This window comes from Oncorhynchus kisutch, unplaced genomic scaffold (genome assembly GCF_002021735.2).
Source record: "Oncorhynchus kisutch isolate 150728-3 unplaced genomic scaffold, Okis_V2 scaffold534, whole genome shotgun sequence".
Classification (NCBI taxonomy): Eukaryota; Metazoa; Chordata; class Actinopteri; order Salmoniformes; family Salmonidae; genus Oncorhynchus; species Oncorhynchus kisutch.
This window is the reverse complement of record NW_022262479.1, coordinates 72,671-216,849: the sequence shown is the minus strand read 5'-3', so window position 1 is coordinate 216,849 and position 144,179 is coordinate 72,671. Positions and strand designations below refer to the sequence as shown.

Sequence of the window (144,179 nt, the reverse complement as noted above, 5' to 3'; positions counted from 1 at the left end):
TATATTATGACAGACCAGCTAGATCTACTCTCTTATTAATATGACAGACCAGCTAGATCTACTGTCTCTATATTATGACAGACCAGCTAGATCTACTGTCTCTATTATATTATGACAGACCAGCTAGATCTACTGTCTCTATTATATTATGACAGACCAGCTAGATCTACTGTCTCTATTAATATGACAGACCAGCTAGATCTACTGTCTCTATTATATTATGACACCAGCTAGCTATCTCTCTCTCTCTATTATATTATGACAGACCAGCTAGATCTACTGTCTCTATTATATATGACAGACCAGCTAGATCTACTGTCTCTCTCTTTAATATGACAGACCAGCTAGATCTACTGTCTCTATTATATTATGACAGACCAGCTAGATCTACTGTCTCTATTATTTATGACAGACCAGCTAGATCTACTGTCTCTTATATTATACAGACCAGACAGCTAGATCTACTGTCTCTATTATTTATGACAGACCAGCTAGATCTACTGTCTCTATAATATGACAGACCAGCTAGATCTACTGTCTCTATTATTTATGACAGACCAGCTAGATCTACTGTCTCTATTATAATATGACAGACCAGCTAGATCTACTGTCTCTATTATATTATGACAGACCAGCTAGATCTACTTCTCTGTAATATGACAGACCAGCTAGATCTACTGTCTCTATAATATGACAGACCAGCTAGATCTACTGTCTCTATTATATTATGACAGACCAGCTAGATCTACTGTCTCTATTATATTATGACAGACCAGCTAGATCTACTGTCTCTTTATATTATATGACAGACCAGCTAGATCTACTGTCTCTTATAATATGACAGACCAGCTAGATCTACTGTCTCTGTAATATGACAGACCAGCTAGATCTACTGTCTCTATTATATTATGACAGACCAGCTAGATCTACTGTCTCTATTATATTATGACAGACCAGCTAGATCTACTGTCTCTATTATATTATGACAGACCAGCTAGATCTACTGTCTCTATAATATGACAGACCAGCTAGATCTACTGTCTCTATTATATTATGACAGACCAGCTAGATCTACTCTCTATTATAATATGACAGACCAGCTAGATCTACTGTCTCTATTATATTATGACAGACCAGCTAGATCTACTCTATTATAATATGACAAACCAGCTAGATCTACTGTCTCTATAATATGACAGACCAGCTAGATCTACTGTCTCTATTATATTATGACAGACCAGCTAGATCTACTGTCTCTATTATATTATGACAGACCAGCTAGATCTACTGTCTCTGTTAATATGACAGACCAGCTAGATCTACTGTCTCTATTATATTATGACAGACCAGCTAGATCTACTGTTCTATTATATTATGACAGACCAGCTAGATCTACTGTCTCTATTTAATATGACAGACCAGCTAGATCTACTGTCTCTTTAATATGACAGACCAGCTAGATCTACTGTCTCTATTATATTATGACACCAGCTAGATCTACTGTCTATTATAATATGACAGACCAGCTAGATCTACTGTCTCTATTATAATATGACAGACCAGCTAGATCTACTGTCTCTATTATATTATGACAGACCAGCTAGATCTACTGTCTCTATTATAATATGACAGACCAGCTAGATCTACTGTCTCTATTTATTATGACAGACCAGCTAGATCTACTCTATTATAATATGACAAACCAGCTAGATCTACTGTCTCTATAATATGACAGACCAGCTAGATCTACTGTCTCTATTATATTATGACAGACCAGCTAGATCTACTGTCTCTATAATATGACAGACCAGCTAGATCTACTGTCTCTATTATATTATGACAGACCAGCTAGATCTACTGTCTCTATTATAATATGACAGACCAGCTAGATCTACTGTCTCTATTATATTACAGACCAGCTAGATCTACTGTCTCTATTATTATGACAGACCAGCTAGATCTACTGTCTCTATAATATGACAGACCAGCTAGATCTACTGTCTCTATTAATATGACAGACCAGCTAGATCTACTGTCTCTGTAATATGACAGACCAGCTAGATCTACTGTCTCTATTATATTATGACAGACCAGCTAGATCTACTCTATTATAATATGACAGACCAGCTAGATCTACTGTCTCTGTAATATGACAGACCAGCTAGATCTACTGTCTCTATTATATTATGACAGACCAGCTAGATCTACTGTCTCTATTATATTATGACAGACCAGCTAGATCTACTGTCTCTGTAATATGACAAACCAGCTAGATCTACTGTCTCTATTATATTATGACAGACCAGCTAGATCTACTCTCTCTATTATATTATGACAGACCAGCTAGATCTACTGTCTCTATTTAATTATGACAGACCAGCTAGATCTACTCTCTCTTATAATATGACAGACCAGCTAGATCTACTGTCTCTATTATATTATGACAGACCAGCTAGATCTACTGTCTCTATTATAATATGACAGACCAGCTAGATCTACTGTCTCTATTATATTATGACAGACCAGCTAGATCTACTGTCTCTATTATTATGACAGACCAGCTAGATCTACTGTCTCTATTATATTATGACAGACCAGCTAGATCTACTGTCTCTATTATATTATGACAGACCAGCTAGATCTACTCTATTATAATATGACAAACCAGCTAGATCTACTGTCTCTGTAATATGACAGACCAGCTAGATCTACTGTCTCTATTATATTATGACAGACCAGCTAGATCTACTGTCTCTATAATATGACAGACCAGCTAGATCTACTGTCTCTATTATATTATGACAGACCAGCTAGATCTACTGTCTCTATTATAATATGACAGACCAGCTAGATCTACTGTCTCTATTATATTATGACAGACCAGCTAGATCTACTGTCTCTATTATATATGACAGACCAGCTAGATCTACTGTCTCTATAATATGACAGACCAGCTAGATCTACTGTCTCTATTATATTATGACAGACCAGCTAGATCTACTGTCTCTATTATATTTGACAGACCAGCTAGATCTACTGTCTCTTATAATATGACAGACCAGCTAGATCTACTGTCTCTGTAATATGACAGACCAGCTAGATCTACTGTCTCTATTATATTATGACAGACCAGCTAGATCTACTGTCTCTATTATATTATGACAGACCAGCTAGATCTACTGTTTCTATTATATTATGACAGACCAGCTAGATCTACTGTCTCTATTATATTATGACAGACCAGCTAGATCTACTCTCTCTATTATAATATGACAGACCAGCTAGATCTACTGTCTCTGTAATATGACAGACCAGCTAGATCTACTGTCTCTATTATATTATGACAGACCAGCTAGATCTACTGTCTTTATTATATTTTTACAGACCAGTTAGATCTACTGTCTCTATTATATTATGACAGACCAGCTAGATCTACTGTCTCTGTAATATGACAGACCAGCTAGATCTACTGTCTCTATTATATTATGACAGACCAGCTAGATCTACTCTCTATTATAATATGACCGACCAGCTAGATCTACTGTCTCTATTTTATTTTGACAGGCCAGCTAGATCTACTCTATTATAATATGACAAACCAGCTAGATCTACTGTCTCTGTAATATGACAAACCAGCTAGATCTACTGTCTCTATTATATTATGACAGATCAGCTAGATCTACTGCTTCTATTATATTATGACAGACCAGCTAGATCTACTGTCTCTGTAATATGACAAACCAGCTAGATCTACTGTCTCTATTATATTATGACAGACCAGCTAGATCTACTCTCTCTATTATATTATGACAGACCAGCTAGATCTACTGTCTCTATTTTATTTTGACAGACCAGCTAGATCTACTCTATTATAATATGACAAACCAGCTAGATCTACTGTCTCTGTAATATGACAGACCAGCTAGATCTACTGTCTCTATTATATTATGACAGACCAGCTAGATCTACTCTCTATTATAATATGACCGACCAGCTAGATCTACTGTCTCTATTTTATTTTGACAGACCAGCTAGATCTACTCTATTATAATATGACAAACCAGCTAGATCTACTGTCTCTGTAATATGACAGACCAGCTAGATCTACTGTCTCTATTATATTATGACAGACCAGCTAGATCTACTCTCTCTATTATAATATGACAGACCAGCTAGATCTACTGTCTCTGTAATATGACAGACCAGCTAGATCTACTGTCCTCTATTATCTTATGACAGACTAGCTAGATCTACTGGCTCTATTATATTATGACAGACCAGCTAGATCTACTGGCTCTATTATAATATGACAGACCAGCTAGATCTACTGTCTCTGTAATATGACAGACCAGCTAGATCTACAGTCTCTATTATAATATGACAGACCAGCTAGATCTACTGTCTCTATTATATTATGACAGACCAGATAGATCTACTGTCTCTATTATATTATGACAGAACAGCTAGATCTACTCTATTATAATATGACAAACCAGCTAGATCTACTGTCTCTGTAATATGACAAACCAGCTAGATCTACTGTCTCTATTATATTATGACAGATCAGCTAGATCTACTGCTTCTATTATATTATGACAGACCAGCTAGATCTACTGTCTCTGTAATATGACAAACCAGCTAGATCTACTGTCTCTATTATATATGACAGACCAGCTAGATCTACTCTCTCTATTATATTATGACAGACCAGCTAGATCTACTGTCTCTGTATATATGAACAGACCAGCTAGATCTACTGTCTCTATATATGACAGACCAGCTAGATCTACTGTCTCTATTATATTATGACAGACCAGCTAGATCTACTGTCTCTATTATATTATGACAGACCAGCTAGATCTACTGTCTCTATTATATTATGACAGACCAGCTAGATCTACTGTCTCTATTATATATGACAGACCAGCTAGATCTACTGTCTCTATTATATTATGACAGACCAGCTAGATCTACTGTCTCTTATACACATCTAGATGTGTATGACAGACCAGCTAGATCTACTGTCTCTGTAATATGACAGACCAGCTAGATCTACTGTCTCTATTATATATGACAGACCAGCTAGATCTACTGTCTCTATTATATTATGACAGACCAGCTAGATCTACTGTCTCTATTATATTATGACAGACCAGCTAGATCTACTGTCTCTATTAATATGACAGACCAGCTAGATCTACTGTCTCTATTATATTATGACAGACCAGCTAGATCTACTGTCTCTATTATATTATGACAGACCAGCTAGATCTACTGTCTCTATAATATGACAGACCAGCTAGATCTACTGTCTCTATTATATTATGACAGACCAGCTAGATCTACTGTCTCTATTATTTATGACAGACCAGCTAGATCTACTGTCTCTATTATATTATGACAGACCAGCTAGATCTACTGTCTCTTATATATGACAGACCAGCTAGATCTACTGTCTCTATTATATTATGACAGACCAGCTAGATCTACTGTCTCTATTATATTATTGACAGACCAGCTAGATCTACTGTCTCTATTATATTATGACAGACCAGCTAGATCTACTGTCTCTATTATATATGACAAACAGCTAGATCTACTGTCTCTATAATATGACAAACCAGCTAGATCTACTGTCTCTATTATAATGACAGACCAGCTAGATCTACTGTCTCTATTATATTATGACAGACCAGCTAGATCTACTCTATTATAATATGACAAACCAGCTAGATCTACTGTCTCTGTAATATGACAGACCAGCTAGATCTACTGTCTCTATTATATTATGACAGACCAGCTAGATCTACTCTCTATTATAATATGACAGACCAGCTAGATCTACTGTCTCTATTTTATTTTGACAGACCAGCTAGATCTACTCTATTATAATATGACAAACCAGCTAGATCTACTGTCTCTGTAATATGACAGACCAGCTAGATCTACTGTCTCTATTATATTATGACAGACCAGCTAGATCTACTGTCTCTATTATAATATGACAGACCAGCTAGATCTACTGTCTCTATAATATGACAGACCAGCTAGATCTACTGTCTCTATTATATTATGACAGACCAGCTAGATCTACTGTCTCTATTATAATATGACAGACCAGCTAGATCTACTGTCTCTATTATATGACAGACCAGCTAGATCTACTGTCTCTATTATATTATGACAGACCAGCTAGATCTACTGTCTCTATTATATTATGACAGACCAGCTAGATCTACTGTCTCTATTATATTATGACAGACCAGCTAGATCTACTGTCTCTATTATATTATGACAGACCAGCTAGATCTACTGTCTCTATTATATTATGACAGACCAGCTAGATCTACTGTCTCTATTATAATATGACAGACCAGCTAGATCTACTGTCTCTATTATATTATGACAGACCAGCTAGATCTACTGTCTCTATTATATTATGACAGACCAGCTAGATCTACTGTCTCTATTATATTATGACAGACCAGCTAGATCTACTGTCTCTATTATATTATGACAGACCAGCTAGATCTACTGTCTCTATAATATGACAGACCAGCTAGATCTACTGTCTCTATTATATTATGACAGACCAGCTAGATCTACTGTCTCTATTATATGACAGACCAGCTAGATCTACTGTCTCTATAATATGACAGACCAGCTAGATCTACTGTCTCTATTATATTATGACAGACCAGCTAGATCTACTGTCTCTATTATATTATGACAGACCAGCTAGATCTACTGTCTCTATTATATTATGACAGACCAGCTAGATCTACTGTCTCTATTATATTATGACAGACCAGCTAGATCTACTGTCTCTATTATTTATGACAGACCAGCTAGATCTACTCTATTATAATATGACAGACCAGCTAGATCTACTGTCTCTGTAATATGACAGACCAGCTAGATCTACTGTCTCTATTATATTATGACAGACCAGCTAGATCTACTGTCTCTATTATATTATGACAGACCAGCTAGATCTACTGTCTCTTATAATATGACAGACCAGCTAGATCTACTGTCTCTATTATATTATGACAGACCAGCTAGATCTACTCTCTATTATAATATGACAGACCAGCTAGATCTACTGTCTCTATTATATTATGACAGACCAGCTAGATCTACTCTATTATAATATGACAGACCAGCTAGATCTACTGTCTCTATAATATGACAGACCAGCTAGATCTACTGTCTCTATTATATTATGACAGACCAGCTAGATCTACTGTCTCTATTATATTATGACAGACCAGCTAGATCTACTGTCTCTATTATATTATGACAGACCAGCTAGATCTACTGTCTCTATAATATGACAGACCAGCTAGATCTACTGTCTCTATTATATTATGACAGACCAGCTAGATCTACTGTCTCTATTATATTATGACAGACCAGCTAGATCTACTGTCTCTATTATATTATGACAGACCAGCTAGATCTACTGTCTCTATTATAATATGACAGACCAGCTAGATCTACTGTCTCTGTAATATGACAGACCAGCTAGATCTACTGTCTCTATTATATTATGACAGACCAGCTAGATCTACTGTCTCTATTATATTATGACAGACCAGCTAGATCTACTGTCTCTATTATATTATGACAGACCAGCTAGATCTACTGTCTCTGTAATATGACAGACCAGCTAGATCTACTGTCTCTATTATATTATGACAGACCAGCTAGATCTACTCTCTATTATAATATGACCGACCAGCTAGATCTACTGTCGCTATTTGATTTTGACAGGCCAGCTAGATCTACTCTATTATAATATGACAAACCAGCTAGATCTACTGTCTCTGTATATATGACAGACCAGCTAATCTACTGGTCTCTATTATATTATGACAGACCAGCTAGATCTACTCTCTTATATAATATGACCGACCAGCTAGAATCTTACTGTCTCTATTTTATTTTGACAGCACAGCTAGATCTACTCTATATAATATGACAAAACCAGCTAGATCTATCTGTCTCTGTAAATATGACAGGACCAGCTAGATCTACTGTCTCTATTAATTATGACAGGACCAGCTGAGATACTGTCTCTATTGATAATATGACAGACCAGCTCGATCCTACTGTCTCATATTTTGATTTATGATAGCCAGCTAGATCTACTGTCTCTATTTATAATATGACAGACCCAGTAGATCTACTGTCTCTATTATATTATGACAGACCAGCTAGATCTACTGTCTCTATTATATTATGACAGACCAGCTAGATCTACTGTCTCTATTATATATGACAGACCAGCTAGATCTACTGTCTCTTATATTATGACAGACCAGCTAGATCTACTGTCTCTATAATATGACAGACCAGCTAGATCTACTGTCTCTATTATAATATGACAGACCAGCTAGATCTACTGTCTCTATTATAATATGACAGACCAGCTAGATCTACTGTCTCTATTATATTATGACAGACCAGCTAGATCTACTGTCTCTATTATATAATGACAGACCAGCTAGATCTACTGTCTCTATAATATGACAGACCAGCTAGATCTACTGTCTCTATTATATTATGACAGACCAGCTAGATCTACTGTCTCTATTATATTATGACAGACCAGCTAGATCTACTGTCTCTATTATATTATGACAGACCAGCTAGATCTACTGTCTCTTATAATATGACAGACCAGCTAGATCTACTGTCTCTGTAATATGACAGACCGCTAGATCTACTGCCTCTATTATATTATGACAGACCAGCTAGATCTACTGTCTCTATATATTATGACAGTACCAGCTAGAGCTACTGTCCTCTATTATATATGACAGACCAGATAGATCTACGTCTCTATTTATTATGATAGACCCAGCTAGATCTACTGTCTCTATTAATATGACAGACCAGCTAGATCTACTGCTCTATTATATTATGACAGACAGCTAGATCTACTGTCTCTATTATATATGACAGACCGCTAGAATCTACTGTCTCTATTTAATATGACAGACCAGCTAGATCTACTCTCTCTTATAATATGACAGACCAGCTAGATCTACTGTCTCTGTAATATGACAGACCAGCTAGATAGTACTCTCTCTATTATATATGACAGACCAGCTAGATCTACTGTCTCTATTATGATTATGACAGACCAGTTAGATCTACTGTCTCTATTTATTTTGACATACAGCTAGATCTACTGTCTCTATTATAATATGACAGACCAGCTAGATCTACTGTCTCTGTAATATGACAGACCAGCTAGATCTACTGTCTCTATTATATTATGACAGACCAGCTAGATCTACTGTCTCTATTATATTATGACAGACCAGCTAGATCTACTGTCTCTATTATATTATGACAGACCAGCTAGATCTACTGTCTCTTATAATATGACAGACCAGCTAGATCTACTGTCTCTATAATATGACAGACCAGCTAGATCTACTGTCTCTATTATATTATGACAGACCAGCTAGATCTACTCTCTATTATAATATGACAGACCAGCTAGATCTACTGTCTCTATTTATTATGACAGACCAGCTAGATCTACTCTATTATATATGACAGACCAGCTAGATCTACTGTCTCTATAATATGACAGACCAGCTAGATCTACTGTCTCTATTATATTATGACAGACCAGCTAGATCTACTGTCTCTATTATATTATGACAGACCAGCTAGATCTACTGTCTCTATTATATTATTGACAGACCAGCTAGATCTACTCTCTCTTATTAATATGACAGACCAGCTAGATCTACTGTCTCTGTAATATGACAGACCAGCTAGATCTACTGCCTCTATTATATATGACAGACCAGCTAGATCTACTGTCTCTATTATATTATGACAGACCAGCTAGAGCTACTGTCTCTATTATAATATGACAGACCAGCTAGATCTACTGGTCTCTATTTATTATGATAGACCAGCTAGATCTACTGTCTCTATTATAATATGACAGACCAGCTAGATCTACTGTCTCTATTTATTAATGACAGACCAGCTAGATCTACTGTCTCTATTATATTATTACAGACCAGCTAGATCTACTGTCTCTATTATAATATGACAGACCAGCTAGATCTACTCTCTCTTATAATATGACAGACAAGCTAGATCTACTGTCTCTGTAATATGACAGACCAGCTAGATCTACTCTCTCTATTATAATATGACAGACCAGCTAGATCTACTGTCTCTATTATAATTATGACAGACACACCTAGATCTACTCTCTCTATTATAATATGACAGACCAGCTAGATCTACTGTCTCTGTAATATGACAAACCAGCTAGATCTACTGTCTCTGTAATATGACAAACCAGCTAGATCTACTGTCTCTATTATATTATGACAGACCAGCTAGATCTACTGTTTCTATTATATTATGACAGACCAGCTAGATCTAATGTCTCTATTATATTATGACAGACCAGCTAGATCTACTCTCTCTTATAATATGACAGACCAGCTAGATCTACTGTCTCTGTAATATGACAGACCAGCTAGATCTACTGCCTCTATTATATTATGACAGACCAGCTAGATCTACTCTCTATTATAATATGACCGACCAGCTAGATCTACTGTCTCTATTTTATTTTGACAGACCAGCTAGATCTACTCTATTATAATATGACAAACCAGCTAGATCTACTGTCTCTGTAATATGACAGACCAGCTAGATATACTGTCTCTATTATATTATGACAGACCAGCTAGATCTACTGTCTCTATTATGTTATTACAGACCAGCTAGATCTACTGTCTCTATTATATTATGACAGACCAGCTAGATCTACTCTCTCTTATAATATGACAGACCAGCTAGATCTACTGTCTCTGTAATATGACAGACCAGCTAGATCTACTGTCTCTATTATATTATGACAGACCAGCTAGATCTACTGTCTTTATTATATTTTGACAGACCAGTTAGATCTACTGTCTCTATTATATTATGACAGACCAGCTAGATCTACTGTCTCTATTATATTATGACAGACCAGCTAGATCTACTGTCTCTATTATAATATGACAGACCAGCTAGATCTACTGTCTCTATTATATTATGACAGACCAGCTACATTTACTGTCTCTATTATATTATGACAAACCAGCTAGATCTACTGTCTCTATTATAATATGACAGAACAGCTAGATCTACTGTCTTTATTATATTATGATAGACCAGCTAGAGCTACTTTCTCTATTATAATATGACAGACCAGCTAGATCTACTGACTCTATTTTATTTTGACAGACCACCTAGATCTACTCTCTCTATTATAATATGACAGACCAGCTAGATCTACTGTCTCTGTAATATGACAAACCAGCTAGATCTACTGTCTCTGTAATATGACAAACCAGCTAGATCTACTGTCTCTATTATATTATGACATCCCAGCTAGATCTACTGTGACCAAAATCTAAATTGCAACTGGGCTGGAATAATACATTATGGCCTCTTGCATTTCAAAGATGATGGTACAAAAAAAATATGAAAAAAAAACAGTTGTTTTTTTACTTTGCATTATATATTTTTACCATTTCATTTAGCTAGGCAAGTCAGTTAAGGATCCGCCCCTTTTTTCAATTTTCACCTAAAATGTCTTACCCAAATCTAACTGCCTGTAGCTCAGGACCTGAATCAAGGATATACATATTCTTGGTACCATTTGAAAGGAAACACTTTGAAGTTTGTGGAAATCTGGAATGTAGGAGAATATAACACATTATATCTGGTAGGTAGCCTAGTGGTTAGAGCATTGTACTAGTAACTTGAAAGGTTGCAAGATCGAATCGGTCGTAAATCTGTCGTTCTACCCCTGAACAAGGCAGTTGACCCACTGTTCCTAGGCCGTCATTGAAAATAAGAATTTGTTCTTAACTGACTTGCTTAGTTAAATAAAGGTAACATTTTTTTTTTCAATTAACAAAACAGTTTTTTACAGCAAGAAGTGAAAAGGTTAGCCCAACTAAGTAATCATTAATGATTTGCATTATCTCAATTACCATTCTTTCACTGCATGACAATGCACATTTGTTATAGCCTACAATTGTTATTGTCTTTGAAGCCAAAAACAGGACATGTACTTGTGGGAAATGCTCTAAATAGCAAGTTTTTTATTTTCATACCAATAGACCTACATGAAACCAAAATTACACTAGCCTACTGGGCGAATACATTAAAATAACAGTTAAGCTTACAGCTATTTCAACATATATTTGTAATGGCAATAAAACAGCTTTTGGCTTTGAATGGTCACCAAAAAGGAGGGCTCACTACCTCCCAATTCCCAATGAACTTAACCCCTGGCTATCAGATTACAACAAGGTTTACAAGACCAAGTTCAAATGCAGTCATCAAATTCAAAGCAATCGGCACACTGCTGCCTAAAAGGGATTGGAATGCTTTGAGTCTACTTCTCTTGTTGTGTCCTACTTCACATTGTTGGTCTTGAGCTAGGGCATACACGTGCATACCCAACTGATGTAGGCTTAGATAGAACTAACAGTGGTACCAAGTGTGTAGTAGTAGGTGTCTTGGTCCTGGATGGATAGCTCTTTTCTATCCATCCATCAAACTTGGATTTGTTGTTGTGGCTTTGTGCTTGGATTGTAGGAGTTGAGCAGGTGAAGGTGTTGGCTATATAAAGGGCTGTGCTACCCACTAAAGCAGGGGTGTATTCATTAGTGCATACCGTAGCAAACTGTTTATCAGGAAACAGTTTTGCCATAAAAATAAGCATTTCTTATTGGACAAGTTGAGGTTAATTCCGCCTTGTTTCCGCAATTTCCTTCGATTTGACTCCTAGTGAATACTCCCCTGGATGTCTTCCCTTTCAATGGGAGTCATCCATTGCCAGATGAATGACAATGGATGGTGATGGATGATGATTGTTCGACAGAGCACGCACAAACAGTCGTCCGTCTTTTTACTTATGTCATACACGATTTAATCCGTGTTCATGCGTCTGAGTGTGGCCATAGTCATATGTAAATCCTCTTCTCTCTCCCTTCTTGTTTTTATACCTCCTCCTTGGCCCAGACGGCATCCCTATCACCGCCCGCAATCACAGGGCTCTCCAGAGGGTGGTGCGGTCTGCCCAACGCATCACCTGGGCACACTGCCCTTCAGGACACTTACAGCACCCGATGTCACAGGAAGGCCAAAAAGATCATTAAGGACATCAACCGCCCGAGCCACTGCCTGTTCACCCTATTATCATCCAGAAGGCGAGGTCAGTACAGGTGCATCAAAGCTGGGACCGAGAGACTGAAAAAACAGCTTCTATCTCAAGGCCATCTGACTGTTAATTAGCTATCACTAGCTTAGAGGCTGCTGCCCTATATACTGTATATACACATGGAATCACTGGCCACTTTAATAATGGAACACTAGTCACTTTAATAACGTTTACATACTGCTTTACTCATCCCATATATATATATATATATACACACTGTTTTCTATTCTACTGTATTTTAGTCAATGCCACTCCGACATTGCTCGTCCTAATATTTATATATTTCTTAATTCCATTCTTTTACTTTTAGATGTGTGTGTATTGGTGAGTTGTTAAATACTACTGCACTGTTGGAGCTAGGAACACAAGCTTCTCTACACCCGCAATAACATCTGCTAAATATGTGTGTGACCAATACGATTTGATTTAGTGTGTGTGTCTTTGTGTGCGTGTGACATTTATGTTAACTGGGCACCATATGTCCCTCCAATATGATGATGATGACCCTACTTGGCATGCAAAATGCCCACATTACATTGTTTAAGATGTTACATGTAAAATGTCATACTCGGAAATCACACACCTTGGAGCAATGTTGGAGCTACGGCAATGAATGTCAGATTCTCTTGGACAGAGGAATGGATGTCAGATTCTCTTGGACAGAGGAATGGATGTCAGATTCTCTTGGACAGAGGAATGGATGTCAGATTCTCTTGGACAGAGGAATGGATGTCAGATTCTCTTGGACAGAGGAATGGATGTCAGATTCTCTTGGACAGAGGAATGGATGTCAGATTCTCTTGGACAGAGGAATGGATGTCAGATTCTCTTGGACAGAGGAATGGATGTCAGATTCTCTTGGACAGAGGAATGGATGTCAGATTGTCTTGGACAGATGAATGGATGTCAGATTCTCTTGGACAGAGGAATGGATGTCAGATTCTCTTGGACAGAGGAATGGATGTCAGATTCTTTTGGACAGAGGAATGGAAGTCAGATTCTCTTGGACAGAGGAATGGATGTCAGATTCTCTTGGACAGAGGAATGGATGTCAGATTCTCTTGGACAGAGGAATGGATGTCAGATTCTCTTGGACAGAGGAATGGATGTCAGATTCTCTTGGACAGAGGAATGGATGTCAGATTCTCTTGGACATTTCAAAAAGGAAAAACAGACAGAAAACCCCCCAACAAATCGCGTGTTTGGGTAGGCGGGGCATAAAATATGATCTGGAATTGTGCTGATATTTAGCTGGGGAAGAGGCGGATACAGCAATGATGACACTGTTGAGTGGTGTCTCATTTCTGACTCCTCCTCTCTCTCCCAACTGAAGCCGGAACTTCTAGGCCTGATTTAAAAAATATATAATACAAAATAAATATATTAAATTTTTTGTTGGGGTGGGGGACTCAAATTACCGACATGGTCATCAGTTATCCTATTAAAAACATTTGCTTCCACCCTACGGCAAAATTGCAGGAAATTAGTTATAAAACTGCTAAATCTACCCCATGGCAAAATGTGTGTGTGGGGCGGGGGGGTATGGATGTGGGTACAGTCCCAGGACCACTGCGGCCCCTCATGATCAATTCCATTTTCTTTATGGCCCCCAAAGCCATCAACTTGTAATTTAGCTGAACTGACCTTTTAAGGATATTAGTCATGATTTTATAGTATGTTTATTTGTCTACTGAAACAGACCCATCACAGGAGTTTCTGATTTCCTAATGTTGTCCATGTCAACAGTGAAGGGCCAGGAATGCCAATATCCCTCTGGACTGATTAGCAAGACTTGATTAGCTTTCAAGGTGATTAATTTGACCAGCATGTGGTAAGCCTTAAAACCGCAGGTACATGACTGTCAAAGGAGTGTTTTAATGGTGTCATGTCTTTAATGGTGTCAAAGGTCTTTGTTTCTGGCCATTTTGAGCCTGTAATCGAACCCACACACGCTGATGCTCCAGATACTCAACTAGTCTAAAGAAGGCCAGTTTTCTTGGTTCTTTAAATCAGTTTTCAGCTGTGCTAACATATTTGCAAAAGGGTTTTCTAATGATTAATTATCCTTTTAAGATGATAAACTTGGATTAGCTAACACAACGTGCCATTGGAACACAGGAGTGATGGTTGCTGATAATGGGCCTCTGTACGCCTATGTAGATATTCCATAAAAAATCTGCCATTTCCAGCTACAATAGTCATTTCCAGCATTAACAATGTCTACACTCTATTTCTGATCAATTTGATGTTATTTTAATGGACAAAAAATATGCTTTTTAAGTGACCCCAAACTTTTGAACGGTCGTGTTTATTTATAACCTACTAGGCAGGGTCAATTCCTTACACATCAAGACAGCCAAATAAAACCAAATGCATGCTTTTCAACCGGTCGCTGCCTGCACCCGCATGCCCGACTAGCATCACCACCCTGGATGGTTCCGACCTAGAATATGTGGACGTCTATAAGTACCTAGGTGTCTGGCTAGACTGCAAACTCTCCTTCCAGACTCATATCAAACATCTCCAATCGAAAATCAAATCAAGAGTCGGCTTTCTATTCCGCAACAAAGCCTCCTTCACTCACGCCGCCAAGCTTACCCTAGTAAAACTGACTATCCTACCGATCCTCGACTTCGGCGATGTCATCTACAAAATGGCTTCCAACACTCTACTCAGCAAACTGGATGCAGTTTATCACAGTGCCATCCGTTTTGTCACTAAAGCACCTTATACCACCCACCACTGTGACTTGTATGCTCTAGTCGGCTGGCCCTCGCTACATATTCGTCGCCAGACCCACTGGCTCCAGGTCATCTACAAGTCCATGCTAGGTAAAGCTCCGCCTTATCTCAGCTCACTGGTCACGATGGCAACACCCATCCGTAGCACGCGCTCCAGCAGGTGTATCTCACTGATCATCCCTAAAGCCAACACCTCATTTGGCCGCCTTTCGTTCCAGTACTCTGCTGCCTGTGACTGGAACGAATTGCAAAAATCGCTGAAGTTGGAGACTTTTATCTCCCTCACCAACTTCAAACATCAGCTATCTGAGCAGCTAACCGATCGCTGCAGCTGTACATAGTCTATTGGTAAATAGCCCACCCTTTTTCACCTACCTCATCCCCATACTGTTTTTATTTGTTTACTTTTCTGCTCTTTTGCACACCAATATCTCTACCTGTACATGACCATCTGATCATTCATCACTCCAGTGTTAATCTGCAAAATTGTAATTATTTGCCTACCTCCTCATGCCTGTTGCACACATTGTATATAGACTCCCCCTTTGTTTTCTACTGTGTTATTGACTTGTTAATTGTTTACTCCATGTGTAACTCTTTGTTGTCTGCTCACACTGCTATGCTTTATCTTGGCCAGGTCGCAGTTGCAAATGAGAACTTGTTCTCAACTAGCCTACCTGGTTAAATAAAGGTGTTCTCAACTAGCCTACCTGGTTAAATAAAGGTGTTCTCAACTAGCCTACCTGGTTAAATAAAGGTGTTCTCAACTAGCCTACCTGGTTAAATAAAGGTGTTCTCAACTAGCCTACCTGGTTAAATAAAGGTGTTCTCAACTAGCCTACCTGGTTAAATAAAGGTGTTATCAACTAGCCTACCTGGTTAAATAAAGGTGTTCTCAACTAGCCTACCTGGTTAAATAAAGGTGAAATAAAAAAATAAAAAAATAAAAAAGCCAATACATCTCTGTTGCTAGGCAGGAACATAGTTGGATAGATAGGACTGTAGTAGGAGGGTCTTTGGGGTGGGCCCCTCTGGCCCCCCTCCCAGAGGTTTCTTCTCACTTCAACTGTTGACTTGACCTCAAGCCAAATTCCTCGCTCCTCCGTAGTTCCGCTGCTGGCCTGCCTTATCAGAGACTAACTGTTGCCCTTCGCCGTCCTTAGTAACTCTCCGTACACCTTATTGAACCTTCATTGACACAGAACATAAACCGTTATCATATGTGTAACGTAACTGACTTGCCTAGTTTAAATAAAGGTGAAATAAGTCATCAACAAGTTATTTTATATAGTGACAGGAATAAGTATATTTCTAGTTAGAAGCCAACAACGTAAAACAGAAAAACAAGAGAAGAAGCCAGCTGGTGCCTGCTTCCTTTAAAGAGGTCCCTGGTGTGTTTATCTAACGTTTAAAATATGTATGCTCTCCCTCTAGTTCCCGGACACTGTTTTAATGGGCTCCAAGTCGGATTTACGACTCAAATGAATGAAGCTGCTGGGATTGGGGCAAACACAAAAGCTAAAGCCCGGTGTCCCTTTAGAGAAAAGAACAGGATATCTAAGAGCTGTGACCCAGAAAGGTTCCTGCATTGTAATTGGCCCATGGAGAATTGCTTTTTTCTAGTTAGGATGGAGTGACAGTTTTAAAGGCACAATCTGGGATATTAATGATTTATACCCATTGCTTCTTGAAAAATATAGGTTAATGCCTCATGGGCTTAGAAATGTTTCTTCCCCTATCATACCCCAAAATACAAGGTACTCCATTGATTAGCTCCATCTATACATTTTGAGAGTAGTTTCAATTCCCCAGCTTTATACCGAACCAAGTGGTGGGTCCGTCGTTTCTGTCATGAAACAAACTAAGGATTGTATATGTACTGCTACTCCGTATGTTGATGCTGTGTCTTGTCATGTTGAATTAAGATTCAAGTAGGCATGTTATTGGCAGCTATTCTCATGGGTAGAGACTCTACAGCTCAGCCTGATGTGTGACAGCTATTCTCATGGATAGAGACCCTACTGCTCAGCCTGATGTGTGACAGCTATTCTCATGGGTAGAGACCCTACAGCTCAGCCTGATGTGTGACAGCTATTCTCATGGGTAGAGACCCTACTGCTCAGCCTGATGTGTGACAGCTATTCTCATGGGTAGAGACCCTACAGCTCAGCCTGATGTGTGACAGCTATTCTCATGGGTAGAGACCCTACAGCTCAGCCTGATGTGTGACAGCTATTCTCATGGATAGAGACCCTACAGCTCAGCCTGATGTGTGACAGCTATTCTCATGGGTAGAGACCCTACAGCTCAGCCTGATGTGTGACAGCTATTCTCATGGGTAGAGACCCTACAGCTCAGCCTGATGAGTGACAGCTATTCTCATGGGTAGAGACCCTACAGCTCAGCCTGATGTGTGACAGCTATTCTCATGGGTAGAGACCCTACAGCTCAGCCTGATGAGTGACAGCTATTCTCATGGGTAGAGACCCTACAGCTCAGCCTGATGTGTGACAGCTATTCTCATGGGTAGAGATCCTACAGCTCAGCCTGATGTGTGACAGCTATTCTCATGGGTAGAGACCCTACTGCTCAGCCTGATGTGTGACAGCTATTCTCATGGGTAGAGACCCTACAGCTCAGCCTGATGTGTGACAGCTATTCTCATGGGTAGAGACCCTACAGCTCAGCCTGATGTGTGACAGCTATTCTCATGGGTAGAGACCCTACAGCTCAGCCTGATGTGTGACAGCTATTCTCATGGGTAGAGACCCTACTGCTCAGCCTGATGTGTGACAGCTATTCTCATGGGTAGAGACCCTACAGCTCAGCCTGATGTGTGACAGCTATTCTCATGGATAGAGACCCTACAGCTCAGCCTGATGTGTGACAGCTATTCTCATGGGTAGAGACCCTACAGCTCAGCCTGATGAGTGACAGCTATTCTCATGGGTAGAGACCCTACAGCTCAGCCTGATGTGTGACAGCTATTCTCATGGGTAGAGACCCTACAGCTCAGCCTGATGAGTGACAGCTATTCTCATGGATAGAGACCCTACAGCTCAGCCTGATGTGTGACAGCTATTCTCATGGGTAGAGACCCTACAGCTCAGCCTGATGTGTGACAGCTATTCTCATGGATAGAGACCCTACAGCTCAGCCTGATGTGTGACAGCTATTCTCATGGGTAGAGACCCTACAGCTCAGCCTGATGAGTGACAGCTATTCTCATGGGTAGAGACCCTACAGCTCAGCCTGATGAGTGACAGCTATTCTCATGGATAGAGACCCTACAGCTCAGCCTGATGAGTGACAGCTATTCTCATGGGTAGAGACCCTACTGCTCAGCCTGATGTGTGACAGCTATTCTCATGGGTAGAGACCCTACAGCTCAGCCTGATGAGTGACAGCTATTCTCATGGGTAGAGACCCTACAGCTCAGCCTGATGAGTGACAGCTATTCTCATGGATAGAGACCCTACAGCTCAGCCTGATGAGTGACAGCTATTCTCATGGGTAGAGACCCTACTGCTCAGCCTGATGTGTGACAGCTATTCTCATGGGTAGAGACCCTACAGCTCAGCCTGATGAGTGACACATGGGAAATGGCACTTGTTTGCAGTTTTTTTTCTCCAGATGAACATTTTGAAAGTATTAACATGAATCTGCCGTGGTTTTTATCACGTTTGAGCGTGTCATTTGACATCGGATGTAACTTTGTTTGAGAATGCGGGAGAATCATTAAGGTATACTGTAGAGGAGAATGCCTATCAATGGCAACAGTCACCCATTTGCTATGCACAGTACACTGACTATAGTCACACCATCCGTTATCTCCAGTATATTTCTGCTCCATCTATTCCACATGGTTGGTAGTTATGGTTACGCACACAATCGTACAGTTGCTGGAATTAAAAATTCCCCCTCAAACTATTTACAAGGATGACTCAGGAGGACATCCTTCCGGGTTCCTTGCTCGACTGCATAGTCTGCATATTCATTTCATTACGGGAAAAAAAGAATGGCTCACCTATTCCTCTCCAACTGTCACCTTGTTTCAATAGTGGGATCATGTGCGCTTCTGGTGTGAAAAATCCTCCTCGCTTGTGTTTGTAGGGTACATCAAACCTATGATGAATATCAAACACACAACCAGACTGACAGTTTCAGGACCGTTCTCCCTCCACAATTGATTAGATAGCTTTGACCTTTGAGCCATGAACGATCGTAGAGGCAGGTGGGTGATGGGAGAGGGAATGGGACTCTGTAGAGGAGGGTGATGGGACCCTGTAGAGGTGGGTGATAGGACCCTGTAGAGGTGGCTGATGGGACCTGTAGAGTACCATTCCCTCTCCCATCACCCACCTCTACAGAGTCCCATCACCCACCTCTACAGGGTCCCATCACCCAACTCTACAGGGTCCCATCACCCACCTCTACAGGGTCCCATCACCCACCTCTACAGGGTCCCATCACCCACCTCTACAGGGTCCCATTCTCCCTCCCATCACCCACCTCTACAGAGTCCCATTCTCCCTCCCACCACCCACCTCTACAGAGTCCCACCACCCACCTCTACAGAGTCCCATCACCCACCTCTACAGGGTCCCATCACCCACCTCTACAGAGTCCCATCACCCACCTCTACAGAGTCCCATCACCCACCTCTACAGAGTCCCATCACCCACCTCTACAGAGTCCCATCACCCACCTCTACAGAGGGAGAATGGGAATATTTGTATAGTATGGCTGCTGATGCAGCATTCTAATGTACTCATACAGAGGCTGGGAATAACATCTCATAACATCTCATTTGTATCACATGCGATAGACAGAAATCTAACAGAAATCTAATCCTCCAAGAGTAATTGTTGTGGTGTATCTTACATTTCCAAATATCTGTGGAAAGAAGAATTTTGTACAATAAGGCTTTGAGAGTGGTGAAAAGCTTTATCTCCCCTTCCCCATTCTTCATAGATGGGATGCATCCCAAATGGCACCATATTCCCTATATAGTGCACTACTTTAGACCAGAGCCCTAATCCCTATATACTGCACTACTTTAGACCAGAGCCCTATTCCCTATATAGGGCACTACTTTAGACCAGAGCCCTATTCCCTATATTGTGCACTACTTTAGACCAGAGCCCTATTCCCTATATAGTGCACTACTTTAGACCAGAGCCCCATTCCCTATATAGTGCACTACTTTAGACCAGAGCCCTAATCCCTATATAGTGCACTACTTTAGACCAGAGCCCTAATCCCTATATACTGCACTACTTTAGACCAGAGCCCTATTCCCTATATAGTGCACTACTTTAGACCAGAGCCCTATTCCCTATATTGTGCACTACTTTAGACCAGAGCCCTATTCCCTATATAGTGCACTACTTTAGACCAGAGCCCCATTCCCTATATAGTGCACTACTTTAGACCAGAGCCCTAATCCCTATATAGTGCACTACTTTAGACCAGAGCCCTAATCCCTATATAGTGCACTACTTTAGACCAGAGCCCTATTCCCTATATAGTGCACTACTTTAGACCAGAGCCCTATTCTCTATATAGTGCACTACTTTAGACCAGAGCCCTAATCCCTATATAGTGCACTACTTTTCACCAGGGCCCTATTCCCTATATAGTGCACTACTTTTCACCAGGCCCCTATTACCTATATAGTGCAATACTTTTCACCAGGGCCCTATTCCCTATATAGTGCAATACTTTTCACCAGGGCCCACAGTAGTGCACTATGTACAGATAGGGTGCCATTGGGGACGGCACAATGGGCTTTCAGCTTTGATAGGCATGTACGAGTCGATCTCCGTGGTATCATCCTCAGGTCCGTCTCAGGGTTAATTGGATGCGCTTTCTCCAAATCCGTGGCTTTAGTGTTTCAGTCAGAGGAAGTATTTGTCCCGGAGGTGCTGCTGTGTTCATGTCCTTTCCCCAGGTAGGAATGCAGATATTCAGGCAGATAGGATGTTCCCATGGCCCCTCCTCTGGTTCCCAGGCTCCGGGGCTCCAGACAGGGCCAGGGAGATACACCGTGAACTCGTTCACGCAACAGCTTGGCTCACTGGAGGTCACAGACACAGCACTCGTCACAACCATCAGTCAGAATCAACACAACAAATTAGACTGAAGTGTGGGGAAGTCTTTTGGATCCGTGGTGAGATACAGAGCATTCAGAAAGTATTCAGGACCCTTCCCTTTTTCCACATTTTGTTACGTTAAAGCCTTACTCTGACGGATTAAATTTTTCAAAATCCTCATCAATTTACACGCAATTCCCCAAAATGACAAAGTAAAAACAAGCTTATAGAATTTTAGCAAATGCATAAAAAAAAAATTGAGATTGAGCTCAGGTGCATCCTGTTTCCATTGATCATCCTTGAGATGTTTCTACAATTTGATTGGAGTACAGCTGTGGTAAATTCAATTGATTGGACATGATTTGGAAAAGCACACACCTGTCTATATAAAGGTCCCACAGTTGATAGTGCATGTCAGAGCAAAAACCAAGCCATGAGGTTGAAGGAATTGTCAATAGAGCTCCGAGACAGGATTGTATCGAGGCACAGATCTGGGGAAGGGTACCAAAAAATGTCTGCAGCATTGAAGGTCCCCAAAAACACAGTGGCCTCCATCATTCTTAAATGGAAGAAGTTTGGAACCATCAAGACTCTTCTTAGAGTTGGCCGCCCAGCCAAACTGAGCAATCGTTATTAGTTGTGGTCCATCTGTTGTTGTTATTAGTTGTAGTCCATCTGTTGTTGTTATTAGTTGTGGTCCATCTGTTGTTGTTATTAGTTGTAGTCCATCTGTTGTAGTCCATCTGTTGTTGTTATTAGCTGTAGTCCATCTGTTGTTGTTATTAGTTGTGGTCCATCTGTTGTTGTTATTAGCTGTAGTCCATCTGTTGTTGTTATTAGTTGTAGTCCATCTGTTGTTGTTATTAGTTGTGGTCCATCTGTTGTTGTTATTAGTTGTAGTCTTATCTGTTATTAGTTGTAGTCTTATCTGTTATTAGTTGTAGCCCTATCTGTTATTAGTTGTAGTCCATCTGTTATTAGTTGTAGCCCATCTGTTGTTATTAGTTGTAGTCTTATCTGTTATTTGTTGTAGTCCATCTGTTATTAGTTGTAGTTCATCTGTTGTAGTCCATCTGTTGTTGTTATTAGTTGTGGTCCATCTGTTGTTGTTATTAGTTGTAGTCCATCTGTTATTAGTTGTAGTCTTATCTGTTATTAGTTGTAGCCCTATTTGTTATTAGTTGTAGCCCATCTGTTGTTATTAGTTGTGGTCTTATCTGTTATTTGTTGTAGTCCATCTGTTATTAGTTGTAGTCTTATCTGTTATTAGTTGTAGTCCATCTGTTGTAGTCCATCTGTTGTTGTTATTAGTTGTGGTCCATCTGTTGTTGATATTAGTTGTAGCCCATCTGTTGTTGTTATTAGTTGTAGTCCATCTGTTGTAGTCCATCTGTTGTTGTTATTAGTTGTAGTCCATCTGTTGTTGTTATTAGTTGTAGCCCATCTGTTGTTGTTATTAGTTGTAGCCCATCTGTTGTTGTTATTAGTTGTAGCCCATCTGTTGTTGTTATTAGTTGTAGTCCATCTGTTGTTATTAGTTGTGGTCCATCTGTTGTTTTTATTAGTTGTAGTCTTATCTGTTATTAGTTGTAGCCCATCTGTTGTTGTTATTAGTTGTAGCCCATCTGTTGTTGTTATTAGTTGTAGCCCATCTGTTGTTGTTATTAGTTGTAGCCCATCTGTTGTTGTTATTAGTTGTAGCCCATCTGTTGTTGTTATTAGTTGTAGGCCATCTGTTGTTGTTATTAGTTGTAGTCTTATCTGTTATTAGTTGTAGTCTTATCTGTTATTAGTTGTAGCCCTATCTGTTATTAGTTGTAGCCCATCTGTTGTTATTAGTTGTAGTCTTATCTGTTATTTGTTGTAGTCCATCTGTTATTAGTTGTAGTCCATCTGTTGTAGTCCATCTATTGTTGTTATTAGTTGTGGTCCATCTGTTGTTGTTATTAGTTGTAGTCCATCTGTTATTAGTTGTAGTCGTATCTGTTATTAGTTGTAGCCCTATCTGTTATTAGTTGTAGCCCATCTGTTGTTATTAGTTGTAGTCTTATCTGTTATTTGTTGTAGTCCATCTGTTATTAGTTGTAGTCTTATCTGTTATTAGTTGTAGTCCATCTGTTGTAGTCCATCTGTTGTTGTTATTAGTTGTGGTCCATCTGTTGTTGTTATTAGTTGTAGCCCATCTGTTGTTGTTATTAGTTGTAGTCCATCTGTTGTAGTCCATCTGTTGTTGTTATTAGTTGTAGTCCATCTGTTGTTGTTATTAGTTGTAGCCCATCTGTTGTTGTTATTAGTTGTAGCCCATCTGTTGTTGTTATTAGTTGTAGTCCATCTGTTGTTATTAGTTGTAGTCCATCTGTTGTTATTAGTTGTAGTCCATCTGTTGTTATTAGTTGTAGTCCATCTGTTATTAGTTGTAGCCCATCTGTTGTTGTTATTAGTTGTAGTCCATCTGTTGTTGTTATTAGTTGTGGTCCATCTGTTGTTGTTATTAGTTGTAGTCCATCTGTTGTAGTCCATCTGTTGTTGTTATTAGTTGTGGTCCATCTGTTGTTGTTATTAGTTGTAGCCCATCTGTTGTTGTTATTAGTTGTAGTCCATCTGTTGTAGTCCATCTGTTGTTGTTATTAGTTGTAGTCCATCTGTTGTTGTTATTAGTTGTAGCCCATCTGTTGTTGTTATTAGTTGTAGCCCATCTGTTGTTGTTATTAGTTGTAGCCCATCTGTTGTTGTTATTAGTTGTAGTCCATCTGTTGTTATTAGTTGTGGTCCATCTGTTGTTTTTATTAGTTGTAGTCTTATCTGTTATTAGTTGTATCCCATCTGTTGTTGTTATTAGTTGTAGCCCATCTGTTGTTGTTATTAGTTGTAGCCCATCTGTTGTTGTTATTAGTTGTAGTCCATCTGTTGTTGTTATTAGTTGTAGTCCTATCTGTTATTAGTTGTAGCCCATCTGTTGTTGTTATTAGTTGTAGCCCATCTGTTGTTGTTATTAGTTGTAGCCCATCTGTTGTTGTTATTAGTTGTAGTCCATCTGTTGTTATTAGTTGTAGTCCATCTGTTGTTATTAGTTGTAGTCCATCTGTTATTAGTTGTAGCCCATCTGTTGTTGTTATTAGTTGTAGTCCATCTGTTGTTGTTATTAGTTGTGGTCCATCTGTTGTTGTTATTAGTTGTAGTCCATCTGTTGTTATTAGTTGTAGTCCATCTGTTATTAGTTGTGGTCCATCTGTTGTTGTTATTAGTTGTAGTCCATCTGTTGTTATTAGTTGTAGTCCATCTGTTATTAGTTGTAGCCCATCTGTTGTTGTTATTAGTTGTTATTAGTTGTAGCCCATCTGTTGTTATTAGTTGTAGTCTTATCTGTTATTAGTTGTAGCCCATCTGTTGTTGTTATTAGTTGTAGCCCATCTGTTGTTGTTATTAGTTGTAGGCCTATCTGTTGTTATTAGTTGTAGCCCTATCTGGTGTTATTAGTTGTAGCCCTATCTGTTGTTATTAGTTGTATCCCTATCTGTTGTTGTTATTAGTTGTAGTCCATCTGTTATTAGTTGTAGTCCATCTGTTGTTATTAGTTGTAGTCCATCTGTTGTTATTAGTTGTAGTCCATCTGTTATTAGTTGTAGCCCATCTGTTATTAGTTGTAGCCCATCTGTTGTTGTTATTAGTTGTAGCCCTATCTGTTGTTGTTATTAGTTGTAGCCCATCTGTTATTATTTGTAGATACAAAACTGAACGTAAAGTTCAGCAGGGCTAAACAGCAACTATGCAAAAACAAGATCCCACAATCTGAAGTGGGAAAAAGGGCTACCTAAGTATGATCCCTAATCAGAGACCACGATAGACAGCTGCCTCTGATTGGGAACCATACAGTGCCTTGCGAAAGTATTCGGCCCCCTTGAACTTTGCGACCTTTTGCCACATTTCAGGCTTCAAACATAAAGATATAAAACTGTATTTTTTTGTGAAGAATCAACAACAAGTGGGACACAATCATGAAGTGGAACGACATTTATTGGATATTTCAAACTTTTTTAACAAATCAAAAACTGAAAAATTGGGCGTGCAAAATTATTCAGCCCCCTTAAGTTAATACTTTGTAGCGCCACCTTTTGCTGCGATTACAGCTGTAAGTCGCTTGGGGTATGTCTCTATCAGTTTTGCACATTGAGAGACTGACATTTTTTCCCATTCCTCCTTGCGAAACAGCTTGAGCTCAGTGAGGTTGGATGGAGAGCATTTGTGAACAGCAGTTTTCAGTTCTTTCCACAGATTCTCGATTGGATTCAGGTCTGGACTTTGACTTGGCCATTCTAACACCTGGATATGTTTATTTTTGAACCATTCCATTGTAGATTTTGCTTTATGTTTTGGATCATTGTCTTGTTGGAAGACAAATCTCCGTCCCAGTCTCAGGTCTTTTGCAGACTCCATCAGACTCCATCCATTCTTCCAGAATGGTCCTGTATTTGGCTCCATCCATCTTCCCATCAATTTTAACCATCTTCCCTGTCCCTGCTGAAGAAAAGCAGGCCCAAACCATGATGCTGCCACCACCATGTTTGACAGTGTGGATGGTGTGTTCAGGGTGATGAGCTGTGTTGCTTTTACGCCAAACATAACGTTTTGCATTGTTGCCAAAAAGTTCAAATTTGGTTTCATCTGACCAGAGCACCTTCTTCCACATGTTTGGTGTGTCTCCCAGGTGGCTTGTGGCAAACTTTAAACGACACTTTTTATGGATATCTTTAAGAAATGGCTTTCTTCTTGCCACTCTTCCATAAAGACCAGATTTGTGCACTATATGACTGATTGTTGTCCTATGGACAGAGTCTCCCACCTCAGCTGTAGATCTCTGCAGTTAATCCAGAGTGATCATGGGCCTCTTGGCTGCATCTCTGATCAGTCTTCTCCTTGTATGAGCTGAAAGTTTAGAAGGACGGCCAGGTCTTGGTAGATTTGCAGTGGTCTGATACTCCTTCCATTTCAATATTATCGCTTGCACAGTGCTCCTTGGGATGTTTAAAGCTTGGGAAATCTTTTTGTATCTAAATCCGGCTTTAAACTTCTTCACAACAGTATCTCGGACCTGCCTGGTGTGTTCCTTGTTCTTCATGATGCTCTCTGCGCTTTTAACGGACCTCTGAGACTATCACAGTGCAGGTGCATTTATACGGAGACTTGATTACACACAGGTGGATTGTATTTATCATCATTAGTCATTTAGGTCAACAGTGGATCATTCAGAGATCCTCACTGAACTTCTGGAGAGAGTTTGCTGCACTGAAAGTAAAGGGGCTGAATAATTTGGCACGCCCAATTTTTCAGTTTTTGATTTGTTAAAAAAGTTTGAAATATCCAATAAATGTCGTTCTACTACATGATTGTGTCCCACTTGTTTTTGATTCTTCACAAAAAAATACAGTTTTATATCTTTATGTTTGAAGCCTGAAATGTGGCAAAAGGTCGCAAAGTTCAAGGGGGCCGAATAATTTCGCAAGGCACTGTACCTGGCCAACAAAGAAACAGAAACTAGAATGCCCACCCAAATCACACCCTGACCTAACCAAATAGAGAAATAAAAGGGCTCTCTAAGGTCAGGGTACAACACCCTGGCCTTTTATTTATTAATATATATTATGAAAACTGGTGTCACTCTCTTCAATTCACTTTTGTGCTCTTCCTTTTTTCAAAATCACAAACAACATTACATTGAATCGTAGAATCACATCCCGTTGCATATTTACTTACGAGGTAATGCTTGTTTGTCTGCTGAGCTCATACACTCTCATTTCTAAAACCTACTTCATTTTTGTCTGGCTTTTCAAGAAAACATCATATGGGGAGGCAAGGAAGATCACATTTGGAGGGGAATCTAACAGGCATCTTTTATTTCAAATGAACGGATCAAAAGTAAACAATCAGATGGGAGGATAAATTATATAAGACAACCAAATAAATAATATCTCTATCTGTCGATTTCTAAGGATGGTACATTTTCCACATCACTACTACCCAGTGATAAAGACAAATTAAATCAATCTCCCAACACATTTCCTCCCCAGACAGGCACCAGATATTGGCCGTGTTCAAAATGCATCTGTCTGTCCTTGTTTTCTTGAGGTAATCACAGGTCTAACATTGATTTGATAGCTGTAAGCATGGTAACCACCCTATTACTTGGGTAGGAAGGACGGGTGTGTTTCTGGAGTATTGGAACAGTACCATTGTTTGAATCATAGCCTTCATCAGCTTGTGTATTACCAAGCCAGTTTGGGAGGGGACTACATCATCATCAGCTGAGGGAAAACAACGATGGAGGAGGAGCTAAAGCAGGAATTGATGGAGAGGCAATTGAGCTTCCCCGTCAATCAAAAAGGGCCAGGAATGAGATTGTGTAAAATAGATAGGGGTGAAATCAATGGAGATTCGGGACTTGGACTCCAGTGCTTATATACGGAGGAGCACTAATTACCTCCAACCCCTCACTCTGTCAGCAAGTGTGTGTGGCGGATGAATCAGAATTAGCTCGGTAACATAGATAATTAAGATGTCTTATCTGCATAACATAATTGTGTGATTGAACTGTTGAACTCTTGTTATTAGAATGTATCCCTTCAGACTCTGGTGTTTGCAGTTGCACTTCCTCCCTCATATGGGCCCCACTGGGGCCCAGAGAGGGGAGAAGTCAGGCTTGCCCATCACATGTCCCTTTTGCTATGCAGAATATCAGAAAGCGAAGAGGACAGGAGGGAACAATTGTCTTCATATGTGAATGTGTCTTTACCTATTCTAAACCACGTGAAGGGATGGCGTGATTAATGGGGAACCAATTACTTGTCTCCACAATGTCTGTGCTCCAGTCACTCCCTCCTTCGACCTTGGGGGAGATAAGGTCTGAGACAGGATGTATTGGGTAGCGTCTGGAACCATTGTACATCATCTCTGATTTTGCACCTATCCTGGGATAGTGCATGGCCCAGAGGCTCACTCCCCTCATTGAGCTCTGTGAGAGGCAAATCATGTATTTACCTGATTTGTTTAATAATAATAGTTAACAATTATATATACATAACAAACAGTAAAACATTACTAAGGCTGTGTTTTTGCAAAGGGATGGGTTCTACTCCAACTCCCTGCAGCTAGTCTAGGTGTGTGGTCAAGCACATGGATTTTGCTTAAGATAGGGTTATCTGGAGCTGACAATTGATTTATGCAATATAATGAGTTAGTGTTTCTGTACTGTGAGGTACCAGGGATGAGATGAGAGCCTTGTCTTAGGGGCCAAACTCTGTACAATAAGAGCAGTCTTCATAGCAAATGCTATCTGGCTGGGGGATACTCCTTTCTTATATATCAAGTCTCACTTTGTGACCCATTCCATACATCTGTTGTTTGTCATGTAGACTAAGGGGGTGTATCTTTGCTATAAAATATCTTTGTATTCTTTGTGTTGAGGCTCTCAACCCAACAGTCAAGAGTGTTGAGTTGACCAGCCTTGTTATTGCAGAGCACTCACATCATTCACTTGTGTGTGTATTGTGACCTGCTTTCCTTATTAATAAGTGAATAAAGATTTAGTTTAAGTATAATACTGACTTGTGTGATAAGTCTGTCTCTCGTCATTTGATAATAAAGAAATAACCACCATATTTGGCGACGAGGATTGGATATGAATCTTCACTTGGTGACCGCTCCTGATGACCTGGGTAAGTAGTACATGAGGGATCCCTCAAACTTGGGATCTCAGGGAGACCACACTCCATGAACGAAGCAGATTGGACCCACCTGAGAGGAAGTGAGCCGAGTGGATACCACATCCCGCACATAAAAAATATATACACTACCATTCAAAAGTTTGAGGTCACTTAGAAATGTCCTTGTTTTTGAAAGAAAAAAATAACATCAAATTGATCAGAAATACAGTGCCTTGCAAAAGTATTCATTCCCCTTGTTTTTCATATTTTGTTGGATTTCAACCTGTAATTTAAATGGATTTTATTTGGACGTCTTGTAATGGACATACACAAAATAGTCCAAATTGGTGAAGTGAAATGGAAAATATTACTTGTTTAAAAAAATGATAACACATAAAAAATGGAAATGTGGTGCGTACATATGTATTCACCCCCTTTGCTGTGAAACCCCTGAATAAGATCTGGTGCGACCAATTACCTTCAGAAGTCACATCATTAGTTAGATTGCACACAGGTGGACTTTATTTAAGTGTCACATGATCTCAGTATATATACACCTGTTCTGAAAGGCCCCAGAGTCTGCAACACCACCAAGCAAGCGGCACCATGAAGACCAAGGAGCTCTCCAAACAGGTCAGGGACAAAGTTGTGGAGAAGTAATGATCAGAGTTGGGTTAGCCTAGTGGTTAGAGCATTGGACTAGTAACCGGAATGGTTGCAAGTTCAAACCCCCGAGCTGACAAGGTACAAATCTGTTGTTCTGCCCCTGAACAGGCAGTTAACCCTTTGTTCCTAGGTCGTCATTGAAAATAAGAATTTGTTCTTAACTGACTTGCCTCGTTAAATAAAGATAAATAAAAACATATCCTAATATATCCATTATTTAAACATGGAAAGAATATGGCACCACAACAAACCTGCCAAGAGAGGGCCGCCCACAGAAACTCACGGACCAGGCAAGGAGGGCATTAATCATAGAGGAAACAAAGAGACCAAGGATAAACCTGAAGGAGCTGCAAAGCTCCACAGCGGAGATTGGAGTATCTGTCCATTGGACCACTTTAAGCCGTACTCTCCACAGAGCTGGGCTTTATGGAAGACTGGCCAGAACAAAATAAGCAAACACATTTGGTGTTCCCCAAAAGGCATGTGGGAGACTCCCCAAACATATGGTGAAGCTACTCTGGTCAGATGAGACTAAAATTGAGCTTTTTTGTCACGACTTCCGCCGAAGTTGGCTCCCCTGCCTGTTCGGGCGGTGCTCAGCGGTTGTCGTCACTGTCCTACTAGCCACCACCGATCCCTTTTTTTGTTTGTCTGTTTTGTCTTATTAGTTTCACCTGTGTTTCTGTTGTTTGGTTTAATGAGCTTCCCTATATTTAGTAGGTAGACCCACCCTTGTTTTGTGCGGGATTCTCTTTATGTTACGTGTGTGCATTTTAGGTAGAGGTGGATTTATTTTCTTAACTTGGCACCCTGTGCTTTTTGGTATTGTTGGTATTGTTGGGCTTGTCATTTTGTGTGCCGAAGTAAAGAGTACTTTTCCCCAGTGGAACTCTCTGCATCTGATTCCTTCACCCACCTAGTCTCGCGTGACATTTTTGGCCATTTTGGCCAAACGCTATGTCTGGCGCAAACCCAACACCTCTCAATACCTGGAACACCATCCCCACAGTGAAGGATGGTGGTGGCAGCATCATGCTGTTGGGATGTTTTTCATTGGCATGGACTGGAAAACTGGTCAGAATTGAAGGAATGATGGATGGTGCTAAATACAGGGAAATTCTTGAGGGAAACCTGTTTCAGTCTTCTAGAGATTTGAGACTGGGAAGGAGGTTCACCTTCCAGCAGGACAATGACCCTAAGTATACTGCTAAAGCAACACCCGAGTGCTTTAAAGGGAAACATTTAATGTTTTGAAATGGCCTAGTCAAAGCCGAGGCCTCAATCCAATTGAGAATCTGTGGTATGACTTAAAGATTGCTGTATACCAGCGGAACCCATCCAACTTGATGGAGCTGGAGCAGTTTTGCCTTAACGAATGGGCAAAAATCCCTGGGGATAGATGTGCCAAGCTTATAGAGCATTACCCCAAGGGACTTGTAGCAGTAATTGCTGCAAATTGTGACTCTGCAAAGTTTTGACTTTGGGAGGGGGTTGAATAGTTATGCACCCTCAAGTTTTCATTTTTTGGGGTATTATTTCTTGTTTGTTTCACAATAAAAAAATATTTTGCATCTTCAAAGTGGTAGGCATGTTGTGTAAATCAAATGATACAAAAAATCTATTTAAAAAAACTGGTGAATACTTTCGCAAGCCACTGTACAGTGTAGACATTATTAATACTGTAAATGACTATTGTAGCTGGAAACAGCAGATTGTTTTATGGAATATCTACATAGGCCTACAGAGGCCCATTATCAGCAACCATCACTCTTGTGTTCCAATGGCACATTGTGTTAGCTAATCCAAATGTATCATTTTAAAAGGCTAATTGATCATTAGAAAACCCTTTTGCAATTAGTGCAGCTGAAAACTGTTGTCTGATTAAAGAAGCAATAAAACTGGCCTTTAAACTAGTTGAGTATCTGGGGCATCAGCATTTGTGGGTTCGATTACAGTCTCAAAATGGCCAGAAACAAAGAACTTTCTTCTGAAACTAATCAGTCTATTCTTGTTCTGACAAATAAAGGCTATCCCATGCGAGAAATTGGCAAGAAACTGAAGATCCCATACAACACTGTATACTACTCCCTTCACAGAACCACGCAAACTGGCTCTAAACAGAATAGAAATAGTGGGAGGCCCCGGTGCACAACTGAGCAAGAGGACAAGTACATTAGAGTGTCTAGTTTGAGAAACAGACACCTCACAAGTCTTCAACAGGCAGCTTCATTAAATATAACCCCCCCCCCCCCCCCCCCTGACTCCTGTGCCTCCCCTCATGTATGAATCTCCCTTAGCAGCAGCAGGGGACAAACTCCTCTCTGGACTGGCCATGCTGGTGTTGGGGATGACGTCAACTCTCAGACCACAGAGGCTAGGGTGCGGCTGGAGGAGCCAGACAAGCGGACAGAAAGAGTCACCCCCTATAGGAAGGGGGAGAGGAGGGCCTGCGTGGACACCCTCTGCTCAACAACAGCCATGTTTGCAGCCAACCAACCAATGGCCAGGGCCACCCAAACAGGGGGCCCCTCAGCAACAGTGGGGTCGACAAGGGGGCCCTCAAGGCAGAGGCCAACCTGTGGCCTGGCAGTCGTGGGCCGCCTGCACAGATGACCCTATACAATCCAGGACAGGAACAGCAGAATTGACATGATGAGGGGACAGGGAAAGAACAGGGAGAATCAGAACAAGTAGAACAACCAGAGCCATACCCTTCCTCGAATTGAGCCAACTGTGGAGGCTTCCGTCAATGGTGAGTCAATAATATTTCTTGTTGACACTGGGGCTGCTATGTCTGCCATTAATTGAAAGGCTATGAAAAAGCCTCCCATGTCTAGTGAAACAGTCAAAACTGTTGGGGCTTCAGGCCTCCCATTCCGAGAACATGTAGCTATGCCTCTGCCTGTCTACTTTTGTAAGGAAAAATGTCAACGCCAATTTCACTACTCCAATCACTGCCTGGTCAATCTAATGGGCAGGGACCACTTGTGCAAATTAGGCATTAATGTAATGTGTGTCCGGCTCACTGTTATACATGAGGAGGAGAGGGAGCAATTGATGTTGATGTCTGAGTTTTGTGACTGGTATTATTCATGGGTGGTTGATAATGAGGTGCCCAGTGTTGCTCGTGTTTTCTTAATGCCTTAAACCCATTGGGGACAGTTTCATGTCTGAAGCAGACTTACATTGCACCTTCCATTTTTCACCATTGAAAAAAGAGAGAGAGAGAGATAAGAGACCTGAGATATGATAACAAATGGCTTTTAGAAAGTGTAGCATCAGAATCAGTACAGAGTGAGGGTCTGTATTGTAGCAGTGATTTCTGTGCTCTAGGGGTTAATTTAACCCCTGCACAGCAATAGCTCTACATGTTTGAGGATAGCGCACCACACGTGTCCCTGGCAAAATCAGACAGATGAGTGGGCGGATACTGGGGTTTGGATGAAGGGACTGGTGAATGCTTGTGGTTACTGCTACAGACACCAGGCGCCCCTCCAGAGCACAGTATCCAGTCAGTAAAGAAGCTATTGCTGGTATTACTCCGGTACATGCTTCATTGCTAGAGTACGGAGCGTTAGTCCTGTGTCCAGAGTCACCTTGATACCCCTGTCTTGTCAGTAAGGAAAGCCTCAGGGGATTGCCGTTTAGTTCAAGATTAAGGCCCGTTTAAGAATGCTGTCTTTGCCACTGTGGTTCCCAATCCAACTACGTTATCTGCAGTCCCAGCCACAGCTAATTGGTTTTCTGTTATTGATTTGGCTAATGCATTTTTTTTTTGCATTCCCGTTGCACCAGAGTCACAGTTCTGGTTTGCGTTCACGTTCCTCGGAAAGAAGTACACTGAGACCCCTGCAATCTTTTCAGCTGCATTGGCACAACATTTGGAGGGTTTCGTTCCCCCCGCAGGGGAACACATTGATATAGTACGTTGATGACTTGTTACTGTACTCTTCAGGCATGTGAAACTGACACTCAAGCACCTTTTGATCTTTCTGGTAGGGACCACAAAGTATGAATAAAAACTATTTAAGTATTTTAGGACATGATACCACACCAATGGCAGACAGCTGGGGTCCAGAGAGAGTACAGGCTATTATCTCTATCCCAAAGCCGGTTACCAAACCACACATGATGTCACTGACTGGTATGATAGTAGGGCGTGGTTGCCTGACTAGGCCAAGGTTGTCCAGCCTCTCTCAGATCTCATTTACGGTCACAAGATGGATATGAATCATGAAATCAAATGAATGACTGACTGCCCTGACGAAACTGAAACAACTCATGACTGCTTCTCCACGTCTCGGTCGCCCTGTGCACATTCTAAACCCTTTCCATCTGTTTGTGTGTGAGAAGAAAGCTTGTATGTCTCCTTTGTTGACTCAGGCTCAATCCAGCGACACTGTTGCTGAACATGGATGGAGGACCCCACGACTGCACACCTCTGATCGACACGGTATCAAAACCAAGGTCAGATTTCACCCGGTGGAAACAGCGTGGGTTTGCTGATAACCTTTTGAAAGCTATTCTTCTCCCTTCTAAAAATCGCTGTATGTAAATGTTTGCCTCATACTAACTCTCTTGCACCTGTCTCCAAGGGCAACACAGTGGCTGATTTGGCAGCAAAGCAGCAGATGTGTTACAGATGGTTTCACTTCCTGTTAACTTTTTCTCAACTACTTATATATCTCACTTACAATCCTCTGTAGGTCCAGCTGAATCAAGGAAGTGGAAACGACTTCGTACATACGATCGGGTGTAGAAACTCTGGCGGGGCCCTTCTGGGTTACCAGTCCTAACACGTTGTCACATGATAGAGACAGGAGTCCCTCCCACCTTGGGTGAAGACTAGAGAGAAGAGGGCGATGCGGCCCATCTACTATCCCCATGACTAGGGAAGGAACTTGTTCTTCCAGATGTTGAATCAGACTGCACAGATAATTCTACAATCTGTTATGTCTGTGGGCATGTTCAGAGAGATGACTGTCCTATCTGTGGTGATGAGGCCTGTGTTTAGACACTGATTCTCCTGTAACTTAGGGAGCATTTCTTATTTCTGTATTTTCCTCAACAATGTAGTATTCTGTATGATTAAACATGTGTAAGTATGTCTTGAGGAATAAAGGTTGTAAACTCAGTTTCCCAACGGAGGAATCTTACATGGAAAGAAGGTACTCGACATTGAAGGGATTTGATTCTCTATTTTATTTTTTTATAATTCATATACTCTGCAACAAATGCTAGTAAGATATCATGTTACTGTTCTGATGTCTCCGGAAGGGACTCCGTCCCTTGAGAGGGGAATGTGGTGGAAGAATCAGAATTAGCTTGGTGACATAGATAATTAAGATGTCTTAAGATGTCTTATCTGCATAACATGCTTACATGATTGAACTGTTGAACTCTTTGTTATTAGAATGTATCCCTTCGGACTCTGGTGTTTGCAGTTGCACTTCCTCCCTCACATGGGGAGAAGTCAGGCTTGTCCATCCCATTTCCCTGTTGCTATGCAGAATATCAGAAAGATAAGAGGTCAGGAGAGAGAATTTTGTCTTCATATGTGAATATGTGTCTTTACCTACTGTAAACCATGTGAAGGGATGGCGTGATTAACCAATTACTTGTATCCACAATGTCTGTGCCCAGTCACTCCCTTCTTCTGCCATGGGGGAGATAGGGTCTGAGACAGGATGTGTGGGGTAGTGTCTGGAACCTTCGTACGTCATCTAGAGAAGCTTAACCAAGTTCAATTCTCTCCCCTCCCTCTTTCCCCCTCCTTCTCTCACTTGCTGACCTTCAACATGGGGGGTCCCACGCTGGTACATACTTAGCCCTTACTCCATGTTCACCCATGACTGCATTGCCACGTGTTCTTAATGTTTTGTACACTGTGTATATACTGTATTCTAGTCATGGCTCATCCTATATCATTTACTTTTGATTTTTACGCAACCAATAAACTTTGATTTGATTTGCAGGTAAAGAACTGCACTTGAGTCTCAGCTCTAAATGGTCTTTCTCTCTCTCCTTCTCTCCTTCCCTATCACTCTCTCTCTCCCTCCCTCTCTCTCACCCTTGCAGGTAAATAAATGCCCTTGAGTCTCAGATCTAAACGTTCTCGATCTCTCTTTCTCCCACTCTCCCCCTCTCACTCCCCCTCTCTCTCTCCCCCTCTCCCCCTCTCTCGCTCTCTTCCCCTTTCTCTCTGCTCTCTCCCCCTCTCTCTCTGCTCTCTCCCCCTCTCTCTGCTCTCTCCCGCTCTCTCCCCCTCTCTCTGCTCTCTCTCCTCTCTCCCCCTCTCTCTCCCCCTCTCTTCCTGGTACACTGTTAAATTATTTAGCCATTTAAACATACATTCTTTGAAGGAAAACGTTTCGTTTTTTTGCCATAGCTTTCATGTGATTTAAACGTGAGCTTGTCTGAGGTCTCTGACTCGACGACATTTGCAATCCATTGGAGGGCTGCAATTGGTTGCCCAAAATTCTGGACCTTAACGTAAGGTCAATTAAGTGGTTCATTTGCATATTCAAATGTTAGGCAAGTTTTTTTTCTTTTTTTTCTTTATGATACCACAACGACTGAGACGAAGTTAAGGGATCGTTTGCTGTGGCTCTGGACACTAACACTTGAAGAGGCGTTGACACCTCAGCGGTGTCACCTGCTAGGCCGCTACCTTGTGTCCCTTGCTGTTTCCTGGCATCTAGGCATTTTAGCAGCTCTTCAATAAGGACCTGTCCTTTCTTTTTTTTTAAACAAGGCTGTTTATTTTTGAAGATGTGATAGAAGGAGATGAGTGGTGGTGAGACGTGTTTTGATTAAAATGATTAATTAACTAAAGGAACATGTAAAAGGCTGTGAAGGAAGTGGAGTGAAGCAGAACGGATCCAAACCAAATCCAAGACCATCGGAGTACTTTCCCCAATATTTATTGATGACGATTTTCACTGATCTCGTACCTTTGATTAAATTCAGACTAAGACAGTCTAGCAGCGATTGGATACACCATGGAGAGAGAGTTGGTAGGTGGAGTAGTGCTTCAGATCAAGGAACAGCTATGTGTCTAGTTCTCGATACAATTCTAAATCTCCCTCGGGGAAAAAAACAACACAAAGATGTTGGCTGTGTGTTGCTGTGTGAATCCCTATGGGCAGGTTTGTAATGCATGCGAACATCATGAGACAGCATAACACAAGACAATTACGTTGTGTTCTAGATAATGAATTACACAGGATGCTATTAGGCATAGGGAAGATGCAAAAATTAAATACAAAGATTTGATTTGGCTATGAGACAAGCCAAGGAGTGCTTCTGTCTCCTAGTTTCCTGATCTGCAGGTTGTTTTTCATAAGCATTATCTCATACCATTATCTGGTTGGTCTTATAGAGGTTAGAAATCAATGATAACTATTGAAATAGCTATTCCTTCTATCAATGTAAAAAGGTAAATCATCTATTTCATATACAGATCTCTTTCATATACAGTCAGAGTGTTTGGGATAGGTGTCATTTTATCAAGCTGTACCTTCTGTCTAATAAATGTGAGAGTCTACTACTTAAGATGGCTTTACACTGCCCCTTGAGAGAGCTGTCGCTCTGCCGTCTCCCTTCCTCTTAACCTGAATCCTTCCTCAGGGACGTTCTGCTGTCTTCCTCTGAGCTCTTAAGCATTTATCTAACACCATACACACACAGACATACATACATACATAAACACACACCTTTATCTAACACCACACACACTGACAAGTGTAAGGGATCGCACAGACACACACAACCGCACGGGTATATATATATATATATATATATATATATATATATATATATATATATATATATTCTCTCTCTTTCTCTCTCTCTCTGTGAGCATTTTTCCTTTGCCAAAATAATCCATCCATCGGACAGGTGGGGCATATCAAGAGGCGGATTAAAAAGCATGATCATTACACAGGTGCACCTTGTGCTAAGGACAATAAAAGGCCACTCTAAAATGTGCAATTTTGTCACCACACAATGCCACAGATGTATCAAGTTTTGAGGGAGGGTGCAATTGGCATGCTGACTGCAGGAATGTCCACCAGAGCTGTTGCCAGAGAATTGAATGTTAATTTATCTACCATAAGCGTTGTTTTAGAAAATTTGGCAGTACGTCTACCAGTCTCACAAATTTCTTTGGCTGATTGGCTGGGCCTGGCTTCCCAGTGGGTGGGCCTATGCTCTCCCAGGCCCACCCATGGCTGCGCCCCTGCTGAGTCATGTGAATCCATAGATTAGGGCCTTAGGAATTTCTTTAAATTAACTTATTTTCCTTACATGAACTGTAACTCAGTAAAATCTTAGAAATTGTTGCATGTTGCGTTTATATTTTTGTTCAGTATATTTAGGATATTATGGGATATCAAGCACACCAGGGGGCAGAACTACTTGAGAGCCTGGAGGTAGTTTATCATATTTAACATGACTATTTGACAACACTACTCACACCATAAGCATTCCAATCCATCATAGTCCCAGGGAGCTTCAAGAAACATGAACTCAGTGCTCTTAATTTGTTTCAATCTGTCTAATGCTTACATTGTTTGTTGGTAGTCTTTTATCTGCTAAACTAAAGGGTCACTTTGGTTGTGCAGCGCTATATCGTATTATTGTATATTGCTTGGATATAGTACTCAGATTACTGTTTAACAAGTGGGAAAACAGTGGGTTAAGTACAATAAGCTCATATATGGTTCATGGGTTAGTATAAACATGACACCTCAATACCTCATGAGAATGTAGTTGTGACATCATTAAATCAAATCAAAGAGGCTCTGCAAACCGAAAGAAACGGATCAATACATGCACAGTCATAAATAACTACATAGTTAAAATGATGGTGCCTTTACACTTGAAGCTTATTTCCATGTGTCATTTTTTTCCTATTGTTAATTTGAATGGCGTGTTTTGAATGTAAAAAGAGGCGTGTCAATTCATTCATACTGTCTAAAATGATTAAAAAACAATTATAATTCATTAATAATATGTTGATTAATGTGCACCGACACTGTCAAATATATACATAAACTAAGACCGGGATTCAATGCAAAGCGAGTTTTGCGCGGTGCCCTATATAGCCGACAATAAAAATTTTAAATGCATTTTCCCCGGTGTTCACATTTTTCCTGACGTACCATCGCCATCATAGTAATGAATGGGCATGCCGGCATAATGGCAAATTACAGTGTGCTGTGCTAAACGTGCCTTGCATTACATCCTGGCCTAAATAGACTTAAAGGGGAATTGCACTCAAACTACAGCATCTTTTGGTATTGTTTTTATTAGTCCAATGTTGATACAGTCCCAAAATGTCTGGAGACAATTCTCCTTAAAATTCCAATATCTTGACAACTTGACTACTGACATGCAAAACATTTTGGGACTGTATCAACAGTGGACTAATTAAACAAAATACCACAAAAGATAGTTTGAGAGCAATTCCCCTTCATAAGCCAAGGAAGAAAAGATTTGCCCTTATCAAGTTCAAAAAGCAACCCTATTTGTTTTCGAAGTGTGCATAGATAATGAGAGTAAACATTACAGAATTTACGACAGTCAATATTAAAGACAACAAACATTCAACAGATGAGTATAGTAACAATTCATGATTGATTGACATATTATTCTACAAATGAATAAATAGACAGTACAGATGGTAATATGGAGTATACTGCATACTAAGAACAGAGGTGGACTTTGCAGAGCGTGCCTAAACAGTTCAATTTCCCCCACACCCCAAACGTGAAAACAAAGACCCCATGGAGTGTCTTTAAAACCCCTAAGTTCCTACATTGAGTATATCCTCTGGAAAGGCCACATTGTGAAAGAGAGAGATAGAGTTTAAGACATCTGTATCAGTTGAACAGCAGATACAGTATGGGGTGATACGTTCTGATACCCCCCCGCTTTTCACAATGCAATGTGAACTGTAGGACGTAAAACCTCATTATGGCATTAAAGGAATAGTTCATGTTTTTGGTATTGTAGCAATGCTAGTGGAAACCGATTGTATCAGTTAGCAGTGCAAAAAGTGAACTATCCCTTTAACCAACCCCAGCACAACAGTATAGGCAGGTTGTGTGTAAGTATGGATCATACTTACACACAACTCTGTCTTGGTGTGCTGCTTCCCAGACTCTCCCTGCTGCCACCAGCCTTAGGGACGTACCCAAGGGGATCTGAACGGATGATATACCTGTAAGATAGATTGATTAAGAAGTTCTCTATCCTATTGTTGATGTGAAATGATGAACTCTCCTCTGCGACTCTAAATGGTTTGATCTTTTTAATTCCTAACAAAGATACTGTGTGCACAAACATAGGGTATAAAGTCACAAAATAATATGTGAATGTAAGTATGGAGTAGTACTGTGGAGTAATACTGTGGAGTAGTACTGTGGAGTAGTACTGTGGAGTAGTACGAAGTAGTAATACGGAGTACTACGGAGTAGTAACATGGAGGAGTTATATGGAGTAGTACTGTGGAGTAGTAATATGGAGTATTACGGAGTAGTAACATGGAGGAGTTATATGGAGTAGTAATATGGAGTAGTATTATGGAGTATTACGGAGTAGTAACATGGAGGAGTTATATGGAGTAGTAATATGGAGTAGTACTGTGGAGTAGTAATGTGGAAAAGAAATGTGGAGTAATAATGTGAATTAGTAATATGGAGTACTACGGAGTAGTAATATGGAGTAGTTATATGGAGTAGTAATATGGAGTACTACGGAGTAGTAACATGGAGGAGTTATATGGAGTAGTAATATGGAGTAGTATTATGGAGTAGTAATATGGAGTAATATGGAGTAGTAATATGGAGTAGTATTATGGAGTAGTATTATGGAGTAATATGGAGTCGTATTATGGAGTAGTATTATGGAGCAATATGGAGTCGTAATATGGAGTAGTAATATGGAGTAGTATTATGGAGTAGTATTATTGAGTAATATGGAGTCGTATTATGGAGTAGTATTATGGAGCAATATGGAGTCGTAATATGGAGTAGTAATATGGAGTAGTAATATGGAGTAGTAATATGGAGTAGTAATATGGGGTAGAAATATGGAGTAATAATATGGAGTAGTAATGTGGAGGAGTAATATGGAGTAATGTGGAGTAGTAATGTGGAATAGTAACATGGAGTAGAAATATGGAGTAGTAATATGGAGAAGTATTATGGAGTAATGAGGAGTAGGATTATGGAGTAATATGGAGTAATAACATGGAGTAGTAATATGGAGTAATAACATGGAGTAGTAATATGGAGTAATATGGAGTACTAATATGGAGTAATATGGAGTAGAAATATGGAGTAATAATGTGGAGTAGTAATGTGGAGTAGTAATGTGGAGTAGAAATATGGAGTAATATCGTGTAATATGGAGTAGAAATATGGAGTAATAATGTGGAGTAGTAATGTGGAGTAGTAATGTGGAGTAGTAATATGAAGTAATACGGAGTCGTAATATGGAGTAATACTGGGTAGTAATATGGAGTAATGTGGAGTAGTGATATGGAGTAATGTGGAGTAGTGATATGGAGTAATACGGGGTAGTAATATTGAGTAGTAATATGGAGTAATAACATGGAGTAGTAATATGGAGTAGAAATATGGAGTAATGTGGAGTAGTGATATGGAGTAATACGGGGTAGTAATATTGAGTAGTAATATGGAGTAATAACATGGAGTAGTAATATGGAGTAGAAATATGGAGTAATGTGGAGTAGTGATATGGAGTAATGTGGAGTAATATTGAGTAGTAATATGGAGTTTGCCACTTTCTTGATTGCTTCTACTTTATTGCATCTCATCAACCGTTTCTTCAGGCCCCTACTTTTCTATGTGCTGCCATACTTACACTATGTCATTGAGCTCCAGCCTGGTGTCAGGAGGTGGGTTGATCAACACGTATGTGTGGGAGTGAGTAGTCTGGTTCTCACTCATGTCATCTGGAATTGGAACAAGACAATCATATTGAAACGTCCAATGATTTAGGCTACGGCAATATAAAAGATTGTGTCAGAAAATGTCTGATTGAGCAAATGGTTTTTCAATGGAAGTTGTCTGTTGACAGATGATGGACATTAGAGATGGTTGTCCGACAAAAGACGTACTGCCAATTTGTGTATGCAACTGATCGGAAAATAGTTGACAAGAGATTAACTTTTTACGGACATAAATGGACACTGATGAATGCGTAGCTTCAGGCTTTGGCCACATGAATATGGATAAAATTGTATGCATTCACCATTGTCCGTTTTGGTCTGTCAAAAGGCTGACATAGTAAATTACATGACAATCATCTCTGTTGTTAGTCTGTCTGTCCATCCATCCATAAAGACTAAGTGTCATGTTTCAAACACATAACGTATTTTGTTCCAGGCCTTGGAAATACAACTCGCAATCCCCCCAAAAACATCCCTCCCCATGTGTGGGGTCTCTCACCGCAAGCCGTGGCCCAGAGTCCAAGGCTTTTCATCCTGTTACTGACCAGCTCGTCCAGCTCCTGTCTCTCCGAGCGTCTGGCCCTCAGACCCTGCTGCCCCCCCCCCCCCCCCCCCCCCCCCCCTGAGCCCCCCGCTGGTTCCCTCAAGTCCCCCTCCGGCTCAGCTTCCGCGCCCACTGCACGCTCTTCCTCCTCAGCAGGGGGGCCTTCCCGTCCGATGGAGCCCTCCGGCCACAGGGGGGAGTTCTCGGTCTCTCTGCTCCTTGGGGTCGTGTAAGTCCCCCACGCACACCGAGAGCTGTGACTGAGTACAGTCAAAACATAATGCCATATACATGAATGAAGTCTATGGTGTGTCTATAGTCAAATAGGGTCAAATGAAACGACCCAGAACAAAGCGAATGATCAAGAGTGAGGCCAGAGAATGTATAAGTTGATTTGACATTGATTTCTTCCTGATATAACCACCAGTGGCAAGTCTTGACGTGGTTTATCAAGCACGATTTAACCAAGACACATTACAGAGGAAGAAAACCTACCTCATCTGCATAAAAAGTTGATTCAGTCTGACAAAATAAATCTATTGTTTTTCGTGAATCGTGGAATCACACAAATAGGAATCATGGAATCACACAAATTGGAATCACACAAATAGGGCTGAACTTCTTTGGGAGGATGGCTCGCATTGCTTATGATGGAGAATGAAAAGAAAAGAGATGAATGACATTAATGTTGCTTACTGTGTTGTAACATGCTTAAATAACCATGAAAGCATACAGAATAAACATTTATACGTAACAAATGAGAAATTTTTTAAAACACACACACACACACGACAGAATGACAGCATAATCAATGCCGCTGTAATATGTCATTAACACACAACAAAAAAAGAAAAAACTAAACTGGGATTTCACAGCCAAACAAATGAATGTCAACAATGTTAAAACAGCCTTGCGGTCTAGAGGGCACCTCCTCAGAGGAATCTGCTGTCTGGGACTCGGTCCTGTAGATGCCGATGGGAATGTCTCCGACGGTGGAACACAGTTTCTGATAGAGCCTTCCATATGTCTGGATCCACAGGTCATCCTCAGAGATCTGCATCTAAAAAGTCATTTCAAAGTCCATTTCTCTACAGGAGGAACAACTGTACAGTGATTTTAAATGACCGTGGAGTCACTTTTACCTGTCAGTGTAAGGATTTGGACAGGCAAGTAAAGGCTGCTGTGCTGTCACACATAGGACTACTGTACAGTACAACGGGTGAATCTCAGTAGTCTAAAGACGCCTCCTCTGTTTGTCTTCTCTCTCCTTCTGTCTGAGACGTGGAGAGGAAACCACTTTTGACCATTAAGATGCACCCAGAGAGTAACTCACAGAGCAGAGGAATCCAGAGCCCGGGGTGGTGTCCAGGCCCAGCAGCAGCCTGGTGATGGAGATAATATAGTCTTTGACAAACGACTGGGATGGCAGACAGGACAGGACAGGACAGGACATAGAAGGGTCATTCCTGGTCATCCAGAAATCAACACATTCCAATTCGACTAGCATTATATTATATGGATATTGGGATGCATATGAACACATTGTGACAGAAAAAAGAATGTTACACATTATAACATACAATATCTGGGAGGTACAAAATTGTGTAATAAATAACTATAATTACTACAGTACATGCCCTTAAGCAAAGTCAGTCTGTGCCACAGAGATAACCTTGTTTAAATAAGCCTCGGTAGGCCAACTAAATAACCACTAGGATATTAAAGAGGTATCCTAGTGGTTAGAGTGTTCGACTGGTAACCGAAAGGTTGCAAGTTCAAATCCCCAAACTGACAAGGTACAAATCTGTCGTTCTGCCCCTGAACAAGGCAGTTAACCCACTGTTCCTAGGCTGTCATTGAAAATAAGAATTTGTTCTTAACTGACTTGCCTTTTAAAGGCTAATTAAAGAGATTAGCCTCAGTAGGCTAATTAAATAGATTTGCCTCGGTAGGCTAATTAAAGAGATTACCTTCTATATACAGTACAGAACAACCTCTACTTAAAAAAGGTATCTAGTAAGCAGTAAGTAACATTATTATATTCTCTGCTGCTGTAAAGAACAGGTGGGTCCAGCTGCACAGAACAGGTGGATCCTGCTGTACAAAACAGGTGGGTCCAGCTGCACAGAACAGGTGGATCCTGCTGTACAAAACAGGTGGGTCCAGCTGTACAGAACAGGTGGGTCCAGCTGTACAGAACAGGTGGATCCTGCTGTACAAAACAGGTGGGTCCAGCTGCACAGAACAGGTGGATCCTGCTGTACAAAACATGTGGGTCCAGCTGTACAGAACAGGTGGGTCCAGCTGTACAGAACAGGTGGATCCTGCTGTACAAAACAGGTGGGTCCAGCTGTACAGAACAGGTGGGTCCTGCTTTATAGAACTGGTGGGTCCTGCTGTACAGAACAGGTGGATCCAGCTGTACAGAACAGGTGGGTCCAGCTGTACAGAACAGGTGGGTCCAGCTGTACAGAACTGGTGGGTCCTGCTGTACAGAACTGGTAGGTCCTGCTGTACAGAACAGGTGGGTCCTGCTGTACAGAACAGGTGGGTCCAGCTGTACAGAACAGGTGGGTCCAGCTGTACAGAACTGGTGGGTCCTGCTGTACAGAACTGGTGGGTCCTGCTGTACAGAACAGGTGGATCATGCTGTACAGAACAGGTGGGTCCTGCTGTACAGAACAGGTGGGTCCTGCTGTACAGAACAGGTGGATCATGCTGTACAGAACAGGTGGGTCCAGCTGTACAGAACAGGTGGGTCCTGCTGTACAGAACAGGTGGGTCCTGCCTGGTTACCTTGTAGAGGAGAGTGTCCAGCATGCCGATACTGAAGACCCTCCCTGCAGCAAACGGCAGGCGAAACATGAAGGCCAGGTTGGAGCCTTTCTCCCGCTCTTTCTAATAAATAATAATACATTTTATTTGTAGAGCTCTTTTCAACACATGCAAGAATCACAAAGCTATTTTAGCTCCCATAGACATGTAACAGGGGGACAGAAACACAAACACATCAATCCCACTGGGCACACACGTCAGTTCAATATCTAGTTCTGATTTACATTTGGTTGAGTTGTCATCTAACGTGAATTCAACAAACAAAAAAATCACCGTCATTGAATTTAGGTTCAAAGTTGGGTCAAATCCAATCAGTATTCCACGTTGATTCAATGTCATCACATTGAATTATTTGGATGAGATAAAGTGGAATACATTTTATTCAACCAGTTTTTGCCCAGTGGGATGTTAGGGCAGCGTTCTGCAAACCTTTCCTTGAATAAACCAGTCTATTGCAGTACAGTATAAACCTGATTCAACTGGTCACCTAATCATCAAGTCCTTCAGGTGTTACAACTGGAACGGATCAAATGGGGGTGCTCAAGAAGAGGTTAGGATATTTGAAAGAGAGAGATCGCCACCTGGTGGTCGATACTGATACGAGGTGGAAGATGCACCGCAACAGGATATTTGAAAGAGAGAGACCGCCACCTGGTGGTCGATACTGATACGAGGTGGAAGATGCACCACAACGGGAACGATATTGATATCTTATTAAGGAAAGGATGCCTACGCATAACATAATACCCGTCATATTACCCCTGAAAATGTTACATGTCACATGTGTCTATGAATGGGAATAATCATTTCTCTTAGAAAAAAAAGATCCAACGTCTGGTGTTGTTTGAGAGGTTGTGGAAAAATACTATGCTTGTACTGTATGTACTGTCCAGTCTTCACATAATGATTGTTTAACCTTCTATTCCTTTGCTTTGAAGACGACTCAATGTATAGTTAGTAGCCTTTGGAGACGACTCAATGTATAGTTAGTAGCCTTTGGAGACGACTCAATGTATAGTTAGTAGCCTTTGGAGACGACTCAATGTATAGTTAGTAGCCTTTGGAGACGACTCAATGTATATTTAGTAGCCTTTGGAGACGACTCAATGTATAGTTAGTAGCCTTTGGAGACAACTCAATGTATAGTTAGTAGCCTTTGGAGACGACTCAATGTATAGTTAGTAGCCTTTGGAGACGACTCAATGTATAGTTAGTAGCCTTTGGAGATGACTCAATGTATAGTTAGTAGCCTTTGGAGACAACTCAATGTATAGTTAGTAGCCTTTGGAGACGACTCAATGTATAGTTAGTAGCCTTTGGAGACGACTCAATATATAGTTAGTAGCCTTTGGAGACGACTCAATGTATAGTTAGTAGCCTTTGGAGACGACTCAATGTATATTTCGTACCAGGGTTGGGGTCAATTCCATTTCAATTCCAGTCAATTCAGAAAGTAACCCAAATTCCAATTATACATTTTTCGAATTGAAAAGCATTAAAGATCATTTGAGTTTCAGTCTACTTCCTCAATTGACTGAAATTGACTCCAACCCTGGTCCATGGCCTTTGCTACTGCAGACAAGGATAACTAGTTGTTAACTTTGCATTTATAGAGCTAGAGACATCTACATAGTTTGGGCTGGGAAGGCGTATTAAAGAGCAGCATACTGAACAATCGACAACACGCCTTTTAATTTACGTTTGAGTTGACATCTTCCCGGGGACATTGCTTTTAAAATGCTAATTGTCAGCTGTCTTTCTCTATAACGCGCCTTGGACTGAAACTCGGCCTTGAAGTACAGATGGTGTACATTCAGTGACGGCTTACCTTCTCCAGGTTAGAGAGAGCCAGAGAGTACCAGTCCTGAGCTCTGAACTGCATAAACCTCATGTTGGCGGGGTGGGTTAGCTCGGTGATGATACTGAGACTGGAGAACAACCTGGATGAGAAGAAACACAATATAGCGGAGGTTAACTGAACAAAATAAAACAGAACATCACACTGGCAGACAAAATGTCAACTTTGTAATCAAATGTGACATCCAAAATACACTGAGTAGACCAAACATTAGAAACACCTTCCTAATATCGTGACAACGTGCTGAAAGCGTTCCACAGGGATTCTGGCCCATGTTGACGCCAATGTTTCCCACAGATGTATCAAGTTGGCTGGATGTCTTTTGGATGGTGGACCATTCTTGATACACATGGGAAACTGTTGAGGGTGAAAAAAACGTGCATTCGGAAAGTATTCAGACCCCTTCCCTTTTTCTACATTTTGTTACATTACAGCTTTATTCTAAAATGGATTAAATAAAAATATGTCCTCATCAATCTACACACAATACAACATAATGACATCACAATAACCCATAATGACATCACAATAACCCATAATGACATCACAATAACCCATAATGACAAAGAGAAAACAGGTTTTAATTTATTAAAAAATAATCAACAGAAATACCTCATGTATATGTGTATTCAGACCCTTTGCTATGAGACTCGAAATTGAGCTCAGGTGCATCCTGTTTCCATTGATCATCCTTGAGATGTTTCTACAACTTGATTGGAGTCTACTTGTGGCAAATTCAATTGATTGGACATGATTTGGAATGGCACAAACCTGTTTATTTATATAAGGTCCCATAGTTGAAAGTCGAAGGAATCATCCGTAGAGCTCCGAGACAGGATTGTGTTGAGGCACAGATATGGGGAAGGGTACCAAACAATTTCTCCAGCATTGAAGGTCCCCAAGAACACAGTGGCCTCCATCATTCCTAAATGGAAGATGTTTGGAACCATCAAGACTCCTCTTAGAGCTGGCCGCCTGGCCAAACTAAGCAATCGGGGGAGAAAGGCCTTGGTCAGGGAGGTGACCAAGAACCCGATGGTCACTCTGGCAGAGCTCCAGAGTTCCTCTGTGGAGATGGGAGAACCTTCCAGAAGGACAATCATCTGCAGCACGGAAGGGACTGGGAGACTAGTCAGGGTTGAGGGAAAGATGAACAGAGCAAAGTAGAGAGAGATCCTTGATGAAAACCTGCTCCAGAGATCTCAAGACATCTGACTGGGGCGAAAGTTCACTTAAACAGGACAACAACCCTAAGCACACAGCCAGCACAATGCAGAGTTGCTTTGGGACAAGTCTCTGAATGTCCTTGAGTGGCCCAGCCAGAGCCTGTACATGAACCCAATCAAAAATCTCTGGAGAGACCTGAAAATAGCTGTGCAGAAACACACCCCATCCAACCTGACAGAGCTTGAGAGGATCTGCAGAGAAGAATGGGAGAAACTCCCCAAATACAGGTGGGCCAAGCTTGTAGCGTCATACCCAAGAAGACTTGAGGCTATAATTGCTGCCAAAGGTGCTTCAACAAAGTACTGAGTAAAGGGTCTGAATACGTTTTATTTCTAAAAACCTGTTTTGCTTTGTCATTATGGGGTATTGTGTGTAGATTGATGGGGGGGGGGGGGAACTATTTAATCAAATTTAGAATAAGTCTGTAACGTAACAAAATGTTTAACAAGTCAACAGGCCTGAATACTTTCAGAATGCACAGTACTACCATACCCCGTTCAATATGTTGTCTTGCCCGTTCACCCTCTGAATGGCACACAAGCCATGGGCTCAATTGTCTCAATGATTTTTTTTATTTTTATCTGTCTCCTCCCCTTCATCTACACTGATTGAATTGGATTTAACAAGTGACATCAATAAGGGATCATAGCTTTCACCTGGATTCACCTGGTCAGTCTATGTCATGGAAGGAGCAGGTGTCCTTAATGTTTTGTATACTCACTTAAATGAATGACTGGATGAGATAAATAACTATGAATTAATAGCCTAGCTAATAAATGTGTACTGTACTTATACCAATCCAGGATTAGCACTATTTAGTGAACAACTGATACCGATACTACCGTATATACTACCTAATTAAGCAATAAGGCACGAGGAGGTTGCGTTTGGGCTGGATACAGCCCTTAGCCGTGGTATATTGGCCATATACCACAAACCCCAGAGGTGCCTTATTGCTATTATAAACTGGTTACCAACGTAATTAGAGCAGTACAAATAAATGTTTTGTCATACCCGTGGTATGCGGTCTGATATACCACGGCTGTCTGCCAATCAGCATTCAGGACTCAAACCACCCAGTTTAAAATATAGCTTATATAATAACAGTGGGAGCAATTCATTAACATTAACATTAACCCCATATCAAAGTGTTTCAATGTTTGTGCAAGCTTCTACGTTGTCTGGTGAAAATTATAAAGTGAGTTGACATTTTTGATTAATTGTCTGACAACAAGAAAGCAATCAGAAAACAAATGGATTCCCTGATGCAGTGTGGCAAGGTTGCCAAGGAAACTAGCTCTGAAGTGTGTACTTTAATCTACACGGTTGAAAAAAATCACTGTCATATAATTAATCTTTGAAACCCACCTATAAAATGTTTAAAGATTTAGTAAAATATTAGCCTTTATGACACTTTTGATATCATAGAAATGCCTGCATAAAATGTGTGAAAATGTGGTCCAGTATATTGGATTATACAATAGTTTGACCGAAGGTTAAAACCATGACAGTGACTTTGGTACCCGTGTCTGTACATTGATAGGGGTTGAGGTACCTGAACAGTGTCTGTACATTGATAGGGGTTGAGGTACCTGAACAGTGTCTGTACATTGATAGGGGTTGAGGTACCTGAACAGTGTCTGTACATTGATAGGGGTTGAGGTACCTGAAAAGTGTCTGCACATTGATAGGGGTTGAGGTACCTGAACAGTGTCTGCACATTGATAGGGGTTGAGGTACCTGAACAGTGTCTGCACATTGATAGGGGTTGAGGTACCTGAACAGTGTCTGCACATTGACGATGGTCTTGGCATCAGCCATGTAGTCCTCTTCTGCACTCATGGTGCTCTCCTTGTCCACCACCACCATGTTGGCTGCAAAGGACACACCGCAACGCAGGAGGTCATCCAGGCTAGGAAAACACACACACACACACACACACACACACACACACACACACACACACACACACACACACACACACACACACACACACACACACACACACACACACACACACTTGACATAAAGGACTAGACATTTCCCTGACCAGGAAAATCTCTGCACCCTGCATATGAGCTAGCTATGACGGATTATCTGTGACGGATTCACTGTGGAGAGAGAATCGGAACTGATAGCATCTTGGAGGCTGTCAAGAAGGTGACTTTCTCCACAGGACTTATGAGAAATTGCTTTTTTGGTTCACTCAGTCCGTTTCCTTGAGATGTACTCTTGATTGTGAGACTAGAAGTGGAAGAGTGCCACATACACTTGCAGAACAGGCACTAAAGAAGATGATGTATAAGGTTATAAGGTGTGTGATGATGCTGTGTGTCACATACTTATCGATGGAGCCCACCATGTAGTAAACCATGGGGAACCCACAGACAGCCTCCAGGAACTGTGTGTCAGGCCTGGTGAGACAACAGAACACTAATCAGAAGAGAACCATGGTTCTCTCCCAGAGGCTTGGCTGGTGTGTAAAACCCCACAATTCAGACAAACAAAGATGTGTAATGGGTTTTGCACAAAACATCATGTCTCATAAAGCTTACTTCATTATTCAATGTTTTAAACGTTTTACTGCATCAGGCATTTACAGACGTTTTTGTTTTACAGCCTTCTTCAGTGTGTACGGAGCATTTTTATTTTATTCAAAACAGAGACACCAGAATGAACACACCACAACAACATAGAATAGAACAGAATAGAATTTAGTATAATTGAATGTAATAGATATTTATTGTCCATATGCACAGATATTGTTATTTTTGATGTCACAGTACCCAACCAGACATATCCGAAAGACACAGATACTTTTGTAAAACATACTAAATATGGTAGGAGGCGCTGCTTTGCTTGAGGTAAAATCACAGGGTGAAAGTAAACCGGTACCGGCTGTATGCCAAAACATGAGCCTATCACAATCATTAAAACTGTAGGCTATTACAATGTTACTCATCATTACCGAATGTCAGTCGCATGAAAAATGAGCGAATGGACTTGAAAACTACTGGAAAATACACTCCAAAATGATGTGTGTCAAATTTGCTACGGCAGAGATGAGTGGCGGAGAACGAGACAGGAGTGGACACATCAATCATCGTGTGCAGACTTATCAATTCAGGTTACAAGTGTAGGCTTATTTGAAAATCACCGAATGTAATTCGTTACATTTTTAGGTGTTTCGTAACAGATGTCTCTTTCCTTTTATCAAAAAACATATTTAGATATATTCCCCAAAGGGAGAAAGAGCGAAATGTTTTCATTTCATCAGGACATCCCATTGAGGTCAGCAATATTCCAGTAACGTTCCCCAAATTCCCAGGTTTCCAGAAATCCCTTATTTCTGGAATATTCCAACCAAGATTTCTGGAAAACCTGGGATATTGGGAAAGGGCATCTTGCAACCCAACTTCTTTTAAAAGGGAGACCTAGCCAAGAGGGCAGCTGAATAAAAAGGGATAACAGGATGTTTTGAAACGGTCTTCTTACTGATTATCCAGAAGCAACACAATGGGGTTCAGATCTTTCTTGAGTCTGTAGGAAGCCCTAAGCGGGACGATGAAGTTGTACAGTCCATTCCCCGCCGTCTCAGCCGATACAATAATCAGCTTGTTCTTAAAGCTGTAGGCTTTGGCATCCTCAAAGTTGTTATGCTCACAACCCTGTGGGGAAAATAAACATATATTTGTGTGTTGTTGCTTTTTAAAATGGTATATTATATATATATACAGTATATTTAACATAGGCTGTACTTGTGGGCCGATTTCCTGGACACAGATAGCAATTCTCCATTGTGCATGCTTTTTTAGTTTAGGACTCTGATTATTCTGTGTCTGGAAACCAGCCTCAACCAGCCTCAAGTGCAAATGGTGAACATGCCTTAAAACTACCTACAGTATATTAGTAGACCCATATCAAACATCTCCAATCCAAAGTTAAATCTAGAATTGGCTTCCTATTTCGCAACAAAGCATCCTTCACTCATGCTGCCAAACATACCCTTGTAAAACTGACCATCCTACCAATCCTCGACTTTGGCGATGTCATTTACAAAATAGCCTCCAATAGCCTACTCAACAAATTGGATGCAGTCTATCACAGTGCAATCCGTTTTGTCACCAAAGCCCCATATACTACCCACCATTGCGACCTGTACGCTCTCGTTGGCTGGCCCTCGCTTCATACTCGTCGCCAAACCCACTGGCTCCATGTCATCTACAAGACCCTGCTAGGTAAAGTCCCCCCTTATCTCAGCTCACTGGTCACCATAGCATCTCCCACCTGTGTGATGTGATCAATCAGTTTATTCCAGTTCAGAATTAAATTATTTATTGTATTTAAAAGCAACAGTTTCAACCTAGACAGGTATGTACGAGTGTTTGCAATGGGGAAAAATAAATATGAAAATATATTTATGGGTATTTCATTGTTATTTGTTTTTGTCTATATTGCATTTTTTTGGGCATAAAGGCAATGAAATGTACCGATATTTACATATAGTTGCATATTTTCCTAAGCTTGGGTCCCAGGAAAACACAGAATTTCTCATTTGGGTCCCAGGCTGAAAAAGTTTAAGAACCCCTGCTCTAATAGAACTCTAATAGAACTAATATAACTCTAATAGAACTAATATAACTCTAATAGAACTAATAGAACTCTAATAAAACTAATAGAACTAATAGAACTCTAATAAAACTAATTTAACTAATATATCTCTAATAGAAGTATTAGAACTCTAAAATAACTAACATAACTTTAATAGAACTAATAGCACTCTAATAGAACTAATATAACTATAATATAACTGATATAACTAATATAACTATAATATAACTATAATATAACTAATATAACTCTAATAGAACTAATATAACTCCAATATAACTAATAGAAATATAATAGAACTGAAAGATCTCTAATACAACTAACATAACTCTAATAGAACTAATAGAACTCTAATAGAACTAACATAACTTTAAAATAACTAATAGAACACTAATAGAACTAATAGAACTAATAGAACTCTAAAATAACTAACAGAACTCTATTAGAACTAACAGAACTCTAATAGAACTAACAGAACTCTTATAGAACTAACAGAACTCTTATAGAACTAATAGAACTCTAATATAACTAATATAACTAATATAACTAATGTAACTAATAGAACTAATATAACTCTAATATAACTAATATAACTCTAATATAACTAATATAACTCTAATATAACTAATGTAACTAATAGAACTAACATAACTCTAATAGAACTAATAGAACTCTAATATAACTAATATAACTCTAATAGAACTAATATAACTCTAATATAACTAATATAACTCTAATATAACTAATGTAACTAATAGAACTAATATAACTAATGTAACTAATAGAACTAATATAACTCTAATATAGCTAATATAACTCTAATAGAACTAATATAACTCTAATATAACTAATGTAACTAATAGAACTAATATAACTCTAATATAACTAATGTAACTAATAGAACTAATATAACTAATGTAACTAATAGAACTAATATAACTAATGTAACTAATAGAACTAATATAACTAATGTAACTAATATAACTAATATAACTCTAATATAGCTAATATAACTCTAATAGAACTAATAGAACTCTAATATAGCTAATAGAACTCTAATATAACTAATATAACTCTAATATAGCTAATATAACTCTAATAGAACTAATAGAACTCTAATATAACTAATAGAACTCTAATAGAACTAATAGAACTAACACAACTCTAAAATAACTAATAGAACTCTAATAGAACTAATAGAACTAATAGAACTCTAATAGAACTAACATAACTCTAATAGAACTAACATAACTCGAACATAATTCTAATACAACTCTAATAGAACTAATACAACTCTAATAGAACTAATACAAGTCTATTGGAACTAATACAACTCTAATAGAACTAATACAACTCTAATAGAACTAATACAACTCTAATAGAACTAATACAACTCTAATAGAACTAATACAAGTCTATTGGAACTAATACAACTGTAATAGAACTAATACAACTCTAAAAGAACTAATACAACTCTAATAGAACTAATACAACTCTAATAGAACTAATACAACTCTAATAGAACTAATACAACTCTAATAGAACTCTGCCAGAGAGAACAACAGACAAACAGACAGGCAGATGGAGGTCTACTGGTGTGGGTGATTCAGTGTAGGCTGCTGAAGGGAGGACGGCTCATAATAATGGCCGGAATGGAGCAAATGGAATGGCATCAGACACCTTGACACCATGTGTTTGATATATTTGATACCATTCTACTGATTCCACTAATGTCATTACCACGAGCCCATTCTCCCCAAATAAGGTTCCACTAACGTCCTGTGGGCTGAATAGAAGAGGAAAAAGCTGTACCTTTAATAATATGACTGGCTAAAATGCCTTTGGTATTAGCAAGTTAATGAATATTAATTTAGTCTCAATCAAACAAAGAAACGGACAGGCCATAGGTCAGTTCAGCCAAATGCTTGGTAGGCTGGACCCTCTTTAGGCCAGTGGGCTGGTTTCTTGGTCCCAGTCTGCCCCTGATTTAACTAACAGAACTGTAGTGGTAATAGTAACAAATGTACGTACTGCGGCGGTGCGGACCACCTCACAGCGACTGCTTAGGATGAAACAAGCCTCTGCATTGTCCATTCTGGAAAAGAAGGACAACCATTCAATACTGAGTGGGTACATCTCAATACTCTACAGTGGCTTCCTCTCCTTATCTCCTCTTCAACTGTATAACCTCTCACATTGATCTGAAAACAGAAGAGGTTGATGCCTATTTCCTATCCAGTATTGGCTTTCACCAGTTCAGCTCTTCCACATAAGTGCAGTTGAAGGAAAGGTGACTAAAGACCAAAAGAGAGGAAACTGTTTCAGCAGATTGAGACGCAGCCCTTGGTGTTGGTGAGTCACTTGGCTCGTATGAGGTCCTGGTCCTTGAGGGCCGATCCCTGGAGGTAGATGACCCGCTGGGACCACAGGGGGATCTGGAGCACCCGGCGCACCTGGGCGTCCATCTCTGTTGGACACAGGATGATGACATAGTAGTCCTGGATAGACAGGAAGGCAGAGGAACAGCCTGGGTCGTGTTCATTCGGCACCAAATGGAGCAAAAAGGATAGAAACAGCAAGGGACTACCTGGGCTTGTCCAATAACAAATGCAAAATGATGTTGCAAAGTGTTTTAAAACCTTTCTTGCGTTCCCCAAATTATCCAGACCCGAGGAAACACACACACACACACACACACACACACACACACACACACACACACACACACACACACACACACACACACACACACACACACACACACACACACACACACACACACCAACCCGGACCTGCAGCCCGGGGTGGGCGTAGACCTCGTTGAGGAAGTCCATCAGAAGGTCTATCTTGAGGGAGCTGACACACAGCACCACATGTTTCTCCGTCTGGGCGCGGTGACGGCTGTAGTTCCCCCCCGACTTCTGCCTCTCCATCCACAGGTAGGCCAGCTGCTCAAACTGACCAATAACGCCCAGCAGAGGAACACATTACCAATACTGCTAATACTGCGCAAAACCGTTCTCAAATCAATCTGAGGCTTTAATATATGACCAAATGCATACAGTTCACCCAATCCAAAACATTTATGACTATTGATCTTTTATCACTGCGTTCTTACATCCTGGTCCTATAGAGCTACAGTGTGTGCATTTTCCCCGTCCCAGTACGGACACACCTGATTCAGATAATCAACTAATCATCAAGCCCTGATTAGTTGAGTCAGGTGTGTTAGTACTGCTAGCTGGGACAGAGCTGTGGGTCTCCAGGACTGTACTAGCAAAAACGCTGCTTCAACAGAACATTGAAAATGTGTCCATACAAAAGGCCACGATAAATGTCAGCTATTGTCTTCAGTAAGGCAATCTGTTTACAAGGAGAATAGCAAAACAGCAGCAGAATGGATACTGTTGGCCTTCCAAGACCATGGGTCAGTAGAATGGATACTGTTGGCCTTCCAAGACCATGGATCAGCAGAATGGATACTGTTGGCCTACCAAGACCAATGGTCAGCAGAATGGATACTGTTGGTCTACCAAGACCATGGGTCAGCAGAAGGGATACTGTTGGCCTACCAAGACCATGGGTCAGCAGAATGGTTACTGTTGGTGTACCAAGACCATGGGTCAGCAGAATGGTTACTGTTGGTCTACCAAGACCATGGGTCAGTAGAATGGATACTGTTGGTCTACCAAGACCATGGGTCAGCAGAAGGGATACTGTTGGCCTACCAAGACCATGGGTCAGCAGAATGGTTACTGTTGGTCTACCAAGACCATGGGTCAGCAGAATGGTTACTGTTGGTCTACCAAGACCATGGGTCATTAGAAGGGATACTGTTGGCCTACCAAGACCAATGGTCAGCAGAATGGATACTGTTGGTCTACCAAGACCATGGGTCAGTAGAAGGGATACTGTTGGTCTACTAAGACCATGGGTCAGCAGAATGGATACTGTTGGTCTACCAAGACCATGAGTCAGCAGAAGTGTGTGTGTGTGTGTGTGTGTGTGTGTGTGTGTGTGTGTGTGTGTGTGTGTGTGTGTGTGTGTGTGTGTGTGTGTGTGTGTGCGTGCGTGCTTGCACTTGTGTTTGTGTGTGAGTGTGTGTGTGTGTGTGCTCTGTGTGTGTGTGTGTTTGTGGCCATCACTCTCACCTGTATGGGCAGCACCACCAGGGCTACAGAGATCATGATGATCACCAGCAGCTTGGAGGGCCACACGTTGGGCGTGACGTCGCCGTAGCCCACTGTGGAGAAGGTGACGACGCAGAAGTACCAGGAGTTGAACACCGTCAGCTTCTTGCCCGCCCGCTCCAGGTGCTGGATGCCACAGATGCTACCAGGATACAGGAAGCATTAACACAGGGGCTAGGAAGGGAGTGGTGTCACTAGAAAATTTGGAGCCGGTTTCCCAGATACAGAATAAGCTAAGTCTTGGACTTAATTTTTAGTTGGAGATTCCCCAAGACTAGACTTACTCTGTGTCCGGGAAATGGTCTACTGGTGTCTACATTGAAACATACTGTATGAAGTGGGTCAAGAAAAACTCCCGTCGCTACACACAGGGTCGGTTTCCTGGAGAGAGATTAAGTGGACTAAAAAGCCCTTCCAATGGAAATTCTCCATTGAGATATTTACACAAGGACTAGGCTTAATCTGTGACCCGGGAAACCGGCCCATAAGGTTTTTTAATCGAGAAGAAACATGAACCCACAAGCCTTGCAACTGAACACCCTATACAGTAAATAGTCACTCGTATCTTCTCAAAAGCCTCTGCAACATACATCATGGTTAATAACGGTATGCTGCATCGGATATATCTGAGGATGTACTTATTGACAAAAATCCTCTGCTGTGTTTTTCAGTTTGAATGTCAGTCATGTATTGATATAGGAAGTAGCCTGACCTTTGATCCCACTGGTCCGGGAAATGTATTAGTAAGACTTGGCCTCTCTACTGTGGACATGATTGATTTTTGGGGGGGAGGGAATGAAGCAATGTTGTCATTCCTGTAAACCTGTATTTACCAGCCAGAACAAACATACCTTTACAGGAATATTCTGTCCACACAGACAGAAGTGTCTCAACCTGACACACTTCAATTTTGCTACTTAATTTAATCTGTTTTTGTTTTGTTTGCATCATATACAGCACATCTTAATATATCTATAGCAGATACGCTGTGTTGAGAAACTGATGGATTACCAGGTGTGTGTGTGTGCGTGTGTGTGTGTGTGTGTGTGTGTGTGTGTGTGTGTGTGTGTGTGTGTGTGTGTGTGTGTGTGTGTGTGTGTGTGTGTGTGTGTGTGTGTGTGTGTGTGTGTGTGTGTGTGTGTGTGTGTGTGTCTCCATAAGCATTGCTTTATTACCATACAGGGACAGAGACAAACATTACAATCACACACACACACACACACACACGCACACATCGTGTGCAGGGCAGCAAATGGCACCACTGAGATCACTTAGCGGTCATTATCCCCAGGGCAATCAGCTCAGATGATATAGTCAGACCACAGCACACTCAGAAGAGCTTTTAGCATTGCTTTCACTGTCAGCCACTGCGAACCAGCATCTCTTATACTGTACAACTACTAGCATGACTTTATAGGATTCATAGAAAACAGTGTCTTAGATAACATGACTAATTGCCACCCTTTCATTTCACTACCATCTGGCCTATTGACTGACTGTCTACAGGAAGGATGACAGGCAGACAGGAATGAAGGCAGACAGGAAGGACAGGCAGACAGAAGGACAGACAGATAGATAGACTGACAGAAGGACAGACAGACACACAGACAGACAGAAGGACAGACAGACAGACTTCCACAGGTGTCAGGCACTACAGTAGACCTCAAAGAGTAACAAGACACTATTACCACACTGAAAAGCAACAGCAACAGCAACATTGTTCTAGCATTATACCTTAGAAAAGTCTCTTCATTCAAAGACTCAATCATGGACACTCTTACTGACAGTTGTGGCTGCTTTGTGTGATGTATTGTTGTCTTTGCCTTCTTGCCTTTGTGCTGTTGTCTGTGCCCAATAATGTTTGTACCATGTTTTATGCTGCTACCATGTTGTGCTGCTGCCATGTTGTGTTGTTACCATGTTGATGTCATGTGTTGCTGCCATGCTATGTAATTGTCTTAGGTCTCTCTTTATGTAGTAGTGTGGTGTCTCTCTGGTCATGATGTGTGTTTTGTCCTATATTTGTATTTCTAATCCCAGCTCCCATCTCCGCAGGAGGCCTTTTGCCTTTTGGTAGGCCGTCATTGTAAATAAGAATTTGTTCTTTTAAATGACTTACCTAGGTAAATAAATGTTAAATAATAAATTAAATAAACAATATAAACCATTACGGATATTTCATATTCTGAAACACTGTCTGTTGAGTGCCAGGTTGGTTGTTTTAAATCTGTGCCTTCATGTTTCATTAAAACACTTAGAAAACAAATTTCTTCAGGATGTAGTAGTAATTGCTGCCATTACTTTGCTTTTGTGGCATCACACACATTACAATGGTATTGTGGTAGTCAACAGGAAGCCAGATATTGATGGAATGGTTCCGAGATAAGTGACATTGTAATGCCATGTACGGTACACACAGAGTGCACTGGAAAAGATAGGTCTGTGGACTTGGTGACCTCAAATATGATGTCAGACGTGGTGCATTAGTGGCAAGTGACTGAAAGTGCTTGAAGCTCTGAGGAGGATAACCACAGATAATGACCAGCGCTTCAGTCTGGGCTGACCCCGTAAGGCCTTTTGGAGAGATGGTTCAAAGCAATGGATCTACTCTGTCCACTTATTGAGTTAGCCCGAGAGGACATGCTAAATAGCTAAGACCTAACATTCATATTTTACAGTTTCTAAAACTAAGGGTTACCACAGGAGGCTGAGTTTAATTAGCAATTGCTTTTCAAAGTGCCCATGTTTGGGATGCAGAAACTGCTTTTTATACACACACACACACACTCACCAGGTGAAGATGAGGCAGAAGAGAGTGGAGATGAGGATGAGCACCTGGTTGAACATGGCAGACTGTGTTCGCTGGATGGCACGATGCAGGTCATTCTACGTGAGAGAGGAGGACAGGTTAAGATGTGTGGTTGGTAAGACTCTCTGTTTTTGTAGAGGAGAATAAGTATTTTTGTAGATGTAATCACAAAATAGTTGGAATAGATGGGTAGATCAGTGGCATGACCGGGGATTGAACCGCTGACTCCAGGGGTAATGTATGATTTGAGGGTGGCAGCACCACAACACCAGCATTCCATGCTGATTCAGCCATATCTGAGTTGAGGCAGGTTATCACTCACTATCATGTTCTCCAAGGCGTGCTTGGCCAACCAGCAGTTCAGGAACACAGGGATGAAGAGGTTCCGCAGAGGAAGCCACAGGATCTGAAAGAGCACAGAGGTTATTAGGCCAGTCCATCCACAGGGGAATGAATGCCTGTTGTTCTCGTCACGCTGCCCACATGGTCAAAAATGACTTCTACTGTAGGAGTCAGTACAGTATATGACTTTGACTTAAAACAACTTTGAATTCAACTTAAAACAATATAAAGCCATGTGGCTGTACAGTGTTTGTCCTTTGTCTGTGACAACTGTGGGAAGAGACTTGTTCTGTTCAGCCATAGTAGCTCTGCATAATAGCATTGTGTTTCTCAGGCTAGAGTCCAGGGCCCGTATTCAAGTCTCAGAGTGGGAGTGATGATCTAAGATCAGGTCCCCCATCTTATTAATGATGATGTTAAAGGTCAAACTGATCTAGGCCCTGTTAGAGTGTGTTTTCTTACGGTGAGCAGGAAAGGCACTGTGTTCACCGTCTCCAGGATGAACGTCAACCGAAGTATCTGCTCCCAAATGTTGCCCTGAGGACAAAGTAGAGAACAGGCATGTTTCTTTGTCTTTCTGTCTGTCTGTCTGTCTGTCTGTCTTTCTTTCTTTCTTTCTTTCTGTCTGTCTGTCTGTCTGTCTTTATTTATTTCTGTCTGTCTTTATTTATTTCTCTCAGTCTGTGTCTTTATTTATTTCTCTCTGTCTGTCTTTATTTATTTCTCTCTGTCTGTCTTTATTTATTTCTCTCTGTCTGTCTTTATTTATTTCTCTCTGTCTGTCTGTCTTTATTTATTTCTCTCTGTCTGTCTGTCTTTATTTATTTCTCTCTCTCTGTCTGTCTTTATTTATTTCTCTCTGTCTGTCTTTATTTATTTCTCTCTGTCTGTCTGTCTTTATTTATTTCTCTCTGTCTGTCTGTCTTTATTTATTTCTCTCTGTCTGTCTTTATTTATTTCTCTCTGTCTGTCTGTCTTTATTTATTTCTCTCTGTCTGTCTGTCTTTATTTATTTCTCTCTGTCTGTCTTTATTTCTCTCTCTCTGTCTGTCTTTATTTATTTCTCTCTGTCTGTCTTTATTTATTTCTCTCTGTCTGTCTTTATTTATTTATTTATCTCTGTCTGTCTTTATTTATTTCTCTCTGTCTGTCTTTATTTATTTCTCTCTGTCTGTCTTTATTTATTTCTCTCTGTCTGTCTTTATTTCTCTCTCTCTGTCTGTCTTTATTTATTTCTCTCTGTCTGTCTGTCTTTATTTATTTCTCTCTGTCTGTCTGTCTTTATTTATTTCTCTCTGTCTGTCTTTATTTATTTCTCTCTGTCTGTCTTTATTTATTTCTCTCTGTCTGTCTTTATTTATTTATTTATCTCTGTCTGTCTTTATTTATTTCTCTATGTCTGTCTTTATTTATTTCTCTCTGTCTGTCTTTATTTATTTATTTCTCTCTGTCTGTCTTTATTTCTCTCTCTCTGTCTGTCTTTATTTATTTCTCTCTGTCTGTCTTTATTTATTTATTTCTCTCTGTCTGTCTTTATTTATTTCTCTCTATCTGTCTTTATTTATTTCTCTCTGTCTGTCTTTATTTATTTATTTCTCTCTGTCTGTCTTTATTTATTTCTCTCTGTCTGTCTTTATTTATTTCTCTCTGTCTGTCTTTATTTATTTCTCTCTCTCTGTCTGTCTTTATTTATTTCTCTCTGTCTGTCTGTCTTTATTTATTTCTCTCTGTCTGTCTTTATTTATTTCTCTCTGTCTGTCTTTATTTATTTCTCTCTCTCTGTCTGTCTTTATGTATTTCTCTCTGTCTGTCTGTCTTTATTTATTTCTCTCTGTCTGTCTTTATTTCTCTCTCTCTGTCTGTCTTTATTTATTTCTCTCTGTCTGTCTTTATTTATTTCTCTCTGTCTGTCTTTATTTATTTCTCTCTGTCTGTCTGTCTTTATTTATTTCTCTCTGTCTGTCTGTCTTTATTTATTTCTCTCTGTCTGTCTGTCTTTATTTATTTCTCTCTGTCTGTCTTTATTTATTTCTCTCTGTCTGTCTTTATTTATTTCTCTCTGTCTGTCTTTATTTATTTCTCTCTGTCTGTCTGTCTTTATTTATTTCTCTCTGTCTGTCTTTATTTATTTCTCTCTGTCTGTCTTTATTTATTTCTCTCTGTCTGTCTTTATTTATTTCTCTCTGTCTGTCTGTCTTTATTTATTTCTCTCTGTCTGTCTTTATTTCTCTCTCTCTGTCTGTCTTTATTTATTTCTCTCTGTCTGTCTTTATTTATTTCTCTCTGTCTGTCTTTATTTATTTCTCTCTGTCTGTCTTTATTTATTTATTTATCTCTGTCTGTCTTTATTTATTTCTCTCTGTCTGTCTTTATTTATTTCTCTCTGTCTGTCTTTATTTATTTCTCTCTGTCTGTCTTTATTTCTCTCTCTCTGTCTGTCTTTATTTATTTCTCTCTGTCTGTCTTTATTTATTTATTTCTCTCTGTCTGTCTTTATTTATTTCTCTCTATCTGTCTTTATTTATATCTCTCTGTCTGTCTTTATTTATTTATTTCTCTCTGTCTGCCTTTATTTATTTCTCTCTGTCTGTCTTTATTTATTTCTCTCTGTCTGTCTTTATTTATTTCTCTCTCTCTGTCTGTCTTTATTTATTTCTCTCTGTCTGTCTGTCTTTATTTATTTCTCTCTGTCTGTCTTTATTTATTTCTCTCTGTCTGTCTTTATTTATTTCTCTCTCTCTGTCTGTCTTTATGTATTTCTCTCTGTCTGTCTGTCTTTATTTATTTCTCTCTGTCTGTCTTTATTTCTCTCTCTCTGTCTGTCTTTATTTATTTCTCTCTGTCTGTCTTTATTTATTTCTCTCTGTCTGTCTTTATTTATTTCTCTCTGTCTGTCTGTCTTTATTTATTTCTCTCTGTCTGTCTTTATTTATTTCTCTCTGTCTGTCTTTATTTATTTCTCTCTCTCTGTCTGTCTTTATGTATTTCTCTCTGTCTGTCTGTCTTTATTTATTTCTCTCTGTCTGTCTTTATTTCTCTCTCTCTGTCTGTCTTTATTTATTTCTCTCTGTCTGTCTTTATTTATTTCTCTCTGTCTGTCTTTATTTATTTCTCTCTCTCTGTCTGTCTTTATGTATTTCTCTCTGTCTGTCTGTCTTTATTTATTTCTCTCTGTCTGTCTTTATTTATTTCTCTCTGTCTGTCTTTATTTATTTCTCTCTGTCTGTCTTTATTTATTTCTCTCTCTCTGTCTGTCTTTATGTATTTCTCTCTGTCTGTCTGTCTTTATTTATTTCTCTCTGTCTGTCTTTATTTCTCTCTCTCTGTCTGTCTTTATTTATTTCTCTCTGTCTGTCTTTATTTATTTCTCTCTGTCTGTCTTTATTTATTTCTCTCTGTCTGTCTTTCTTTCTGTCTTTTTCTTTCTGTTTTTCTGTCTTTCTTTCTCTTTTAGCCCTTTGGTGGCTTATCTTCTGTTTAACAATCTATTGACGTTGTGTATTGAGTGGTGATATTGATATGACTGTAAAATAGACGTTACTATGAATGTGTCCTTAGACTGAGTGACATCCTATAAGTGGGATAGGACTCACCTTGTAACTCAGGTAGGTCAACAGAATAGTTTCAAAAAGACAGATAACTGCCACAGACACCTGTTGAAGAAATAGAAGCTTTGTTTCAATCAAGTCTGTTTCACATTATTGGAAAGCAAACAACAAACAGTAGCAATTGCATAGTGCCCATGCATACAGTCGTTCGCAACCACAGCTGCGAGTTAATGAATTGTGAAGAAAATTGGTTGACAGAAATTTTAACCTGTAAACGCCCATATGCCAAGACTTCGTTCGACCCATATTATGGGAGACCTAGTGGGAAAAAAAGATGTGTATTTGTATTTATTAAGGATACCATCTGCCAAGGCAGCAGAAGATTGAACTGCTGGACACACCACAACGGGCTAAAAACAGTGTTACAGTGGCCACCCGCTGGGTTCCAGAGACTGTTTGTGCCAATTCAACATGCAGAATCACCAGGAAATAATGGCCCATATTCTGGTCAGAAGCACATTGTTCTGGTGCGTTTTCCTCTCTATGTGAGTGGTCTGGTCTCCATGTTACCAGGCAACCATTGATATATTACGCTTCCATGCATTGTTACCAGGCAACCACTGACATATTAGGCCGATGTCTGAATATGCTTCTCCTAATGTTTTGTACACTCGGACTATATGCAATTTAGCAGACCATTTTATCCAGAGTGACTTACAGTCATGCATGCATACATTTTACATATGGGTGGTACCGGGAATCAAACCCACTTTTGTGGCATTGCAAGCACCTTGCACTACCAACTGAGTTTACAGAGGACCTTCTCTTTAGCTTTTATTTAACAATCGATTAGATGAGGGTAGATTAAACACTAACCAGTCAATCTTTAAAAATATGTACGTTTGATTGGGGCATGCCCAGCTGTAAGGAAAACAAAAAGATGGCCAATTAATGAACAACAATGTCTAACTGTGCAGAATACTATTGAATAAAAATACATTCTACAGTCATGTTTTTATTGTCACATGCACAAGTACAGTGAAATGCCTTTCTTGCTCACTCTTTCCAAACAATGTAGTAATCAATATCAGTAGTACTATAAAAATATACATTCAAAAAAGTCAAGTAGAACAGTAACACACGAGAAATAGAAATAAGACTGGTGGACGACTGCGAGTAAACTGACAGTATATACAAATATTATCCTTTTATCACAACTTACTAAAGTACACAAAGACCCGACTCTAATTTGCTTATGTTTCCAGATGAGATGACTTTATTGCACAATAGTTTTTACAAAGCTTAAATAAGTAACCCAACTAAAGCCACACTGACTAAATGTCAAGAGCACACCCATAGTCAGCCACTAGATGCAACACTGTTTTCTTTCCCACATCACCACACAGACATGGTTATGATGTCCTTGATTGACAGTGCATTCTAACATTTTCAACATGTTCAGTGCATTCAAGTGTTAGAATCATTGTCTTTGAGAATTGAGGTGGCATGGTTTAGTACTGCTAATGACTGATACTTCTACATTCTCTTCGAGTTATCCCTTTTTTTCTTCTATTGGAGTTATAAAAAGCTACATTTCTGTGACAATTCATTGAACTCCACGTGGTATGTAAATGCACCTACGACACATGGAATGAATGTCCTTACCAGCCATGTCCTTTGGATGGGTCGTCTGTCAACACACGATGTATAGGACACAGCTCAGGACCTTTATGGAGAAGTCAAACACTCGTCTTCTCAGGCCTGGGAGACAGAGAGACAGAGAGGTTATAATGTCGTACTTAGGGTCAGGAGTACTTCCTCACCATGTGACTTGACCAGGAGAACATCTGGGTCCCTTAGTTATAACAGGTTCAACAGTTCTAACCAATGCTATTTGTTACTGATGCAAAAGGTGTATTTTTCCCTCTTAAAGAAAGTACAAATAAGATTTAGGCACAGAATATAGTGTAGTTCGACTGTGACTAACGTTAGACGTTTAAAAAAAGATGACTTACTTGATCTTTGGTTTTTGATGAAGAACAGTTTAAGTCTCTCTTTGAAAGTACTTCCATTGGCGTAAAATTCTACTTGCACCCTTGGGGAAACAATAGATATAAATTGTTTCTGTAAATAAAATGAATAATGTCATATTTACAATTTTTTTGGAGCATGGCTAAGGCTGGATATTAACATTTTACTGCAGTATTAACATTTTACTGCAGTATTAACATTTTACTGCAGTATTAACATTTTACTGCAGTATTAACATTTTACTGCAGTATTAACATTTGACTGCATTAGGCTAAATCACGGTCACACAGAGTGATTCTTGGTGGTCTTAAACAAATCTACCTTGGAAACAAAAGTATACACCTCACACACATGGTTGTGGGCTTACAAAAAAGAAGACACATGTACCATGTCAGATATAGAGTTGAAATGTATTCAGTTTTGAGTTTGCATCCCAATATTACACTTTATATAGATCACAAAAGACTGAAATATAACAAAATGATTTGATATAGAAACACCAGATTTCATGTTCATGTTTATTAATGATTCAATTATGAATAACATTCCACACATGAAAAGAAAGGGCTACACAAGTGCAAAAATTCCACAGGTACAAACTCTAAATAAACTTTGACCCTGGACTATCAACTACTGCTGTATGCCGATCATAGTCTCATTCCCTTCTTATGCCAGCACCATGACACTCTAGGTCTTTATACAAATGTAACCCCCACAGATACATTTGTTCTAAGGGGTGCACCACTAGCATAGTCATTCTCTTCCCCTCTCCAACTGCACTTTGAAAAACACAGAATCACAACACCAAATCTACTATTGTATTGAAAAAGTACAAATGTTTTTTATTTTTTTATTCCACAAACCTTACATTTTCTACTAGCTACAACAACGTTTAACCACGTCATTTAAAAAAATACTTGTAGTTAACATGATCTAAAACAAACTGAACCTACCTCTCATCATTTTGTAAATGTAAGAGTAAGTCTCTGAATCTATACTTCGGGAGAAGAGGGGGTACTTCGCTCTCCAAATCAACCATAGTTCTCCTCTGCTGTAGCTACATCAGCCAAAAGAAAAATCAAAATCTGAAATGTACACTTTTATGACTGTATTTTAGAACAATTGTTGTACTCCGAGTGCACAAAAGGTGTGTCTTCTCACTCCAAGCGCTCAAAAAGACTGCATACATCACACAAATGATGTTACATTATTTGGAAAACAAGGAAGCAGCTATAGGCTAATTATTCAAAATCGTCCCATTTTTGAGCATCCTTGGCCGTGCATGTGCGACTACACCCAAAGTCCAACTGCATCATTCTATAACGTCTTGAGACACTTTGCGTGGGTATCAGTGTCCGCAACATCTGAAGCGCACATTGCAGTCACTGGAGTCGTCGGTTTAGTGGTGATGATGATTAAGGATGATTTCAAAATATACAGTGCCTTCAGAAAGTATTCACACCCCTCGACTTTTCCCACATTTTTGTGTGTTTAAGCCTGCATTTAAAATGGATTTAATTGGATACATTTCTTTTGACAAATTAATAAAAAGGAAAAGCTGAAATGTCTTGAGGTATGTGGCAGGGTCTACAGTCAATCACGGATTACAAAAAGAAAACCAGCCCCATCACGGACCAGGATGTCTTGTTCCCAGGCAGACTAAATCACTTTTTTGCCCGCTTTGAGGACAATACAGTGCCACTGACACGGCCCGCAACTAAAACATGCGGACTCTCCTTCACTGCAGCCGACGTGAGGAAAACATTTAAACGTGTCAACCCTCGCAAGGCTGCAGGCCCAGACGGCATCCCCAGCCGCGCCCTCAGAGCATGCGCAGACCAGCTGGCTGGTGTGTTTACGGACATATTCAATCAATCCCTATCCCAGTCTGTTGTTCCCACATGCTTCAAGAGGGCCACCATTGTTCCTGTTCCCAAGAAAGCTAAGGTAACTGAGCTAAACGACTACCGCCCCGTAGCACTCACTTCCGTCATCATGAAGTGCTTTGAGAGACTAGTCAAGGACCATATCACCTCCACCCTACCTGACACCCTAGACCCACTCCAATTTGCTTACCGCACAAATAGGTCCACAGACGATGCAATCTCAACCACACTGCACACTGCCCTAACCCATCTGGACAAGAGGAATACCGATGTGAGAATGCTGTTCATCGACTACAGCTCGGCATTTAACACCATAGTGCCCTCCAAGCTCGTCATCAAGCTCGAGACCCTGGGTCTCGACCCCGCCCTGTGCAACTGGGTACTGGACTTCCTGACGGGCCGCCCCCAGGTGGTGAGGGTAGGCAACAACATTTCCACCCCGCTGATCCTCATCACTGGGGCCCCACAAGGGTGCGTTCTGAGCCCTCTCCTGTACTCACTGTTCACCCACGACTGCGTGGCCACGCACGCCTCCAACTCAATCATCAAGTTTGTGGACGACACAACAGTGGTAGGCTTGATTACCAACAACGACGAGACGGCCTACAGGGAGGAGGTGAGGGCCCTCGGAGTGTGGTGTCAGGAAAATAACCTCACACTCAACGTCAACAAAACTAAGGAGATGATTGTGGACTTCAGGAAACAGCAGAGGGAACACCCCCCTATCCACATTGATGGAACAGTAGTGGAGAAGAGCCGTCCTCCCCCCCTGCAGCCTCCACTTGGATAAATACAAACAAACACACTAACACATGGAACAAACAGTCGTTTCTTGCACATGGTCATTTTCAACACCCGTCCCCTTGGGTTCTAATTGACACAAAAGGAAATAAATAAATACATAATCAATGACAAATCACATAAAATCACAGATCAGTACATTATCACAATTATATGCACAAAATCACATCTCATACATACTGTATGTATCCCTAATATTTACAACATAGAGTTACACACAGCAGTTCATGATTGTGATTGCTATAGCAACCGGTTTTTGGTGTTTCTTCTGAATGTATTAACCTGTTTCAGCAGTTAATGTTCTTCTGATAAAGTGTTCCATGCATGTGCTCCTCTGTATGAGAAGGAGCTCCTATAGAGGTTTTTCATAGAGGGACCCTGCAGTTTCCTCTGGTGTCCCATGAAATGTGGATTTAGTGTTATTGATGACCACATGGTTTTCCAAGATGTAAACCAAACCAGCTAATGGCTTTGTCTGATAAATTGAACGTATGGAGTTTGGAGAGCAGTACCCTGTGATTCATTATGTCAAAGTCCTTTTTCAGGTCAAGGAAGACTTCCCTGACCACATTTCCCTCATCCAGTGATTTCTTGGTGTTCTGCAGTAGGACACAGCTTGCTGTTTCAGTGGAGTATTTTGGTCTGAATCCAAATTGTTCCTGGTGCAAGTACTGATGCTTATCCAGATATGACATTATCTGTTCTGCTAGGATTTTCTCCAACACTTTACATAAGACAGGCTCGAATACATCTGTTTGACACACATCTCTGTGTTCAAAACAGTCAGCTTTCTTCACATCTCTGAGTTCAAAACAGTCAGCTTTATTGACATCTCTGAGTTCAAAACAGTCAACTTTATTGACATCTCTGAGTTCTAAACAGTCATCTTTATTGACATCTCTGAGTTCTAGACAGTCAGCTTTATTGACATCTCTGAGTTCAAAACAGTCGACTTTATTGACATCTCTGAGTTCTAAACAGTCATCTTTATTGACATCTCTGAGTTCTAAACAGTCATCTTTATTCACACATAATGAAGCATTATTTATAAGACAGTTCAATTGAAGTCAGTTACACATCCTTACTGTTCAAAACAATTATGTTTTGTTTGAAACACAGTCAGATGCACCAAAAAGTGCATAGCCTATTTGGAAACTCTAGAGTTTGGAACTGCCCTAGCCAATGATTAACTTGCACACAGCTGACCTAAACTATTTGTGAAATCCAGTTGACTTTATTCGGCAGTAAGCATTTGTCAGAGTCGCATGGGGTTATCTATTTTGTAGGGAAATGGGTGAACCAAAATGCTTGTTTTTTGTTCTATTGATTTGGTGTCTCGGCACAGTACACGGTAAGAGCTTCTGTTACGTGACATCGTTCACTTCTCATTTTACAAAAAGTTTATTTCATTTTGTTGGCAATTTTGATTAAAATAACCAAGTGGACCTTATGCTCCCATGTTGTCTATGGGCTATTACAGATGTGAGCCTCACATTTCATACATTTCTAAGTGGATGGCATCATTGTGATCATTACAGGGTAAAGGCCTTTCATGAATTTTCAGGGTCATTCACAAGCATTGGAATTGTTAAAGGGATGTTTCATTCAAAATGCAACTGAACATAAGCTTTTCTCGCACCTTGGTTGTGGTCGAATCCCCAAGACAGATTTTGGATATGTGTTTTTCTTACTTGGGTATTTGATTGTCATGTTGTGTTTGGTCACTATCACCATAGGGCACAGTTCACAGTTCACAGTTCTGAAATTATGTCTAAAACACCTTACAAACACTGAAATACAATTCACAATACAAAAGTGTCCCTTTCTGATGAACTCGTCTGCATTAGGTTTTTGAAAAGTCACACACTTTTGGATTGTGCTGTATTTATGCATCACAACACCACAATTCAAACTGCAATAAAGTCATCTGGTTGTTATCTGCTTTACTGGTCCTGTGATAATTAGGCCAAGTTTACTCCATTTCAGCGCAAGATTCCCAACAAAGCTGCCCAAAACCCAAACTGAAACAAGGTTATTTTGGCTCGGATGAAGAAACATACCAACATGGCACGGACCTTTACTATGCCTGCGATAAAGGTTGGAAACCTGCGGTTGAGGGGTGGTGGGCGATGGTTAAGTGTGAGAACAGAAAATGGTCCCACACACCTCAGTGCATAGGTAAGTGATTTGAGCATTCTTTAAAAACAATTTATCATGAATGAATTATGAGAACATTTGGTGTTAGAGATTTAGGTAGACTTTTAGAGTTCCTGCTGCCCTCATAGAGTACAGTGTGTACTGCTCACTGTTAATACCTGCATGTTGTACTGGGAAGTCACCAACAATCTTGTATTGCTTATTAACACGTTTTCTGTTCAGGTGAAGATGGAAACACTGTTGATGACTTTGTTTAAGCTTTCTTTTCATAATGTGTAGGGAACTTCTTGTACAACAGCCTAATTGCACTAGGTCACTAGTACTATCAAGAACTCTCCTGAAAGGGACTCTCCCAACTACATCACATGCTATCACAATACGTATCCAAACCCTGCCCCAAGTCCCCAGTTGTCCTTTGGCAGCCCTGATTTAGTGTATATGGCCTTCTGGGCCGCCCTTAGGCTTCAGCTTTGAAAACACTAAATCCTGAGACTTTGGGTCAAGCACCGGGGTAAAACCTGACAGTGGAAAAGGTCTATACATCTTTATGGCACAGATAATAGACTAGTCCATCTACTTTGTCTACCTTAAGATAAATACAGACATGCTGTTTGGTTCAAAACTCACTCTAGCTTTTCTCCCTCATTCAATAAGATGTTTATAGTTGTTTTGTTTTTGTTATTCAGATGAGAACGACTGCATTGCTCCAGATAACCCTAATACTAAAGTGGAAACCCCTGGGGTGAATGGAAGGTATCCCAATGGAAAAACATTTAGGTTTGAATGTGATGGAACACATGAAATTAATGGCCCTGTCATAGCTACGTGTGAGAATGGGACTTGGACAACATTACCACTGTGTGAAGGTGAGTGTGTTCTCAGAGTTGTCTCTGTATAAAACCCTTGTTTAGCTCTACCATGTGATAGGATAACGATGGCATAACGATGAGTTTTTGATGACATTTAATTAAACTTTACATTCTGTATTTTTCCACATCTTTCACCACAGAGGGTGGCATTTAGTCACTGTATTGTCCTTCATGTTGTTAAACATTCAGTGACTGTCAGTCAAAGCAGCACGTGTCAGTGTTCCGCATGGGAAAGACTCTGTACATAGCAGCATGTATTAGTGTCTGTGTTTCCACTGTCTTGGTTCTTTACAGAAAAAAAGGTCTTGTGTGGACAACCTCCTCCTGTGACCAATGCAGTTATCACTAGTGAATATCAGGAGAAGTTTCAAGAAGGCTCTAAGATAAATTATAAATGTCGGGATTCATATACTTATGAAGGAACTGACTCTAGCGTTTGCCAATCTGGAGATTGGACCACAAGTCCCAAATGCAGTAAGTGAAGTCCTGGCATTAGAGACATCATTTTAAAGTGTGACTCCTGTTTCCTTGGTTGTTTTATCTTCTGAACTCTTCTGAATAAATCATTGATATTTGTTTCCTGACTCCCTCTCAATAGTTCGAACTCCATTCTCCACAGAGACGGCCAGCACAGGTAAAAGTGACCAGTCATTTTGTATCTTAGGCAAGAACAGCTTTGTTTACCCAAATGGCAATAAACTGGCAATAGCAATATTGAACAATGTAACTGGCCAAACGAGCTAAAGAAACCTGCAGGTTTCTTGTTTTGTGAGTGACATTTCCATAAGATGTTTTACATTGCACAAATTGTGCCCCCTAATATTTCTAAAACATCCCAGACTGATGAACATTGGGTCATTGACATCAGTTGAGGCCAAAACTGTATAGTTTGTAGGAACAGCCTTCAAGCTATTGTTATTAATCATGTCATATTATTGTTATTAATCATGTCATATTATTGTTATTAATCATGTCATATTATTGTTATTAATCATGTCATGTGTGGAACAGGTGAAGGAGGCAGCAGTACTTCGAGAGGAAATGGTGGCACATCTAGCGGAAGGAGCCACAGCACATCTAGCGGAGGGGGCCACAGCACATCTAGCGCAGGGGGCCACAGCACATCTAGCGCAGGGGGCCACAGCACATCTAGCGCAGGGGGCCACAGCACATCTAGCGGAGGGGGCCACAAGACATCTAGCGGTAATCTTATCCGAATGAGAAATTCCATAAGAAATTCTTCAGTTTAGTTCAGCCAGTCATAAATATTGTAACAAACCTGGCATTGATTAGACCTTTTGCGGTAATGCCACAATATTCTGCTATACCTAAGTCTTAGCAGGTTAATTAATTAAATACATAGTGTGAATTTACAATGTGTAACGGCGTTCTTCGTTTGTTGAAAGAGAGGACCGAAATGCAGCGTGGTGGTTACTCATGATACTTTAATGAAGGAAAACGGAACGATACATGAAATAACTGAATAAATGCAAAAAACAACAAACGGAACGTGAAACCTAATTACAGCCTATCTGGTGAAACTACACAGAGACTGGAACAATCACCCACGAAATACAAAGCGAAACCCAGGCTACCTAAATACGGTTCCCAATCAGAGGCAACGAGAATCACCTGACACTAGATTGAGAACCGCCTCAGGCAGCCAAGCCTAACTAGACACACCCCTATTCATAGCAATCCCAAATCCTATAAAACTCCAATACGAAACCAAACACATAAACCCATGTCACACGCTGGCCTGACCAAAATATATAACGAAAACACAAAACACTATGACCAAGGCGTGACAGAACCCCCCCCCCCCCCAAGGTGCGGACTCCCGGACGCACCTCAAAACCATAGGGAGGGTCCGGGTGGGCGTCTGTCCATGGTGGCGGCTCCGGCTCGGGACGTGGACCCCACTCCATAAATGTCATAGGTCCTCCCCTTCGTGTCCTGGGATAATCCACCCTCGCCGCCGACCATGGCCTAATAGTCCTCACCCAGAACCCCACAGAACTGAGGAGCAGCTCGTGACTGAGGGGCATCTCGGGACTGAGGGGCAGCTCGGGACTGAGGGGGAGCTCGGGACTGAGGGGCAGCTCGGGACTGAGGGGCAGCTCGGGACTGAGGGGCAGCTCGGGACTGAGGGGCAGCCCGGAACTGAGGGGCAGCCCGGAACTGAGGGGCAGCCCGGAACTGAGAGGAAGCCCAGTACTGAGAGGAAGCTCAGGTAGGTAGTAGGCTCCGGTAGATCCTGGCTGGCTGGCGGATCTGGAAGATTCAGGTTGACTAGCAGATCTGGAAGATTCTGGTTGACAGGCTGATCTGGAAGATTCTGGTTGACAGGCTGATCTGGAAGAATCTGGTTGACTGGCAGATCTAGAAGATCATGGCTGACTGGCGGATCTAGCTGCTCTATGCAGACTGACAGCTCTGACTGCTCCATGCAGGCTGACAGCTGCTTGCAGACTGGCAGCTCTGGCTGCTTCATGCAGACTGACAGCTCTGACTGCTCCTTGCAGACTGACAGCTCCTTGCAGACTGGCAGCTCCTTGCAGACTGGCAGCTCCTTGCAGACTGGCAGCTCCTTGCAGACTGACAGCTCTGACTGCTCCATGCAGGCTGACAGCTCCTTGCAGACTGACAGCTCCTTGCAGACTGACAGCTCTGACTGCTCCATGCAGGCTGACAGCTCCTTGCAGACTGACAGCTCCCTGCAGACTGGCAGCTCTTTGCAGACTGACAGCTCTGACTGCTCCATGCAGGCTGACAGCTCCCTGCAGACTGTCAGCTCCTTGCAGACTGACAGCTCCTTGCAGACTGGCAGCTCCTTGCAGACTGACAGCTCTGACTGCTCCATGCAGGCTGACAGCTCCTTGCAGACTGACAGCTCCTTGCAGACTGGCAGCTCAGGCTGCTTCATGCAGGCAGGAGGCTCCGGCAGCGCTGTAGAGCAGGAAGGCTCTGGAAGCGCTGAACAGGCGGGAGACTCCGACAGCGCAGGAGAGGAGGAAAACGCTGGCTGCGCTGAACAGGCGGGAGACTCCGAAAGCGCAAAAGAGGCGAGGCGCACTGTAGGCCTGATGCGTGGTGTGGGCACTGGTGATACTGGAGCGAGGACACGCACAGGAAGCCTGGTGCGGGGAGCTGCTACCGGAGGACTGGTGTGTGGAGGTGGCTCTGGATAGACCGGACCGTGCACGCGCACTGGAGCTCTTGAGCCACCGAGCCTGCCCAAGCTTACCTGGCTCGATGCCCACTCTAGCCCGGCCAATACGAAGGGCTGGTATGAACCGTACCGGGCTATGCACCCGCACTGGAGACACCGTGCGCTCACTAGCATAGCACGGTGCCTGCCCGGTCTCTTTAGCCCCCCGGTAAGCACAGGGAGTTTGCGCAGGTCTCCTACCTGGCATAGCCATACTCCCTGTAAGCCCCCCCCCCAATACATTTTTGGGGCCGACTCCTAGACTTCCATCCGCGTCGCCCTGCTGCCTCTTCATACCAGCGCCTCTCCGCTTTAGCAGCCTCTAGTTCTTCCTTGGGACGGCGATATTCTCCAGGCTGAGCCCAGGGTCCTTTTCCGTCCAGTTCCTCCTCCCATGTCCAATTCTCCAAGTGATGCAGCCTCTCCCACTGCAACTGCTCTTCACGATTAGCAGGGAGAGTTGGCTTAGGTCTGACACCCGACTCATCCACTCTCCCTCTGAGCCCCCCCCCAATACATTTCTTGGGGTGACTTTCGGGTTTCGCTCTGCGCCGCCGTGTCTTTTTTTTCGACTCCATTCGCCTATAGCCCTCTTCGCACTGCTCTAGCGAATCCCAGGCGGGCTCCTGCACTCTCTCTGGGTCGGCCGCCCACCTGTCGATTTCTTCCCACGTCGTATACTCCATGCCATTGCTGTCCATAACGTCCTCCTTTCGCTGCTCCTGCTGTCGCTGCCTGTTACCACGCTGCTCGGTCCGTGTGTTGTGGGTGATTCTGTAACGGCGTTCTTCGTTTGTTGAAAGAGAGGACCGAAATGCAGCGTGGTGGTTACTCATGATACTTTAATGAAGGAAAACGGAACGATACATGAAATAACTGAATAAATACAAAAAACAACAAACGGAACGTGAAACCTAATTACAGCCTATCTGGTGAAACTACACAGAGACTGGAACAATCACCCACGAAATACAAAGCGAAACCCAGGCTACCTAAATACGGTTCCCAATCAGAGGCAACGAGAATCACCTGACACTAGATTGAGAACCGCCTCAGGCAGCCAAGCCTAACTAGACACACCCCTAATCATAGCAATCCCAAATCCTATAAAACCCCAATACGAAACCAAACACATAAACCCATGTCACACCCTGGCCTGACCAAAATATATAACGAAAACACAAAACGCTATGACCAAGGCGTGACACAATGTTATTTGTAAGAGACCCTTATGTCTCTATTCAGTCTGGATCGCTGAAACGTTACAGGTTTTTGGTAATTATTTTGTTGGTATTTTATTAGGATCCCCATTAGCTGTTGCAAAAGCAGCAGCTACTCTTCCTGGGGGTCCAACAGAAAACATGAAACATAATACAGAACGACATGATACAGAACATCAATAGACAAGAACAGCTCAGGGACAGAACTACATGAATGTTTTAAAAAGGCACACGTAGCCTACATATCAATACATACACACAAACTATCTAGGTCACATAGGCGTTGTGCCTCGAGGTGTTGCTTGATCTGTTTTTTGAAACCAGGTTTTCTGTTTATTTGAGCAATATGTGAAGGAAGGAAGTTCCATCCAATAAGGGCTCTATATAATACTGTACATTTTCTTGAATTTGTTCTGGATTTGGGACTGTGAAATGCCCCTGGTGGCATAAGTGTGTGTGGAAGAGCTGGGTTGACTATGGAAACAATTTGGGATTTTCAACACCTTAATGTTTCTTAATAAAAGAAGAAGTGATGCAGTCAGTCTTTCCTCAACTCTCAGCCAATAGAGACTGGCATGTATAGTATTGATATCAGCCCTCTGATTACAATGAAGAGCAAAACGTGCCGATCTATTCGGGGCCAGCTGCACGTTACAAATTTAAAGGTAATTTCCGATTGAGTCGACATATGCAGAGTTTACCGTGAATGTAGTCTTCGCTAAAGCAGGAACATTGCCTTTCAATTTCATCAGGCTGTAATGCTACATTTCCACGATACAGATTGATCAGACTCCTAAGTTTCATGGCCTCAATCCAAAAACGAATGCAGAAAAAGTAAATGACGGAAAAAACAGCTGTAGAATCAATATATTTATTATGTCTTGTGGTTTCCAATGTCTAATGTCTCATTGCAGCTTCATTTTTACAGATATCTGCTGTAACTGTCTCCAACAGGTGATGAGGCCTCACCCAATGTCAGACCCTCTGCCAGACCACAACCTGGTGGTCCATTTTTACCTGGTAATTCAAGCTTTCTGTTTTCCGCTTTTCAGCATTAGACTTAATATTATAATCTTATTTAGTGAACCAAACAGAAGCTAGTCCAGGAACACTTACTTAAATCTTCCAAGTGTGATGCTTTATAATTTGTAACAAGCCTTTATATTGTGTTATAACGAGACTTTAACCCCATCAGTGCTGAGACCCCAGCAAAAATGGGCTTTTTATTTATCTGACTTTCATTTATCTGCATGTCCAGCCCTTATATTTCACCTCACAATGAAGTGTTTTACCATTTTCTTTTTAGAACAACCAGGGTTACAAGTAAAACACAAAATCCAGGGGACATCCAGGGATCGAATATGCTAATGACACATCTTATAATGCATTATAGCTGAATCATAATGCATTATACATGGATGCTTAAAGTACATTTTTTACCACAATTCCTTTCAACTGACAGTGGCCTGGATTATGACCTGAAATGTCTCAGAACAATATGAGCATTATTTTTGTAATCCTGAAGAGCTGTGTGTGTTGTTCAGTTGATAGGTGTGGAGAGAAGCCAACAGTTGATAATGGGGATTTTATCAGTGACTCTGACAGAAATCGAATGGCACTGACCTTCACATGCATTAACTATTATAAACTTGTGGGCCCAGAGCAAGTGATGTGTCATAATGATCAAAGGTGGTCAGAGCTCCCCATTTGTAAAGGTAAGTCAATTAATCACTTGCTAAAATTAGCAAGATAACATCACACATCTAATTGTCTGGTCTCATAATATATCAACCTTCGTTAACACTCTTATATCAACTCTTTATATACCAGCTCCCTGTACCATTGACAAAATTACTTATGACCTGCTGGATCTTACAAAAGATATGTTTGTGAAGGAAGGAGAGAGTCAGACACTTCTCTGTAAAATAACTGATGCTTGGCAACGACCTTTTGTTGCTGATGTTCAATGTCAGAATGGACAAGTGGCAATTGGCAGATGTGCATGTATGTATGATGAACTACACACAACACAAAGAAACAGATTATACAGTACTTAATTAACACAATGTTTTCTTTGTTTATCAATGGTTTATAATTTTGTTTAGTTTATTATGTTTAAAGTCTACTGTAAATGAGTCCTTATAAAAATATATTATCACAAACTCAATGTATAAACGTTCATTAACCACTTTTATATTCATTCTCTTTTTACAAAGTGGGCTGCAAACTGGACAGATGGCATCATCATTGGCTGGGTCTTACACAGGATATGTTTGTAAAGGAAGGACGTCAGACATGGAACTGTAATCAAAAGGATTACAGGGGTCGTCGTCTTGTTGCAAATGTTGAATGTCAGAGAGGATATTTAAGGGCAGGCAGATGTAAGTCTAATGCAACAGTAGGATAGAGAATATAATCAACTGAAACACATTCTACACAGGTTTTTGTCAAGTGTGAAAACATATTGTCTTTAAGTTACAATAGTTGTACATGCCAGTTACTGAATATGCTACTGTAAGCCTCATAAGAGACTAAATATTAACTACAATGTCATCCCATTTAGGTTACCAGCTAAACTAATATTTGGTAAGTGTTTATGGATCTCTGCACAGGTATTAAACTCAAGCAAACTTCAATGGAGGTTTTCTCAGTGTCAGATATACATGAATAGAATCAAGAAATGGTGAGGCCAGTCCCATAAATACTGACATTAGTTGTGGTAAGTCTCTCTCCTCTTATGTAACTTCAACAAGGTTGTGTATGCTCTTCACAGGCCTGGTGAATCAATGCAACAAACCCAAAGCTGCAGCAAATCCCCTGGAAGAGAGGATTTCCCACGTTGGCCACCAATCAAGATCATGATGTGTTTGATAAAGTTGCTTTTACATTTGGTTCATGATATGGAATCTGTCTCATAACACAGGGGGTTAGTAGGTGAGCAGAGAGGAAAGGAGGCCCACCATCTTAGGATAGGAGGCTGTCTGACAAGATTCAGACAGTCATTCTGAATGATTCAAAAGAAATGAAAAATACATGTGGAACATAATAATGGGAAGGTTGATGAAACAGTTGATCAGCAAAACATTTGATATTGATCCTCTATTCATTTAAAGCAGCAAACTACTGGTAGTCAATGGGAGTCAAATCAATAGAATGTACAGTATACAATGGACATGGATGCATGTAGAAAATGTCATGGCTTGTATCTATAAAAGAGATATAATTAGACATGTGTGTGTGTGCTTTTATATGCCTTTATTGGTTTTACACCAAATCAATTCACTAACAAATGTGCCAAACCCAACACACATCAACAGTTGACACTTAACCAACAACTAACCATCCAGAAGCATATTCAGTAGAACAAAAGACCGAAATGACTATTAAACATGTTTTAATAGTTTGAATAGTATAATGAAGACAGTCTGACAATATGGAATCCATATAAGAAGGTTTACGCTGCTGCTACTCTCTGTTTACCATGTATACACAGTCACGTTAACCACACCTACATGTACATAATACCTCAATTAGCCCCAATAACCGTTGCCTCTATATAGCCTCTCTACTGTATATAGCCTCTCTACTGTATATAGCCTCTCTACTGTATATAGCCTCACTACTGTATATAGCCTCTCTACTGTATGTAGCCTCGCTACTGTATATAGCCTCTCTACTGTATATAGCCTCACTACTGTAAATAACCTCTCTACTGTATATAGCCTCTCTACTGTATATAGCCTCTCTACTGTATATAGCCTCTCTACTGTATGTAGCCTCTCTACTGTATATAGCCTCTCTACTGTATATAGCCTCTCTACTCTATATAGCCTCTCTACTGTATGTAGCCTCTCTACTGTATATAGCCTCTCTACTGTATATAGCCTCTCTACTCTATATAGCCTCTCTACTGTATGTAGCCTCACTACTGTATATAGCCTCTCTACTGTATATAGCCTCTCTACTGTATATAGCCTCTTTACTGTATATAACATCTCTACTGTATATAGCCTCTCTACTGTATGTAGCCTCACTACTGTATGTAGCCTCTCTACTGTATATAGCATCTCTACTGTATGTAGCCTCTCTACTGTATATAGCCTCTCTACTCTATATAGCCGCTCTACTGTATGTAGCCTCACTACTGTATATAGCCTCTCTACTGTATATAGCCTCTCTACTGTATAAAGCCTCTCTACTGTAAAAAGCCTTGCTACTGTATATAGCCTCTCTAATGTATAAAGCCTCACTACTGTATATAGCCTCTCTACTCTATATAGCCTCACTACTGTATATAGCATCTCTACTATATAGCCTCACTACTGTATGTAGCCCCTCTACTGTATATAGCCTCACTACTGTATATAGCCTCTCTACTGTATATAGCCTCTCTAATGTATATAGCCTCTCTACTGTATATAGCCTCGCTACTGTATATAGCCTCTCTACTGTATATAGCCTCACTACTGTATGTAGCCCCTCTACTGTATATAGCCTCACTACTGTATATAGCATCTCTACTATATATAGCCTCACTACTGTATGTAGCCCCTCTACTGTATATAGCCTCACTACTGTATATAGCCTCTCTACTGTATATAGCCTCACTACTGTATATAGCCTCTCTACTGTATAGAGCCTCTCTACTGTATAGAGCCTCGCTACTGTATAAAGCCTCTCTACTGTATATAGCCTGTATATATCTCTTTAAATCAAATTTCTCCATCAAAACTACACAGGTGTCAACCATTGATTAGTTCATATCTTAACACCACATTATTTGTGTGTGGATGCATAGTTTTTCACGGGACCTTAATCATGGACATTTCCTCAAAGAAATTGTTAACAAATGATCAATATGTCTCCTTCAATGATATCAGTCATTTACATTTCTCAACATGGATGCATCTGAAACAGTCTCAAAATGATCAAATACTAATAACTTTGGTGAGACATTTACAGAACATAAGAAATATTTGGAACTAGTGGTTGGCCCATTTGACAGTTTAATGGGATTTAACATGAAACTGTCAACAACAAAAATAATTAAACACATAATTTCAGATTTAAACAATCCTTAGTTCATTACATGAACAATGACAATAATTAAATGTTAATTAATTCACTTTTTTTCCACTGTAATAAAAAGCCTTAATTGTGACATCTTGTATTTTTCCACAGTGCTGCCCAAAGGCACAAGTTTAAGATCCACCCCTGACAATAATTACCTTGGTTGAATTTAAAAAGCCCCAACTCAGACGCAGACTCCAGTTAATTCATTTCTCAGTGTACATGTAACACCAGAGGACAGAGAATGAAGGAAATACCACTGTCTGTGATTATTGTACTACACATCTGGTCCTACGGTGTTAAAGGTAAGACATTTTGATAAACACTAACTATTCATTCAATGAAGATTGCGTTTAGTATTCTTTACACATTCAAGGAGTTGTGAGCACTGATGTTTTATAGGCAGTGCCTATATGTGGTGTAACGTGTAACTAATAAAAAGGCCTAGTACAGGGCAGAAACACTCATCTATACATTCCTTATCCAAGATACACTGTATTTGTTGAACAAAGGTCATTGTGCAGACAGATGATGCATAACAATAAATGTATTTTCTGTCATTTTCCAGCTCAAGAATCTGGAAAAGGCTGTCAAAGACCCCAACTGGACAATGGCTTTGTTGACCCGGAGCAGAACATGTACCAGGATGGCATGACTTTGACTTATGCCTGCGATAAAGGTCTGAAAACACCAATGGAAGGCTGGTGGGGGATGATTACATGTGAGAATGGTAGATGGTCTGATACTCCTCGGTGTACGGGTAAGTACTGTCTGCTCTAACCTTGATCTATAGCAAAGGGGCTTATGTAAGAGTGGTGTAAAAACTCAGAAAACTATCCCTTTCGGTACAGGAAAGAGGGGATGTTGGTGTGACAGGACATATGATACACTTGTGTTGTGAACAACGTTCAGTACTATCATCTCTTGTACTTTGTTGTCCTTTATTCGCTTACTAATCATTGTTTGTACTGTATCTTCACAGCCAGTCGTTCTTGTGATGCACCTCCTCAAGTGAACCATGCAACCGTTGTTCAACAATATCATAACAACTTTAGTAATGGATCAAAAGTGGTTTATAAATGTAAAAGATCCTACATAATGGAAGGGAAAGCAGATGTAGTCTGCCTTTTAGGAGAATGGACCTCCGCCCCCACATGCAGTGAGTACTGACTTAAAGGGATTGCGCCAGATTTGGGCAAATAAGCCCTGTTCCTGCTTACCCTGAGTGAGATGAACTTGAGCATGCTATCCGTTCCGGTAGACTTCCAGTTATTGACTCGCACAACTACCCTTGTCTTCCTTCATTCTGGACGCAGAGATATACCATTTTTAACCATTACTTCATCTTGATTTGGGTAAATCGAAGCAGGGCTTAAAATCTCACACTATCCCTTTAAGATCCAACTGATTTCTGCATTTGACATCTGTCCTGTATTTTTGTGTCACTGAAGAGAGCAGTACTAAATTGCTAAAGCGTTACATGTTGCGCATTACAAACGGAAAGCAGATTTCTGATTGAGCTGACAAATGCACGTAACATTGCCTTTAAATTTCCATCAGGCTGTAACTCTGCATTTCCCTGATATTGATTGAACAGAGTGTAAGGGTGCGTCCTGGTGGCAGGGAAGTCAGGTGCAGGAGATCCAACTTAATATAAAACGGAGCAGTATAATTCATTAATTAAATACACAGGTTAATTCATTAAATATATACTGTGAATTTACAATGTTATTTGTAAGAGACCCTTATGTCTCTATTCAGTCTGGATCGCTGAAACATTACAGGTTTTTGGAAATTATTTTGTTGGTATTTTATTAGGATCCCCATAAGTTGTTGCAAAAGCAAAGCTACTCTCAAACACAGAACATGAAACATAATACAGAACGACATGATACAGAACATCAATAGACAAAAACGGCTCAAGGACAGAACTACATGAATGTTTTAAAAAGGCACACGTAGCCTACATATCAATACATACACACAAACTATCTAGGTCAAATAGGCGTTGTGCCTCGAGGTGTTGCTTGATCTGTTTTTTGAAACCAGGTTTTCTGTTTATTTGAGCAATATGAGAAGAAAGGAAGTTCCATCCAATAAGGGCTCTATATAATACTGTACATTTTCTTGAATTTGTTCTGGATTTGGGACTGTGAAATACCCCTGGTGGCATAAGTGTGTGTGGAAGAGCTGGGTTGACTATGGAAACAATTTGGGATTTTCAACACCTTAATGTTTCTTAATAAAAGAAGAAGTGATGCAGTCAGTCTTTCCTCAACTCTCAGCCAATAGAGACTGGCATGTACAGTATTGATATCAGCCCTCTGATTACAATGAAGAGCAAAACGTGCCGATCTGTTCGGGGCCAGCTGCACGTTACAAATTTAAAGGTAATTTCCGATTGAGTCGACATATGCAGAGTTTACCGTGAATGTAGTCTTCGCTAAAGCAGGAACATTGCCTTTCAATTTCATCAGGCTGTAATGCTGCATTTCCAAGATACAGATTGATCAGACTCCTAAATTTCATGGCCTCAATCCAAAAACGAATTCAGAAAAAGTAAATGACGGAAAAAACTGCTGTAGAATCAATATATTTATTATGTCTTGTGGTTTCCAATGTCTAATGTCTCATTGCAGCTTCATTTTTACAGATATCTGCTGTAACTGTCTCCAACAGGTGATGAGGCCTCACCCAATGTCAGACCCTCTGCCAGACCACAACCTGGTGGTCCATTTTTACCTGGTAATTCAAGCTTTCTGTTTTCCGCTTTTCAGCATTAGACTTAATATTATAATCTTATTTAGTGAACCAAACAGAAGCTAGTCCAGGAACACTTACTTAAATCTTCCAAGTGTGATGCTTTATAATTTGTAACAAGCCTTTATATTGTGTTATAACGAGACTTTAACCCCATCAGTGCTGAGACCCCAGCAAAAATGGGCTTTTTATTTATCTGACTTTCATTTATCTGCATGTCCAGCCCTTATATTTCACCTCACAATGAAGTGTTTTACCATTTTCTTTTTAGAACAACCAGGGTTACAAGTAAAACACAAAATCCAGGGGACATCCAGGGATCGAATATGCTAATGACACATCTTATAATGCATTATAGCTGAATCATAATGCATTATACATGGATGCTTAAAGTACATTTTTTACCACAATTCCTTTCAACTGACAGTGGCCTGGATTATGACCTGAAATGTCTCAGAACAATATGAGCATTATTTTTGTAATCCTGAAGAGCTGTGTGTGTTGTTCAGTTGATAGGTGTGGAGAGAAGCCAACAGTTGATAATGGGGATTTTATCAGTGACTCTGACAGAAATCGAATGGCACTGACCTTCACATGCATTAACTATTATAAACTTGTGGGCCCAGAGCAAGTGATGTGTTATAATGATCAAAGGTGGTCAGAGCTCCCCATTTGTAAAGGTAAGTCAATTAATCACTTGCTAAAATTAGCAAGATAACATCACACATCTAATTGTCTGGTCTCATAATATATCAACCTTCGTTAACACTCTTATATCAACTCTTTATATACCAGCTCCCTGTACCATTGACAAAATGACTTTTGACATGCTGGATCTTACAAAAGATATGTTTGTGAAGGAAGGAGAGAGTCAGACACTTCTCTGTAAAGTAACTGATTCTTGGCAACGACCTTTTGTTGCTGATGTTCAATGTCAGAATGGACAAGTGGCAATTGGCAGATGTGCATGTATGTATGATGAACTACACACAACACAAAGAAACAGATTATACAGTACTTAATTAACACAATGTTTTCTTTGTTTATCAATTATTTTTAATTTTGTTTATTTATTATGTTTAAAGTCTACTGTAAATGAGTCCTTATAAAAATATATTATCACAAACTCAATGTATAAACGTTCATTAACCACTTTTATATTCATTCTCTTTTTACAAAGTGGGCTGCAAACTGGACACATGGCATCATCATTGGCTGGATCTTACACAGGATATGTTTGTAAAGGAAGGACGTCAGACATGGAACTGTAAACAAACGGGTTACAGGGGTCGTCGTCTTGTTGCAAATGTTGAATGTCAGAGAGGATATTTAACCGCAGGCAGATGTAAGTCTAATGCAACAGTAGGATAGAGAATATAATCAACTGAAACACATTCTACACAGGTTTTTGTCAAGTGTGAAAACATATTGTCTTTAAGTTACAATAGTTGTACATGCCAGTTACTGAATATGCTACTGTAAGCCTCATAAGAGACTAAATATTAACTACAATGTCATCCCATTTAGGTTACCAGCTAAACTAATATTTGGTAAGTGTTTATGGATCTCTGCACAGGTATTAAACTCAAGCAAACTTCAATGGAGGTTTTCTCAGTGTCAGATATACATGAATAGAATCAAGAAATGGTGAGGCCAGTCCCATAAATACTGACATTAGTTGTGGTAAGTCTCTCTCCTCTTATGTAACTTCAACAAGGTTGTGTATGCTCTTCACAGGCCTGGTGAATCAATGCAACAAACCCAAAGCTGCAGCAAATCCCCTGGAAGAGAGGATTTCCCACGTTGGCCACCAATCAAGATCATGATGTGTTTGATAAAGTTGCTTTTACATTTGGTTCATGATATGGAATCTGTCTCATAACACAGGGGGTTAGTAGGTGAGCAGAGAGGAAAGGAGGCCCACCATCTTAGGATAGGAGGCTGTCTGACAAGATTCAGACAGTCATTCTGAATGATTCAAAAGAAATGAAAAATACATGTGGAACATAATAATGGGAAGGTTGATGAAACAGTTGATCAGCAAAACATTTGATATTGATCCTCTATTCATTTAAAGCAGCAAACTACTGGTAGTCAATGGGAGTCAAATCAATAGAATGTACAGTATACAATGGACATGGATGCATGTAGAAAATGTCATGGCTTGTATCTATAAAAGAGATATAATTAGACATGTGTGTGTGTGCTTTTATATGCCTTTATTGGTTTTACACCAAATCAATTCACTAACAAATGTGCCAAACCCAACACACATCAACAGTTGACACTTAACCAACAACTAACCATCCAGAAGCATATTCAGTAGAACAAAAGACCGAAATGACTATTAAACATGTTTTAATAGTTTGAATAGTATAATGAAGACAGTCTGACAATATGGAATCCATATAAGAAGGTTTACGCTGCTGCTACTCTCTGTTTACCATGTATACACAGTCACGTTAACCACACCTACATGTACATAATACCTCAATTAGCCCCAATAACCGTTGCCTCTATATAGCCTCTCTACTGTATATAGCCTCTCTACTGTATATAGCCTCTCTACTGTATATAGCCTCACTACTGTATATAGCCTCTCTACTGTATGTAGCCTCGCTACTGTATATAGCCTCTCTACTGTATATAGCCTCACTACTGTAAATAACCTCTCTACTGTATATAGCCTCTCTACTGTATATAGCCTCTCTACTGTATATAGCCTCTCTACTGTATGTAGCCTCTCTACTGTATATAGCCTCTCTACTGTATATAGCCTCTCTACTCTATATAGCCTCTCTACTGTATGTAGCCTCTCTACTGTATATAGCCTCTCTACTGTATATAGCCTCTCTACTCTATATAGCCTCTCTACTGTATGTAGCCTCACTACTGTATATAGCCTCTCTACTGTATATAGCCTCTCTACTGTATATAGCCTCTTTACTGTATATAACATCTCTACTGTATATAGCCTCTCTACTGTATGTAGCCTCACTACTGTATGTAGCCTCTCTACTGTATATAGCATCTCTACTGTATGTAGCCTCTCTACTGTATATAGCCTCTCTACTCTATATAGCCGCTCTACTGTATGTAGCCTCACTACTGTATATAGCCTCTCTACTGTATATAGCCTCTCTACTGTATAAAGCCTCTCTACTGTAAAAAGCCTTGCTACTGTATATAGCCTCTCTAATGTATAAAGCCTCACTACTGTATATAGCCTCTCTACTCTATATAGCCTCACTACTGTATATAGCATCTCTACTATATATAGCCTCACTACTGTATGTAGCCCCTCTACTGTATATAGCCTCACTACTGTATATAGCCTCTCTACTGTATATAGCCTCTCTAATGTATATAGCCTCTCTACTGTATATAGCCTCGCTACTGTATATAGCCTCTCTACTGTATATAGCCTCACTACTGTATGTAGCCCCTCTACTGTATATAGCCTCACTACTGTATATAGCATCTCTACTATATATAGCCTCACTACTGTATGTAGCCCCTCTACTGTATATAGCCTCACTACTGTATATAGCCTCTCTACTGTATATAGCCTCACTACTGTATATAGCCTCTCTACTGTATAGAGCCTCTCTACTGTATAGAGCCTCGCTACTGTATAAAGCCTCTCTACTGTATATAGCCTGTATATATCTCTTTAAATCAAATTTCTCCATCAAAACTACACAGGTGTCAACCATTGATTAGTTCATATCTTAACACCACATTATTTGTGTGTGGATGCATAGTTTTTCACGGGACCTTAATCATGGACATTTCCTCAAAGAAATTGTTAACAAATGATCAATATGTCTCCTTCAATGATATCAGTCATTTACATTTCTCAACATGGATGCATCTGAAACAGTCTCAAAATGATCAAATACTAATAACTTTGGTGAGACATTTACAGAACATAAGAAATATTTGGAACTAGTGGTTGGCCCATTTGACAGTTTAATGGGATTTAACATGAAACTGTCAACAACAAAAATAATTAAACACATAATTTCAGATTTAAACAATCCTTAGTTCATTACATGAACAATGACAATAATTAAATGTTAATTAATTCACTTTTTTTCCACTGTAATAAAAAGCCTTAATTGTGACATCTTGTATTTTTCCACAGTGCTGCCCAAAGGCACAAGTTTAAGATCCACCCCTGACAATAATTACCTTGGTTGAATTTAAAAAGCCCCAACTCAGACGCAGACTCCAGTTAATTCATTTCTCAGTGTACATGTAACACCAGAGGACAGAGAATGAAGGAAATACCACTGTCTGTGATTATTGTACTACACATCTGGTCCTACGGTGTTAAAGGTAAGACATTTTGATAAACACTAACTATTCATTCAATGAAGATTGCGTTTAGTATTCTTTACACATTCAAGGAGTTGTGAGCACTGATGTTTTATAGGCAGTGCCTATATGTGGTGTAACGTGTAACTAATAAAAAGGCCTAGTACAGGGCAGAAACACTCATCTATACATTCCTTATCCAAGATACACTGTATTTGTTGAACAAAGGTCATTGTGCAGACAGATGATGCATAACAATAAATGTATTTTCTGTCATTTTCCAGCTCAAGAATCTGGAAAAGGCTGTCAAAGACCCCAACTGGACAATGGCTTTGTTGACCCGGAGCAGAACATGTACCAGGATGGCATGACTTTGACTTATGCCTGCGATAAAGGTCTGAAAACACCAATGGAAGGCTGGTGGGGGATGATTACATGTGAGAATGGTAGATGGTCTGATACTCCTCTGTGTACGGGTAAGTACTGTCTGCTCTAACCTTGATCTATAGCAAAGGGGCGTATGTAAGAGTGGTGTAAAAACTCAGAAAACTATCCCTTTCGGTACAGGAAAGAGGGGATGTTGGTGTGACAGGACATGTGATACACTTGTGTTGTGAACAACGTTCAGTACTATCATCTCTTGTACTTCGTTGTCCTTTATTCGCTTACTAATCATTGTTTGTACTGTATCTTCACAGCCAGTCGTTCTTGTGATGCACCTCCTCAAGTGAACCATGCAACCGTTGTTCAACAATATCATAACAACTTTAGTAATGGATCAAAAGTGGTTTATAAATGTAAAAGATCCTACATAATGGAAGGGAAAGCAGATGTAGTCTGCCTTTTAGGAGAATGGACCTCCGCCCCCACATGCAGTGAGTACTGACTTAAAGGGATTGCGCCAGATTTGGGCAAATAAGCCCTGTTCCTGCTTACCCTGAGTGAGATGAACTTGAGCATGCTATCCGTTCCGGTAGACTTCCAGTTATTGACTCGCACAACTACCCTTGTCTTCCTTCATTCTGGACGCAGAGATATACCATTTTTAACCATTACTTCATCTTGATTTGGGTAAATCGAAGCAGGGCTTAAAATCTCACACAATCCCTTTAAGATCCAACTGATTTCTGTTTTCTGACATCTGTACTGCATTTTTTGTGTCACTACTGAAGAGAGCAGTACAGTATTGACTTTGAGCTTCAGTCCAGAGTCCTCCAGAAACCAGAAGGTTTCTAATAATATAACATAATTACGTGTTTAAAACAGACCATAAGCCTTGCTTCCGTTTCGTTGAAAAGTCAAAAGTGAGCAAATAACATTTCATGTAATAATCACATGTATCTCTTAATCTGAAATCTAATCACATTATTGGTTAAGTACACATATTTGTAGATGTTATCACATGTTATTGGTCAAGTACACATATTTTTAGATGTTATCACATGTGCAGCGAAATGCTTGTGTTTCTAGCTCCAACAGGGTAGTAATACATGGCATTAAAACCAATTAAAATAAATAACAATACACACATAATCCAGAAAAATAAAGAAATTAAGAAATATCAGAACAATATTTTTTTAATACGCTGCTATACTGTAAAGCTTAGCTTGGTCATTCATTAAAGACATAATAGGAATGTATTGGTACATTTTGAAAGGGTCATTTCGCAGCCTTCCTTGCTGAAATCTAACCTAATGCAGGTAAAGTCAATAACAACACATGCAACCTGTGGAAAACATTTATTTCTGCTTGCTGATTTCAATCTTTTACCAGATTCATTTTCACACCTACCATAACGCTCTCCAACAGGTCATGAGGCCTTACGGAAGTGTAGGGACAACGAGTTTCAGTGCAGTAACAGAAGGTGTATACCGACCATCTGGAGGTGTGACAAAGATGACGACTGTTCCGACAACAGCGATGAGGAAAACTGTGGTAAGTCAAAAACAAAAAACTTTTCTGAAATCTTCCAATTGCCTAGATACCTTAATATGCTAATTTAGCGAGAGGGGAAGGGAAGGTCTCGGAAGGGAAGGTCTCGGGGGCTTTTCTTCCTCTATGGACCTGTTTTATCTCAGTCATTCTCAGTAGGTGTATTTTGTCTCTTAGTTACAATAGTTGTACTTAAATAAATGTTACAGTAGGCCTATTTTTGTCTCTCAGAATATGAACTACCATGTCATCCCATTCAGGTTATGAAAATGTAGATCCATAATGGGTACGTTTTTCGTGCATCCCTACACGGTGGATTACAAAACTTGTAAGAGTTTACAGTATTAAAAATATTATGATTTTTATTTCAGGTTGTTCATGATGAAGATGTGACTTACCGAAAGACCCGAGGATGGATAATACCTTGTCCAGTTGTTCACATATTACAACATATGTGTATTTTCTTAACAGGGCTAGGAACAGCAAATCACCCGAAGAGAGGAAAAGAAAAATAGATAGTTTAGGATAAAACTGATAAATGTAGCTTTTACATTTGGGTCATGATATAGAAAATGATTTACAGCACAAGAGGTTCAAAATTCAAAAGACACTCGCACATCTAAACAGTCTTTTTTTGCAGGTGCATGGTAACAGTTGAACAAGATGAAGGAAAAAGGAAACCGCACACTGCTCTTGATAGTATCACTGATCTTTAATGAGCTTTACGTATCGGCCTCACGGCCTTCGTCAGGGCTTTTAGCACAAGGGGTTAAAATGGAGGGGAGCAGAGTAGGGTTCCATCATGACCGATCTTCATCATCTTAGGACTGGATAGAGCCTCCTGGGTGGCGCAGTGGTCTAAGGCTGTGCCAGTAGATATCCTGGTTCGAGTCCAGGCTCTGTCGCAGCCGCCCAGCCGGCAGGGATGTTCTTGTACCGTTGTGCTCGAATGACTCCTGTGGTGGGATGAGTGCAATGCATGCTGACATGATCACTAGGTGTGCAATAGTAAAGAACTGCTCATGACTGGATTACATTTGGAAACAACAATCTGAAACTGTCAATAAATGAATATGTATGTGGGACACTGATCCTCCTGTATCCTCTTTATTTAGAGGTTGAATTGGACAGAAGTTGAGTTTATTTAGAGGTTGAATTGGACAGACAGAAAGAAGTAAAGTTTATTTAGAGGTTGTATTGGACAGAGAGAGAAGTCGAGTTGATTTAGAGGTTGTATTAGACAGAGAGAGAAGTCAAGTTTATTTAGAGGTTGAATTGGACAGACAGAAAGAAGTCAAGTTTATTTAGAGGTTGTATTGGACAGAGAGAGAAGTCGAGTTGATTTAGAGGTTGTATTAGACAGAGAGAGAAGTCAAGTTTATTTAGAGGTTGTATTGGACAGACAGAAAGAAGTCAAGTTTATTTAGAGGTTGTATTGGACAGAGAGAGAAGTCGAGTTGATTTAGAGGTTGTATTGGACAGTCAGAGAGAAGTCGAGGTTAAGTCGGGTATGTGCTGACCAACTGGCAGGTGTCTTCACTGACATTTTCAACATGTCCCTGATTGAGTCTGTAATACCAACATGTTTCAAGCAGACCACCATAGTCCCTGTGCCCAAGAACACAAAGGCAACCTGCCTAAATGACTACAGACCTGTAGCCATGAAGTGCTTTGAAAGGTTGGTAATGACTCACATCAACACTATTATCCCAGAAACCCTAGACCCACTCCAATTTGAATACCGCCTAAACAGATCCACAGATGATGCAATCTCTATTGCACTCCACACTGCCCTTTCCCACCTGGACAAAAGGAACACTTATGTTAGAATGCTATTTATTGACTACAGCTCAGCGTTCAACACCATAGTGCCCTCAAAGCTCATCACTAAGCTAAGGATCCTGGGACTAAACACCTCCCTCTGCAACTGGATCCTGGATTTCCTGACGGGCCGCCCCCAGATGGTGAGGGTAGGTAGCAACACATCTGCCACACTGATCCTCAACGCTGGAGCTCCCCAGGGCTGCGTGTTCAGTCAAATCAAATCAAATGTATTTATATAGCCCTTCGTACATCAGCTGATATCTCAAAGTGCTGTACAGAAACCCAGCCTAAAACCCCAAACAGCAAGCAATGCAGGTGTAGAAGCACGGTGGCTAGGAAAAATTCCCTAGAAAGGCCAAAACCTAGGAAGAAACCTAGAGAGGAACCAGGCTATGTGGGGTGGCCAGTCCTCTTCTGGCTGTGCCGGGTGGAGATTATAACAGAACATGGCCAAGATGTTCAAATGTTCATAAATGACCAGCATGGTCGAATAATAATAAGGCAGAACAGTTGAAACTGGAGCAGCAGCACGGCCAGGTGGACTGGGGACAGCAAGGAGTCATCATGTCAGGTAGTCCTGGGGCATGGTCCTAGGGCTCAGGTCCTCCGAGAGAGAGAAAGAAAGAGAGAAGGAGAGAATTAGAGAACGCACACTTAGATTCACACAGGACACCGAATAGGACAGGAGAAGTACTCCAGATATTACAGACTGTCAGAGACCTGGCCGGGTGGTGCCAGAATAACAACATATCCCTCAATGTAACCAAGACTAAGGAGATGATTGTGGACTACAAGAAGAGGAGGACCGGGCACGCCCCCATTCTCATCGACGGGGCTGTAGTGGAGCAGGCTGAGAGCTTTAAGTTCCTTGGTGTCCACATCAACAACAAACTAGAATGGTCCAAACACACCAAGACAGTCGTGAAGAGGGGACAACTAAGCCTATTCCCCCCCAGGAAACTAAAAAGATTTGGCATGGGTCCTGAGATCCTCAAAAGGTTCTACAGCTGCAACATCGAGAGCACTGACTGGTGGCATCACTGCCTGGTACGGAAATTGCTCGGCCTCTGACCACAAGGCACTACAGAGGGTAGTGCGTACAGCCCAGTACATCACTGGGGCTCAGCTGCCTGCCATCCAGGACCTCTACACCAGGCGGTGTCAGAGGAAGGCCCTAAAGACCCCAGCCACCCCAGTCATAGACTGTTCTCTCTATTACCGCATGGCAAGCGGTACCGGAGTGCCAAGTCTCGGACAAAAAGGCTTCTCAACAGTTTTTACCCAAAGCCATAAGACTCCTGAACAGGTAATCAAATGGCTACCCGGACTATTTGCATTGTGTATAGTCACTTAACAATATCTACATGTACATACTCCCTCAATCAGCCTGACTAACCGGTGTCTGTATGTAGCCTCGCTACTTTTATAGCCTCGCTACTGTTAGTTTTCACTGTCTTTTTACTGTTGTTTTTATTTCCTTACTTACCTATTATTCACCTAATACCTTTTTTGCACTATTGGTTAGAGCCTGTAAAAAGCATTTCACTGTAAGGTCTACACCTGTTGTATTCAGCATTTCACTGTAAGGTCTACACCTGTTGTATTCGGTGCACGTGACAAATTAACATTGATTTGATGTAGAGGTTGTATTAGACAGACAGAGAGAAGTCAAGTTTATTTAGAGGTTGTATTGGATAGACAGAGAGAAATCAAGTTTATTTAGAGGTTGTATTGGATAGACAGAGGAAAGTCAAGTTTATTTAGAGGTTGTATTGGATAGACAGAGGAAAGTTCAGTTTATTTAGAGGTTATATTGGATAGACAGAGAGAAGTCAAGATTATTTAAGCAATAAGGCTTGAGGGGGTGTGGTATATGGCCAATATACCACGGCTAAGGGCTGTTCTTATGCACAATGCAACGCAGAGTGCCTGGATACAGCCCTTAGCCACGGTATATTGGCCATATACCACATATCCCTGAGGTGCCTTATTGCTATTATAAACTGGTAACCAACATAATTAGACCAGTAAAAATAAATGTTTTGTCATACCCATGATATACCATGGCTTTCAGCCAATCAGCATTCAGGGCTCGAACCACCCGGTTTATAATGCACATTAATGAACATGGTGATCCCCTATAAGGCAACATATACATCCCCATAAGGACAGTACATCCCCATAAGGACAGAAACCTATCATAAGTATCAAGCGTCTCAGAGTAGAAGTGCTGATTTAGAATCAGTTTTGCCTTTTAGATCGTAATGAATAAGATTACATGGACGGAAGGATGGCCTGATCCTAGATCAGGGTGTTTTATACATACTACCCAGGCTGTTCCCTCCTGTCCATTGTGAAAGAAACATGATATACATAATATACAGAATACTTTAAGATTGATTCAGACGTGGTTGACCTCATGATACACGGATTAAACAGCCCTTTCTAGTTTTGAGGAGCCTGCTGGGTGTTGGGACGTCACCCCTAGACGCATTGCATTTCCCCCACTGATGGTGTATTTGGTTATGGTTACTATTGGGGGAGGGGAATCTGATCCTAGATCTGTACAGGGGAAACTTCGTCCCGGAGCAACAGGCTGACAACACCATGATTGATTGTTACTCTAAAATTCTGTGGTAACTGGTATAAGAAACGTGGAATATTATGGAACTTGATTTGCATGGGGTAAATGTGTTGTATAATACGTGTATAATAATTCAATTTAAATTGTGAATAAATAGCCAGATTACACCTGTAAGATTCAGACATACAGCCAGCTATTTGGAAATGAGACATCCTGTTCTGGAATGACCTTTTGTAATCAATCAGGCTCCTGTCACATTTATGATCTCTGGAATGACAGAGATCTTAGGCTTTTGTGTGACAAGAGAAACTTTTTTTAAAAGTGCTCTTTGAACTATAAAATATGATGAAAGACTTGGGGCTCAATCAAGGTGGTGCAACGTTTGGACGATCGCAGATATAAATATCACAAATGGAGCTGATGAGATTCCCTGTTCCACACGGCTGACAACTAGACCTGTTCGACACCATCTGTTTCTATCAGAGCGTTCGCCCCTGAATAAGCTGCAGAGGTTAAAAGAGCAGGACGATCGCATTTTATTTTAAGTATAGCTACATAAAAACTTCATAACCCATAGATAACCCATTCATAACAGATTCATAACCCATTCATAACAGATTCATAACCCATTCCTAAACTATACATAAGCCATGCATAACCCATTCATAACCCATTCATAAACTATACATAACCCATACATAACCCATACATAAGCCATTCATAACCCATTCATAACCTATACATAAGCCATTCATAACCCATTCATAACCCATTCATAACCCATTCATAACCTGTACATAACCCATACATAACCCATACATAACCCATTCATAACCCATACATAAGCCATTCATAACCCATTCATAAACTATACATAACCCATTCATAACCCATACATAAGCCATGCATAAGCAGGGCAAGAGCATTTTGTGAATGCTTATGTTAACAACCGTACCCTTCAAATAAACGTTACCTCTATGGGCTCATACAGTTTCGTAAGGGTTATAAATGTGTACTGTATGGGTTATAAATGTGTACTGTATGGGTTATAAATGTGTACTGTATGGGTTATAAATGTGTACTGTATGGGTTATAAATGTGTTATAATGTCCTTATGTCGGTACCCTTTAAATAAAATGTTGCCAAAAGGGAAGTATAGAGAGGCATTATCAATGGGTGACGTGGTCCGAGTTGGAGATGTTCTGGACGGGGGTGGCAGAGTCCAGGCCCAGCAGGGTGCCCAGGTACGACTGATCCCTGGGGTCCAACATCTGGTCAGGCTGCACCGGGTGAACAATGTTGGCCGGCTGGGGGGTAAGCGTGTACTTCTCCAGGAACGCCAGCTCTGTGGCAGTCTGGTACCCCCCAGCTGTCTGCTGCTGCCCCTGACCTTGGGGCGGGCAGGTTACGTGTCCCCTCAGGTCACCCTGTACCCCCGAGACCACCCTGGGCATCTGGACGGGCACCAGCGTGACAGGCACACACACATCGGAGGGGACGTTCTGGAGAACGGTCTTCGGTTCAGCCCGGTACACTTTGGAGGGGCCGTGGGTATTATAAGGCAGAGTCACCATCTTATCCTCTGTCAGCACCACCGGAGGCTGCTGGCGGTGCTGCTGCTGGTGGTGCTGCTGCTGCTCAGTGGACTTAGCACCGTGTACATGGTCCATATGATACTTCAGCTTGTCTTTCCTCTTAAAGGTGGCACTGCAGTGTGGGCAGTTAAAGGGGCGGGCATCCGAGTGGATCACCATGTGCTTGGTGAGGGTCTTCTTAATGCGGAACGTCTGTTGGCACACGGGGCATCGGTAAGGTTTTTCACCTAGCAGAAGACATGACGGAAGTTAGTTGGGCAAACATAGTATTACAATTAGAGGGAAAAGGGGGAGGGGGAGGTAGAGGGGTGGGGAGGTAGAGGGATGGGGAGGTAGAGGGGGGTAGAGGGGAGGGTGGAGGTAGAGGAGATAGAGGGGAGGTAGAGGGAGGGTGGAGGTAGAGGGGGGTAGAGGGGAGGGTGGAGGTAGAGGAGATGGGGGGTAGAGGGAGGGTAGAGGTAGAGGGGGGTAGAAGGGAGGGTGGAGATAGAGGAGATAGAGGGGAGGTAGAGGGGAGATAGAGGGGAGGTAGAGGGAGATAGAGGGGAGGGTGGAGGTAGGGGGTAGAGGGGAGGGTGGAGGTAGAGGAGATGGGGGGTAGAGGGAGGGTAGAGGTAGAGGGGGGTAGAAGGGAGGGTGGAGATAGAGGAGATAGAGGGGAGGTAGAGGGGAGATAGAGGGGAGGTAGAGGGAGATAGAGGGGAGGGTGGAGGTAGGGGGTAGAGGGGAGGGTGGAGGTAGAGGAGATAGAGGGGAGGTAGAGGGGAGATAGAGGGGAGGTAGAGGGAGATAGAGGGGAGGGTGGAGGTAGAGGAGATAGAGGGGAGGTAGAGGGGAGGGGGAGATAGAGGGGGGGTAGAGGGGAGGTAGAGTGGAGGGTGGAGGTTGAGGAGATAGAGGGGAGGTAGAGGGGAGGGTGGAGGTAGAAGAGATAAAGGGGAGGTAGAGGGGAGGGTGGAGGTTGAGGAGATAGAGGGGAGGTAGAGGGGAGGGTGGAGGTAGAAGAGATAAAGGGGAGGTAGAGGGGAGGGTGGAGGTTGAGGAGATAGAGGGGAGGTAGAGGAGGGGGTAGAGTGGAGGGTGGAGGTTGAGGAGATAGAGGGGGGTAGAGGGGAGGTAGAGTGGAGGGTGGAGGTTGAGGAGATAGAGGGGAGGTAGACGGGAGGTAGAGTGGAGGGTGAAGGTTGAGGACATAGAGGGGAGGTAGAGGAGGGGGTAGAGGGGAGATAGAGGGGAGATGGGAGGTAGAAGAGATAGAGGGGAGGTAGAGGGGAGGTAGAGGGGAGGGTGGAGGTTGAGGAGATAAAGGGGAGGCAGAGGGGAGGTAGAGGGGAGGTAGAGGGGAGGGTGGAGGTAGAGGAGATAGAGGGGGGTAGAGGGGAGGGTGGAGGTAGAGGAGATAGAGGGGAGGTAGACGGGAGGGTGGATGTTGAGGAGATAGAGGGGAGGTAGAGGGGATAGAGGGGAGGTAGAGGGGAGGGTGGAGGTTGAGGAGATAGAGGGGAGGGTGGAGGTAGAGAAGATAGAGGGGAGGTAGAGGGGAGATAGAGGGGAGGTAGAGGGAGATAGAGGGGAGGGTGGAGGTAGAGGAGATAGAGGGGAGGTAGAGGGGAGGGGGAGATAGAGGGGGGGTAGAGGGGAGGGTGGAGGTAGAGGAGATAGAGGGGAGGTAGAGGGAGGGTGGAGGTAGAGGAGATAGAGGGGAGGTAGAGGGGAGGTAGAGTGGAGGGTGGAGGTTGAGGAGATAGAGGGGAGGTAGAGGGGAGATAGAGGGGAGGTAGAGGGAGATAGAGGGGAGGGTGGAGGTAGGGGGTAGAGGGGAGGGTGGAGGTTGAGGAGATAGAGGGGAGGTAGAGGGGAGGGTGGAGGTAGAAGAGATAAAGGGGAGGTAGAGGGGAGGGTGAAGGTTGAGGAGATAGAGTGGAGGTAGAGGGAGGGTGGAGGTAGAGGAGATAGAGGGGAGGTAGAGGGGAGGGGGAGATAGAGGGGGGGTAGAGGGGAGGGTGGAGGTAGAGGAGATAGAGGGGAGGTAGAGGGAGGGTGGAGGTAGAGGAGATAGAGGGGAGGTAGAGGGGAGGTAGAGTGGAGGGTGGAGGTTGAGGAGATAGAGGGGAGGTAGAGGGGAGATAGAGGGGAGGTAGAGGGAGATAGAGGGGAGGGTGGAGGTAGGGGGTAGAGGGGAGGGTGGAGGTAGAGGAGATGGGGGGTAGAGGGAGGGTAGAGGTAGAGGGGGGTAGAAGGGAGGGTGGAGATAGAGGAGATAGAGGGGAGGTAGAGGGGAGATAGAGGGGAGGTAGAGGGAGATAGAGGGGAGGGTGGAGGTAGGGGGTAGAGGGGAGGGTGGAGGTAGAGGAGATAGAGGGGAGGTAGAGGGGAGATAGAGGGGAGGTAGAGGGAGATAGAGGGGAGGGTGGAGGTAGAGGAGATAGAGGGGAGGTAGAGGGGAGGGGGAGATAGAGGGGGGGTAGAGGGGAGGTAGAGGGGAGGTAGAGTGGAGGGTGGAGGTTGAGGAGATAGAGGGGAGGTAGAGGGGAGGGTGGAGGTAGAAGAGATAAAGGGGAGGTAGAGGGGAGGGTGGAGGTTGAGGAGATAGAGGGGAGGTAGAGGGGAGGGTGGAGGTAGAAGAGATAAAGGGGAGGTAGAGGGGAGGGTGAAGGTTGAGGAGATAGAGTGGAGGTAGAGGAGGGGGTAGAGGGGAGATAGAGGGGAGATGGGAGGTAGAAGAGATAGAGGGGAGGTAGAGGGGAGGTAGAGGGGAGGGTGGAGGTTGAGGAGATAAAGGGGAGGCAGAGGGGAGGTAGAGGGGAGGTAGAGGGGAGGGTGGAGGTAGAGGAGATAGAGGGGGGTAGAGGGGAGGGTGGAGGTAGAGGAGATAGAGGGGAGGTAGACGGGAGGGTGGAGGTTGAGGAGATAGAGGGGAGGTAGAGGGGATAGAGGGGAGGTAGAGGGGAGGGTGGAGGTTGAGGAGATAGAGGGGAGGGTGGAGGTAGAGAAGATAGAGGGGGTAGAGGTTTTGTTGTGGCCCTTTGTCTGTAAAATAGTAAAAAAAAAACGTTTAAAAAACAGATGAAAAGCAGACATTCATTGAAGCGTGTGTATAGTGTGATGGCTGCTGGTCTAGGAAATGAAAGCAGGTTGGTATGTTGCCTGCCACACCTATCATTGTACATCTACGTCCACCAAATACATTTGGTCTGGATTAATATGTCAATAAACGCTGGATGTGAAAAGAAAGTTATGCTGACCAGGCAAACAGACATTCACAGCTTATATTGTCATCTTACCTGAGTGTGTTCTGAAGTGCATCTCCAGACTGGACTTCCCTTTGAACTCCTTCTTACAGACCTCACACTGATGCACAGCTGTTTTATACCTATAGAATCCACACACATGTTCCCAATGCTTAGTCTTTTTCACAAATAGTCAACTAGACACCATAGAAGACCTTCTTAAACATTTAAAAAATAAATATATATTTTTCATTTGACAAACACAGGGTTTGTTCCATCTGGGTTGTTGGGTTGATAAAATGTAGTATCAATCAAGTAATTATAATTATATAATTGTAATTATACCAGCGACAGCGAGTACAAGAAATTGAAACCAAAAAATAAATTTTCAACGTCTTTTCAACATCTTGTGCTCATAGGGTAGTCACATTAATACCAAAAAACTATATGACTGTATGTGTTTGACTGTCCAGATATGGAAGTCATGTACTGTGAATTTACTTTGTTTTATTGAATATCATGTGAAAATATGTTTCACTATGCAATTGTTGTTTGTCCAATGCTGTTTATTCTGCCTATTTTCAAGATCATTTAATAAAAAATTATATAAAAAATCCCTTTGGCGCCCTGGTGTGTCTAAATCCAGACTGACACTTTAAATCTAGAACATATTGGTCACGTTCCAGCATGACTACATTGCAGATGTTACGTTTCATCAACCAATGGTTAAATGCCACGTCATCAGATTGCTATATTATATGATGTAGTTAGCTGATATGTTAACACCTACTCAGTCGTTGTGGGATCTGACATGCATCTGCAATGTAGTCAACCGCGTTGTGAGATCTGAAATGCACCTGCAATGTAGTCAGCCTGGAACGCACCCATTCCCTCCATCTCCATCCACCATCAGGACCACTTACTTCTGCCACACCTTCTCTCCCAGGTGGACACTTTTGTAATGGACGGTCAGGTGATCATGACGTCTGAAACACTTCCCACACTCCTCACACTGGTGGGCTTTCTCCCCTGATAACAACCAAAGGGAGAGTCAATTCAATTATTATCCCCGTAAGACAATTCGTGTGCAGCGTAAAAACATACAAACAGGTCCAGGACCATGTATGAAGAAATAACCCAGGGGAACATTTGACTCTCTTTTGCACAGCTACGGAACATAACACGGAAGGTGTGTGTACTGTACCCGAGTGTATTTTCTGGTGTTTGGTCAGATGGTCGTGGCGTATGAACGTCTTTCCGCATTCGTCACACTCGTAGCGCTTGTCGTCGTGGTGGACTCGAAGATGAAGCCTATCAGAATAAAGTTTGGGGTTCAAGTTTTTAACAAATGTTAATATGCAATTAAAACAGGCCAACATTTGATTTATTTTGTATTAAATGATGACAAAATGATGATACAATTATTTTCTCTGGAGAAGACAAAAACTACCCAATAGAAACCTCATGAACATGGGAATCCACCCATAGGGTGATAGCCAATAAGAACTAGGTACGTCATGAACTGCCCAAGCATATTGACCTATAAGAGCTGCCGTGGCGGAAACTCTGTCCACAGATACTGCAGAGGTGAGGTTTCTCTCCGCTGTGAATCCGCAAATGTTCTCTCAACGTTGTCCTACGGACATAAAAAAGAATCACATTACAATCAATGGAGTTAGATTGATAGTAGACCAGTCACTAAAGTTGAGACTGTTACCATGTGAGCAGTGAGAGATAAGACACAATACCACTGTATGGTTCTGCTTTTCTTTTCTTAGTCAACCTTGAGTTTTTTTTCTTCGTGTTATGGAACGTAGCCCTGTTTCTTTGTGTTCTGGAACATAGCCCTGTCTCTTTGTGTTCTGGAACGTAGCCCTGTTTCTTTGTGTTCTGGAACGTAGCCCTGTCTCTTTGTGTTATGGAACGTAGCCCTGTCTCTTTGTGTTCTGGAACGTAGCCCTGTTTCTTTGTGTTCTGGAACGTAGCCCTGTTTCTTTGTGTTCTGGAACGTAGCCCTGTCTCTTTGTGTTGTGGAACGTAGCCCTGTTTCTTTGTGTTATGGAACGTAGCCCTGTCTCTTTGTGTTCTGGAACGTAGCCTTGTTTCTTTGTGTTCTGGAACATAGCCCTGTTTCTTTGTGTTCTGGAACATAGCCCTGTTTCTTTGTGTTCTGGAACATAGCCCTGTTTCTTTGTGTTCTGGAACATAGCCCTGTTTCTATGTGTTCTGGAACATAGCCCTGTTTCTTTGTGTTCTGGAACATAGCCCTGTTTCTTTGTGTTCTGGAACATAGCCCTGTTTCTCTGTGTTCTGGAACATAGCCCTGTTTCTTTGTGTTCTGGAACATAGCCCTGTTTCTTTGTGTTCTGGAACATAGCCCTGTTTCTTTGTGTTCTGGAACATAGCCCTGTTTCTTTGTGTTCTGGAACATAGCCCTGTTTCTTTGTGTTCTGGAACATAGCCCTGTTTCTTTGTGTTCTGGAACATAGCCCTGTTTTCTTTGTGTTCTGGAACGTAGCCCTGTTTCATTGTGTTCTGGAAAGTAGCCCTGTCTTTCATTTTTGTTCATTAATTTCACCTGTGTTCGTGTCTCACCTGGTCTCATCAGCTCCCAATTTAGTTCAGTTCTTTATGTTTGTGTAGTTGTGAGGTATTGTTTGTTTTTGACTGCCTGCCTGTGTTTGACCATTGCCTGCCTGTGTTTGACCTTTGCCTGCCTGTGTTTGACCTTTGCCTGCCTGTGACCACGGTTCCTGCCATCTGCGATGTCTCAATAAACATTTGCCGCGCTCTGCGCGTGAATCTACACCTTTTTCTCCCTGGGTATTCATTACAACCACCACCAAAAATACTTGTTAAAAAGAAATTGGTTAAAAGTTTTGTTAAAAGTTATAACATTAGTAGTTGTTGTGTAAAACAACATAGAAATTCAATGTAATCACACTTACATGTGCAGTATTCTAAGTACTGCTGTTTATTTTAGTTTTTTTTTTCATTTATAATTTTCCCACAACACAAAAAAAAGAACATCAACCAGCTAAACGACTACCGCCCCGTAGCACTCACATCCGTCATCATGAAGTGCTTTGAGAGACTAGTCAAGGACCATATCACCTCCACCCTACCTGACACCCTAGACCCACTCCAATTTGCTTACCGCCCAAATAGGTCCACAGACGATGCAATCTCAACCACACTGCACACTGCCCTAACCCATCTGGACAAGAGGAATACCTATGTGAGAATGCTGTTCATCGACTGCAGCTCGGCATTCAACACCATAGTACCCTCCAAGCTCGTCATCAAGCTCGAGACCCTGGGTCTCGACCCCGCCCTGTGCAACTGGGTACTGGACTTCCTGATGGGCCGCCCCCGGGTGGTGAGGGTAGGCAACAACATCTCCTCCCCGCTGATCCTCAACACTGGGGCCCCACAAGGGTGCGTTCTGAGCCCTCTCCTGTACTCCCTGTTCACCCACGACTGCGTGGCCACGCACGCCTCCAACTCAATCATCAAGTTTGCGGACGACACAACAGTGGTAGGCTTGATTACCAACAACGACGAGACGGCCTACAGGGAGGAGGTGAGGGCCCTCGGAGTGTGGTGTCAGGAAAATAACCTCACACTCAACGTCAACAAAACTAAGGAGATGATTGTGGACTTCAGGAAACAGCAGAGGGAACACCCCCCTATCCACATCGATGGAACAGTAGTGGAGAGGGTAGCAAGTTTTAAGTTCCTCGGCATACACATCACAGACAAACTGAATTGGTCCACTCACACAGACAGCATCGTGAAGAAGGTGCAGCAGCGCCTTTTCAACCTCAGGAGGCTGAAGAAATTCGGCTTGTCACCAAAAGCACTCACAAACTTCTACAGATGCACAATCGAGAGCATCCTGGCGGGCTGTATCACCGCCTGGTACGGCAACTGCTCCGCCCTCAACTGTAAGGCTCTCCAGAGGGTAGTGAGGTCTGCACAACGCATCACCGGGGGCAAACTACCTGCCCTCCAGGACACCTACACCACCCGATGTTACAGGAAGGCCATAAAGATCATCAAGGACATCAACCACCCGAGCCACTGCCTGTTCACCCCGCTATCATCCAGAAGGCGAGGTCAGTACAGGTGCATCGAAGCTGGGACCGAGACCCTGAAAAACAGCTTCTATCTCAAGGCCATCAGACTGTTAAACAGCCACCACTAACATTGAGTGGCTGCTGCCAACACACTGACAATGACACTGACTCAACTCCAGCCACTTTAATAATGGGAATTGATGGGAAATGATGTAAATATATCACTAGCCACTTTAAACAATGCTACCTTATATAATGTTACTTACCCTACATTATTAATCTCATATGCATACGTATATACTGTACTCTATATCATCGACTGCATCCTTATGTAATACATGTATCACTAGCCACTTTAACTGTGCCACTTTGTTTACATACTCATCTCATATGTATATACTGTACTCGATATCATCTACTGTATCTTGCCTATGCTGCTCTGTACCATCACTCATTCATATATCCTTATGTACATATTCTTTATCCCCTTACACTGTGTATAAGACAGTAGTTTTGGAATTGTTAGTTAGATTACTTGTTGGTTATTACTGCATTGTCGGAACTAGAAGCACAAGCATTTCGCTACACTCGCATTAACATCTGCTAACCATGTGTATGTGACAAATAAAATTTGATTTGATTTGATTTATTGTAGCTGTGACAATCCTACCTCTCCCTCACTGACTTCCCACAGATTAAGCAGGTCCATTTTCTCTTGCCCCCGTGTGTACATTCAATGTGCCTCTTCCTGTTACCCGTGTCGTTGAACTGGCGGCCACAGATGTCACATGGGAACGGACCTGTGGACAGAGTCAAAGGTCAATTCAATATCCCTGTGTCACAGCCTTACTTTGCAATCCAACATCAATATCTGATCATTGATTAACGTTAAGCTTCTACAAACTTGATAGCATTCTCTTCAATGATTATACAACCTTTTCCTTGACTCCCAATGTTTTTGAGGACAATAAACCCGAACGTGGTATTTCTATTTATTTTGGATCCCAATAGTTCCTGCCAAGGCAGCAGCTACTCTTCTCGGGGTGCAGCAACATTAAGGCAGTTTGTACCATTTTAAAAACATTACAATACATTCACAACAGATTTCACAACATATTAAGTGTGTTCCCTCAGGCCTGTACTCTACTACCACATATTTACATCACAAAATCCATGTGTGTATAGCGTGTGTGTATGCAGGTGTCTGTGCCTGTGTTTGTGTCTCTTCACAGCCTCCGCTGTTCCATAAGGTGTATTTTTATCTGTTTTTTAAATCTGCTTGCATCAGTTACTTGATGTGGAATAGAGTTCCATGTATTCATAGCTCTACGTAGTACTAGTCTATTCTGTGCTGCCCTGTTTGGAGCCAATTAAAATTTTCCTAAGTCTCTCATTGTGGCACCTTACCACACGACTGAACAGTAGTAGTCCAGATGTGGCAAAACTAGGGCCTGTGGAACCTGCCTTGTTGATAGTGCTGTTAAGAAGAAATATCGCCCAAAATGTAATTTAAGGTGCTCCAAAGCTTTTAACTGTCATTGTTTATATCATTTCATTTTTGTTTCATAGTATAGTTTCTTCTTTTTATTCAGTTTAGTCACATGATTTCTCAATTTTCAGTACGTAATGCCATACCTTTTGCCTCATCCCTCTCAACCATACAATTTTTTAAATTCCTCATCAATCCAATGGGATTCAACAGTGACACTTAGGGCATATAGTTATAACGTATTATTACTTGTTATAACCATGATAATGCTTTATACATTCACTTATAATATGTTACGCCTTTCAACTGGCTCAAAATGACAGATAATACGCGATTCATCATTTCACTAACACATATGTTCATTCATACTTATGACAAGGCGAATAAAGCATTACGACCCATTATAATGCATTATATCTGTACGGCCTAGAGTCAAGAGGTACAATACATTTATCTATTATCTAAATAGGTTGGATAAAAGCAATTAAATGACATTTCCCATTCATTACCTAAATGGTACTTTTCTTGATGCTTCAAGCGGGCAAACCTGGACTTGAAGTAGTCGTCGCAGAAGGCACATTTGAAGGGTCGGTCTTGCGTGTGTAGAATCATGTGCTCCTCCAGATGGGGTCTACGTGTGAAAGACTTGTGGCAGATCTGAACCAAGAAGAGCAGAGAGAGAAGATGACTCCAGAATACACTGAGTGTACATACAGAATACACTGACTGTACTTACAGAATACACTGACTGTACTTACAGAATACACTGACTGTACTTACAGAATACACTGGCTGTACATACAGAATACAGTGACTGTACTTACAGAATACACTGACTGTACTTACAGAATACACTGACTGTACTTACAGAATACACTGACTGTACTTACAGAATACACTGACTGTACTTACAGAATACACTGACTGTACTTACAGAATACACCGACTGTACTTACAGAATAGACTGACTGTACTTACAGAATACACTGACTGTACTTACAGAATACACTGACTGTACTTACAGAATACACTGACACCCTAGACCCACTCCCATTTGCTTACCGCCCAAATAGGTCCACAGACGATGCAATCTCAACCACACTGCACACTGCCCTAACCCATCTGGACAAGAGGAATACCTATGTGAGAATGCTGTTCATCGACTACAGCTCAGCATTTAACACCATAGTACCCTCCAAACTCGTCATCAAGCTCGAGACCCTGGGTCTCGACCCCGCCGAGTGCAACTGGGTACTGGACATCCTGACGGGCCGCCCCCAGGTGGTGAGGGTAGGTAACAACATCTCCACCCCGCTGATCCTCAACACTGGGGCCCCACAAGGGTGCGTTCTGAGCCCTCTCCTGTACTCCCTGTTCACCCATGACTGCATGGCCACGCACGCCTCCAACTCAATCATCAAGTTTGCGGACGACACAACAGTGGTAGGCTTGATTACCAACAACGACGAGACGGCCTACAGGGAGGAGGTGAGGGCCCTCGGAGTGTGGTGTCAGGAAAATAACCTCACACTCAACGTCAACAAAACTAAGGAGATGATTGTGGACTTCAGGAAACAGCAGAGGGAACACCCCCCTATCCACATCGATGGGACAGTAGTGGAGAGGGTAGTAAGTTTTAAGTTCCTCGGCGTACACATCACAGACAAACTGAATTGGTCCACCCACACAGACAGCATCGTGAAGAAGGCGCAACAGCGCCTCTTCAACCTCAGGAGGCTGAAGAAATTCAGCTTGTCACCAAAAGCACTCACAAACTTCTACAGATGCACAATCGAGAGCATCCTGTCGGGCTGTATCATCGCCTGGTACGGCAACTGCTCCGCCCACAACCGTAAGGCTCTCCAGAGGGTAGTGAGGTCTGCACAACGCATCACCGGGGGCAAACTACCTGCCCTCCAGGACACCTACACCACCCGATGTCACAGGAAGGCCATAAAGATCATCAAGGACAACAACCACCCGAGCCACTGCCTGTTCACCCCGCTATCATCCAGAAGGCGAGGTCAGTACAGGTGCATCAAAGCTGGGACCGAGAGACTGAAAAACAGCTTCTATCTCAAGGCCATCAGACTGTTAAACAGCCACCACTAACATTGAGTGGCTGCTGCCAACACACTGACTCAACTCCAGCCACTTTAATAATGGGAATTGATGGGAATTGAGGTAAAATATATCACTAGCCACTTTAAACAATGCTACTTAATATAATGTTTACATACCCTACATTATTCATCTCATATGTATACGTATATACTGTACTCTATATCATCTACTGCATCTTTATGTAATACATGTATCACTAGCCACTTTAAACTATGCCACTTTGTTTACATACCCTACATTACTCATCTCATATGTATATACTGTACTCGATACCATCTACTGAATCTTGCCTATGCCGCTCTGTACCATCACTCATTCATATATCTTTATGTACATATTCTTTATCCCTTTACACTTGTGTGTATAAGGTAGTAGTTTTGGAATTGTTAGTTACATTACTCGTTGGTTATTACTGCATTGTCAGAACTAGAAGCACAAGCATTTCGCTACACTCGCATTAACATCTGCTAACCATGTGTATGTGACAAATACAATTTGATTTGACTGTACTTACAGAATACACCGACTGTACTTACAGAATACACTGACTGTACTTACAGAATACACTGACTGTACTTACAGAATACACCGACTGTACTTACAGAATACACTGACTGTACTTACAGAATACACTGACTGTACTTACAGTGAATCATTCTGTGGACTATGTGTATCATTCTGTGGACTATGTGTATCATTCTGTGGACTATGTGTATCATTCTGTGGACTATGTATTATGTGATGTGTACAGATGTAGGATCTTAATATGAGCCAGTTCGCTACAGAAGGAAAGTAAATCCTGCCGCAACAGGAAATGTGAATTATTATGTGGATTATAATTAATGGGACACACATTCTTGTAGGGGTTGATACATTTTGCTATACTAAGGGAAAAATAAGTCTGACATTTCTATGTGGAAATTACAGACACCAGAAGTCCTTTTAAACCTCAAATACACTACAGGTTTTCAATTTCCTGCATTGCGTCTGTAGGTATATATTATAGAGTGGTCCTTGTGTGTAAATATTGCATCACCCATCTCATATGTATACACTGTATTCTATACTATGCCACTGTATCTTAGCCCTATGCCGCTCTGACATATGTGTATATATTGTTAATCCATTCCTTACTTTGATTTATGTGTATTTGGGGTAAATGTTGTGAAACTGTTAAGATACTACTTGTTAAATATTACTGCATTGTCAGAGCTAGAAACACAAGCATTTCCCTACACCCACATATAACATCTGCTTAACACGTGTATGTGACAAATTTGATTTGACTTGATTTGATTTTGACTCAACTTCTGAAAGACATCTCATTTCATATGGCTATGCAATGACGTCACTTGAACTTGATGAGCTAATGGTTGTGCAACTACCATGTGGCTCAGTTGATAGAGCACGGCGCTTGCAACGACAGGGTTGTGGGTTCGATTCCCACGGGGGGGGGACAAGTATGAAAAATGTATGCAAGTGTATTTGGATAAGAGCGTCTGCTAAATATTAAAACCAAACTTCTTAGGCTCAAAGTGTTGATATTGATCAGTGAGAGACATTCATATTATAAGGGCTCAATGTGAGTGATCCCTTCAAAATATGATTGTAGTCTGAATCTTGGGTCTAGCATTTTCTATACTGTGTCCGTTACAGGAAACATTTTCTTTTTTTGGATTGTGTTTCATAAAATAAAACAAGTCAAAGCTTACATCACACTTCCATCCATCGTTCTTCTTCCTCCTCATGGCCAGGAACTCCTGAATGTGATCCGGGTGGAACCTGAAAGCACAGTGGTAACACATAGTTAGTACACCCATGACTTCATTATTCATTCCTTTTCACTCTGTGGAGAGCAGAGGGCCTCCATATAAACACGCAGTACAACATTGACCTGTCTGGATCCCTTTGACACTGAACTATACTGTGACACGTGTCCACAAGGTGGTAAAGCAAATGATTTTAACTTTAAGTACACTACATAGAACTAAGTGAGAAAAGGACGCGACTGGTGGCCTACAGTGTAATCCATTTATCTCAATAAACTCTGTTTATCCCTGAAGAGCAATGAAATAATCCCCATTATAGAACTGCTAATAACATCTAGATCAGGGCATATAATGATCAACTCAGATTACTACTAACCAGAAACCCCTTTAATCTGAAAGACTACAAACAAACTTTAAACTTGGTTTCCTTGACCCAGATTAAGCCTAGTAATTGACTAAAACACACTTCCAATGGAGAATCTCCATTGATTGATTGTTAATCCAGGACTAGGCTTAATCTGGGTCTGGGAAACCAGCCCATAGTTTGGAAGGGCTGTTAATAAGGTTTAAATTCAACCACTAAATAAATATCCTCATCCTTTTTATTCATACGAACATGATTTTAATCATTTGAGTTTAGAGTGATTTTTTTTCCTAAAAGCTCAATTTTTAGGGATTTATAATCATCTAAATATATCACAGTGTAATGTGAATATCAGGGTTGGGGGTCAAGTCCATTTCAATTCAGTCAATTCGGGAAGTAAACTGTAATTCCTATTCCAATTCAAATGTTCCTCAAAGCTTCTCTATTAGAAAAATGTGGAATTGGAATTTCTGTTTACTTCCTGAATTGGCTGAATTGAAATGGAACTGACTCCAACCCTGGTGAACAGAGAATGATGATGGGACAGGAACGAAGGCTCGCCTTCTGACGTGTTTGGCGAGGGTCTTTTTGCTGGCGTGGAGCTTGTTGCAGAAGGAGCACTTGTGGTCCTTCTTCTGGAAGGGGGCGTCACTGGCGTGCTTCTTCTTGTGTACAGTGAGGTTCGACTTGGTGGAGTAACACTGCAGACACACGTCACACTGGAAAGGCTTCTCTCCCGTGTGTACCCTGGTGTGACTCTCATACTTCCCTATGGAAAATACAGAGAAAAACAGCATAATATTATGAGTTATAATAAAGTATTCGGTGCATGTTATGGCTAGGCTCAAAAGACAGATACAGTGGAGCACAACTGCAGCACAGATGACACAGTGACACAGATATTTCACTGGATGTTTAAATGTGAAGCATCGGCTTGGCATTTCCACTCATTACCAAATATGGTAGTGAGAGGAAGCCCAATGGCGGGCAGTGGGAGAAGATGGAGTTTGGCCGACATTCTGCAAATTTTCTCATTGATGAAACATTTGATCTCAATACAGTTTTCTGTTCCCAAAACTAGAATCGGTTATAGACAGAGTGGACAATTTTATTATTTTATTATTAAGTCAGTTAAGATTACAGGCTAGAAACAGTGGATTAACTGCCTTGTTCAGGGGTAGAACCACAGATTTTTACCATGTCACCTTTCGGTTACTGGCCCACCGCTCTAACCACTAAGCTACCTGCCAGACTAAGGATTATTGACTTTACTCTTCGCAAAAGTAAAAATAATAACGACGTTTAGGACTGCAAGTGTGAATTGAGTGATTGCACAAGCGCACTTCACAGAGTAGGTGTTCCCTAACGGAAATATGCAGATGATGCTAGAACGCGCCAATAGGATCTCGCTAGCTCGTGCTTTCCTCTGCCCACCTCCTTGCTTGTTCTGCCCACTATGGGGGCAGCAGGTAGCCTAGTGGTTAGAGCATTGGGCCAGTAACCAAAAGGTTTCTGGATCGAATCCCCAAGCCCCTGAAAAAGGTTAACCAAGTGTCATCGTAAATAAGAAGTTGTTCTTAACTGACTTGCCTAGTTTTAAAAAAAATGCTAATTTGTTTCAATTGGAAACAAAAGACTGTCTGTCTTGGTTTAGTTATAAAAAATATTTGACAGCAGTCCTTCAGGGCTTCCATGTCTGCTATTGAAAACGCCACTGAGTCACTTGATTGGCAGTCAAACAAATTAAGCCTACTACTTACTTCGTTGCTAAGAGAAGAGGACAAAAAACAGTGGTTGTTTAAATGTTGGTTATGTATTAATTATTTAATATATTATTATTGTTTAATATCTTATTATTATGTTGAATGTTGGTTATTGTTTTATTATTACGTTGTCATGTATGTTATTAATCAGTTGTTGTGTAATATCAGCTCAGAAACAACTGCCTACATAGATACAATGTAATCAGTGCAATACATTGAAATAACCTCTTTAAGGAGAGTACCTACCTGTGCGGTCAAAGGTCTTGTCACACTTGGGGCACTTGAGCGTCTTCTTGCTTACGCTCTGGATGATGACAGGAGCCAGTCCCTCTGGGTACACTGCTCCATAGTTAGAACCATTGGCAGCCTGACTATATACCTCCACCTCATTGACTGTGTGGTGTTCAGTTGTCTCCACCTCTGAACTCTCACCGCTCTCTCTTGCTCTCCGTACTAACGCACTTTGACATTCCTCCACCATCTCCTCCTCCTCCCTCTCCTCTTCCGCCTCCTCACCCTCGGTTGGGGTGAGTGCATCACCTGTGTCGGATATGTGCTTTGGTTTTCTCCCATCTTCTTCTTCTTCCTCGTCGTCTTCCTCTGTGGTGGTTGGGTCTCGACTAGCGGGGTCTTGATGTAGCGTCCCCTCTATTGCGCCGGAGCTGTCCGCGTCCCCTCTCTCCAATTTAGCGGGAACTCTCCTCCTGCGGGCAGACCTCCGGGTCGTGGTTACCATGGTAGTAACCTCTTGATTGACCACCTTTTCTCTGGCGTCTACCTCGGTGTTGCTACTGTGGTTCCTGTTTAAATGGTTCTCCAGAGACTTCTTGTAGCAAAATGTGCGGCTGCAGAACGAACAATGGTGGGCACCAGAATGGACTGGGCTTTGGACCCCGACACAGTCCGATGGAAGGTCAGAAGCTATAGAGGTCTTCTCTGAGCTTGGTTCCCCCACGGACTTAACCTCCACTCGGGCAAGCGCTGGCCGGCCATCCCCCTCTCCTGCCAGGAGCTTCACTACATCCATCATGTCCAGGAAGCCGGCCGCTTCAGTCAGGGCAGGGACCTCGCTCTCGGGAATGACGCACTCGGCCGTGTAAAGGAGGTGCAGTAAGTGTTGGAACACGGAATCCTCCACGTGGTCGAGAATCACGTGATCGGCGGTTGGGTTTTTGGTCAGCTCGGCGTGGAAGTAGCTGCTACCGTGCGCCAACATGGCTTTGTGGGCCCTGTAGCGCTTCCCGCCCACACTGACGGAGATGTCGCAGAACCTCTGCTTCGTTCGGTCCTCGTTTAGAAACTTGAGGAGGTTGTCGCCATGCTGCATCATGGTCAGGTGCCTCTTTTGTGATGGAGGAACTGTCTCTGAGTCAGTCATGGTATTGTCCAGTGAGTCAATTTGCCCACTGGCACTAGCACGGACCTTTCCTCTTCTCTTTGGGGGTTGAGGTTGGTTGGGTTTTCTCGTCATCATTATGTTAAATGGGGAACCATTCAAAGAGTTCTGAAAAACAGACATAATTTCAAGAAACATCCTATGTCAGTAGAAAGTTATGTTGTACATATGTTATTACACAGCCTGTAAGGCAAGGTGAGAGGTAAAGACAGATGTAGCTTATAGATGCAGCTGATTATACGTGTATACGTTACTGTTATAGCCAGCCTTTGATATTTTGGCTAATGTTTTGTGAAAGCCAATGTATGCAGTGACATGGGTGTATCAACAACTCAACCGCTGACAACGTTGTTATATCGCAAATTCGAGCCAACGTAGCATGCAGCCAACTCAATTCAGTTTTGATGTGCATCAGCAGTTGGCTACAATGTTGCAGTCTCAAATTCGCTATCCACCTCAAGGACCCCTATGTTATGGTCTGTACAACAGCCCCCCCACCCCCACACCCCCCGAAGAGGAGAACGTTGACAAACGACCCTTACTGCCCCTTTGGGAAAGCATTCGTGCAAGTGAAATAATTTTCAAACCTACCTTAGAAGTGTAAGCACGCTAAGAAAAAAAACGAAATACATTTGTACATCTCTACTCTGAGATAAATAGAAAAATGACAATTTCCTGAATATCGCAAAACGCCCCACCTTCACATTCTTGGGGAAACGTCGCAAACAAACAACGCGCTCGTTCATTGGCTGTTTCAGCTTTTGTCCTCGAGCCCTTTGTGTAACAGTAATCAGAGAGAAATGTCACACAAAAAGCCGACAGAAACCCTTTGATATTTCTCTCATATTTATGCAGGTACGTGTAAATTGTTTTAAACGGTAACAGCCTTTGTGTGCTTTGGGTTCCTTGATAAAAGGTGAAGAATGTGCTGAACTGTATCACATGATTCGCCTATGCGAATTTATAGTCTATGTGGCATTGTGGGTATTGTAGTGAAATACGACCTAGGGAACCTGTATAGAGAGTTGTAGGATGAAAGGACTGTGAACGTCTTCATCTAACAGTCTCACAGTCATAACCCACTTAAAAACGAATAGAGGAGAATAATAAAAAATGTTGATTAGGAAAATGAATGATTGGAAACCCATGATAATAATCAAACCGTTCCTCAAACTGGTCTTCAACAGTATAGACTTCTTTAATGTTCTGCTCTTATTCACCCTTGTTTAAATGACCTACTTGCAATTTGGATTACGACATGTTATTTCAATACATTAGACAACGTCATAATGTAATAATAATAATTGACATAATGTCATAATGTCAGCGTCAACACCGATCAGTGAATCAGCATCAACAAGTATGGCATGTAAAATCAATACCTCTGTGAGATTTACTGACATCATGCAAATGAACTCCCCATGTACAGTATGCTATTGTGGAAAAATGACCCCAGCCATTATCACCTTAACTGCACTAGCTTCATTCACTTCCGTCGATCTACAGAAATCCCATAACCTACTAGCTATACAAATGTAATGTTATAGCTGAAAAGGGGGAAATATGAGAAATGATTCACACTGACTCGTAGAATCAGTGACGAAATGACCATTTAGAACTGTATTTGTACTGGCCTTGGTTAAAGCTAAACATAAGATAATTAATCCGTAGGTTATTTTCAATGTGTTGCCACATTTAATAACATAAATGCCAAGTAACAAACAACATGCGATTGTACACTAAATAGCCATGTTCCTAACTGCTGTCATGCTCTAACTAGCACATGCGCCAAAGGAGACAGTATAAATTAAACCATTCATCAAATCACATTCCCCAAATATTTATCTACGGTATGTTTACATTCAAACCCTGTCTACTGTTATTACATAATGTAGTGATCAAGATGACCATTTAAAATCACAGGTGAACCTTTTGAGTTAGAATAACCCATAAAGTACCTTCTGATCTTCTCAAAACTATTTTTATTATTCATTTTTTATTTAACCTTTTTTTAACTAAAGCAAGTCAGTTAAGAACAAATTCTTATTTACAATGACGGCCTACCAAAATGCAAAAGGCCTCCTGCCGGGAAGAGGCTGGGATAAAAAAAAAATTGGGGGGGGGACAAAACACACACCATGCCCGACAAGAAAGACAGCACAACACTACATAAAGAGAGACCTAAAGACAACAACATAGCATGGCAGCAACACATGACAACATAACATAACAACAACATGGTAACAACACAACATGGTAGCAGCACAACATGGTAGCAGCAAAAACCATGGTACAAACATTATTGGGCACAGACAACACAAAGGGCAAGAAAGTAGAGTCAAAAATACATCACGCAAAGAAGCCACAACTGTCAGTAAGAGTGTCCATGATTGAGTCTTTGAAAAACACCTGCCTCTGATTGAGAACCACTCCAGACAGCCATAGACTATGCTAAAAAAAACACTAAGCCACAATCCCAAAACCTATGAAAAACCCCAAGACAAAACACACCACATAATAAACCCATGTCACACCCTAGCCTAACCATAATAATAAAGAAAACACAGAATACTAAGACCAGGGCGTGACACTGTTGCTGGGCAACACGGACTTTCAACTCCCTCCAAAGATTTTCTATGGGGTTGAGATCTGGAGACTGGCTAGGCCACTCCAGGACCTTGAAATGCTTCTTACGAAGCCACTCCTTCGTTGCCCGGGCGGTGTGTTTGGGATCATTGTCATGCTGAAAGACCCAGCCACGTTTCATCTTCAATGCCCTTGCTGATGGAAGGAGGTTTTCACTCAAAATCTCACGATGGCCCCATTCATTTTTACCTTTACACGGATCAGTCATCCTGGTCCCTTTGCAGAAAAACAGACCCAAAGCATGATGTTTCCACCCCCATGCTTCACAGTAGGTATGCTGTTCTTTGGATGCAACTCAGAATTCTTTGTCCTCCAAACACGACGAGTTGAGTTTTTACCAAAAAGTTATATTTTGGTTTCATCTGACCATATGACATTCTCCTAATCTTCTTCTGGATCATTCAAATGCTCTCTAGCAAACTTCAGACGGACCTGGACGTGTACTGGCTTAAGCAGGGTGACACGTCTGGCACTGCAGGATTTGAGTCCCTGGCGGCGTAGTGTGTTACTGATGGTAGGCTTTGTTACTTTGGTCCCAGCTCTCTGCAGGTCATTCACTAGGTCCCCCGTGTGGTTCTGGGATTTTTGCTCACCGTTCTTGTGATCATTTTGAAAGAAAGCACAGGGGCGGAGCTTTGGTGGCGTGCCCGAGCTCTGAGAGAGCACAGCTCCTATCCCAGCCTCGGACGCGTCCACCTCCACTATGAATGCCAAGGAGGGATCAGGATGGGCCAGCACGGGAGCCCAGGTAAACAGAGCCTTCAGGTGACCAAAATCCCTGTCCGCCCCAGCTGACCACTGCAGTCGCACCGGCCCCCCTTCAGCAGTGAGATAATGGGAGCTGCTACCTGACCAAAACCCTGGATAAACCTCCGGTAGTAGTTGGAAAACCCCAGAAACCGCTGCACTTCCTTTACTGTGGTGGGAGTCGGTGAATTACGCAAGGCTGAAATGCGGTTACTCTCCATCTCCACCCCTGAAGTGCAAATGTGGTACCCTAGGAAGGAGATGGACTGTTGGAAGAACAGACATTTCTCAGCCTTGACGTACAGCTCCAACAGTCGACCAAGCACCCTGCGCACCAGGAACACATGCTCGGCGCTTTTAGCGGAGTACATCAGAATGTCGTCGATATACGCCACTACACCCTGCCCATGCAGGTCCCTGAGAATCTCGTCAACAAAGGCCTGGAAGACTGATGGAGCATTCATCAACCCGCACGGCATGACGAGGTACTCATAGTGCCCAGAGGTGGTACTAAATGCTGTCTTCCACTCGTCCCCCTCCCCGGATACGGTATTAAGTGCTCCTGAGATCCAATTTTGTGAAGAAGCGCGCCCCATGCATTGACTCGATTGCACTGGTGATGAGAGGCAGCGGGTAGCTGTACATCGCGGTGATCTGATTGATACCTCGATAGTCAATACACGGGCGCAGACCCCCATCCTTCTTCTTCACAAAAAAGAAACTCGAGGAGGCAGGTGAAGTGGAGGGCCGAATGTATTCCTGCCCCAGGGATTCGGAGACATATGTTTCCATAGCCACCGTCTCCTCCTGTGACAGAGGATACATGTGACTCCTGGGAATTGCTGCGTCTACCAGGAGATTTACCGAACAAGGAGAGGGAATTTGTAACATACATTACATGACCAAAAGTATTTGGAGACCTGCTCATCGAACATCTGATTTGAAAATCATGGGCATTAATATGGAGTTGGAACCCCTTTGCTGCTATAACAGCCTCCACTTTTCTGGGAAGGCTTCCCACTAGATGTTGGAACATTGCTGCGGGGACTTGCTTCCATTCAGCCACAACAGAATTACTGAGATCGGGAACTGATGTTGGGTGATTAGGCCTGCCTCGCAGTCAGCGTTCCAATTCATCCCAAAGGTTTTCGATGGGGTTGAGGTCAGGGCTTTGTGCAGGCCAGTCAAGTTCTTCCACTCCGGTCTCGACAATCCATTGTCATGTTGAAATAGGAAAGGGCCTTCCCCAAACTGTTGCCGCAAAATTAGAAGCACAGAATCGTATAGAATGTCATTGTATGCTGTAACATTACGATTCCCCTTCACTGGAACTAAGGGGTGTAGACCAAACCATGAATAACAGCCCCAAACCATTATTCCTCCTCCACCAAACTTTACAGTTGGCACTATGCATTGTGGCAGGCAGCGTTTTCCTGGCGTCAGCAAAACCCATATTCTTCCATCGGACTGCCAGATGGTGAGGCATGATTCTTCACTCCAGAGAACGCGTTTTCACTACTCCAGAGTCCAATTGCGGGCGAGCTTTACACCACTCCAGCCAACACTTGGCATTGTGCATGGTGATCTTAGGCTTGTGTGCGCGGCTGCTCGGCCATGGAAACCCATTTCATGAAGCTCCTGACGAACAGGTATTGTGCTGACATTGCTTCCAGAGGCAGTTTGAAACTCGGTAGTGAGTGTTGCAACCGAGGGCAGATGATTTTTACGTGTTACATGCTTCATCAATCGGCGTTCCCGTTCTGTGAGCTTGTGTGGCCTACCACTTTGTGGCTGAGCTGCTGTTGCTCCTAGATGTTTACACTTCACAATAACAGCACTTACAGTTGACCGGGGCAGGTCTAGTAGGACAGAAATTTGATGAACTGACTTGTTGGAAAGGTGGCATCCTATGACGGTGAAAGTCAAGGAACTTCAGTAAGGCCATTCTACTGCCAATGTAAATCTATGAAGTTTGTCTATGAAGTATTTCCTTCTAAAAGCATGTAATAAGCCAATCAGTTGTGTTGTGACAAGGTAGGGTATACAAGTCCATATTATGGCAAGAACAGTTCAAATAAGCCAAGAGAAAAGACAGTCCATTATTACTTTAAGTCTTTAAGTCAATGCGGAAAATTTCAAAAACCATGAAGGTATGATGACAACTGTCTCTTAAAAGGACCGCCACAGGAAAGGAAGACCCAGAGTTACCTCTGAAGCATGGAGGAGGAGTTGTGATGGTGTGGGGGTGCTTTGCTGGTGACACTGTCAGTGATTTATTCAGAATTCAAGGCACGCTTAACCAGCATGTCTACCACAGCATTCTGCAGTGATACACCATCCCATCTGGTTTGCGCTTAGTGGGACTATCATTTGTTTTTCAACAGGACAATGACTCAAAACACACCTCCAGACTGTGTATGGGCTATTTGACCAAGGAGAGTGATGGAGTGCTGCATCAGATAACCTGGCCTCCACAATCACCCGACCTCAACCCAATTGAGATGGTTTGGGATGAGTTGGACCACAGAGTGAAGTAAAAACAGAGTGAGAGGAGAGAGAGAGAGCGATCGAGAGAGACAGGAAGAGAGTGACAGAGAAAGAGAGAGAGAGCGAGAGGAGAGAAATAGAGAGAGAGAGAGAGAGAGAGAGAGAGAGAAGAGAGAGCGAGGAGAGAGAGCAAGATGATAGAGAGAGGAGAGAGAGAGGAGAGAATACTGTATATATACATAATATGATATTTGTAATGTCTTTATTCTTTTGGAACTTCTGTAATGTTTGCTGTTCATTTTTATTGTTTATTTCACTTTGTATATTATCTACCTCACTTGCTTTGGCAATGTTAACATATGTTTCCCATGCCAATAAAGACCCTTGAATTGAATTGAATTGAATTGAGAGGAGAGAGAGAAAGAGAAAGGGAGAGAGTGAAAGAGAAAGAGAGAGAGCGAGAGGAGAGAGAGAGAGACAGGGAGAGAGAGAGATAGGGAGAGAGTGACAGAGGAAGAGAGAGAGCGAGAGGAGAGAGAGAGAGACAGGGAGAGAGAGACCAGTGAACAAGTCACACAGAGAGTCAAAGTACCCTGATGTAGGCAAGTATGTATTAGGTGGCTGTGTTTTTACCTTAACCAATATGCTAATAGAATACTGTAAAGGATTTTACTGAATGGTACCCTAACTTCCAGCATGTGTGTGTGTGTTTTTGTGTGTCCATAACAACCGTTCACTAAATCTTTGAAACCAGAGATGAAGGAATTTATATGTTTAAAGTAATGATTAAAGTATTCCACCCTGAAATCATATAATTGTATGAAATGTGTTAGAGTCATAATTTAATCATGTGTGTGACTAGACCATTGTGTTACTATTTCGCAATATGAGCTGGGTAGAGTTGAGACATTCAAGGCCAACTGAACTGTCGATGTGTGATAACTCTGAAAACTGACAACAGGAAAGAGGGCCCTTTCAAGGCCCCTCAAATCTAGGGAGGAGAGTGTGTGTGTGTGTGTGTGTGTGTGTGTGTGTGTGTGTGTGTGTGTGTGTGTGTGTGTGTGTGTGTGTGTGTGTGTGTGTGTGTGTGTGTGTGTGTGTGTGTGTGTGTGTGTGTAGGTGGGGGTGGGAGTTATAAAAGGACTGTGTTTGCATGTTTGACTTCAGAGTACTCTCTGAATAAAGGATTGATCTATTGCAGACTGGGGGCTTTGACTAATTGTTCATTAACCAGGGTCTTACAAACTTCTGGGAATTGGTCAAAGCTATAGTGATAGTTGAGGTCAACCATTGGGATAAAAATTCTCGTGACACCAGTGTACTATCAAAGTACTAAAACATGTGTATGTGACAAATTTGATTTGAATTATAGGCTATATCAGTACTCCTCCTACTATAGGCTGTCTTATAGTTAGGATTTTTTTGTTTTGTTGTATTAATGGATTTTTGGGGGGTCTTCAGGTCACCATGAGACACTGGTCTCAACTGGGTTCCGGTGAATTAAATTAAAGTTCATTTTAAAAACTCATAATCGGTGAGGTAGGTTCTAGTCTCTTATGTAAGCCTTCGTGTTACTAGACTAATGGAGATGTTTGCTGTTGCTCAAATTAGTCCTGTGAACTCCTCCTTGGCTAGCACTCCTTTTGTAAGACATTTTAAGTACATTACCTTAATCCCAAATAGGCTATCTAGCTCGTAGTGATCCCGGCTTTAGACTGGACTGGGCAGCCATTCATCCATGGGGGAAACACAAGAAGCTGATATCTGTTGTAATGGCTTCCAAACAACTTCTGTGAAATGCAATGGAGTCATTTACCGATATTCCGATTTCTACTGATTAGGAGGACTGGCCAAGGACCATGTTGAGAGTCAACGTGTATGTTTGGATTTTGTGGTTACTCTATACAGGTAATTTAGCTCTCTTGATCGTAGTGAGTTTGTTGTTGTTGTTGTTCTCTGTGAGGTTTCCTGTGAGGATATACAGTGCACAGAACAGAAAAGTGTTACAAAGAGAATATCAAATTGTTTTATCACGCTAATATTTTCATCAACCGTTTTATGTTCTTTATGACTTGCTTTCTATAGTGTTCAAACTAAACGTCACGAAATAAACTACAAATATCTATTTCTATAATTAAAGTTATTATTTGATTGGTTGATACAGGAAAAGTAGTACAAGTGAACATATCAACCAATCAATCTGCAAAATTAGTGTTATACTTCCCTACATATAGACGTGTATTTAACTAGGTAAATGTGGATATATTTGAAAGGAAAATAAAGATTTAAAAAAACAAACTAGTAATCAATGGCATGACATGTGGCAAACTTTTAAATTCATGTTTTCAATGTTTTCAATCTCTTGGTATGGCCAAATTCACATGAAGGAAAAAGAAAAACGGATTAATATCAATAACAAGTTAATTCCACATAGATAAAAAAAAGAAAAAAAGAATGGCCAACTGATTTTAATGCAGGAAGCAAAGATATCTGATTGTTTACATATCTACACAGGTGCCATCTGTGAGGAGGACACTAAAACATGTGAACTGCTACCGTGTCAGAATGGTGGCGTTTGCGAGAGCCATCATGGAGGCTACAGGTGCCTCTGCTCTCAACAGAGCCAAGATGGCCATCTGTACGGAGGTGAGAACTGTACAGTCGCCCTCCTGGGCTGCGACGGCAACCGCTGCAAGAATGGCAGCATCTGCTCTCCCCTCTTCCTGAACGACCGCCACACCTACACCTGCACCTGCCGTGCGGGCTTCACCGGCTCCAACTGTCAGACGTCCACCATCTTCTCCTTCGAGACCAGCGGCTACATGTACGTGGAGACCCAGCTATCGGACCCTGAAATACCTCTGAATGTCACCCTAAGCTTCAGGACGGACCGGCACGTCGGCACCCTCCTCCAGCGCCGGGTCGAAGACTTGCTGCTCACCATCGAGCTGGTCGACAGCCACTTACGCCTCAGCATGCTAAGAGGTCAAGAGTCAAGAAGGGCAGTGGTTCTGGAGCTACCGCCGAGAGTGTCGGATGGCCAGTGGCACACAGTGGAGGCCTGGCTGGGCAGTGAGGCGGAGGGAAGCGGGATCAGATTGCTTCAGTCCTCCTGTGATGAGGTGGGCTGCACCAAGGAGTTCCCAACCACCGACACCCCCCTACTGGAGCAAGGCTCCGGCCTCTCCGAGTCCGGCTCAGTCCGTCACAGCCTCTTCCTAGGAGGTGTGGGACTGGGCTGGGGCTCCGGTGTGGTAGCAGGAAAGAGGACGCCTGAGGCTGCTGACCCGCCTGTCCCGCCTGCCCACTTCCTGGGCTGCTTTCGGGACGTGTTTGTGGAGTCACGGCTGGTGGTGCCTGCCCCTGCCAACTCACCGGCTCAGATCAACGTCACAGCGGGGTGCAGCGACAAGGACAAGTGTGACGACAGCCCGTGTCAGAACCGCGGGCATTGCATAAACCAGGGATGGAGGAGCTATATGTGCGAGTGCTACAGACCATACAAGGGGACTACTGACTGTGCTGAGGGTAAGGCCGGGAGAGTGTTGTCTGAAAACACTGAAGATGTAGCAGTGAAACCAAAGTAAAGCAGAAACACTGTACAATATGAGAGCCACAGCTTCAGAATGTCATTTCAATGCAATAATACCACATATTATATTAGAGCAATGGTTATGTGCTTCTCCTAAAGCTTGGATAATGTAGCCAAGAACAATGGAAATTGTCATTTTTGCCTGATTTACAGGTCAACAGTTCAGCCTCAGGATCACTCCAAAATCGGAATGGCTGGATTTGTAATGTGGCACCGAACAGGTGGATAAAGTAGCCTGTGGTAGACTGCAAAGGAGCTTAGAGAACTAGTAAAAATAGCATATACAGTACAGACACACACACACACACACACACTCATAAACACACATGTATGCGCACACACAGGTACACACACAGGTACACACACACACAGGCACACATGAACGTACACACATAAACTCAAACACACAGAGGCAGAGAGAAGCAAATCAAATAACACCTGGCCTTAGGATTAAGGAAACGTTTAAGGAGCCGACTGGAAGAGCTTTTACTTTCCAGAAAACAGGGGTTCCCAAGGACTCCCGCCACAACGCTTTAACGTGAGAGGTGGAAATAACTGGTCCGAGTTCTGAATACTGGTCCTCTTCACCTTGAATCAGGGATGGGCAACTCTAGTCCTCAGGGGCCGGATTGCCCCAGCTCACACCTGACAATATTCCATCCCTGCTGCTTGAATGAGTGGCATAAACATCTCAGTCTGGTACCAAGTCAAAATTGGGGGCAATTCCATTTAATTTTTATGAGTTTAATTCAATTCATGATTTGAAAACTTTTCATGTCAGGAATAGAATTTCAATTCACTTCATGACTTGACTGAGTTTAAATGGAATTTACACCAATCCTGGTTCCCAGACTAGTAAACAAACAATAGCATAGTTTTGGAAAAAGAGAAGGCACTAACACACAGTGGCCCGACTGGAGATTGGTACACTCTTAGAAAAACTTGCGTTCTAGAACCGGAAAAGGGTTCCCCATAGGAAAACCCTTTGATTAACTTTTTTTTGTTCCAGGTAGAACCATTTTGGGTTCCATGTAGGACCCTTTCCGCAGAGGGTTCTACATGGTATCCAAAAAGGTTCCATTTGGATCCAAAAAGTGTTCTCCTAATGGGACAGCTGAAGAACCGTTTTGGAACCCTTTTTTCTAAGAGTGTAGTGGAAACCATGCTATTGTCTTTGTGTTTTGACACCATCTCTCTCTGTTAGTTCTTCATCTATGCATTAAATAATTGGGAGGACATAGTTTGCAACTTTATTTATTTTTCTAAAACTCTCTCTCTCTGTATCAACGCAGAGTACATCACCGCCAAGTTTGGGTACGAGGACGTAGCAAGCTATGCCGTCTTCTCCTTGGACGATCCCCTGGGTTCTGGCACCATCACCATATCCATGTTTGTGCGTACCCGGCGCCCCAGTGGCCTTCTCCTGGTCCTGGCTAACAGCACCAGCCAGTACCTCCGCCTGTGGCTGGATGACGGCCGGGTCAAAGTTCAGGTGAACAATTTTGAGAGCCTGACGGGAAGCAAAGTGGTCAGTGACGGCCACTTTCACTTGGTGACGGTGCAGCTGGAGGGCGACTCTGTGACCCTGTTCCAGTCGGCCCAGAGCCATGGAACCATTCCCATCCGGCCCGTGGTGGCGCAGCCAGGGGACCTGGTCTACGTTGGGGGCTTGTCTGACCAGAGAGCCTCAGCCTCCTTCGGGGGTTACCTGAAAGGCTGTGTCCAGGACCTGAGAATCAACAATAAACGGCTGCAGTTCTTTCCCATAGGAACTCCGGTGGCCTCATACGGTGTGGAGGAGCTGGTCAACGTCACAGAGGGATGTATGAGTGACAACGTCTGCAGTGTGAGTAGCTGGACATACACTATACTATATACTACATACTATACTGACAAACCACAGTTGCCCCACGACAAACCACAGTATATACTACATACTATACTGACAAACCACAGTATATACTACATACTATACTGACAAACCACAGTTGCCCCATGACAAACCACAGTATATACTACATACTATACTGATAAACCACAGTTGCCCCATGACTCAACACAGTTGCCCCATGACAAAACCCCAGTTGCCCCATGACAATTCCAGTTGCCCCATGACTCACCACAGTTGCCCCATGACAACACCACAGTTGCCTCATGACAATACCACAGTTGCCTCATGACAACACCACTGAGTTTATAAACCCAAAGTTCCTAGCAGCCAATACTTCCTGGGATGGCCGCGAAGCAGACCAAACAGACCATACTGGGATTTGGGGTTTGGGAAGTCAATGAAAGAGTGAAAGATAACTTCCTTAGAGTGACAGACACATCTAGCCGCACTGCTAAATGTCCCTATCCTGTGCACTTTAACATTCATTTGCAACAAACATTTAGCCTTGTTCAAATAATGACCCCGTTTTACCATTTTGGTTTTGTGCAGCTCTTTTCTGGTGGCTAGGTGTTCTTGGCACATTCTATTACCCTTAATCTGGAGGGGTTTTGGATGATATCACCTCTGTCCAGCATGTAGGCGAAATGGATTTCCCTAACTCTAAATATTATGGTAAAATGTACTATGCACATATGAGTATCTTTACAGCCTACCTGCCTTGTATATTTGGAACTGGCCATTCCCTTCTGAGTGCCATGCTTTTGGCTTTAGTTAACCCTTGATATGAGTTGCTGTCACGTTCTGACCTTAGTTCCTTTGTTATGTCTTTGTTTTAGTTGGGTCAGGGCTTGAGTTGGGGTGGGTAGTCTATGTTCTTTTTTCTATGTTGTGTTTATGTGTTTGGCCTGGTATGGTTCTCAATCTGAGGCAGGTGTCGTTCGTTGTCTCTGATTGAGAATCATACTTAGGTAGCCTTTTCCCACATGTGTTTTGTGGGTGATTGTTTTCTGTTTTGTGTCTTCACCAGACAGGACTGTTTCGTTGTCGTTTCGTTCTTTCACTTTGTTGTTTTGTTATTCAGTGTTCAGTTGATTTATTAAATATTAACATGGACACATACCACGCTGCGCATTGGTCCGATCTTGACTACTCCTCGTTAGAGGAGGACGAATTACGTTACAGAATCACCCACCAACCAAGGACCAAGCAGCGTGATATCGGGCAGCAGCCATTTCTGGACTCATGGACATGGGAGGAGATTTTGGACGGAAAAGGGCCCTGGGCACAGGCTGGGGAATATCGCCGCCCCAAGGCCCGCCCGTCTGTCCTGAGCTGCTAGAGCCGTCCGTTTGTCCTGAGCTGCCAGAGCCGCTCGTCTGTCAGGAGCTGCCAGAGCCGTCCGTCTGTCCTGAGCTGCCAGAGCCTCCCGTCAGTCAGGAGCTGCCTTTGCCGCCCGTCTGTCAGGAGCTGCCGGAATCGCCCATCTGTCCTGAGCTGTCAGAGCCGCCTGTCACTCCGGAGCTGCCGGAATCGCCCTTCACTCCCGCCTGTCTCATTCCAACGACGATCGTTACAGTTGCTCCTCCTCTGCTATGTAGACATCAGTTATACTTTATGTTGAGGCTTTAGAAAAGTTTACTTTTATTAATTTACAGACATTATAATATTTTATGCAACTTTATGGCTTGAATCCTCTTACATTGTTAACAACTTAAAGTTTGGGGAAATAAAAACCCTACTACAGTGTTTGCACCCTACTTTGTTGTCTCATTGCCTGCTTGGTCCTTAACCTTCACATAGTTGTTCATTTTCTCTAATTTCCGCGCATGATCGAAGCTAGTTAACGTCGCCATGACATTGCCTACAAGTGTGATGGGGGGTTCTATTTGAGAATCAGTTTCTGGAGCTCTGCAAGTATATTCTCTTTGACAACATACAGTTGAAGTCAGAAGTTTACATACACTTAGGTTGGAGTCATTAAAAATCGTTTTTCAACCATTCCACAAACTTCTTGTTAATAATTTTGGCAAGTCGGTTAGTGTCACGTCCTGACCTTAGTTCCTTTTTTTATGTCTCTATTTTAGGTTGGTCAGGGCGTGAGTTGGGGTGGGCATTCTATGTTTTGTTCTATGTTTGTATTTCTAGGTGTTTGGCCTGGTATGGTTCCCAATCAGAGGCAGCTGTCAATCCTTGTCTCTGATTGAGAACCATACTTAGGCAGCCTGTTTTCGCCCTTGAGTTGTGGGTAGTTGTTTTCTGTCTCTGTCCCAGACAGGACTGTTTTGTTTGTTCCGTGTTGTTCTTTTTGTTTTAGTGTTCAGTGTAATTAAAAGATCATGAACACGTACCGCGCTGCACCTTGGTCCTCTCCTTCTTCCACCAATGACAACCGTTACAGTTAGGACATCTACTTTGTGCATTTCACAAGTCATTTTTCCAACAATTGTTTACAGACAGATTATTTAACTTATAATTCAAGGTGTCACAATTCCAGTGGGTCAGAAGTTTACATACACTAAGTTGACTGTGCCTTTAAACAGCTTGGAAAATTCCAGAAAATTATGTCATGGCTTTAGACGCTTCTGATAGGCTAATTGACATAATTTTTGTCAATTGGAGGTGTACCTGTAGATGCATTTCAAGGCCTAACTTCAAACTCAGTGCCTCTTCGCTTGACATCATGGGGAAATCAAAAGAAATCAGCCAAAACCTCAGAAAAAAAATTGTAGACTTCCACAAGTCTGGTTCATCCTTGGGAGCAATTTCCAAACACCTGAAGGTACCACGTTCATCTGTACAAACAATAGTATGCAAGTATAAACACCATGGGACCACGCAGACGTCATACTGCTCAGAAAGAAGTTGCGTTCTGTCTCCTAGAGATGAACATGCTTTGGTGCGAAAAGTGCAAATCAATTCCAGAACAACAGCAAAGGACCTTGTGAAGGTGCTGGAGGAAACATGTACAAAAGTATCTATATCCACAGTAAAACAAGTCCTATATCGACATAACCTGAAAGGCCGCTCAGCAAGGAAGACGTCACTGCTCCAAAACCACCATAAAAAAAGCCAGACTACGGTTTGCAACTGCATATGGGGACAAAGATCGTACTTTTTGGAGAAATGTGGTCTGGTGAAACAAAAATAAAGCTGCTTGGCTGTAATGACCATCGTTATGTTTGGAGGTAAAAGGGGAGGCTTGCAAGCCGAAGAACATGATCCCAACTATGAAACACGGGGTGGGGGTGTTGTGGGGGTGCTTTGGGAGTGCTTTGCTGCAGGAGGGACTGGTGCAGTTCACAAGGTAGATGGCATCATGGGGGAGGACAATTATGTGGATATATTGAAGCAACATCTCAAGACATGTTAAAGCTTGGTCGCAAATGGGTCTTCCAAGTAGACAGTGACCCAATCATACATCCAAAGATGTGGCAAAATGGCTTAAGGACAACAAAGTCAAGGTATTGGAGTAGCCATCACAAAGCCCTGACCTCAATCCTATAGAACATTTGTGGGCAGAACTGAAAAAGAGTGTGCGAGCAAGGAGGCCTACAAACCTGACTCAGTTACACCAGCTCTGTCAGGAGGAATGGGCCAAAATTCACCCAACTTATTGTGGGAAGCTTGTGGAAGGCTACCTGCAACGTTTGACCCAAGTTAAACAATTTAAAGGCAATGCTACCAAATACTAATTAAGTGTATGTAAAATTCATACCCACTGGGAATGTGATAAAAAAAATAAAAGCTGAAATTAATTATTCTCTCTACTATTATTCTGACATTTCACATTCTTAAAATAAAGTGGTGATCCTAACTGACCTAAGACAGGGAATTTTTACTAGGATTAAATGTCAGGAATTGTGAAAAAAATAGTTTAAATGTATTTGACTATAAGGTGTATGCAAACTTCTGACTTCAACTGTAGTTGCCCAATGACTCTGCACAACCTCCCCATGACAACACAGTTGCCCCATGACATTTTCCATGACAAAGTCAACTGCTTGACAGAGTTATTATTTGTCTCCTCCAGAACATCCCATGTCTGAACGGCGGAGTGTGCTACTCCATGTGGGACGACTTTATCTGCAATTGCCCACCCAACATTGCAGGGCGGCGCTGTGAGGTGGTCAAGTGGTGTGAGCTGTCTCCGTGCCCCTCGACCGCAGCCTGCCAGACCCTCTCACAGGGCTTTGAGTGTGAGTTCCTAGTTCGGGAACCCCTTTCTGAAGAGATTATCAATCAAGCAATGTAATCCATTCTGCAGAAATCAAAAGTCAAATTTCACTATTACTCATATCAATGTTTCTCAAACCTCTCTTTTAATACCGCCTGCAAGGTCCATTTACACTATATTTACAATTGTATGTGGACACCCCTTTAAATTAGTAGATTTGGCTATTACAGTCACACCCGTTGCTGACAGGTGTATAAAATCGATCACACAGCTATACAATCTCCATAAACAAGCATTGGCAGTAGAATGGACTATCTGAAGAGCTCAGTGATTTTCAATGTGGCACCGTCGTAGGATGCCACCTTTCCAACAAGTCAGTTCGTCAAATTTCTGCCCTGCTGGGGCTGCTCCGGTCAACTGCAAGTGCTGTTATTGTGAAGTGGAAACATCTAGCAGCAACAACAGCTCAGCCACAAATTGGTAGGCCACATAAGCTAGGCCACACAAACGGGATCGCCGAGTGTCGTCTGTCTTCAGTTGCAATATCGTCTGTCTTTAGTTGCAACACTCACTACAGAGTTCCAAACTGCCTCTGGAAGCAACGTCAGCACAATAACTGTTCGTCGGGAGCTTCGTGAAATGGGTTTCCATGGTCGAGCAGCCGCACACAAGCCTAAATGTCGGCTGGAGTGGTGTAAAGCTCACCACCATTGGACTCTTGTTCTCTGGAGTGATGAATCACACTTCACCATCTGGCAGTCCGATGGACGAATCTGGGTTTGGAGGATGCCAGGAGGACACTACCTGCATAGTGCCAACTGTCAAGTTTGGTGGAGGAGGAATAATGGTCTGGGGCTGTTTTTCATGGTTTGGCTAGGCCCCTTAGCTCCAGTGAAGGGAAATCTTAACGCAACAGCATACAATGATTCTGTGCTTCCGACTTTGTGGCAACAGTTTGGGGAAGGCCCTTTCCTGTTTTAGCATGAAAATGTCCCTGTGCACAAAGCGAGGTCCATTCAGAAATGGTTTGTTGAGATCAGTGTGGAAGAACTTGACTGGCCTGTGCAGAGCCCTGACCTCAACCCCATCTAACACCTTTGGGATGAATTGGAACACCGACTGCGAGCCAGACTTAATCGCCCAACATCAGTGCACAACCTCACTAATGCTCTTGTGGCTGAATGGAAGCAAGTCCCCAAAGAAATGTTCCAACATCTAGTAGAAAGCCTTCCCAGAAGAGTGGAGGCTGTTATAGCAGCAAAGGGAGTATCAACTCCATATTAATGCCCAGGATTTTGGAATGAGATGTTTGACGAGCACGTGTCCACATACTTTTGGTCATGTAGTGTATTTGACCTAATCCAGTATCAGTGCACCTGATTCAATTACCGGTAGTTCACTAATCATCAAGCACTTCATTAGCTGAATCCACTCTGCTTGACAAGTTGAATCATGTCTGCTTAATTAGTTGAATTAAGTTCGCTGTACTTAAATAGATACTTGGAACTGGCTGGGGGTTCTTGAAGAGAGGCCAGGGAAACATAGACATGTAGCAATTTCTTCTCTGTATTTGGCGTATTCTATATAGAGCAGACTAGTATGTCGGCCTATTCAGTGTGTATCCACAGAATGGACTGTTGATTATCCTCCCTGCGTTTCCTTATCTGAGGGCTTAACTAGAGTAAAGGTAAATACAGTAGAGACTTAGGACAGAAGGAGAAGCCCAACACAGAATTCCCATGAGCCAATGAGCCAAGTTTATCCCCCCAGATTAACCATACCACCACATGATTCAAGAGGTTAAGGCACCAGAATTTTTTCAAGTAATGCTCCTGTTTGTTCAATAGGCAATTAAAAGATAAGGTCTCGATATGGTTCCTTACCCTGAAAGTAGTCTATGGGCTAGGAGAGACTGTAATCCATGGTGTGGATTTCTTTAAACAGCCACCTTTAACTTCAGTAACTTTACCCAAGGCTAACCACAAATCAATGGGAGAGATGGGGGCAACGGTTAATGACTCAGTTACTTGAAAGGGGTTTTAGCCCAAAATGTTGAACATTGCACTTGCCCCATCTCTCTCGTTGATTTTTGGTTGCTTCTTGTGCCACTGAGGATATTTCAGTTACAGATTTTGTTGTTTTAAGCCTCTTCTGCTTTGCATCCCAGGTGTGTCCAACGTGACCCTTCGGAATGACAGCATACTTTCCTACAGAGGCAACGGGAAGATCAGGCACCACCTCAGCAGCGTCCTCCTAAGTGTGCGAACCAGACAAACGAACGCCACCCTCCTACACACCAAGAAAGGCTCTGAGTTCATCACCATCTCCCTCCAGGACTCTCACCTCCTGCTAGAACTACAGGCCGGTGGTGGCGAGGCCTCCCCCAAGCTCACTGCCCAGAGCCGGGGCCTGGTCAGCGACGGCAAGTGGCACATGGTGGAGCTCTCCATGGAAGCCCCAGATCTACAGACCTCCAGGTGGATCATGATCCTGGATGGGGGAAGAGATGGAGTAGAGGAGGAGCATGTTGTGTCCAAAGTCGCCTCTGGGAGCCTGGCCTTCCTCAGGGAGGGAGTGGACATCCTCCTGGGAGGTCTGGGACCAGAGGCTGGGGGGAATTTGGATGGATGTCTGGGCCCTGTCCAGATCGGGGGGCTCCCGCTGCCCTACTATGGAGATACTGACCTGAACCTTCCCAGGCCCCAAGAGGGGCAGTTTGTGAGGACCCCCAGTGCCGTCACCCCACTATATGGCTGCCGGGGGGCTAGTGTGTGCACGCCGAACCCTTGTCTAAACCAGGGGGTGTGTGAGGAACTCTTTGACCTCTCCCTCTGCAGGTGCCCTCCTGAGTGGATGGGGCCACAATGCCAGAATGACGTGGACACCTGCGCCGTCAAGCCCTGTGTCCATGGCAACTGCAGTGTGTTGGGGGAGGGATATCTATGTGCGTGTGAGCCGGGGTATGGGGGGACCAGGTGTGAGAAGGACGTGGATATGTGTGAGAACAACAAGTGCGGCCCGGAGGCCACCTGTCTCAGAGGCCTCCTGAACTATGCCTGCCACTGCCCCAGGAACATGACCGGGCCCTTCTGCGAGTAAGTCTCAAACTCTTCCCATATTCCCCCCCAACCTTAACCCATCCTAACCCTAATTTATCTTAAAGAACATAGAAAAAAATCAAAAAACTAATCTGCAAGAACTAAACAAAACTATCCAAAGCTATAACTCAATTGTGTATGAGTTATTGCATATGTCATATCATATATCAAGGGTAATATGAACAAAAAAAATTAAATTTGACCTTTATTTAACTAGGCAAGTCAGTTAAGAACAAATTCTTATTTTCAATGACGGCCTAGGAACAGTGGGTTAACTGCCTGTTCAGGGGCAGAACGACAGATTTGTACCTTGTCAGCTCGGGGGTTTCAACTTGCAATCTTCCTGATACTAGTCCAACGCTCTAACCACTAGGCTACCCTGCCGCCCCAAATGGATGCCTGATTAATCATTCTCTTTTAGTGAAAAGGTGCCAGAAGTCCCATGGTACATTGAAAAGATACCGTAAGTTATTTCAAGTTCCTTCAAGTAATTTTAAATGATATCCTCTCAAGCCAATACTAGCTCACATCTGTGGTGATTAGACACATCAACTTAATCAACTAACAATTCTGTTTGAGCTCCTAACTGTCAGGTAACTGATGCTTGTATGTTTGTGAACTCTAGATACCACAACCTGCCCACGTCCGTGTGTCCTGGAGACAGATGGAATTACAGCTGCTTCAACGGGGGGAACTGCTCTAAGCAAGACTACACCTGTGACTGTCTGCCCGGTTTTATAGGGCAATGGTAAGCCATGAATATAAACAATAGTAAATCTGTAGTAAACACTTGTGTCAATGAATCTCAATGAAACCTAAGTGTAATTACTATGTAATTCAGCAAAGGATAAGCAAAGGATTCCAATTTCAACCTCGGAAACTCAGGATGTTAGAAACTTGGATCTGAAAATGGATCTCATGTAGTTTATTGGAATAACCTTTTGTGACTTCAAAGAATGTGTATCTTAAAACTGTGACTCCTTAAAGATGTGTCCCAAGGTTTGGTAAACTCCATCAGATTTGTCAAAAATCCTAAATTATTGAGGAATGAGCAGGGACAACTTCCTTAATGTCATGTTTACATGTAGTGTAACAAGACAACTCAGGGTCCGGAAAGTTCTCTCTTTTTGATAGATTTAAACAAAATATATTGATATCACCATGGTAAACAAAAAACATTACCTGTCAACTCCCTCTCCCTTGAAGATTTAGATAGAATATTAATGATCAAATATGTTAATTTTAATTAGGTTTTAGAGTCATAAAGCAACTGGGGGAAAAAACAAAATTGCTACTCAGTATACCACATGAATGAAGAAGAAAAATTATTGTACCAATTTTTGTTATATAGGGGCGTGGTTAGGTATTAGCATAGATAGACAGAACACTACCTAATCCCTAGGTGGCAGCAGCAACCGACTGCAGATGCTGTACTTAGCTTTGATAAGTGCACAGGTGTGGGTAATTAAAAATTATCGGCAAACAGTAAGAGAAAAGTGTCCAGAAGCCTCTTGGGCTGCCAGTGTTTGTTTTGGGGTTATCTTTTTGGAGCATGAATTTTTAAAATTTAGTTTTTTGTACATATTTATTTTGTTAACAATTCAATAGCCTGCTTGGGCTGGCCGACCCAGGAGTCAGGATGGTGGAGGCCCAGGACCTAGGTAAGGTTGCTGTCTCCTGGAGGCAAATGCATACAACACAGTCCATATACTCCGACGTCTCTCATAAATCTACACACAAGAAAATGACGCCCGGAGCAGAAGGCAGATGTTTTACATGCCACCAACCGATTGTGTTTTTTAGTTCATTTTTAACTTATTTTTTACTCATTCTGTACATAATGTTGCCGCTACCGTCTCTTATGACCAAAAATAACTTCTAGACATCAGGACTGCGATTACTCACCACGGACTAGCAGAATCCTTTTTCTTCTTTCACGACTCTGACAAACCCGAGGTGGAGGATATACGGCTCCCTCGGGACCAGACCCAAACCCCCATGATCTGTGTGAAGAGGAGGTGGAAAAGAGAGGCCAGAAAGCAGGGTGCCTGCTGAGAATTCGAAAGTGATCGAATAAACCCCACTATCTCTCAATTCTGCAAGTAAACGTGCAATCTTTTGACAATAAAATCGACGGGTTACGGAGAAGGTTAAACTACCAACGGGACATTAAAAACTGTAACATCTTATGCTTCACGGAGTCGTGGCTGAACGACAACAATATCAACATACAGCTGGCTGGTTATACGATGTACAGGCAGGATAGAACAGCAGCGTCTGGTAAGACAAGGGGCAGCGGACTATGTATTTTTTTAAATAACAGCTGGTGCACAATATCTAAGAAAGTCTCGAGCTATTGCTCACCTGAGGTTGAGTATATCATGATAAGCTGTAGACCACACTACCTACCGAGAGAGATCTCATCTGTATTCTTCATAGCTGTTTTACATACCACCTCAGTCAGAGGTTGGCACTAAAATAGCATGAATGAGCTGTATTCCGCCATAAGCAAACAAGAAAACACTCACCCAGAGGTGGCGCTCCTAGTCGGGGACTTTAATGTAGGGAAACTTAAATCAGTTTGACCAAATTTTTATCAGCATGTTAAATGCGCAACTAGAGTGAAAAGAACTCTGGACCACCTATACTTCACACACAGAGACGCATACAAAGCTCGCCTTCCATTTGGCAAATCTCACCATAATTCCATCCTCCTGATTCCTGCTTACAAGCAAAAAATGTAAGCAGGAAGCACCAGTTACTAGAAAAATAAATGTGGTCAGATGAAGCAGATGCTAAGCTACAGATCTGTTTTGCTAGCACAGACTGGAATATGTTCTGGGTTTCCTCCAATGGCATTGAGGAGGATACCACATCTGTCATTGGCTTCATCAATAACGTACATACCCCAACCCCAACGTACATACCCCAACCAGAAGCCATGGATTACAGGCAGCATCCACACTGAGCTAAAGGCTATAGCTACCGCTTACAAGGAGCGGGACTCTAACCCGGAAGCTTATAAGAAATTTCTCTATGCCCTCTGACGAACCATCAAACAAGCAAAGTGTCAATACAGGACTAAGATTGAGTCATACTATACCGACTCTGATCCTCGTCGGATGTGGCACGGCTTGCAAACCATTACAGACTACAAAGGGAAGCACAGACGAGAGCTGCACAGTGACATGGGCCTACCAGACGAGCTAAACTACTTCTATGCTCGCTTCGAGGCAAATAACACTGAAACATGCATGAGAGCACCAGCTGTACTGGGAGACTGTGTGATCACGCTCTCCGCAGCCAATGTGAGTAACACCTTTAGACAGGTCAACATTCACAAGGCCACAGGGCCAGACAGATTACCAGGACATGTACTGCGAGCATGCGCTGACCAACTAGCAAGTGTCTTCACTGACATTTTCAACCTCTCCCTCAGATGACACAACAGTGGTAGGCCTGATCTCAGACAACAATGAGACAGCCTATAGGGAGGAGGTCAGAGACCTGGCCGTCTGGTGCCAGAACAACAACCTCTCCCTCAACGTGATCAAGACAAAGGAGATGATTGTGGACTACAGGAAAAAGAGGACAGAGCACGACCCCATTCTCATCGACGGGGGCTGTAGTGGAGCAGGTTGAGAGATTCAAGTTCCTTGGTGTCCACATCACCAACAAACTAAAATGGCCCAAGCACACCAAAACAGTCGTGAAGCGGGCATGACAAAACTTATTTTCCCCTCAGGAGACTGAAAAGATTTGGCATGGGTCCTCAGATCCTCAATAGGTTCTACAGCTGCACCATCGAGAGCATGGTGGTTGCATCACTGCCTGGTATGGAAACTGCTCGGCACTACAGAGGGTAATGCGAACGGCCCAGTACATCACTGGGGCCAAGGTTCCTGCCATCCAGGACCTCTACACCAGGTGGTGTCAGAGGAAGGCCCTAAAAATTGTCAAAGACTCCAGCTACCCTAGTCATAAACTGTTCTCTCACGGTAAGTGGTACTGGAGCGCCATGTCTAGGTTCAAGAGGCTTCTAAACAGCTTCTAGCCCCAAGCCATAAGACTCCTGAGCATCCAGTCAAATGGCTACCCAGACTATATGTATTGCCCCCCCCTCCCTCCCCACCACTGCCACTCTGTTGTCATCTATGCATAGTCACTTTAATAACTCTACCTACATCCCCATACTACCTCAACTAACTGGTGCCCCTACACATTGACTCTGTACTGGCACCCTCCCGTAAATATTGTATTTTTTTACTGCTGCTCTTTAATTGCTTCTTACTTTTATCTCTTATTCTTATCCATATTTTTCTTAAACGGCGCTGTTGGTTAGGGGCTCGTAAGAAAACATTTCACTGTAAGCTCTACACCTGTTGTATTCAGAGCATGTGACTAATAAAGTCGGATTTGATTTGATTTGAGATGAACACATTAAATCAGGTTACAGACCATTTAGCTAGGCCTAGGACTCCTAGACTTAGAAAGTGTACCAAACTCAGTTGGCTAGCTAGTTGGTTTTGTAACACAATGTATATGTATATAATAATGTAATTAATATTATTAAAATATGCAATTATTGTTAAATATATAACTAATATATAAGTATATTTCATTAAATCCCCCGTGTGTAACAGGTGTGAGATAGACTTTGATGAGTGTGCGTCGAGCCCCTGTGAATACGGAGGCTACTGCCACAACCTTGTCAACCACTTCCACTGTATATGTGAGATGAACTTCTCAGGTGACCAGTGCCAGATCGATGTCAGCGACTTCTACTTTTACCTGGCCTTGTTGCAATTCCAATACATGTTCCAGCTCATGTCCTACCTTATCTTGCACCTCGACGATGGCCCAGAGATCGACTGGGGACAACTGCAAATAGATGACAACTAGGAGCACATGAGAGCCAACATGGACAACTAGGAGCACATGAGAGACAACATGGACAACTAGGAGCACATGAGAGCCAACATGGACAACTAGGAGCACATGAGAGCCAACATGGACAACTAGGAGCACATGAGAGCCAACATGGACATCAAAGGGCCATCGGGAACCAACATGGGCTACAAAGTGTTGATTGAATGTTCTGGGTAGCTGTTGCTCCCACTTCCTATGCAATGGTTTAGGATCCATTTACCCTCTAAAAACCTTACCTTAACTATTTACATATGTTATTGGACCATAAACAGATATGGCTCATTAATCCATACAGTCCAAATAATGATAATCCACACTTCTTTGAAATTATATATCATACTTTATCAAACCTACAAGCAATACAAGACTGTATTATTATGGTGGGAGATTATAATACAGTTTTAAATACTGCAATGGACCGTTACACAACAAACTATTACCCTCGTTCACTTAAGGAAATATCGAAATCATGGATATATTGGAACTAGTGGATATATGGAGAATTAAATACCCTGACCTAGTGACATATACATGGCGGAGGCTCAATCAAGCTAGTCGTCTTGACTACTTTCTTATGTCGTTCTCGCTAGCACTAAAAGTTTTTTGTAAATTGATAGGGGACAGAATGCGGTCGGACCATCAAATAATTGGCCTATAACATTACACTTACAGAATTTCCATGTGGGCAAGGATATTGGAAATTTAATCAAAGCCTATTGGATGATAACTTGCTTTTAACTAGGACAGAATCATTTATAACTGACGTTTTCCGACATAACATACAGTTGAAGTCAGAAGTTTACATACACCTTAGCAAAATCCATTTAAACTCAGTTTTTCCACAATTCCTGACATTTAATCCTAGTAAAAATGTCCCTGTCTTATGTCAGTTAGGACCACCACTTTATTTTAAGAATGTGAAATGTCAGAATAATAGTAGAGAGAATGATTAATTTCAGCTTTTATTTCATTCATCACATTCCCAGTGGATTAGAATATTACATACACTCAATTAGTATTTGGTAGCATTGCCTTGCATTGCCATTTGCGACCAAGCTTTAACTTCCTGACGGATGTCTTGAGTTGCTTCAATATATCCACATAATTGTCCCTCCTCATGATGCCATCTATTTTGTGAAGTGCACCAGTCCCTTCTGCAGCCAAGCAACCCAACAACATGATGCTGCCACCCTTGTGCTTTAACGGTTGGGATGGTGTTCTTCGGCTTGCAAGCTTCCCCCTTTTTCCTCCAAACATAATGATGGTCATAATGGCCAAACAGTTATATTTCTGTTTCATCAGACCAGAGGACATTTCTCCATAAATGACGATCTTTGTCCCCATATGCAGTTGAAAAGCGTAGTCTGGCTTTTACATTGCGGATTTGGAGCAGTGGCTTCTTCGTTGCTGAGCGGCCTTTCAGGTTATGTTGATATAGGACTCGTTTTACTGTGGAAATGATACTTTTGTACCTGTTTCTTCCAGCATCTTCACAAGGTCCTTTGCTGTTGTTCTGGGATTGATTTGCGCTTTTCGCACCAAAGTACGTTCATCTCTAGGAGACAGAACGCGACTCCTTCCTGAGCGGTATGACGTCTGCGTTGTCCCATGGTGTTTATACTTGCGTACTATTGTTTGTACAGATGAACGTGGTACCTTCAGGCATTTGGAAATTGCTCCCAAGGATAAACCAGACTAGTGGAGGTCTACAAATTGTTTTCTGAGGTCTTGGCTGATTTCTTTTAATTTTCCCATGATGTCAAGCAAAGTGGCACTGAGTTTGAAGGTAGGCCTTGAAATACATCCACAGGTACACCTCCAATTGACTGAAATTATGTCACTTAGCTTATCAAAAGCTTCTAAAGCCATGACCCTCATTTTCTGGAATTTTCCAAGCTGTTTAAAGGCACTGACTGTGTTAGTGTATGTAAACTTCTGACCCACTGGAATTGTGATACAGTGAATTATAAGTGAAATAATCTGTCTGTAAACAATTGTTGGGGAAATGATTTATGTCATGTACAAAGTAGATGTCCTAACCAACTTGCCAAAACTATAGTTTGTTAACAATAAATTTGTGGAGTGGTTGAAAACCGAGTTTTAATGACTCCAACCTAAGTGTATGTAAACTTCCGACTTCAGATGTAGGTACAGCACATCCTCTTATTGTATGGGACACTTTTAAATGTGCCTTTAGAGGCCATGCAATGAAGTACTCATCTTTAAAACAAAGGCAATTTAGGTCAAAAGAGTCCATTTTTTAAAAGGAAATGGAAGGACTAACAGTAAAGCTAGATACCAATAAAAACTGTACCAAAGAGGCACAGAATAAGTTAGAGGGAAAGAAATACATGGAGGAACTTATTCAAGAAAGATCCAGTGTAATATATTATAACATTTAAAGAGAACATGATGAAATATGGGTAAAAATGAACCAAATTATTTTTGAAATCTTCAACATAATAATGCTACCAAAATTACCCCGATAATTCACCAAACTATATTTTGAAAGAGGAAGCAAAGCACTTTAAGCATATGTTTTCATTTCAGTCTCCTCCATCTCCACTAACCGAAGTTAATTGTATATATTTTTTATTTGATTAATAATGTAAAATGAACATCTGTACAGAAAGACTCATGTGAAGGCCAAATTACAGAGGAGGAACTTCTTGATGCAATGAAAGCCTTTAAGTCCGGGAAAACTCCAGGGTTGGATGGTATACCAGTTGAGGTATACCAATCCTTTTGTGATGTACTCAGAGGACTGTTATTATCATGTTTTATACACTCCTATAAAAATGGTAGATTATCAGATACTCAACAAGAAGGTCGGATTTCATTATTACTGAAACAAGATCCAAATGGTAAATACAAAGATCCAGTCCAGAAAAAAAATTGGAAGCACTTTACACTTCAGGGTTGTGATTAGGGCTGTTGCAGTTACCGTATTACCGCCACACCTGCCGTCACCAGTCATGAAGGCAGTCATATTCCATGTAACCATTTAAGTGATAGGCTTCTCCAAGCTCTGAAGCTGCTGATGGTCATTAGTAACCTACCAAACTTGCTAACTGCCTCGTATTCAGCACGCTATTGTCCCTCTAATCACTTTGACATCAATGCAAATGTATTAATCAAACACTTCATGAGAGCCCATGAACTCATGTTGCGCAACATTTCAATAGGCTATGCAATTGAGCGAGAAAACAGAGTCATGGCCTCTACTAACAAGAGGAGGATCAGCTTTCTATAAGCTTTCTATAAGCTAGGCTTAGGGCTGCTTTATGAGTAGTGTGTGACCCTAGGGTGGCAACACATACACGCTAAGTGATTTCAATGGGTCTTTCTCCATTCTGATTGTTTTATACTGTTCAATTCAACTTCAACCGAAAAACTAATTTCAGCAGATTTATAATTTTCTGTATTTCCTGCACTCAATTGAGATCATTTCCACACTGCCATGTAGGGCTGCACGATATGGGCAAATAATCTAGGACTTAGTTTTAACCAAATGTCGCAATTGCGATTGGACTTGCGATTTAGAGCAAAACACTTGGGTGAACTGTTGGAATCATGGAAATAGAATGACTATTCTAATTCTATTGTTAGAATATAATAGTGGGCACTTTGAATACAGTGTTGTTTGACATGACAACGAATGATAATACCAGGGAGGAGTTATTGTGACAGGGTAGGAACTAAAGTGTTGACAAGTGTTTCCTAAGGGGCCCTATAATCTTTGGCTACATTGAATGTTTTCTATTAGCTACTTCATGTATTTATCTTATTCTTGCTTTGCATATTCCTCTTTGATTTAGACGATACTGTTGCACAAACGATATGCTGAATGCTGATTTAGGTCGACACCATCACTGGTATTATTAGGCTGTATAGCTAATTATGTTTGCTCTCACTCAGTACATGTAACAGCTAGCTGGCGATTAGCGTTAGCAGCTAACAGGATTATGGCCCAACTTGCTTAGAAAATACAATCTAGGTGTAAGCAGATGTAAGAAACACAAACAAATCGTGTAATTATAGAATGCTAGTGGATATATATTAAGAAGCAAAGTGAAAACCATCGTTGTCATCAACATTGTTGCATGTGCTACATTGACCATGCAGACTGAACACAAGTGTCTCGTGATCGAGTAAAAACAAATGCCATCCTTGAGTGACAGGGGGCGGTATTAGGTCTGTGTGGAAAGTGGCATGGAGAGAGAGCGGAGAAGTAAACTATAAAAATGTACGTTACACACGGTGTATCCCGTTTAACAAACCAAACATTCATATACCGTTATAGAAGGTAAAGTAAAAACCCGAACCAAAAACCCAAATCCGTGCATCAATACGGGTATATCATAAAATACGATATACCACCCAGCCCTAGCTAGGCCTATTATATTTATTTATCAACTTTCCTAATATTAAGCTCATTGCTTATATATACAACAGGAGTATAGCCTACCTGGCTGGCATGACAATAATCCACAGGGAAAGTGTCCTCCATTGGCTATTTAAGTGCATAGATGACATGTATTCATTTTTTCTAATCATAGTCGCACACCTCATGTAGCCTAGCCCATAGGCCTATATGTTTTAATAAGGTTAGTATCACACCTCATGTAGCCTAGCCCATAGGCCTATATGTTTCAATAAGGTTAGTATCACACCTCATGTAGCCTAGCCCATAGGCCTATATGTTTCAATAAGGTTAGTATCACACCTCATGTAGCCTAGCCCATAGGCCTATATGTTTCAATAAGGTTAGTATCACACCTCATGTAGCCTAGCCCATAGGCCTATATGTTTCGATAAGGTTAGTATCACACCTCATGTAGCCTAGCCCATAGGCCTATATGTTTTAATAAGGTTAGTATCACACCTCATGTAGCCTAGCCCATAGGCCTATATGTTTTAATAAGGTTAGTATCACACCTTATGTAGCCTAGCCCATAGGCCTATATGTTTTAGTAAGGCTTGTATCACAACTAAAGTGGCCAAATAACGTCTTAAAATGAAGCACATTAATCCGCTTTACAAGGGGTGTGGAGCCTAACAGGCAAATATAAGCAGATATAAGCAGCACGTGAGTTTCCAGTTTGGGGAAGTTAATTTTCACTATAAAAATGCACCTTTATAATAAAAGCATTACATGCATAATTGCATTTGCAGTCACTTTTGATAACGGCATTTTCCACTAATGGAACATTTGCGCTTATAGCCAACTACCATGTGCGCATTGCTGTGCTTATAAAGATGAAGAAATAGACTAATAGTTTATCAACATTTTAAGCTAAACGTTCTGATCTGTTGCGTCAGCCAGATTTCGTTAAAAAATGTTATGATGCTAGTGGTTGTATTAATTTGGGATCTATCGTTTCCCACAACTGTCCCAGACTATGTTTGGAATATTTATCTCTCGCACAGAATAGAATAGGTTGACCTTTGTTCTATGGGGGATAGTAGATTGACATAGGCTAGTGCTTTTGCTGTCAGTTAGGCCTACTCATCTTGTTGGCTGACTAAAGTAAATGTGGGCAGTTCTTCCAATATATTCAATATGCACCTCGGAATTGGATAAGGATGCACGCAGTTGCGTCCCTGATGTGTCTGTGTTCACTTGTAGCCTGTGAGAAAGACCCGATCACGTGCTGGAGCATGCAGGCAGCACTCAGGGAGGAGGGTACAACGGCCACTGGCCGCAAAAGGCATGTATTTTTGCGTGCATTACGGCCACACAAAGGGGATGCCGCCGTGAAATTCTACACATTATCAAGTGCTTGTCAAATTGTGAATGAGTGACTGATGTAGTGTGTACAGCCTGCGCAAAAAAAAAACAAAGCAGAGCTCATGACTTTCAAGTGAAGTTTTTCAAATCATCATTAGAGTCGCATCATGCAGCCATACAATGTATTAAAAATCAAAACACATAGCCCAAAGTTTGTAGAACAACTAAAGTTACATTAATAACTATAAATTAGCATATAGGAGTACCTATTTCTTTGCTAACCGCTCAACACAGAATAGCCACATGTGATATATCCTTTCTATTTTATTCAGCTTTGTTCAATTGTATTCTTCATACCATAAAATAATGCCACAGAATTGTAAGCAAATCTTGTCTGCTAAATGAACTAGTGTAGCCCATGGCCATTTGTATAGCCAGATCAGGACCTAACATAAGGACAACTCAGAGTGTGCTATTATGTTCTTCTGAAATAGACTACATTTTCTTCATATCATGATTCTTTAGACCTTTCTAAAATAAATAATGGATTTATTGTGGAGGTGTAGGCTATATTACATGGATTTATTAGACTTTATGTAGATGTTCCAAAGGTCAGCATCAGTGGCTTGTATGTGTAACCAGGAGATGCTAAATGTGTTTATGTTAATTAACGGTCAATTACCGTGAGAACAACAGTTTTTCTGTTTGACGATCAACAGCTGACAAAATTTCCTGACCGCCACAGCCCTAGTTGTGATGCAAAATTTCTAGCAAAATGCATATGCATAGAATTAAAAAGGTATTGTTGGATATTATTTATACTAATTAGACAGTTTTTGTTACATGGACGATACATTGAAGATAATATAAGACAGGTACTGGAAACAATAGTAACACTATGAAAAAATTGGGAAACCAGGCCTGGCATTCATAGCTGACTTTGAAAAGGCTTTTGATAAAGTACAACTGGAATTTATATATAAATGCCTGGAATATTTCAATTTTGGAGAATACATTTTTAAAAATGTATTAAACGAGGCATGTCAGTTAAGAACAAATTCTTATTGACAATGACGGCCTACCGGGAACAGTGGGTTAACTGCCTTGTTCAGGTGCAGAACGACAGATTTTTACCTTGTCAGCTCGCTCTAACCACTAGGCTACCTGCCCCCTACCTGGGTTAAAGTTATATATAATAACCCTAGGTGGTAAATAGTAAACAATGGCTACGTGTCAGAAAGTATTCAATTGTCAAGAGGAGTAAAACAAGGTTGTCCACTATCGTCATATCTATTTATTATTGCCATCGAAATGTTAGCTGTTCAAATCAGATAACAATAATATCAAGGGGTTAGATATCCAGGGCTTAAAAACAAAGATATCATTGTACGCTGATGATTCATGTTTTCTTTTAAATCCACAATTTGGATCATTCCACAGCCTTATAGAGGATCTAGATACTTTTTGTAACCTCTCTGGATTACAACCAAATGATGATAAGTGTACTATATTACATATTGGATTATTACAAAATACAACTTTTACATTTACCAATACAATTGTCAATTTTATTTGGAACAGCAAGCCAGACAAAATTAAATGGGCCTATTTATATAATGAATATGAATTCAGAGGTCAGAAATGATTAAATATTAAAGCATTAGACCTCTCACTAAAGGTGTCAGTCATACAAAAGTTATACTTCAATCCAAACTGGTTCTCCAGCACATTTGTAAGAATGTCTCACCCCATGTTCAAGAATGGCCTTTTTCCCTTTATTCAGATTACCACCTCTCACTTTTGGTTATTTAAAAATGAAATAATCTCCAGAATATTGCTATTTTTAAAACAAGCCATAGAAAGTTGTTTGCATTTTCAGTTTAATCCACCAGAAAAGACAGAACAAATAATATGAAAATATTGTGGTTAAACTTAAATATACTAATTGATAAAGAAAAGTACATTTTTTGTCAATTAAATCATAAATAGGACTGGTG

General features: G+C 41.6%; 5 protein-coding genes and 1 long non-coding RNA gene across 8 annotated transcripts; 4 read left to right on the top strand and 2 right to left on the bottom strand.

Annotated features, from left to right (window-relative positions):
- Positions 1-41,363: 41,363 nt before the first annotated feature.
- Positions 41,364-67,908, bottom strand: LOC109871834 (potassium channel subfamily T member 2). The gene is given in 21 exon segments (XM_031815729.1): positions 41,364-42,499; positions 43,156-43,253; positions 43,856-44,053; positions 44,327-44,410; positions 45,790-45,891; positions 47,657-47,768; positions 50,691-50,825; positions 52,409-52,581; positions 55,556-55,619; positions 55,886-56,022; positions 56,317-56,481; positions 57,676-57,856; positions 60,506-60,600; positions 60,846-60,929; positions 61,328-61,402; positions 64,459-64,522; positions 64,687-64,731; positions 66,079-66,118; positions 66,121-66,174; positions 66,429-66,508; positions 67,398-67,908. Coding segments are annotated over 21 exon segments (2,214 nt in total). The 5' UTR covers positions 67,484-67,908; the 3' UTR covers positions 41,364-42,357.
- A 1,985-nt stretch (positions 67,909-69,893) lies between these two features.
- Positions 69,894-86,610, top strand: LOC109871941 (coagulation factor XIII B chain). Of its 2 annotated transcripts, none has more exons than XM_031815732.1 (12): positions 69,894-70,482; positions 71,118-71,309; positions 71,975-72,154; positions 72,452-72,631; positions 72,756-72,791; positions 73,169-73,360; positions 77,543-77,608; positions 78,133-78,303; positions 78,419-78,592; positions 78,805-78,969; positions 79,152-79,174; positions 79,362-79,816. In XM_031815732.1, the coding sequence occupies exons 1-11, from the start codon at positions 70,422-70,424 to the stop codon at positions 79,166-79,168; spliced, it is 1,434 nt and encodes a 477-aa protein (XP_031671592.1). In that variant the 5' UTR covers positions 69,894-70,421; the 3' UTR covers positions 79,169-79,174; positions 79,362-79,816. The 2 variants fall into 2 exon arrangements, with proteins under 2 accessions (XP_031671592.1, XP_020318567.2); XM_020462978.2 differs by lacking the exons at positions 78,419-78,592; positions 78,805-78,969; positions 79,152-79,174; positions 79,362-79,816 and adding exons at positions 85,214-85,387; positions 85,599-85,763; positions 85,946-85,968; positions 86,156-86,610 and having other exon boundaries at positions 70,357-70,482.
- On the top strand, positions 82,824-84,944 carry LOC116360834 (uncharacterized). The gene is made up of 3 exons (XR_004207175.1): positions 82,824-84,048; positions 84,312-84,403; positions 84,928-84,944. It is a non-coding gene; the product is annotated as an uncharacterized LOC116360834 (long non-coding RNA).
- A 2,009-nt stretch (positions 86,611-88,619) lies between the features above and the next one.
- On the top strand, positions 88,620-91,761 carry LOC109871997 (coagulation factor XIII B chain-like). 2 transcript variants are annotated; one of them, XM_020463064.2, is made up of 6 exons: positions 88,620-88,759; positions 89,023-89,214; positions 89,437-89,613; positions 90,548-90,673; positions 90,931-90,956; positions 91,042-91,761. In XM_020463064.2, exons 1-5 carry the CDS (start codon positions 88,699-88,701, stop codon positions 90,951-90,953), a joined length of 579 nt encoding a protein of 192 aa, XP_020318653.2. In that variant the 5' UTR covers positions 88,620-88,698; the 3' UTR covers positions 90,954-90,956; positions 91,042-91,761. The 2 variants fall into 2 exon arrangements, with proteins under 2 accessions (XP_020318653.2, XP_020318652.2); XM_020463063.2 differs by having other exon boundaries at positions 88,627-88,759; positions 90,902-90,956.
- Positions 91,762-94,141: 2,380 nt separating this feature from the next.
- On the bottom strand, positions 94,142-113,822 carry zbtb41 (zinc finger and BTB domain containing 41). Its single transcript, XM_020463234.2, has 11 exons — positions 113,479-113,822; positions 111,738-112,995; positions 110,290-110,497; positions 109,308-109,377; positions 105,981-106,128; positions 104,653-104,782; positions 101,444-101,539; positions 101,108-101,214; positions 100,827-100,932; positions 99,958-100,046; positions 94,142-96,900 (listed from the first exon to the last, which is right to left on the bottom strand). Exons 2-11 carry the CDS (start codon positions 112,963-112,965, stop codon positions 96,248-96,250), a joined length of 2,835 nt encoding a protein of 944 aa, XP_020318823.1. The 5' UTR covers positions 112,966-112,995; positions 113,479-113,822; the 3' UTR covers positions 94,142-96,247.
- A 7,416-nt stretch (positions 113,823-121,238) lies between these two features.
- LOC109871833 (protein crumbs homolog 1-like) lies at positions 121,239-136,424 on the top strand. Its single transcript, XM_020462848.1, has 6 exons — positions 121,239-122,295; positions 123,652-124,205; positions 128,281-128,446; positions 130,592-131,519; positions 132,148-132,270; positions 136,166-136,424. Exons 1-6 carry the CDS (start codon positions 121,239-121,241, stop codon positions 136,422-136,424), a joined length of 3,087 nt encoding a protein of 1,028 aa, XP_020318437.1.
- The last annotated feature ends 7,755 nt before the right edge of the window (positions 136,425-144,179 follow it).

Bases quoted from the DNA above. Each gene is read 5' to 3' on its own strand.
- LOC109871941 (XM_020462978.2), top strand. From the start codon at position 70,422: ATGGGTGAACCAAAATGCTTGTTTTTTGTTCTATTGATTTGGTGTCTC. The intron at 72,632-72,755 runs GTAAGTGAAGTC...CCCTCTCAATAG, and splicing joins GACCACAAGTCCCAAATGCA to TTCGAACTCCATTCTCCACA. The intron at 77,609-78,132 runs GTAATTCAAGCT...TGTGTTGTTCAG, and splicing joins TGGTGGTCCATTTTTACCTG to TTGATAGGTGTGGAGAGAAG.
- LOC109871833 (XM_020462848.1), top strand. From the start codon at position 121,239: ATGCAGGAAGCAAAGATATCTGATTGTTTACATATCTACACAGGTGCC. The intron at 122,296-123,651 runs GTAAGGCCGGGA...GTATCAACGCAG, and splicing joins GACTACTGACTGTGCTGAGG to AGTACATCACCGCCAAGTTT. The intron at 124,206-128,280 runs GTGAGTAGCTGG...TGTCTCCTCCAG, and splicing joins TGAGTGACAACGTCTGCAGT to AACATCCCATGTCTGAACGG.
- zbtb41 (XM_020463234.2), bottom strand. From the start codon at position 112,965: ATGATGACGAGAAAACCCAACCAACCTCAACCCCCAAAGAGAAGAGGA. The intron at 106,129-109,307 runs GTAAGCTTTGAC...TTCTTGGTTCAG, and splicing joins ACGATGGATGGAAGTGTGAT to ATCTGCCACAAGTCTTTCAC. The intron at 100,047-100,826 runs GTAAGTGGTCCT...TGGATTCTATAG, and splicing joins GGAGAGAAGGTGTGGCAGAA to GTATAAAACAGCTGTGCATC.
- LOC109871997 (XM_020463063.2), top strand. From the start codon at position 88,699: ATGAAGGAAATACCACTGTCTGTGATTATTGTACTACACATCTGGTCC. The intron at 88,760-89,022 runs GTAAGACATTTT...GTCATTTTCCAG, and splicing joins CTGGTCCTACGGTGTTAAAG to CTCAAGAATCTGGAAAAGGC. The intron at 89,614-90,547 runs GTGAGTACTGAC...GCTCTCCAACAG, and splicing joins GACCTCCGCCCCCACATGCA to GTCATGAGGCCTTACGGAAG.